Source organism: Microcebus murinus, chromosome 9, assembly GCF_040939455.1.
Source record: "Microcebus murinus isolate Inina chromosome 9, M.murinus_Inina_mat1.0, whole genome shotgun sequence".
NCBI classification, from domain to species: Eukaryota; Metazoa; Chordata; class Mammalia; order Primates; family Cheirogaleidae; genus Microcebus; species Microcebus murinus.
The window spans coordinates 103,792,044-103,932,500 of record NC_134112.1 but is presented as its reverse complement, the minus strand read 5'-3'; the positions used below and the strand labels follow the sequence as shown (position 1 = coordinate 103,932,500).

General features: G+C 52.1%; 1 protein-coding gene across 1 annotated transcript; it reads left to right on the top strand.

Annotated features, from left to right (window-relative positions):
• Positions 1-60,459: 60,459 nt before the first annotated feature.
• VIPR2 (vasoactive intestinal peptide receptor 2) lies at positions 60,460-120,647 on the top strand. Its single transcript, XM_076006237.1, has 13 exons — positions 60,460-60,474; positions 61,287-61,386; positions 76,307-76,414; positions 79,015-79,112; positions 102,571-102,668; positions 109,375-109,516; positions 113,532-113,682; positions 114,183-114,243; positions 115,450-115,519; positions 115,867-115,958; positions 119,312-119,438; positions 119,506-119,547; positions 119,908-120,647. Exons 1-13 carry the CDS (start codon positions 60,460-60,462, stop codon positions 120,088-120,090), a joined length of 1,287 nt encoding a protein of 428 aa, XP_075862352.1. The 3' UTR covers positions 120,091-120,647.
• The last annotated feature ends 19,810 nt before the right edge of the window (positions 120,648-140,457 follow it).

Here is a 140,457-nt window from a genome sequence, read left to right as displayed (position 1 = left end):
GCTGCAGGGGACATTTGATGTAAGTATGGTGACGGGGGACATTTTCGGAGCTGCAGCAGCCATTTTTGCTCATGTGCGATCGTGGGGTACATTTTCCCAGCTGTGGAGGATATTCTGGCACATGCGTGGTTGCTGGGGACATTATCATGGCTGTGGCAGTCATTTTGGAGCATGCATTGTGACAGGGGCAACTTTGGAACATGTGTGGCTGCGAAGGACATTTTGGGATTCGCAGAGGCCCTTATGGTGCATGTGGAGTGGGGGCCATTTTTGAAGCTCCGATGGCCACTTTTGTGTATGTGCGGGAGCAGTCGTCCTTTTCACAGCTGTCGTGACCATTTTGGTGCTTTTACTGTGGCTAGAGTTATTTTCGAAGTTGCAGTGGCCATTTGGGCAGCTGCGGAAGTCATTATGGCACATTCACGGTTATAGGGGCCATTTTCGAAGCTTCGGTGCCCAATTTGGTGTGTGCGCGGCCGTCAGGGACACTTTGAGAATTTCAGCGGCCATTTCCATGGCTGTAGAGGCCATTTGGGCGCACGCACGGCTCAGGGACCATTATTGGAGCTGCAGTGGGCATTTTCACGGCTGTGTAAGCTATTTTAGTGCATGCGCAGCTGCAGAGGACATTTTTGGATTTTTGGTGGCTATGTTGGTGCATGCGTGGTGACTGGCTCCATTTTCAGAGCTTAAGCGACCACTTTTGCACATGCGCAGTGACGGAGGATAGTTGCGCAGCCATTGTGGCGCATGCGTGGCTGCAGGGAACATTTTTGGAGTTTTGGTGACCATTTTGGTGTCTATGGTGGCCATTTTGGCACATATGCGGAGGGTATGGGAATATTGGGGTCTGCAGCGGCCATTTTGGTGCACGCACAGCGACTGGGCTCCTTTTTTGTGGCTGCGGTGGCCATTTTGGTGAATATTTAATGCTAGGGACCATTTTTGGAGGTTCGGTGGCCATTTTCGTGTCTGCAGTGGCCATTTTGGGCATGCTGGTGGCCATTTTGGAGCATGCGCAGCGGCGGCCATTTTTGCAGCAGTGGCGGCCATATTGCGGGCTGTGGTGGCCATTTTGGTGCATGTGCAGTGGCTGTACCGATTTTGGCAGCTGCAGTGGCCATATTGGCATATCTAGCAACAGTATTGTCTCCTGTAGTGGTCGTATTGGTGCATGCTCATGAGTGGGGGCCATTTTAGCAAATCCAGTGGCAATTTTGGTGAATGTGGCAGCCATTTTCATGCAGGCAAGATGGCAGGAGCAATTTTTGAAGGTGCAGCAGCCATTTTTGTGGCAGCAGCGGCCATTTTGGTGCATGCACGGAAGCAGTGCTCCTATTTATCAGCTGCGGCAACCATTTTGGCACATGCGTGGAGGTGGGGGTCGTTTTTGTGGTGTGGCAGCCATTTTCATGGTTGTGGCAGTCATTCTTGGACATGCACTGTGGCAGCAGCCATTTTTGCTACATTCCGGTTGTGTGATGGCTATTTTGTGCATGTGCAACAGAGGGCATGGTCCTTGTGGCTCATGCGCTTTGCTGGCGGTGGCCATTTTGTGCATGCGCGACGGAGGTGGAGACCATTCTCGTATATGTGCTGCAGTGGAAGCGGCCATTTTGCTCATATCCGGGGGTGCTGGTGGCCATTTTCCATCTGCCCAGTTGTTGCGGCAGCCATTTTGCACATGCCCATTGGTGCATATGGCCATTTTGCGCGTGCTCTGTTGTTGTGGTGGCCATTTTGCACATGCGCATTGGTGGGGCGGCGGCCATTTTGCACATGCTCAGCAGTTGCGGTGGCCATTTTGCATGTGCACGTTGGTGGCGGCGGCCATTTTGCACATGTGCGTTGGTGGTGGTGGCCATTTTGCACATGTCTCATTCTGGCGGCAGCCATTTGGGGCATGCTCAGTGGTTGCAGTGGCCATTTTGGTTATGTGCATTGGTGGTGGTAGCCATTTTGCGCATGTGTGTTGATAGAGGTGGCCATTTTGTGCATGTGTGTTGGTGGCAGTGGCCATTTTGAGCATGTCCCATTGTGGTGGCGGCCATTTTGCACATGCTCAGTGGTCGCCTTGGCCATTTTGCACATGTGTGTTCGTGGCAGTTGCCATTTTGCGAATGCTCAGCTGTGTCCGTGGCCTTTTTGCGCATGTGTGTTGGTGGTGATGGCGATTTTGTGCGTGTGCATTGGTGGTGGTAACCATTTTGTTCATGTTCCATTGTGGTGGAGGCCATTTTGCACATGCTCAGTGGTTGCGGTGGCCATTGTGTGCATTCACATTGGTGGTGGTGGCCATTTTGCACATGTGTGTTGGTGGCGGTAACCATTCTGGCGCATGTGCTGTGTTGGCAGCAGCCATTTTGTGCATGCGTGGCGGTGGCGGCAGCCATTTTCACTCATTCGAGGTGGCAGCTGCCATTTTCTCATTTCCAGGGTGGCACTGCACCTTCTTACGGGGGGCACAGCAACATCCCGCCTCGTGCACACGCTGCGGTCCCGCCCTTCCCACCAGCATGCAGGGCAGCCGAGCCCCATCTCGTGCATACACGGGGTACCGTGCCATCTCACGCCATGCTGCGTCTGCGCTGCGCCTCACGCAGGGACACCGTGGACCCCAGGCAGTTCCACACAGCGTGGCGGCCTGCCTGCCCCGTCTTACGTGGGGCGCCGTGGCCCCGCCTCCTGCCTCGCAGGGCTCAGGTCAGAGGGCGCGGGCGCTCCTCCCCTGCTGGCGGGTGGGCACGGCAGCCCTGCGCACTCACAGGCGGCGAGCGCCCCCTCCTGGCCACGCCGTGGGACTAGTCAGATTCCCAGGTGAGAGTATTCAGTGCCAGGGTCTGGAAATCCAAAGTGGGGTGGGGCTTGTCACCTCGTGTCTTTTAGAAAAAGGGTGAGGGACGGAAGAATTAAGTGGAAACTATATGAGTGGAAATAAGTGTAGACATAAACTTTACAGCTTCCACACAACATTCACTCAAAATAGTCCTCAGACTTAAAATGCAAAACTATAAAAATTCTAGAAAAAACTCCAAGGTGACTTTGGATTTGGTGATGACTTTTAACACACCAAAAGCTGATCCACAGTAAAAAAAAATTAATTCCATGGATGTTATAACATTAAAAATGTATCCTCTGTGAAAGACCATGTTCAGAAAATAAAAGCACAAACATCAGGCTTATAGGAAATATCTGGAAAATACATATCTACAGAAGAATTTATATTAGAAATATATTAAGAACATTTAAAAACCAAAAAGAAGACAAATAAACCAATTAAAAATGAGGAAAGATCTGCACAGACACCTCAACAAAGATACACAGATGGAAAGGATCATGCAAAAGCACGTCCGACGTCATATATCATTAGGGAATTGCACATTGCAGGAACAATGAGCACGGCACACCTTTTAAAACTGCTAAACTCTACAAACATGACAAACCATTGCTGGAGGCAAACACAGGAACTCTCACCCGTTGCTGGTAGAGTGCATAATGGTACAGTCCCTTTCAAAGACAACATAAGAGACCAAAATATGCCACCCCAAAATATGACTGTAGAAGACCACAATAGACCACCCCAAAATATACTTCTTTTTTTTGAGACAGGGTCTTGTACAGTCACCCAGGCTGAGTGCAGTGTCATGATCATGACTCACTGCCACCTTGAACTCCCAGGCTGGAGCAATCCTCAGCCTCCCAAGTAGCTGGGACTACAGGCATGCACCACCACACCCAACTAATTTTTTTTATTGTACGGACAGGTTCTTGCTATATTGCCCAGGCTAGTCTTGAACTCCTGGCCTCAAGTGAGCCTACTGCCTTGGCCTCCCAAAGTGTTGGGATTTCAGGCATGAACCACTATGACCAACCCAGCATAGGGATTATTTTGAGCTGATTATTTTAAGAAACTACAGACACAGGAGAAGCTCTCAAAACAGGGTAACAGTTACCTTTTTGTAATTTGAAATTTACGTCTATAAAGGAAACCTACCTCCATTTGTAAAGGTGTCTCCCTCTTGTATCAAGAAGAGAAAGATGACTAAATCATGAGACATTCTTATCAATGGACAAGGCACCACTTAAGTCTGGACAAACCTTACTCTCATTTACCGTGTTTTCTTGGTTCTCTCCCCACTACCGACCCCCCCACAACACCCATTCTTTCTTTGTTGCACATGAAGATAGTATATAAGCCTGAATTCAAAGCCACCAGTTGGAGATTTACTCATTTTTCCTGGGCATTTCCCATGCATACATAAAGAAAAAATGTAATTATACTTGTTAAAGCATGGCAATGTAAAGAAACAGGGATTCTTCATATTAAAGAAAACAGAGTGTTTAGAATATTACACAGATCCAGAGCAAAAAAAAAAAAGAGTATATTAAAACACTTTGGTCATAAGTGCTAGATTTTATTAATACTAAATTAAGCATAAAAACTTACACTAAATTAAGCATTAAAAACTTATACTAAATAAAGCACAAAAATAATTTATAGGAAGGGTATTTGGTTTTGCCACAGAATTGAGGAGCTAAAATTACTCATGTAACTTCCAGGATCTTAGAGATTGGAACTGGAGACTGGATGCCACCAAGTACTCCTCTCTTTTCTTTTCTCCTCTCCTCTCCTCTCCTCTCCTCTCCTCTCCTCTCCTCTCCTCTCCTCTCTCTCTGTCTCTATCTTTCTCTCACCTTATCAACCTATCTCTCATTTTTTACTAATCTCTGCTTAGCTTCAAATTCTCCCATAGCAAACAGGATTTTGCCCCATAGCAGGGGGGAAAAACGGATGCCAGAAATTCTGTTATCACATTCTCACAGCTCAAAACCAATGAGATAAAAAAAATTCCCCTCCTCTGTTGATTGCAGTTAACATAATCCTGGGGAAAGACTCTGACTGCCCCCACTCAGGGCTCATGGTCAGTCTGGACCAATCACTGGGTCCAGAGGGACTAGATACTAAGATAGTCTCAGCCTGTGTCTTGTGCCATCCCATGAGCAGGATGTTCTGGGTATGTTACAAGAATGAAGCTTGTTGATTAGTGTCCTAAGAACTCTCCCAATTGAACTCACTATAAAAGCAAAATAATGCATAAGAACCACCATGTTAAATTAGTTACTGAGGTGACAATAAAGTAAGGAATCTATTGAAGCCAAACATAAAGTATTGGTAAAGGAAGTCTCAACTCCCACTCATCCACATAAGAATGTGCCTAGGCTGGGGCACTTCCTTACCAAGAGACAGAGCCCACACAGCCTATGCCAGGCATATTGCTTCGTGTGGGAATATCTTTTGCTGTCTCAAGTTCAATGTATGCTCCTTTGTTCTGTTTAAGCATCTATGTCAATGGCCCTCAGGCATACCTCCAGCTTTCAGAGTTTCAGAGTCCATGGGGGAGGGGCAGGTGTCCTTCTACTACAGTACAAGAGGGGCACATGTAGGGGACTGGCATATTTTCCTAGTTTAAAAATTAAAGTTAGTGAGTAATGTACATATGCTGCCCAGAGCGTTTGAAAGTAATCTGTTCTGGACGGGCTCCCTGTAATAAACAAGGATGTTGCCTAGAGGCGTAACAAAGGACCTAAGCCACAACTAGCAAGAGCGGCCCCGCCCCATGGCATTGGGGATCTGGAGGCCACACGATAAACATATTGTTCCTGTGATTGCTGCGTACACCCCATAAGATGGCTGGTTAGTCAATGACGGGTAAGACCCCTCAAGGGAGGGGTGACCTAAGCCAGGCACAGCCGCTGGGGTTCAGCTGAAGATCTTAGAGGGTCACCCTAAGAGAAGCTGGGGATGAGAAATTCCCCCTGTGGCTCACCTTGCCCATCCTTGCTAATCTCAGTCCTTTATGTATGGCTAGTGCCTAGAGCAACCACCTTGAGATTCTGAGTCAGGGGATGTCTGCTTCACCAAGGGTATTCTGGAATTTATGGCCATTGCTGCAATGCCTGTGCAGTTACGTACAAGGAACTAACTTTAATTCTTTAGAGTATAAAAATAAAACTGACCCAGTGTATTGGTACTCGAGTCAACCATTTGTACATGTGTCTGTGTTTTTCTTTGTGTTCTGCGCATTTGTGTTTTATGTTCTGTGTTCATCCTCCATCCCCGTACGGGCCACAACAGGAACATGTAGGCCAATTGCCCTGCATTGGCTGCTGGGAAACTTGCTAGCTATGGGAATCAATGGACACTTTTTTCCAAAATATTACTGGATTACAAACATTTTGGTTACATGAATTACTTTTGTACAGTTTGCGTCAAAGTTATAAGTGTGTCCATCACCCAGATAGTGTGTATCATACCCATTAGGTGTGAATTTACCGATTACCTCCTTCCTTCTCCTACTTGCTTAATTTCCATTGAATTTTACTACCATATGTGCACATGAGTGTTGATCATTTAGTTCCAATTTAATAGTTAGTACAAGTGGTATTTGTTTTTCCTTTCTTGTGATACTTCACTTAGAAGGATGATCTCCAGTTCCATCCAGGTTGTTGCAAAGGTATTAGTTCACCACTTTTTATGGCTGAGTAATATTCCACAGTATACATATAGCACGTTTTATTAGTCCACTCATGAATTGATGTGCATTTGGGTTGTTTCCAGATCTTTGCAATTGAGAATTACAATGTACACTATTGGAGCTGTCTTGCTCTGTCCCTTATTTATATGAGTAAAAGTGTTGTTCCATACAGTACTTGAGTATGTTGTATTGTCCTTGGCGACTCCAATACCAAGTTGCAGTGGACAGAATTGTTTGGACTTCTATTCCTGGTGGCCTGCATTGTGATAACCTTCGCTATCCTCCACGTAGTTGGTGTCCACCTCTGGCATTGGTAACCAGTGCATGGTGTTCTACTCTACACAAAGTGAAAGAAGGAATCCTGGACAGTGATTAAGCTGAAAGAATCTGTCCAATACTGGTGATCTAGAGCTTCAAGGTTTATCTTCAAATGCACATACAAATATAGGGAAATAAGAACTACAGGAACCCAGGATAGAAGTATCAGAGCTGTTACCAAACCTGGCTGGAAGAGACAATAGGAGGGAAAGAGTAATAGAACTCAAAAAGAGAGTCATATAAGCAAGGATGTCAGATGAGGAAAACAGCTCATGCAGAGAAGAGACCAGTAGAATAATTAGCCTAAATTCACAATTTTGCTATTATCTGCAGCTGGGTGTTGGTAAAATCCTACTGGAAGCCACAGAGCTTGGGAACCCTGATTAATTAATCATACAATAACACAGGCATAAAAAGGGTAAATGTTTTACCAGCTGTCTCTTTAAAAACGGTCCACAAACACACACCAACACACACTAAATAAACCCTAAACCCTAACCCTAAACCCTAAACTCTAACCCTAATCACTAACCTTAATCCTAAACGCTAAACCCTAACCTAAGCCCTTAACCATAAACCCATCACTCTTAACCCTAACCCTAAGCCTAAGCAGTAAACCTAACCATAAACCCTAACTCTAACTCCTAACCTCTGACAATAACCATAACCCTACAAAATAAACAATAAACTACATTCTAACCAAAACCCTAAACCTAATCCGAAATTCTAAACCCTTAACACTAAAACATCACCCTTAACCTTAACCCTATACCATAAGCTCTAAACCCTAAACCATAACCCTAAACTGAACCCTACCCCTAAACCCTAAACTCTAATCCTAACCTCTAAACTCTAAACCCTAACACTAACCCTAACCCTAACTCTAGCCCTAAGCATAACCATAGCCCTTGCCCTCGTCTTAATCCTAAATCTATCTAGCCCTAGCCCAGCCCTAACCTTAGCCCTAGCTTTAGCCCTAGCCCTAACTCCAACCCAACCTGAATGCCAACCTTAGTCCTCACATGAAGCAAACACGAACTCATATCCTACCTGGAAAAAAATCTAACCCCAAATGTCGTCCTAACACTGGCCCTTCCTAACATTCTCCTTTAAAACGAGCATCTCCCTCAGCCTGGCCCCAAATTTACCCCTGATCCATGCTTCTAAACTTGGCCTTAGACCTAATCCTGCCCTTAATCCTGATGGTATCCCCTAAATCTACTCCAACAGTAGCTCCAATCCCACCCAGTCAGTGAAAACTTAGAAGATCCCGGACACATTTTTCATCTGCACTGAATATCATTCAGTTCCCTCACATTTAGAAAATACATAGAGGAAAGATATTGAGAAATTGGAAAATATAATAACACAGTATATTTTCTATGAGAAAGAGGCAATATTAACAAGCAAAGCTTTGTATTTCTTGAAATGTTTCACTGCCACTTACCTGAAGAATGTCTAAGTCTCTATCAGTAATAAAATGCATTCAAATATTCATCAACACTTTGTGACAAGTTGGAGAAGTAAAAATATAAAGTATTTGGCTTGATACCTTTCCTCATACAAGTGGTTGTGGTTGGGAATGTGGTTTTTCTTTCTGTAAAATCTAAGCAGTACATGTCTTAAATTACTTTCTCAGATTGAGAGGTGCATGCAATAGGGAACTCTAACTTCATTTTGTTTGTCTAGGATTTATTGAGATCTCTTGAGATGAACAGTTTAAATTTATAATTAAAACATTCCATGTTTCCCATCAGAACTATAAACCAGACTTAAAGTTTTAGAGTAGAAATGGTTACACAACATCTCCAGGGCGGCAGTGGAGGGGTATGAAGCACACAGTGGCTCCGCACCAAATCACGTTGTGTACTTTGGAGACACTCACTCTGCCGTTCAATTTGGTCTTTGGTGCGCATCACTTTCCTTAATGAGGCCACACAAAGGATGGCCAGCTGGGTTCCAGCACTTGCTTTTAGTGTAGAACTTACTTGCATTTGCTTTAATCACATATTTAAAAACACCATAGAATTCCAAACGCATGGTAAAAAAAAAATAAAGATGACAAGTTTGTATTCAATTTCCATTGACAAACAAAGATGGGGAATGAAGCAAAAAATTCCAGTTTGACTGCACTTGGAGCAAAAATAATTGCAGAGTAAATCCAATTTCAGAATCACTAAATATGCACTCTTTTCCAAGGGCAAAGCTTTTGTCATCTCAAATAATAACTGTCACCAGAAATATATGAGGACTTTATAAACGGACACTTTTTGACTAATTTTGGTGATAATTGAGAGTCAAATTAGGAGCTGGCCTGGCTTGTTTTGGCCTGATGCCACAGGGATATTATTTGTGTCTTTGGACTCTACTCCAATTTTCTTCTACATAAGTACATTTTGAATTAAAAATTCATTTTAATTGTCATAATATTAGTGCTCCACATACAGAAAGATGCTTTACTTGAATTCAGAATTAATCTCATGTCAGCATGTTGCTCTTCACCATTAATAGTCAGTATATATCTATTGCATTAATATGTTTATATGATGTTATTAACATTAACCAACATTAATAAATATTACAAATTAATTAAAATGCCTTCAAGTCATAGATAATCATACTTTACTCCATTTTTTGTGAAATTACTACCCAATTTTGGCAAGCCTTTGATTTTCAACTCTCCAGTCAACTAGAATATTGCCTTCAAATTAATAAAATGTAATGATCTTTCCTAAATTAATAAGATACAAAAATATGAAGAAACATTAGAAAACATCTAGACTATCTACTGCAGAAAAGAACACTGAAGCTCAAAGCTGTTAAATTATTTTCCTAAGGACCAGAAGTGAGCAGCAAAAGTCACCCCATTCACTCATTCACCTAAGCATTAATTGTCCCAGCCACTGGATGATATGTGAACAGATGAATGAAAGATAATCAAATGAACAAAATATAACTAATTATGTGTAAGCACTTGCTAAACATGTTAAAGATATTTAGCAAGGATTTTTAGGGATAGGGCAAATCCCAGCCCTAGGTAATTCACTGTGTGATGGGGACCACATGACAGGATAAATCCAGTGTGCTAAACTCGGATGCGACGGGAGCACACTGCACCTTGCAGGTGAGCTCAGGGGCGGTGAGACCACATTAATTCCCAGTAACAATTGCGGTAGTAGCACGAACCTCAGAGATATGGAGACATGGGGCCGTGGGGAAGGAAGGGTTCCTGAGAGACGGCACCTGCGGCCCCAGACCCGACAGGCTCGTGGGCAGACACCAGGGATTCTAAGTGGAGGAGACAAGAGCAGACTTTTACTTGGAGTTATCATTTTGTCCAACGTTGCACAGGCAGGATGAGGTGGTGCAGGTTAAGGAGAGATGTGAGTGGCACAAAGGGGTTGGGCTCCTGAGCGGGTGTTGGGGATGGAAACAGGAGTGTTGATGACACCCCTGTCTAAAAAAGGGCTGATTAGGCACCTGGTGGAGATGCAGGGCAGGGCAGACGGTAGAAGCACCAATTTAATTTTTAGACCATGAGTTCTATTTTTGGACTTCTTAGGGTTGAAGGACCCAGGTAATTTGACCTGGGAAGTCCAGCTGAAGGAGGAGATGTGGGCTGAGGCTGAGAGCAAGGTGAGGATCAGAGTGGGGTTGAGGGTGAGGGTGAGGGCAAGGGTGAGGTTGAGAGTGAGAATGAGGGTCAAAGTGAGAGTAAGTGTGAGGGTGAGAGTGAGGGTGAGGGTGAGAGTGAGAGTGAGGGTGTGAGTGAGGGTGAGAGTGAGAGTGAGGATGAGGGTGAGAGTGAGGATGAGAGTGAGTTTGAGGGTGAGGGTGAGAATTAGAGTGAGGGTGAGGGTGAGGTTGAGAGTGAGAGTGAGGGTGAGGGTGAGAGTGACGATGACGGTGAGGGTGAGGGTGAGAGTGAGGGTGAGGGTGAGGATGAGGGTGAGAGTGAGGGTGAGGATGAGAGTTAGAGTGAGGGTGAGGGTGAGAGTGAGGGTGAGGGTGAGAGTGAGGGTGATGGTGAGAGTGATTGTGAGAGTGAGAGTGAGGGTGAGGGTGAGAGTGAGAGTGAGGGTGAGGGTGAGAGTGATTGTGAGAGTGAGGGTGAGGGTGAGAGTGAGAGTGAGGGTGAGGGTGAGAGTGAGGGTGAGAGTGAGGGTGAGGGTGAGAGTGAGGGTGAGGGTGAGAATGAGAGTGAGGGTGAGGGTGAGAGTGAGATAAGGGCGAGGGTGAGGGTGAGAGTGAGAGTGAGGATGAGGGTGAGCGTGAGAGTGAGGGTGAGAGTGAGATATGGGTGAGGGTGAGAGTGAAAGTGAGGATGAGGGTGAGGGTGAGAGTGAGAGTGAGGATGAGGGTGAGCGTGAGAGTGAGGGTGAGAGTGAGATATGGGTGAGGGTGAGAGTGAAAGTGAGGATGAGGGTGAGGGTGAGAGTGAGGGTGAGAGTGAGGATGAGGGTGAGGGTGAGAGTGAGGATGAGGGTGAGCGTGAGAGTGAGGGTGAGAGTGAGATATGGGTGAGGGTGAGAGTGAAAGTGAGGATGAGGGTGAGGGTGAGGGTGAGAGTGAGAGTGAGGATGAGGGTGAGGTTGAGAGTGAGGGTGAGAGTGAGATGAGGGTGAGGGTGAGGGTGAGACTGAGAGTGAGAGTGAGGATGAGGGTGAGCGTGAGAGTGAGGGTGATAGTGAGATAAGGGTGAGGGTGAGGGCGAGGGTGAGAGTGAGGTTGAGAGTGAGGGTGAGGGTGATAGTGAGGGTGAGAGTGAGGGTGGAAGTGAGATAAGGGTGAGGGTGAGAGTCAGGGTGAGGGTGAAAGTGAGTGTGACATAAGGGTGAGGGTTAGGGTGAGAGTGAGGGTGAGAGTGAAATAAGGGTGAGGGTGAGAGTGAGAGTGAGGATGAGGGTGAGGTTGAGAGTGAGGGTGATAGTGAGATAAGGGTGAGGGTGAGGGTGAGCGTGAGGGTCAGGGTGACAGTGAGAGTCAGTGTGAGATAAGGGTGAGGGTTAGGGTGAGGGTGAGAGTGAGGGTGAGATAAGGGTGAGGGTTAGGGTGAGGGTGAGAGTGAGGGTGAGGGTTAAGGTGAGATGGAGGGTGAGGGTTAGGTTGAGGGTTAGGCTGAGACTGAGGGTGACAGTGAAGGTGAGAGTGAGAGTGAGGCTGAGGGTTAGGGTGAGAATGAGGATGAGGGTTAAGGTGAGAGTGAAGGTGAGGGTGATGGTAGAGTGAGGGTGAGGGTGAGAGTTAGGGTGAGGGATAGGGTTAGTGTGAGGGTGAGGGTTAAGGTGAGAGTGAGAGTGAGGGTTAGAGTCAGAGTTAGAATGAGAGTGAGGATAAGGGTTAAGGTGAGAGCGAGGCTTATGGTGATGTGAGGGTTAAGGTTAGGTGAGGGTTGGGGTGATGGTAAGAGTTGGGTTAGGGTTAGGGTGAGGGTGAGCCGTGGGGCAGGGTTGGAATATGCGGGTTCCTCATGGAGGTGAGTTAGGGTTTTTTTCTTCCCTTTTTTTCCTCCAATGGGCAACCTTAAAGATGTTTATAGATGAGAGGACAATGCAAGCAGTGAGGAGGGAGGCTGCAGTCCAGGTAGGATAAGAACTTAGGAGGGAAGAGATGCTGCCTCAGCTGAGGTGAGTGGGGGAGACCACTGAGAGGATTCTGGGGGCAAGAGATGGTGGAAGTTACTATATTTTCTTTGCAAAGCAGGATACCTCTTCATGTCTAATTTTCAGTTTTTTTCTTTTTAATTTTTATTCCTACTTTCAAAGAACACAGAAACTTCAACCCGGATCCCATTTCCCAGACGTTTCTGGGGACTGCAGATCCACAGTAGGCAGCCGGCATGCCCAGCACTTTGAGGACGTTTGGTTTGAACTGGCCTTCCCTCACAGAGAATATGCTCTCAGGTTTCAAATAGCTAAGGACATTTTGTTTTATTTCTTTTTTTGTGAGATGCCTAACATTCTGAAAGCTGGGACATGTCTTTATGGTGATTACATAAGTGTCTTTATACCTGCTAAATGAACGTCTATAGCTACTGTCAATTGTCTCTGCCGCATTGATACAATTAATCTGTATTTGGCCAGACTTAACGTGCTTTTAACCTGAATGCAATGAGGAGTGGTCACTATTAATTTACTGAGTCTCATTTAGACTGGTTTGGAGGGAACTGAGCAAAGGCCCAGCTAAAACTCCCCTTCTCCACGAACGTCACCGACTCATCCCGTCCCTCACTGGCTCCCTGTCCACATGGCCTTCACCAGCCCCTCCTGGTCTGGTGGATCAGTTGGCTGAGTAACGACTGACCTTAGCATTTTGGTGGCTTGCAGCTACAGATTCAGAGTTTTCTCATTTGCGGGTTTGTGGGCTACTGTGGCTTGGCTGGTCTTACTGGGCTCACTGGTCTCGGCTCCAGGGCAGGTCTGGTTCAGTCTGGCTCTGTCTATCTGGTTCTGGGGCGCAGGCTGGACGGTTACAGATACCCAGGAAATGCTCCTCTAAGGTGATGACAAAGTGGAAGAAGGCAAGGGCAACCTCCCACGCACAGTCAAGTCCTGCTTGCATAGCACCCACTAGCAGTCCTTTGCCCAGAACAAGTCACATGGTCAGGCTCATAGTCAAGGGTGAGGAGGTACACTCTGTCCAAAATAAGGTCTGGTGAGGTGTGCAGGTATACTTGAACCACAGGGAAGTCTCAAGCTGTGTCCAAAAATGCAGTCTGCAGCTGTCTAGGCCGCAGACCTGCCTGTTGTCTGCCCCTGCACACGACGAGCAGCAGTTGTACCGTCTCCTTCTCCTGCCCACGGCGTCTAGAGTGGAGACGAGTCAAGGTGGAGCTCTGATCCCAAAATCAGCCCTGTCACTGGATACCTCGTTTGTCCTTTTGGGGGCTCACTTTCCTCTTCTGTTGAATGGGGAATTAGGATGCTGTGAACAGATATTGTAGAATACATATAAAATTTAGGTTCAGATTCTGTGCATACAAACATATATGTGTGGAGACCAAGAAGAGTCTTCTAGCAGTATTTGAAAACTTAGGGTTTATTTGTGAACACATCTGATCTTAAACCTAGCCATGCATTTAATCTTGATTTGCTAAGAAAATCTTCAAACTGAGCCAGAATTGGTTTTTTCGTTTAAGTAAAAGAGAAAACCAGCACACTGTGCTCTCACTGCAAGCGAGCTTAGCATACCAACTCTAAGGGGAAATTCCCAGAGGGGGGGTTCGTGCTGCACAGCGTGGGCCTTGGGGGGTGTTTCCTCCCGCGCCCGACAGCGCACAGCTGCCTTGCCAGTGCGGGAGGGACACTGGACACCGTGTGTCCTGCCTGGACCCGCCTGGTGCGCACAGGAGAAGCGAGCATTCAGCATGTCCACCAGATGCGCTGAGCAGCAGTTGTTTGAGTGCTCGGGAGGCACAGCGTTGAGCTGCTCAAGGAGGGCACTGGCTGCTGAGTGTGGAAACAGACTTTTCAAAACCAAATGCCGACTAATTCAGTAATCTGACATTTGGTTTGGCTTGATACGTATGTATTTATCTGGTCTTCATTTTGATCAATTGTTTCAAATTTGCTATTTTCATTTTCTCACTCACCAAAACATCTCTACCTCCTTCTGCTGGTCACCGATGGTGGGGTGATGGGCTCGGAGTGCCCTTGTGTCAAACCCAGCTAAGCCCAGCCTACTGGGAGATGGACAGTCAGGCCGACCAATGCTGCTCTCGGGAGTCCCCCTGACTACTGGGACCCGGTCACCTGTTCCCAGTTCCGTAGGTCCCCCTGTTTCTCCGTAAGCCAGTGCTTATTTCCATGGTGGGTGTGGGGGTGGGGGGACAATGTCTGTTGTAAAGTAGTGAGAATGTCCAGGCATTGGGGCTGCATTTGTGTGTAAGTGAAATAAGTTTCCATGGGCAGCACGCACAGTTTCTCAGAGACTAGGGCACTTGGATATTGGAAGGCTACTAAGGGCGAGTGCTCGGCAATTTGTCCATGTTACATTTATGACTTGAGGGGAGAAGAGATGTGGTTAGAAAGATTTTCAGATTTAGTATCAAGGTCATCACTGATGGAAACAAATGAAGCTGAAATTAATCACTAAAGTTAAAAACTGAAATGTGGAATATTTAAAAGCCAAAATTTACTGATGGACATTTTCCTGTCTTTAATTCTCAAAGACATGAATAAGGGTACCTAATAAAATTATTAAGATTTAAAATGATAGTTCTTGGTACTACATGCTGTAAACCACCTGGCTCTTCAGAGTGTGCAAAGCGTCAGACACAAATGCGTGGCCGACTGGGGGTTTTCGTTCTGGATCAGGTCTGGTGTGATGCAGGTGGTGGAGAGTTGCGGCCATTCACCCGAAATCCTCCAGGGTGCGCTGGATACTTCAGCAGGACGCCAGACTGCACATGAGTAATTCATCGCAGTTTGTAAAAACAGTTTCAGAAAAGACTAATGAACAATCAAGTATAATCTGCTGTAGCTGTTGGAGAAAAATCCTGCTCACTGATTTAGACTAAAGATTTTGAAATTTCAGATCTGGTCTAACGTGAGAAATGTTCTGGGGTGGTTTTTGAGTAAGGTCATTTTGTTTCTCTACTACTTCGAGTGACTCTTTCTGTGACAGTGCCATGGTTAAGTAGGTCAGTTTCTTCTGGGAGCAAAAAAGAAAACAATATATATTTGCCATAATTTTGATTTATTATGTTTTTGATCAGATTTTAAAACCGTGTTGCAAGATCAAATGCTGCTAAGTGTTGAAACAGACTCTCTGGAAGCCTCTCATGTGGATCTGTTTCCACTCACTGTGTCAGGTACTCGACGTGGTCTTTTCATCTGGAAGCCCAATCTCAGTTCTGAGAGGTTTTCCTGAATTGCACCTTTGATTGTTTTGCTTCTGCATTTGTCTCTGCTCTCACTGCTAGAACTCCTTCCCTTAGTGTGCTGGCACTGCTCATCTGGGGCTGTGGGTCTCGGCTTTTCCTCTCCTATTTTCCATCTCTTTGTCTTTTCTCTCAGTGTTGTCTGTCAACCTTCTATTAAATATCTCATTTATGCTATGATATTTTTCAATATTTGGGCTTTTATTGTTCCTAAACTATTCCTTCACTTTTTAATGGCATTTTCTTATTGTTTCATTAATGAAATATCTTATTTTTTCTATCTGAAAGCATTAATAATTTGGGACATTTTCTCTGTCCTTGCATGCTCTCTGTTGTCTTCAAGTTGTTTTTACCTGTGTGTCTCTGTCTTTCATGTCAAATATCTTCCTTTGTGTCTGGTGACTCTAGGCTGTCCTCCCACTTGTGACAGTGAGGCAGGGACGCTCTGCAACCCCCTGAGCCACGGCGAGCCCGGCCTGCCCTAGTCCTCACTGTGGGGAGATTGGGGTGGGTCATGCCCTTGGGGAACCTGTGATGTCAGGCTCCTCAATCTTTTCTCTTGGCGTGTACACCTGTCCCCCAACCTTCTATCGGAGGGCCGGGGCTGGCTGCCATTGTCCTTGGAGCTGAGTATGGGAAGAAGGTTTGGGTTCTTAATATTCTCTCATTCCCTCACTCTCGGAGTGGCACCTTCACCTTCAACTCCGTATGGACTCCACAGTCCAAAGACCCTCCGTTTAGAGAATAAATCTCTGCCTTTCTGTCCTGTGAGTGAGGGAAGTCACTGATAAGCTCTTAATAGCTGTGCTTATGTTATCCTGCAAACCTGAGGTTTCTGGATCAAGGCCGTTTTTCATTACTTACAGCGATGACTGTGTTGGTTCTTCTTGCTCCAGATGCAGTGAGAGTCAGACAGACCCATCAGGGCACGTAAAGGAGAGCATTTGGACTACAGGAGAGGAGCCCTGAATTTACATCCAAGGCGGAGGTGGGGTCCAGTTGCCACTCTCTTCCAGAAAGGACCGGGGTCTAATCTTCTTAATGCAGACAGATTCTCTTGTCTGTGGCTTTACAACCTAGGAGCTCTTGCTAACTTGTCAGCCATCTTTTGACTTCCAAGGTCTGTCTGCCAACCCAAAACTTCCTCGGGAAGTCCTAACCATGGCCAAGCACAGCCTGCGGTGCCACAGTCACCGGCCGTGGGCGGTGGGGAGGAGCCTGTGCACTTGCCAAGACCGTCTTCCTGCTTTAGCCCCACCTTCACTCTGACCTACGCAGCTACACGGTACCACCTTCCTGGAGTTTTCACTAGTTTCCCGTTGCTGTTGTAACAAATTATTAACACCACACATTTAATAGCTTAAACAACGAAAATTTATTACCTTACACTTCTGGAGGTCAGAAGTCAGAAAATGGGTCTTATTGGGCTAAAATCAACGAATTGGCAGGGCTCACTGTCTTTGGAGGCTCCAGGGGAGAGTCTGTTCTGTGCCTCCTCTGGCCCCCGAGGCTACCGGCACCCTTTGGGCTGTGGCCGCGTCGGGGCAACCTGCGTCCACGGCCGGTGTCCCTGGCTCTCCCGCCTTCCTCGCTGAGGGCCTCAAGCCTGGGCTGGTGCCCTTGCATCTGCTATGTCACTCCACACTCATCAGCTTCCAACTCTCAAAATGTTGTTATTATTGACTCCTCTTCGGTAGTCTTTGTGAGTTTATGAGTAAACAGAAACAACAGAGCAAAACTGCACTGTCATTTTAGTGGACATTCAAATGTTTTAAAATATTGGCTTCATCATGACTCAGGTATGGTGAGGCCAACTGATGAGGAAAACACAGCTTGTTGGCTCACAGACCCAAGAGGAGGGCCACACCATGGGGCCCCCCAGGAAGCTCTGGGTTGGTCAGGAGGCAGAGGGAGGGGAGCGGGGAGGAGTTAGAATCTCGGGCTAGGAATCTCGGTTCCTACAGGAAGGAGCGGGGAGGCGGGGGAGCAGGCCTAGGTCTGGCCAGTTCGGACAGTTCCTCTGGCTCTGGGGCCCAGGAGTGGCCCCAGCGACTGGTCCCCACGCTGAGGACTAGTGGCCCCGAGGGTGAGAACCACAAAGGGAGGTTGGTGGCGAGGGATTTGGTCTGGTTGGTGCGCAGGTGAAAGGCCCCTCCTGGCAGGTTGTCTGGGGCTTCCAGGAACCAGCTAACCCCGGGGGGGGGGGGGGAGGGACTAAGTGTGCATTTTCCATCCATCACCTTTAGCTAGAAGCTCTTTAATAACATTTTTAAGGTTTTTTAAAATTTCAAAATATTGAGGTCATTTTTAAGGCCTTAAGTCCTTAAAAGCCCCAGGGTGGATAATTGTCAAATTGCTCCAACCCTGGGAGTCTGCAGTTGTGCAGAGAGACTTCCTCAGCTCTCCTTCTTCTCATTTCCATGGTCCCTGTAGATGCCTTTAGATAAACTGATTCCTAGATGCTCAGGAAACTTAAGATATATAAAAAATCAAGGCCCCAGCAGGGCTGGCTAGTGCCCATGTTGGCCACTTTGGACATGTGTGGAGACGTCACATGGACGATTGTACCAGTTTATCACTCACAGGTAGTCGGGTGCCACATGAGCCCTTTGTCCTGACGTTAGGAAGACAGAAATAACTGGACTTAGAAACTGCAGCCCAGTGTCTGCCCTCTCAGCCCCTGAGTCATCTTTTGGTGCTATAACAGTAAAAACAAATCCACTGCATTACAGCTGACCCGGGTGCCAGAACAAAAGGGCACTGCCGTGGCTCAAAGCCACCACCGCTTCAAGGGTTCTGGCTGCCCGGAAACATCTTCCGTTATGTTCCAGCGGGGACGTGGCACCAGCAAGTGCTTGGCCTGTCGCAGGAGGAGCCCAGATTGGTTTCCTCTTGTTTTGGACAAACTCTGGCCCTTTCTAGCTGGTTGGGGGATTCGCTTTCACATGGAAACGGTCAGGCTGCAAGTGGATAGCTCTGAGGCACAGAGTTTAACTAAAGGCCGTTTCTAACTCTTAAAACAGAATCTGGAGTCCCTGAAAATAGAAGAGAAAGTGGTTTCTGTATTGTTTATCTGTTAAGAATTCCTTTTCAAGATTAAAAAGGCCCTGAAGATTGAAGCTTTTTAGCACAAAGTGAAACTCTCTCACAAGACTGCAGCATCTACAAACTAACATGATTCAGTGCTGGGTGATTGACAGCAGGGTGGGGAGGCAGCGGGCGTCCCTTGGAGAAAGCGTTTCCCTCTGTCACACTCAGGGTGGGAGATGTGTGGGAAACCATGGACGAGAGCCGTTTCTTCCCCAAAGGGGGATTCTAACGCAGTATCATACAAATTTTATATGCCATGAAGAGCAATGTTGATTTTTATTTTGTACTGTGCTGTCTCTAAATAGTTAGCATCTTTATGAATTAGCTTGCTTAGCAGTTTGGAGACTTTTCAAGTTAGAATAATACATTTAAAAACCTTAATTAAAAATAATATATTTTACACTGAATAAGAATGTGTTTCATGAATTGTGTTATAGGTTTTAGGAGCAAAGGGATTCTGGAACCAGACCTTATTCTATTAGGTTATTTAGTATGAAATGTCTGATTTCCTTGAGTACTAAGTTTGAGTTGATATCTCTGATATTTCACTTTCATGCTTCTTGTTTTATTTTTATTTTTTTATTTTTATTTATTTTATGTGCTTAAATCATTTTCAGGGTTAGTCTTAGGGTTTATAGGTCACAAGATCAAGACCAGTGGCCTTGAAGATGGTTGGTGTTATTGAAAATATTTATATCTAATTAGAAAACAATTAATATTTATCTTCTACTTATTTTCAGAAAGAATTCGTGTCATTTAACTGTATTGAAACCACACAGAATTGCCTGTTTCAGAGGGAAACAGAGTAAGACTCAAAAGCCACCAGAGGCAGAGAAGCGGCCAGACCAGGCACGCACTGAGGTCAGCACTGGGTGTCTGCGGCAGGGCCAGGGCCAAGCCAAGCCCGTACGCCCACTGGAGTCACCGGGCTCTCTGGGGGGGCACTCAGTCAACTGGGGGGTCCACGTGGCGCCGTCACCAAGAGCTGCTCCTTGACCTCCGGGGTCTTGGGCCAGGCAGAACGTCCACACTGAGGTTGCACCAGGAGAGGCTCCTGGCTCCTTCCTCCGTGAGACTCTCTGTTATGGCCTGAAGGTTTGTGCCCCCAGAGGCATTGTTGAAACCTCTCCCCCTTTGGGTCTGGTCTGGATAAGTCCCACTGGGATTATTGCCGTGTGAGGGTGCCAAGAGAAGAGGAAGACAGCCCGCACAAGACGCCGTGTCTGCCAGAGCCTGAGCGTGGACTTCCCAAACCCAGATTCTGAGGCGCAGACGGCTGTTGTTCACAGGCCGCCCGTGGTTCTTCGCGATAGCAGGGGAGCAGCACGAGTGGACTGAGACGGGACCCGACGTCCCCAGCCCCTTCTCAGAACTTCCCCCGCGTTTTTTGACCCTACTGTTTATCTTGCCTTACTTGTACACTGTCTATACTATTCTGTCATTTAGCTGTTTTCCCCCTATTCTTGGTAGACTATGAGGTTTGCATCCTCAGTGTTTTGTAATCATTGTTGCGTCACATTGATTCGTGGGGGCTGGGAACGTGCTCACAGTGTCCTGGGCAGTGGGGTGTCCCAGAACGAGGTTCCGCGCTGGGCACGACGCAGCCGTGCTGTGGACAAATTAGCCAACACTGGGCCTGCGATTCAGAGCTACTCACAGCCCCTCAGGCACATCAAGTGGCCCGTGGGCACAGTCTCTGGGACACCCCCTGGGCCAGCGTGCGCCCAGGACATGTCTGTGTGCCACAGGTGGGATGGGGCAATGGCGAGTCAGCTGGGTGCTCAGCGTTCCTGAAAGAGGATCAGTCTTGGAGACTGCCTAGAACCCACTAAGTGTTCCATAAATAGTTGTTGATGAGTAAGTTAGTCTGATAAAATTCCCTAATTTTGCAAATGAAAGGCCAGAGCTGAGAGGTCAAGAGAATCATCAGGAGTCTTCCTGGAAGCTGGTGGCAGAGCAGACTTGGGTGTGAGGGGCCTCGATTCTGGCTGCCAGCGTGGACTTTAGGTAACCAGCATCACCGCGCACGAGTTGTGACACGCAGGCTCTCATGTGCCTCTTCATGTGGCAGAGCGGATGTGGCATCACTAGGATTTCAAGGTGTCTAGGCTGGGCCCACTTTGGGGCCCTTGGTCTCTTCTTCCCTAACTTCACTGGGTACATGTTTACTGTACTGGCAACAGTTTTGAGAAGAGTGTCTCAATCTGGATTCTTTTATTCAGAGGCAAACAAATGAGCTTTATCTGATGATGGGGTCTTTGGAGAAGGAGAACAGGACAGCTGGGAGGTCATGCTGAGGGAAGGCTTGGCCTAGGCCACTGCCCTGAACAGCCTTGGGCCCAGGACTGTCCTCGCTCCCCTGAGCAGGAGACGAAAATGTTTTCCAAGGGAACACGCTGGTTTCTCCACGGGAATGCCGCCTTCTCCACAGAGTTTTCTCACTCCAGCTCGGCTGTGTCTGGGACCCCAGGCCCAAATGTTGCAGCCTGTCGTGAACTTTCGGAACTCAGAGTATGCATTGTAATTTTTAGTCATTCTCTGGTTATTTCATGTACCTTTCCTTTGCATTCTCAAATAGTCAGAAAGCTCCTTCAAAGAAGGGAGACAATTCTACGTATGTCCTGTGTACGTATTAACACAATGTTTTAGGATTGACTGGTGGATGGGTGCGGAGACACAAAGGATCAAAACCCCCTCGCCGACCAACAGGCCACAGAAGAGCTCGCCTGTCAAGTAAGTGTGTCTCTGGCCAGCCTGCCCTTGCCGGGGTTGGGAAACGTCAGTGTTGGCAAGGAGGGAGGGAGGTGCAGGCAGAGACGGGCAGCTGCACAGGAGGAATGCCATGAATGCCGATGGGAAGAGGAGCAGGTGGAGACTGGAATGCTGTCTGGCTCAGTTTTAGAGGGAGGGGATGGCAAGTCTGTTTGGACTATTGGGCACAGATCCAAGATGTGGGAGATCTTAGTGTCATGCGCAAAACCACCTATGCCCCCTTAGTTGGAACTAGAGGCACGAAATGCAGGCTGGAGAACAAGTGTGAGTTGGGAGCTCCTCTCAGACTCTATTTCCTTGACAGAAGATTAAAAATAAATAAATTCGGGGCTGCCAGAGAGAGGAAAATAAAAGGTTAGTTGATGACTGAAGAGCAAACATTAATGCCTCTTATGCAATTTTCGCTGGCGGGAGTACGACTGAATAGATTGGTTCAGTGAGGGGAGGCGGGATGTTTAAGCCAATGTGGCTGCTCTGCACTTGTCGGCCTGTCCCAGATAAACCACCGTGGGAGGCCAGGAAACCTGCTGAAATGCTCACTGCTCATGGCCGGAGGAGGACGGTGGGTGACCTCCGGGGTGGACTCCGGATCAGTCTTTTATAGTAGCAGCAGGAAAATAAAATTAAGGTACAAATATCCTCCCAGCTCTAAATTCTTCTGATTGTGGGTCTCTTATGCTAAATTCAATATTTAGGATGTATTTCTTTTAATATTTAAAAAAATCCTTGGGATAAGGCACTTCTTTTGTGGTTTGTGTGTAGTATTTGTGGATGGATATTGCACATTTAGGAAACACCATTTTCACAGGCTGAAGAGTCTTTAACTCTGGGATCAAACTGATCTTTTCCAGGAGGGCAGCAAAAAGGGCAAATTAACTTAACTTTGTCTATTAGGCAAAATATCCCCCCCCCAAAAAAAAAAGTCCAACAAGTAATGAGCAGAGCTTCAACAAGATAGTATGCTTTTTTTTTTTTTTTGAGTGAAAACCATTTTTGAGGTAATTACCTTCTTCTGCCTTAATTTAGGAAGGAGTTCCAAGCTTCCTGTTGCCCTGGATCACACCTTTTGGTGTGTTTAGTGTTTCTCCCCCACTAACATAAACCTTGCATAAAGGTAGCAAGGGAAAGCTACCTTTCTGGGAGGCTGTGGATCCATTCACTGTACTTGCAGCTGTAGCAAGTGAATCTCTTTCAGCATCCTGAGAACTATTGCTGCATTTCCTCAGTGGCCCTGAAGAAGAGCTGCGAGGAACAGGCTCACATCTCGACCAGACAGCTTTGCAGAGTGCTCCTGCCACGTTCTTGGCTGTCTCCAGAGTGAGATGACATGAAAAAACCTCGCCAGTCATCTATGCTCTGGGCCATGGCACTGATCAATCCCACAAGGCCAATTACAGTGGCAGAATTTTGCCTTAAACCACAAGATTAGAGCAATCGTTCGTGGAAAAAAAATACAAAAGGACTAAGAAGACTTGGGAAACAGGTTACTGGGGGAGGAAGCTGACTTATCACAGATGAAGAATCATTTTTGGATAGGGTGGAAGGGAAAATTCTGATTTCTCTTTTGGCTTTTGAATATTCAGACAACCTAATATGCTGAAATCACAAAGGATTTCCTGAATGCTTTTTCAAATTTATCTTCTATTGCTCCTGTAACCCAGACATTTTCAAAACATGGTGCCATTGAAATACCAGTAATGAGGGTCTTTATAAAGCTCTGGAAAATTCCAGAGTAATATAAATTCTGAACAAAAGTACTTGATTTGGGAGGCCCATTTATTCATTCTTCCATTTACTCAGAAGTATTTATTAGGTACTATGTTCCAGGATTTTCAGTAGGAACTGCCTCTATCCATTTCTGAATGGTGAGTCTTTCGTGCACCAAGTGTACCTACCAAAGGCCACTTAAGTAAATCAAGTCTCACAAATGCTTTCTTGGGAAAGCAATTGGAAGCTGGGTGACTGCGGCATTGGATGTGACTACCTCTCAAAGCCACCCTTACCACCGGGCGTGGTTGCTGCGGCCTGTGGATGCTCGCACTCTGTCGCCCAGGGTGGGTGCGGTGGTGCAATCACAGCTAACGGCAGCCTCGCACTCCTGGCTCAAGCGATCCTCCTGCCTCAGCCTCCCAAGTATCTGGGACTACAGGTGCATGCCACCACACTTGGCTAATTTTTTAATTTTTTTGTGTGTAGATGGGATCTCGATATGTTGCCCAGGCTGGTCTCCAACTCCTGGACTCAAGTGATCCTCCTGCCTCAGTCTCCCAAAGTGCTGGGATTAGAGGCATGAGCCACCACACCTGGTCAGCAAGTCACTCCTTTTTAAATTTGCTTATCTGTAAGTGGGGAAATAACATGGCATTGACTTCATAGAGTTATGACAATTAAAGTAAGTAAAACAATGTGCATGAAGTGCCCCACAGAGTCTTGGCACCTAATAAATTCTTAATAAGTGCCGCCATCACCTGACTGCACTCAGAGGCCTGCAGCACCCTTACCACACAGAGGAGAGTAAGAACACCCAAGAGGGGAGTGGTTAGCAGTGAACGTCCCCTTTCCATGGGATTCTCCCTGGGCACTGACCCAATATCTGGTTATTGCATTGCTCCTGTTCATAGAGAAAATACGCTAATTCCAGAAATGGCCGTTTTTTCTGTCCCTTTAGATGCTTAGAGATTTTGACAAAGTGTGGCCGCTGGGCCTCTAATGAGTCCTTGGAAACCCTTGCACCCCAACCCTGTCTCAGTGTCTGCCTATGAAGAGCTCAACCCACGACAAGAGTTCTTGGAGGGATAAGGGGTGGAGAAACTCTCCCCATTTGTACACACGTAATCAAATGGGAATCCGTCATCAGTAACCGGAGCACTAGAACGAAGGTTTTATCCATACAGAATCTCTTAAACGTAGGCAAAATGCTAATGCTGAAATGGTTTGGGGAATGAGTGACAATTTTGAAAATCCAGTCCTTTTAGAGTAAAGACAACAAAACAACCTTAGGAAGTCTCTGTCAGGGTTCTTGTCAGAAATGCTGTGTTAGGAGCATTAATATTTTAATAAAAGGACCAAAAAAAAAAGGCTGTGTTAGTGAGCCAGTAAGGCTTCATTTGTCAGATTTCTGGCACTTTCTGTGAAGCACAGTGGAAAGTTTTAAAGACATTCAATCACTACTCTCACTCCAAACACATCACAAAGTTCATGAATGAAAATCAGTTACTTCAAACCTTAAATAAATCCCTAAATTCATAACTAAGAAGCCAAGAATTTGCAGCAGGATGCAGAATAGCTGAAGTAGTGGTGTCAACATTTCTTGTATTTATTGAACGTTGCACCAGGTTAATAGTGCAACTCCACATTCATGTCCACCTGGAATCTGCAAATGTGACCCTATTTGGAAATAGATGCAATGGACTGTGAGTTAAGATGAGGTCATGCTGGGTTAGGATGGGCCCTTAATCCAATCACCGGTGTCCTTATAAAAAGGGACAGAGAGGGAAACACAGGTGCATACCGAAAGCAGAATGCCATGGGGAGATGGAGGCAGATACTGGAATTTCATCACCATAAAGTCAGAAGCACCAAGAGGTGTCGGAAGGATCCTCCCCTGAGCCTCTGCAGTGTGGTTCTGACAGTGCCTTGATTTGGACTTCTGGCCTCAGAGCTGTGAGAGAAATAAAATTCTGTTTTTAAGCCACTGGTTGGAGGTAAGTTGTGACGGCAGCCCTAGGAACAGATGCAAGCATCTACTGAGTTCTAGAAACAAAAAAGAGACTGGATAAAGAATACAAAGAGCCCTCCCCTGGCCTTGAGCAGTCCCCAAGTGTGGACAACAGCAGTGACTGTGAGGGCCTGCATTCCTCTTTCCCCGCTCTGGGAGGCCAGGCAAACCTTGATGTTTAAGCGTCCTCCCCGGATCCCTCAAGCATGGATGGCTGGACGGAGCGCACCTTCTGGTTCTGCTGCGGGGCTGCTGGGCTGAGCAGGATTGCGCCACTCCCCCCGCCCCAGGGCACCATGACCCACTATGAGGTGCCTGGAGCTGGCATCGAGAGTGGGAGCCCAAAAGACAGGAGGTTGGCCAGGCGAGGACGCTGCTGCCAGCAGTGGGGAGGGGGGCTGCGGGCTCCATTTCTGTGCACACTGCGGGGGCACTGGGCAGTCTCTCTTCACCATGTCCCCGAGACTGTGAGGAGGAGACTCCGCGTTGCAGGCTAAGGCAATCGTTGCCGCGTGGTGCACGAAACAGTAGGTGTGTCAATGTGTGGTGTATGGAAGCACGAATTGTATGACATTTGACAAAGGAAAGCTGAAAACCTGTGCACCCATCTCACAGATGCAGAAACTGAGGCCCAGAGGTATTAAGTCACATTGAAGATGACAATGGTGTCAGATTTGGAATTCAATTCTAGATTCTTCAATTTCAGATCTAAGCACAAGCAGCAGGGAGGAAGAAATAAGCAGGCTACAAGTCACATCAAGGGAGGGAGGCCCTGGCCTCAGGCAGTGCCCTTCTCCACAATGACCGTGAGTCATAAGGAAAAGTCTAAAGTGTGGTCGGCATGCTCTAATACGAAGACTTGCATTTATATAATGAGTGGAAATACGGTCTAGCTTTTCAAGAAATTCACTTATGTAGAAGAGTCACACTCTGTCAATGTTAAACGAATAAATTCTTACTGCATGAAAATGATACGCCTGCCATTCCCCTCAAAACAAGTCATAGCAATGTTTTAATGATCATAAAAAATGAACATTAAATTACAAAGGTTCATGACAAATAGGTCCAATCACAATGCTGACAGCTAAAAATATAGTCCAGGAGCCTTGGAGCTCAGTGGTGTTCCAGCACTGGGCGGGGTCAAAGAACCCAAGCTATAAGTGAAGTCTAATTTGCTGATGTCTTTTTGTTGGGTTTCCAATCCAGACTGTGTTGGAAAAATGTACAATATAAATATTTTCATTAAGCTAAATTAAAATGCTAATGCCAGTAAAGCTTACTATCCAAAGCACACTCCACAGCCTAGGTCAGCTGCCAAACGAGCCACATGTGTGTCAAAGAGAAAGAAAATTATTCTAAGCTTTGTAACTTTAGGGATAAACAACTTGTAACTAGCTTTTACGAACTGTTTGACCTTGTCTCTTGAGGGAGAGGATAGCTAGACGTGAACAGAGAAGCCCTGGCTGCGCCTCACCACGCGCACAGGCGTCTCCTCTGCCCTCGGAGTTGCAGTTTGTGTCTCCAAGATCCTCGTTCCAAAGAGCGCGCGGCGTGGGGTGAAAGCCAGGCTGCGGAGCCAGAGCGGCACACGCACATGTGCTGGGTCCCTGCTCTGTGCTGGATGCAGGTCTGGCGGTGAACAACACAGGTGGGGTCCCTGCCCTCGGAGGTGCTATGCCAGTGCAGGAGAAACACATAGAGAAGTGCATAGACATGGAACTGCAAAGAGGAACAAGTGCTATGAAGAAATGAAGGAGGATGGGGAAGATCCTGGTGGTCAGGGAGGGTCGCGTTGAGATGTGTGAGGAGGCTGAGTGACGAGGAGTGACCTGTGCGAACACCGTGGGGGAAAGTCTCGAGGGAGAACGAGCAAGTGCCACGGCCCTGCAGCAGAGCAGGCACCATTGCCGGGGCACCCAGGTGGCCAGGGCACCAGACCAGGTGAGCACAGAGGCGAGAGGGGCATCGAGGTAGGTTTGGTGGAGAGTCGAGATGTCATTCCAAGTAGAATGAGAACCCATGAGAAGCCGTGGGCAGGGGAGAGACACCACCTGATTCACATGTTAAAAGGTGGCTTTGGGAGCTCCTTGGAGGAGCAGAGAGTAGGGGGCGGAGCAGGGAGACGGCCAGGGTCCTCCGCATCTGGACACGGCGGGGAGACGGCCAGGGTCCTCACCATCTGGACACGGCGGGGAGACAGCCAGGGTCCTCCGCATCTGGACACGGCGGGGAGACGGCCAGGGTCCTCCGCATCTGGACACGGCGGGGAGATGGCCAGGGTCCTCACCATCTGGACACGGCAGGGAGACGGCCAGGGTCCTCCGCATCTGGACACGGCGGGGAGATGGCCAGGGTCCTCACCATCTGGACATGGCGGGGAGACGGCCAGGGTCCCCGGCATCTGGACACGGCGGGGAGACGGCCAGGGTCCTCGGCATCTGGACACGGCAGGGAGATGGCCAGGGTCCTCGGCATCTGGACACGGCAGGCCCCACAGTGCAGAGGGGAGGGGGCGGGGGAGGGTTTAGCTGCTGAAAAGCAGCAGGATTCTCGACCCACTCAGACCAGCAGTGCTGCCACACGCTCGGACCAACACCAGAATTCTCTATGCCTCCTTCCTCATCTGGAAAAGGGAAGTTACGCTGCTTCAGAGGTTTGTGGTGAATATTAAATGAAATTAATAGGAATAATACTGGGTTCATTTTTAGGTACATAGGAACCACTCTACAAATGTTGGTTATTATTCTTAAAATCCAATTCTCAAAGTAAAGATGAATTTCCCCTATACTTTGGGTTACTTCATTCTCTCTCAAAAAGAAAGGCAGATACCCTGAGCAAATCACCAAGTGTCAAAAGGGTCCCCCTGGGGAAAGCATCTGCTGGTGAACTCCGGCCAGCTTTGCGATGACACTCTGGTGTTAGAAACTGTTCCTCAAATTAAGAGCATGTGGGTATGTGTGGGCTAGGTCCCTGTGGAGAGAGTTATACGACACATGCTTTAACAAGCGGGCTGCTCGACAGAGCCCTGGTGGCCTGAGGGTCTGCCCTGAGCCAGCAGCACCCTCCTCCCCTCTCCCAAGTCGTTGTATCCGTCTGTTGGGGCCTGTGATGCTCTCATTATGCCACCAGCTGCGTCGGTGGAACCTGGCATTAGCTACAAGGAAAGGAACCACAGACTGTATGGCACAAGGAGTAAGATGGAGTGTCACATCTTTCATGGACCCAAAGTGCTCCATAGTCGTAATGGAGGTGGTCTAGTCCACACTCCACAGTCTTTGGTGAAGACATGGAGAACTGTGGGAGTGGACAGGCTGGTCCGAGACTTAGCCCCATGTTAGTGCAGAGCTGAGACTAACACAAGACTTAGGGTTCTCCTTCTAGTGCTCTGTGCGTGATGGGCATTTGTTTTATTAACACCTAATACGTGTTTGTTGAAAAAGAATGAGAAAATCCAGATGAGTAAAAAATAATACACAATGAGAATTATAAAATTAAATAATTCAAACTTAAAGCTGTTGGAACTTTAAACTGTTCTGAGCCTTGAGAGGAGTGTGGTCATGCAGCCTGAGTCATGCAGCATGCAGCTGCGACTTCTGCCTTTTTTCTCCTTTTTACTGCAAATAGTGAAAACCAAACAGCACCAGACATAAGATCCTTTCAAATCACTACCCTTCCTCATGGAGTAATAACGTAATCTCCCTTAGACTGTAGCAATGTGTAGCCAATCAAATTGCTGTGGCATACGTACTAGTCTTGTACGGAAAATGTTGTAATCCTGCTAAAATTTATATTAGTGAAACCTTAACTTCTCCACTCTGGAACACCAACTTCATTCATTTGGAGCTGGTGTTTCCTGGTGGTCCTCAAGCTTTGTGCTCAAATACACTCTGTTCTTTTTTGTGTGTGTTAGACAGAGTTTTGCTCTGTCAGTCTGGCTAGAGTGCGGTGGCGTCACCATATCTCACAGCAACCTCAAACTCCTGGTCTCAAGTGATCCTTATGCCTCAGCCTGCCAAGTAGCTGAGACTCCACCATGCCCTGATAATTTTTTCTATTTTTGGTAGAGATGGGGTCTCATTCTTGCTCAGGCTAGTCTCAAATCCTTGGTCTCAAGAGATCCTCTGATCCCTGCCTCAGTCTCCCAGAATGCCAGGATTATAGGAGTGAGCCACTGCACTTGGCCCTAGTTCTTAATCATATTTTCTGAATCTCATCATTTAAGGTTGGCAGAATTCCATCACCAAGAGAAGGTCACTGTTGACATTTTATTGTACAACTTCCCATCACTCCTTTCCACATCCAAGTGTGGCATGGCTGTGGCTTCTTGGCAGAACTTAGGTCGTACATTGACTCCTAGCTGCAAAGAAGTCTGGAAATACACCTGTATCTTTCCAACTTCTATTGTTAGTAATGTAAGTAGACTGGAGTTGGGTGGATGTTGTATGAATCAATCCACAGTATTTGGCATCCTAACTTCCATGCTACTAAACATAGTTCTAGGACATCATTTATATGATTACATGATATATTGTTTAAACTGTATTGCCTTAAATGTCTCCTTTTGAAAGTGCCTAGCAATAGTGTTTCTTGGTTAAAGAGTCTTTCATTTTTCCAATGCTTTTGCTATATCCAAACAAATTGTCCTGCAGAAAGATTATACCAATCTGTTAGTGTTCAATCAAACCCTAACTGATGCTAGATATTACTTTATTCCCAGATACTTCCCATATTCATAAAAAAAGAAAGAACCAATTTAAAAAACAGTGACATGACTTTTAACATTTTTAAAAGCCTTGTTTTGAATGACAAAGGAGAAATAGCATAACCAAGAAAAAACAAATTAAGTAAAGCACAAAGATCCAGGCATTTGAAAAAGTGTTAGGTTTTAAGCCCATGTTCTCTCATCATTACAATGACAAGATAAAATGATTCATATTATATCAAGAAATTCCAATGCATTATAGCTATTTTACTTAAATAGGCATTTCAAATACAAAGCTAAGCTCAATACTTGTAAGTTTCATAAATTTTTTCGGTTCAAGGAGATACCAGTTTTACCCACTTTATATGGCCCATTTCCAAATGTTGCATATCAATGCTCTTTTACTTTACAAGAAGCACTAACTGTGTTTTTGTTTTCAATTTTTATTCTGATGGCTTTTTCAGCATTTTGGTTTTTTTAATTACTGAATTTATCTAAGGAAAGAGGCACATCCCACCCATTCTTCACACATATAAAGTAGTCTGAAGGCATTTCAGTCTTTAGAAATGTAGTTGATGTCTGTGATTTAAGGGAAATTTATTAGATGCTTATGGAGAAATTAAGATACCTCCTAGAAACAATACACTTCAAACAACTGAAGGTAAATAGCTGAATCTAGGTCTTCACTTTAAATACAGCAACCTCTGTAGTATATTTTAATGCCTACTCTTACCTCTTGTAGGTAATTGGGTAAAACCTAAAACGTAAGATTATTCCTTGAGAAGTTCTAATTCCTGAGTTATCAAGAATCTTGAAAAATATGTTGTTTGGGAAAATATTAATTATAATATCCACGGGCAACATTTTTCTCAGCCCAGACTCCATTAAGACTAGACAGCGACCCTGCAACCATCCTTTCTTCCTTAGCATTTATCAATATTAAAAACAAATTGTGCCCAGGCCAATGTTGGGCTACAGGAAGACACCAAGAAATACGAAGCTAGGCTCATTCCTCCAGGAATCCACAGGCAAGGAGACCTTACCAACAAACACGGCGAGGGGAAAGTGGCCTCAGAAATACAGATCCACCTCAGGGCTTGGCAGGCTACGGCACACAGCCCGAATATGGCGTCCTGCCTGGTGACAATTCACTGGGCACAGCCGTGCTCACTCATTCACACAGTGCCTGTGTGACAGAGACTGTGTACCCCACAAACCCTAAAAGGCTTGAGGACCCCTGGTATGGACGACTGGAGAGGAGTAGGAAAGCTGGGCAAAGGGTCACACTTGCATGAAGGTGCCTCATACTTATGACACAAAAGAATCATAGGTCACACTCCCTCAGAAGAGGGAAACTGAGGGACGTGACCCAGCATTTGGGGCTTCTCTTCTCCTGGGAAAACATTTTATGGCCTCCTGGGCCAGAGGGAAAGTGGCGGTGTCCAGGACCCAGGAGGGGATGGCCTGGTAAGTCCCGGACTTGGCGCTAGAGCACTGGGTCCTGGTGGGGGAGAGGTATGCGGTCAGCATGGTCTCCATACCTGGAGAGGTATGCGGTCAGCATGGGAGGCATGGTCAATGCGCAGCTACCGCCCAGCTGTGGGTCAACCCAGTCCCTGTAACTGGACTATTAGAGCTTCTGACACCAGGAGGAGCAAACAAAAGTACATGCTGGAGAGGACAGTATTCTTCTAAGACTTGAATAATTGCTACTACCAATTTTCAAATACATTAACCTCAACACAATAAAGAAAAAAACAACCTCATGTTCTGGTCGTGATAGATTAGATGAGATTGGGCTTATCCTCCTACCATAAATAAGAACTGAACTGAGATGTGCAAAGCCACTCTTTGCAGGGTTCCAACAACAAAGGCAGGGCTATGATCCTTGGGAGAAGGCGGGTGCACACGGGAGCCTCACATTCATCCTAGCTCTGTCCCTGACAGCATCTCCCAAACCTTAGCACCGGGAAGTGGGGCTCAAATAGAACCAGCGGTCTGCTTATCGAGGGAGCAGAGCCCAGAATTCAGGAATGCTATGGCGGCCGTGACCTGCGACTAGGGAGCTGCAGGGAAGTAGGTCCCGGCATCTGTATGAAACCTGCCCCTGCACCCTTGGCTCACTCTGAGCAGCAGGTACACAAGAAGCTGGGGACCCTCTGGGAAAGCAGCTCAGCAGCTCATGCTGAACAGAAGTTTCAGAGGCTACAGAGCTGGAGTCTGGGACTCTGGGCCCAGGCAGACCTGGGAGACTCTTGTTAACACCTTAGGCATTGTGTTCACACCCTAGGAAGGGCTCCACACCCCAGGGAGGAGGTGCGCTGTACCTGGCAGGAAGCGCTCTGTCCTGGGGCAGGGCAAACTGTAGTAGTTGTACTTCGGCAACAAGTTATGGTTGACAGATCTGAAGCCAGATCTCAAGGAAAGGATTAGAAAAGAATTTTAGGCTAGATTGGAGCTTGAAAGATGAATAAAATTTGGAAATAAAAATTAGTAAAATAAATAAAAATAAAAATTAGTAAAACTAGATAGAAAATTGGAGATTAAAAAATATATATTAAAAAGAATAACGAATGGTGTTAAATTTCAATAAATGCCTTTTCTGCATTGGATGCATCTGGCCAAGCATAGAGCCACGGCTTTCCCCACAGTCCCCTCTGGGAGGTTTTCTGCAGCCCCCTGGCGACAGCGCCTCACCGGGGCCCCCGCCGACAGCGCCTCACCGGCGACAGCGCCTCACCGGCGACAGCCCCTCACCGGCGACAGCCCCTCACCGGGGCCCCCGCCGACAGCGCCTCACCGGCGACAGCGCCTCACCGCGGCCCCCGCCGACAGCGCCTCACCGGCGACAGCGCCTCACCGGCGACAGCCCCTCACCGGGGCCCCCGCCGACAGCGCCTCACCGGCGACAGCGCCTCACCGCGGCCCCCGCCGACAGCGCCTCACTGCGGCCCCCCCAGGCGACAGCGCCTCACCGCGGCCCCCACCGACAGCGCCTCACCCCGGCCCCCCCGGGCGACAGCGCCTCACCGCGGCCCCCACCGACAGCGCCTCACCGCGGCCCCCCGCCGACAGCGCCTCACCGCGGCCCCCCGCCGACAGCGCCTCACCGCGGCCCCCCGCCGACAGCGCCTCACCGCGGCCCCCCGCCGACAGCGCCTCACCGCGGCCCCCCGCCAGCCCCTCGCCCCGGCCCCTGCTGACAGCGCCTCACCGGAGCCCTGGGCGACAGCGTCTCACCGCGGCCCCGGGCGACAGCCCCTCACCATGGCCCCGGGCGACAGCGCCTCACCCCGGCCCCGGGCGACAGGACCTCACCCCGGCCCCAGGCGACAGCCCCTCACCCCGGCCCCGGGCGACAGGACCTCACCCCGGCCCCAGGCGACAGCCCCTCACCCCGGCCCCCGCCGACAGCGCCTCACCGCGGCCCCGGGCGACAGCCCCTCACCCCGGCCCCCCGCGACAGCGCCTCACCGCGGCCCCCAGGCGACAGCCCCTCACCCCGGCCCCCGCCGACAGCGCCTCACCAAGGCCCCGGGCGACAGCCCCTCACCCCGGCCCCCCGCGACAGCGCCTCACCCCGGCCCCCAGGCGACAGCCCCTCACCCCGGCCCCCCGCGACAGCGCCTCACCGCGGCCCCCGCCGACAGCGCCTCACCGCGGCCCCCGCCGACAGCGCCTCACCGCGGCCTCCGCCGACAGCGCCTCAACGGGGCCCCCCGCGACAGCGCCTCACCGGGGCCCCCGCCGACAGCGCCTCACCGCGGCCCCGGCGGGCTCAGACGCGGTGCCTGTGGTGCGTGCTGTGGCCGCAGCCTCTCGGGGAGGCAAGTGCCGTATTCCTCGCGATCCTCACTGGATTTCACCCAGTGACCTTTATTCTTGAACTCTATTTTGACATCTTGACTGGATACCATATTCTTGGATCGCATTTTCTTTTCTCAGAACTTTGTTTCGTTGTCTTTTGACGTCGTCAGAAAGTCCAGTCTGACCCACCGCGTGTGAACGGCCTGCGTTGCTGCCGGGCTCGCCGGCCTCTCCTTCCTCGCTGAGGTCCAGCAGCTGGAGTGGGAGTGTTGGGAGTTGCGTCCTGCATCAAGTATCCCCAACAAGAATATACCTTTTTTGAACTGTAGATTAATTCTTTTGTTCAGGAAAATTCTGCTATGTTACATTTTAAGTATTAATATGTTCCCTCTTTATTGATTTTTCACTGTAGGGATGACAGTTGTTCTTGTGTTGGATCATCCTTGTCTTTCTCCATATCTATTTCTTTTGTTTGCTTTGCTCTTCTTTTTTATCCATAGTCACAGTGATTATTTAAAAATTTTTATCGTGGTCAATAATTAGTTTTTAGCAGTGTCTACTCTGTTCTTTGATGTTTCTAACCTATTTATTAGCTCAGCCTTGGTGTTTTGAACCTCAACATGTCTATAAGGCTGAAGTCTGATCTCATTCAGTTATTTTATCACCTTACCATTGATCACTTGTTTATGGGTTTTATATTCTTGTTAAGCTGTTCTACAGTGAAGGGAATTTTCTTCTGTTTCGGGAGTTGTGTTTTCTTCCCGCCAGACTCCGTGTCTGCCTTCCTTCTCCCCTGCCCTTCCTTCTCATCCTCCTCCCTCGGCCTCTTTCTACCCATCTGCTCTTCCTTTTCCTTCTTCTCTGTCCTCTTTCTTCACCTCCTTCTCTGCTCCATGTTTATGTGACTTTCTTGCCATGTCTTTTTGTCTCACACGTTTGGACGTCTCCCTCCAGACGTGTCATCTCTCCTGATAAAGTGTAGGCGAAACCTCTTCCCGTTGGTCTACGCACAGTTTTGTTTCTGCGCTGAGTGGGGACAAGTGGTCCTGCTTCTTTCTGTGTATTTTGTGTCCCAAGGCAGGGTGTAAAGGTGTGTGTGCCGCCTAGAAGCAGCTTATGCGGGGCAGCTGCAGTTGGTGGCGCAGTGACCGGCCCTGCCCCTTCTCCCCACGCAGGAGCCCCTTCCCCAGGCGATGACAAACGCCGTCCTGGGAGGCTGCGCTTGTGTGTTTGCTCAGGTCGGCACACAGCCCAGAGCCTTATTTATGTGATGTGATCAGTATCGTTCAACCCCTGGTTTTACCTTTTCCTGCTCAGTGACAGTTTTCAACACTCCTGGGTCAGAGAATAAGATAAGGCTACCCCTGAATTTGCTTATTCCTGTACTTCGGGTATAAATGAGAAATCTCAGGGTTTTGTCACCTCACCAAGGTAGTTGTGGGAATGCTGGTGAGGTGGGAATATTCTATTTATTTTCTTTATTCTTCAGTTTGGATGGTTATTGCTTTTTTTTAAAATTGGTCTTGGGATTTTGCTTCTCCCTCATGTTGTTAGGTATTAAATTCCGTCAAGTTTCACTTTCCATTTTAAACTCCGAACCATACTGTGTTTTCAGTAAGGACTGGTGTGGTTCCTCAGTTACTTTTTCATTATTTTTAAATGGAATGCACACGTTGGAATGGGCCTCAGGGATAGTTTTATCATCGTTTTGCCCTGTGCCCGCTGACCTCTCTGCCTGGCGTCTAACAGCTCTTCCAGCCCACGTGTCCACGAGACACACGGCTGCTCCCTGCCCTTGGCCTGCGCCTGGCCCAGGCTTCAACCTCCTCAGATGCTGCCCTCTCCCCCTGCTGTCCACGCCACAGCCTGGGCACAGTTGGCTTCTCTCTCTTCTTCTTTTTCTTCCTCCTCCTCTTCTTCTTCTTTCTCTCCTTCTTCCTCCTCTTCTTCTTCTTTCTCTCTCTCTCTCTTTCTTCTTCTTCTTCTTTCTCCTTCATCTCCCTCTGCCTCTCCCTCTCTCTCTGTTCCACACCCAATCTGTAAGCCACTGCTGCCACTCTGCCTTCCCCCACGTCTGATGCCGCGGCCTCTCCTGTCCGTGCCAGACCCGCTGTCCACTCCCACCTGGCGACCGCAGTGCCTCCCACTGGTCCTACTCCTTGCTGTCCACAAACCAGCCTCTGGCCCCGGCTGCCTCTTCGTCCACTGAGCTCCAGTCGTACCACGTTCCTTTCTGGCCCCTGGATGCGCGTCCACTCTGGGGCTCGGCTCCCGGCCCACCTGCTCCCAGCCTCTCCCAGGCGTCCCCCTCCTCACCGTATCACATCATCTCCCAACGCCGCCTCTCCAGAGAGGTCTCGTGCTCCCTGCCAGCGTGTCCTTAGCCTGCCTCGCTCCTGTGCAGAGCTCGTGCCACTCCCTGGCATTTCAGAATCTACCTATTACCTGCCTCCTCTTGCAGACGGAATCCCTGAGGCAGGACCCTCACCTATTGGCTGTGCTCCTGTTTCCCCACAGCTGAAAACCATGTCTGGCCCATGGTTGGCATAGAACAAATTTGTTAACTAAATAAATAAATTACCACATAATTGTTTCCATTTTAATTGTTTTCTGTGAGTGGTGGTAGAAGATTTAATTAACTCAGTTCTATGCTGGTGCTGCTAGGATGTTCTACTTTCACCAACATGTCAGTAGAAACATACATGATCTTTGTATGTCTCTGAAAAAATGCTGAAGCCTCACTTTGAGAGACTTTTCTACCCTCTATTTCTACTAGTGGATTTGCTTAGGCTAGAATACTGACCTGCAGTTCCAATGAGGTATTTTAAACTGTGGGCAACCTTTGCACAATGTTACGGAGGGATAAGTGAACTACAGTTAACGTCGCATACATTTACTATGTACGGTTTCATCGGTTTTGACATTTGCATTCACCCAAAGTGCCATCACTGCAATCGAGATAACAAATACATAATTATGCCCAAGGTTGTCTCGTGCAGTTTGTGATCCCTGCCTTCCTCCGCCCCACACTCAGGTGAAAAGTGCTCTGCTTTCTGCCATGTAGATTATTGCATTTTATTAGATTTTATGTATGTGAAATCATATGGCATATACTCTTTTTGCTTATGTTCTTTCATTCAGCTTGATGATTTTTGAAATTCATCCATGTTATTGCATGGATGTAATTAATTCCTTTTATTGGTGTGTGGTATTCCCTTGTGTGGACGCGCCACCATTCGCTTACCCACGCACCTGTGGATGGACCTTGGAATTGCCCCAGTTTTGGGCTATTACAGAACAAGGTGCTATGCACATTCATGTACAAGCCTTTGTGACATATATTTTTATTTCTTTAGGTTAAATACCTAACAGTGGAGTGGCTGGGTTGGACAACAGGAGTGTGTTAACTTTCCAAGAAACTGCTGAAGTGTTTTTGAACGTGGTCGTGTGAGCAGTCCAGTGAGTCCACGTGTGCACCTGGTGTGGTATCTCATTAAGGTTTCAATTTGCAATTCTCTCATGACTAACCCTCCCTCTTGCTCACACAGCAAACTGTATTTTGAGTGATCACGTAATGATTCTAACACTTATTCTCTCCCTGGTAGCGTGTCAGTAGCATTCGGGAAGTTTCCTCAAAATCTATTTTTGGAGTTGCAGAAAGCTGGAGAGGTTGTGTGATCATCTCTCTCTTGCCTGCAGCGAGATCATCCCTCATTACCCCCGTAAGTGCCATAGCACCATGGAGATGTTTTCAAAAACTGCTTTCACGTGTACCATAACAGCATCTACACCAGAAATGCTAAGAAAGGAAATAGAAGATAATTATATTATTTTTGAGGGATTGCTGATAAGTCTTATTTTCCTTCCCTTTGACTGGAAGACTCTTACTCATTTTGGTTTTATTTTTGCTTTCATGTTTTTCTCTCTTCCTTCTTATGGGCCTGATTAATTTTTCCAGGAAGACTAACGATTCCAGAGGAGGAGCGACAGGACTGTGTGAGCACAGTCAGACAGACGTGAATTCCGTGTTTGCAGCGGGTGAGCACTGTGGTTCCCACTGTCCCAAGGTGGGCACTCCTTCCCGGGGGCCTGGCCGCTGAGCGCCAACGGCACAGAAACTTTCCCGGGTCCCTCTGCCGGCCTAGTAGATCTGGGTGCTGTGAAGTGGAAGCCAAGTGGACGTGCCCAGAACCAAGTTCTGTACCCGCCTGTCCCAAACCGCAGGTTCTGGGGAAGGGGAGGCTTGTCCCGGGGTGAAGAGAGCTTTGGAAAGTGGGAGGCGTGTTTCCATTTCATTATACTCACAGAATGAACCTGATATTATAAAATTTCTGTGGAAAATTGATCATTTTTCCCTTCTGTGGGATTTTCTTTATTTCAAAAAATTGGATTATTGATAATTTGCATGAACACAAGGGTTTGGGCAGATTATGTTTTTGTTGTATGTGAGTTCAACATTTATACCTGAATGTTGCAGCTCAAAATACACTGCCAGACACTTGAATCAGACCAAACTCAGGGCTCCAACCTCAGCCACCGGGAGTCGGGTCTCCTGCAAACTGCAGTCCAGTCAAGTGAACGAATGAGCTGGACTTGGTGCTCAGGCCACTGAACACTGGAAACCCTAAGTCCTTGTAAAGATCAGAGCCTGTCCTTGACTTTCCAGCCCCCAACCGGCAGCTCACGCTGGTGTTATCACAGGTGGGTGAGGAAGGGAAGGCTACTGCCCCTGGAGCACAGGCGCTGGTTGGACAGTCGCCTACCCTGCTCCAGCCACCCCTGGGGTCCCCAGGGTGGGACAGCGCCTGCCCCCGGGAGCTGCGTCTTCTGCAGCCTGTGGCATTCTTTCGACCCTCGCACGCTACCGCCCGTTCACGCTGACGCACGCTGAGCTGTCACACCCACCCCCGTTTGCACACACTCGTCCCCTCACGTCTCAGCTGTCCCGACTGCCCCTCAGTGCAGGGCCCTGTGCTGCCTGCCTTCCTCCCACATCCTCTTCCCAACGCCGCTCTTCCTGCCCTTGGCGTGCAGCTCAGCTGGAGACACCAGCAAACTGCTTAGTACACCGAAGGTCTGGCATTATTCGGCAAAAAGTGACTGCTTCCACCTCCGAAAACTGACGGCCGTTTCGCATTTCCTTAACATCCTTACGTGCAGGTACCTGTCGTCTGCTCCTTCAGGACGAGGACGATGCCTGTCTACTTTCACCCCTCACGGTACCAGGTCAGTAGCTGGCAGATGATACATAGCTAAAGATCAAATGTGTTTAGTAAGTAATTATTAGACTGAGTAAAAAACAATAAAGACAAGAACGGTTTGATTACTGCAGAAAAGACTACACGCGAAGGTTGTGTGAGCCCCACTCTCTGGCTGGATATTGCCTTACGTTATAAACATATTGTTTCTTACATATAAATCTTATGCAAACAAGCTCACTGTAGGGTCTGTAAGTAAAGGAAAGGCATGCTGCATTTCTCTTGAAACTCCCATGTTATTTATCCAGCGGGCTAAATAATTCACCAAGTTGCAGAATCAGATGGGACCCTGAACTGAGTACACCACAGCCACCAGGAGAGGGTTATAAATACGGTTTCTGGGGCTGAATTAGAATTTCTAGGGCACAGGAATATGTGACTTCAGGAATTCTCAAAGTAATTCTGCTCTGCAAATAGGTTGGAGCCATGAATACAGCCAAAATTTCCCAGAATACAGAAGAATTAACCAAAGGAGGACCAGGGAATTTAGGTGACTCTCTGAGGGGATGTGTTCTTTCTACTCTCGGCAAGCCGGCTCTCCCCTGCCTGGGCTCACCGCACAGAGGGGCAGGTTGTCCCTGGGCCCTGGGACGTGCCTGGTGGCGACAGAGCGTGACCTCGTGTGGCCACACTTCCTGCCTGGCCTCTAGGGCCTGCTCCATGTTCCCGGACGCCCACGAGGCGTCTCTCAGCCAGGGGGCGTGGGGCAGGGGTGAAAAAACTGCTGCTCACCCCACCCTAGTAGCACCTGACTCCAAAATGGGATTGATAGGCTCCCGTGAGGTCCTGGTGACCAACAGACAATGCCTGTCTGCATCAGCTTTCCCTCTTCTCCCATGTCACCGTCCCAGGCCTCTCCTTGCTCTCTGGAAACTCCACGCTCACAGCCCTTGCCATGGCTCTGCTTTCAAGGGGCGCCCAGACCAAGACAGGCCCTTGGACGAGCTCTGGAGCCAGAGCTGATGCAGCGAGGCCTGCGCTGTCTGTGAGTGTCACACGCCAGCGTCCTCAGACACTTCTCCGTGGTGACTGGGGCGGACGCATGTGTGACACACGGCCCACTGGGCTGTGTGGCAGCTCTCACAGTTGAATGACATAGGGGCAACTAATAATCAAAATAATTACACTGATTGTGGACTTAGTTAGCTTTTTTTAAACAGCTTTGGGAGCCTTAAGAGAAGAGTGACGGGCTCAGGGTTGAGTACACCAGCGAGACCTGGTCCTCTCGCTGCTGGGCCGGCTCCCAGGACGTGGCACCATCCTGCAGGAAGTGAGGCTGGGAGCGGCCTCTGCTGATGTTGGGGGCAGAGGCTCGGACAGGTGGCAACACGAGCACGAGAGTGGGCTCGTCGTGTGGTGCCCAGGTGCGCTGTTAGGAGAACCTCCAATACGGCTGCCAGGTCTCCTGAGGGGGTCTGACACCGTCACGACTTGGGTGTGCCCGAGAGCTGGGGTTGGCAGAGGGAGATGTAGCCAGGGAGCCAGCGTTCCTAGCATCAGGGAACCAGGGCTACAGAAGGGCAGGGCCGGGGTGCCCAGACTGCTGGGAGCGAGGTGGCAAAATTGCTGTGCAGAGCAGGAGGGAAGGCCTGAGGGTGCGGTGCCTCCAGCTCATTTCTGGTGGAGAGACAGACACCTGGCTGAGGGTGGGGTGTGAACTGCAAAACAAACCAGAAAAGGTGCTGTGACCACTTCGGAAAGGAGGATTTAAGTGCAAATGCAGGAGTGGGGAGAAGAGTTCAGAGACGTGAGTGAGCAGGTGAGGAGGAAGGAAGTGCGAGCAGGGCTGGGACTGAGAAGAGTGGGCGGACAGGGTCTGTTTACAGGTTCCAGAATTTGCCGACAGATTGGCCGTGGAGCAGGGTGGAGAGGGGATGCCCATGGTCTGCCTGAGCAGCGTGGTAGGTGGTGGGGCCAGAGCTGCGGGCAGACAGGTCGGAGGACCTGCATGTTCTCTGCAGGACGGGCTGCTGGGGACATGGATCTGGTTAGCACTGGCCAAGTGGAGGCCAGTGGTGGTGCTGATGGGGGCCGGGCCACGGAGCCCCACACAGAAGCCTTGGGGGGGTGGACTGAAGGTACGTCTGGACTCACAGCGCTCAACAATGGTGTGGACCAGGGAGACTTGGGGTTCAAACCTGCAATGTGGACCAGGGAGACTCGGGGTTCAGACCTGTTGTGTGGACAAGGGAGACTCAGGGTTCAGACCTGCAGTGTGGACAAGGGAGATTTGGGGTTCAGACCTGCAGTGTGGACAAGGGAGACTCAGGGTTCAGACCTGCAGTGTGGACAAGGGAGATTCGGGGTTCAGACCTGCAGTGTGGACAAGGGAGACTCAGGGTTCAGACCTGCAGTGTGGACAAGGGAGACTCGGGGTTCAGACCTGTTGTGAGGACAAGGGAGGCTCAGGGTTCAGACCTACAGTGTGGACAAGGGAGACTCGGGGTTCAGACCTGCATTGTGGACAAGGGAGACTCGGGGTTCAGACCTGCAGTGTGGACAAGGGAGACTCAGGGTTCAGACCTGCAGTGTGGAGCAGAGAGACTCGGGGTTCAGACCTGCAGTGTGGAGCAGGGAGACTCGGAGTTCAGACCTGCATTGTGGACAAGGGAGACTCGGGGTTCAGACCTGCAGTGTGGACAAGGAAGACTCGGGGTTCAGACCTGCAGTGTGGAGCAGGGAGACTCGGGGTTCAGACCTGCAGTGTGGAGCAGGGAGACTCGGGGTTCAGACCTGCAGTGTGGAGCAGGGAGACTCGGGGTTCAGACCTGCAGTGTGGACAAGGGAGACTTGGGTTCAGACCTGCAGTGTGGAGCAGGGAGACTCGGAGTTCAGACCTGCATTGTGGACAAGGGAGACTTGGGTTCAGACCTGCAGTGTGGAGCAGGGAGACTCGGGGTTCAGACCTGCATTGTGGACAAGGGAGACTCGGGTTCAGACCTGCAGTGTGGACAAGGGAGACTCAGGGTTCAGACCTGCAGTGTGGACCAGGGAGACTCGGGGTTCAGACCTGCAGTGTGGACAAGGGAGACTCGGGGTTCAGACCTGCAGTGTGGAGCAGGGAGACTCAGGGTTCAGACCTGCAGTGTGGACAAGGGAGACTCGGGGTCAGACCTGCAGTGTGGAGCAGGGAGACTCGGGGTTCAGACCTGCAGTGTGGACAAGGGAGACTTGGGTTCAGACCTGCAGTGTGGACCAGGGAGACTCGGGGTTCAGACCTGTTGTGTGGAAAAGGGAGACTCAGGGTTCAGACCTGCAGTGTGGACAAGGGAGACTCGAGGTTCAGACCTGCAGTGTGGACCAGGGAGACTCGGGGTTCAGACCTGCAGTGTGGACCAGGGAAACTCGGGGTTCAGACCTGCAGTGTGGACCAGGGAGACTCGGGGTTCAGACCTGCAGTGTGGACAAGGGAGACTCGGGGTTCAGACCTGTTGTGTGGACAAGGAAGACTCGGGGTTCAGACCTGCAATGTGGACAAGGGAGACTCGGGGTTCAGACCTGCAGTGTGGAGCAGGGAGACTCAGGGTTCAGACCTGCAGTGTGGAGCAGGGAGACTCGGGTTCAGACCTGCAGTGTGGACAAGGGAGACTCGGGTTCAGACCTGCAGTGTGGACAAGGGAGACTCAGGGTTCAGACCTGCAGTGTGGACAAGGGAGACTCAGGGTTCAGACCTGCAGTGTGGACCAGGGAGACTCGGGGTTCAGACCTGCAGTGTGGACAAGGGAGACTCGGGGTTCAGACCTGCAGTGTGGAGCAGGGAGACTCAGGGTTCAGACCTGCAGTGTGGACAAGGGAGACTCGGGGTCAGACCTGCAGTGTGGAGCAGGGAGACTCGGGGTTCAGACCTGCAGTGTGGACAAGGGAGACTTGGGTTCAGACCTGCAGTGTGGACCAGGGAGACTCGGGGTTCAGACCTGTTGTGTGGAAAAGGGAGACTCAGGGTTCAGACCTGCAGTGTGGACAAGGGAGACTCGAGGTTCAGACCTGCAGTGTGGACCAGGGAGACTCGGGGTTCAGACCTGCAGTGTGGACCAGGGAAACTCGGGGTTCAGACCTGCAGTGTGGACCAGGGAGACTCGGGGTTCAGACCTGCAGTGTGGACAAGGGAGACTCGGGGTTCAGACCTGTTGTGTGGACAAGGAAGACTCGGGGTTCAGACCTGCAATGTGGACAAGGGAGACTCGGGGTTCAGACCTGCAGTGTGGAGCAGGGAGACTCAGGGTTCAGACCTGCAGTGTGGAGCAGGGAGACTCGGGTTCAGACCTGCAGTGTGGACAAGGGAGACTCAGGGTTCAGACCTGCAGTGTGGACCAGGGAGACTCGGGGTTCAGACCTGCAGTGTGGAGCAGGGAGACTCGGGGTTCAGACCTGTTGTGTGGACAAGGAAGACTCGGGGTTCAGACCTGCAATGTGGACAAGGGAGACTCGGGGTTCAGACCTGCAGTGTGGAGCAGGGAGACTCGGGTTCAGACCTGCAGTGTGGAGCAGGGAGACTCGGGTTCAGACCTGCAGTGTGGACAAGGGAGACTCAGGGTTCAGACCTGCAGTGGTCTCACACCACACAGAGGTCCTGACCCTGTTGTACAGCTATCACGTTGCATTTGGTGGCCTAAGATATTTAGGGCGAAATGACCTGATTTCCTAAGGAGACCAGGTGGTAAAACGGGGACGCACTTTATAGGGAAGAGAAGGTCCACGAGGGTCACGAGGAAGCGGCAGACCGAGAGCTTCGTGGATCTCTGCTCTGAGGGGAAGCTAAGAAAGCTGCTGGAGACTAAGCAGAAAGCCAGGCGCAGATCTGGAGGAGGAAAAGCAAGGGCCGCGGATCACAGGAGCGTCCAGGGGCGGGGGCGACCCCAGAGCCTGTCCTGAGGCCGCCTGGGAGCGGGGAAGGCTGACCTGGCGGAGCTCACTGCGCTTGGCGACGAGAATGAGACACAAATATTCCCTCTGAACCTCGGAATGTTTCAGTTCTTTTGTTTTTACTACTTCACTGTGAAAATAAAGAAGTTACAAAAACATGTTAGAAATAAAGATTTATATTTGTGCAGACAAAACACACGTGTGCAGATCATCTCCTGCAGGCGGATCCCTCGTGACTGCAGGCTAAGCACAGCGCACGCATCACGCCTGGACCACACGCGGTTACTCGCGTGCAGCCGCAGAATGACAGTCACCGCAGCCGATGTCACGGACAGATGAAACACAGCAATTTCAATTTTCTAACCACGAGCACACGGAGAGAAAACACATTAAATATGGTCAACGAAGCGATAGTACATTAGTCTGGAGAAGCTTCACTCGTAGCCCGGCCGCCACCAAGCCTCTCGAGGCTTCTAAGGCAGGAAACGGTCACCACCGACTTACTTGTAGCCACTCAGGAGCACCTTGGGGCACACTGGGAGTTTTGTTCATGTGATTTGAGCTTTATGGAGTTCTGTTTCGGAAAACTAAACATGGCACAGCTGTTAGCCAATGATGCTCCGGGTTGTCCTGCAGAGAGAAAACTGGGTTCTCAGCCTCAGACCGGGCTGTCCGGCTCCGTCTAACCTGCCATGGACTTCCCAGCAGCGGAATCTTTGGTCTGACCAGGCTTTTGCTGCAGAGTTAATCATTATCCTAGGAGAACCATTATTATCCCAGATCAGATCCTGTTTCACTTTCCGTCTGAGCTGAATTTGTTATCTCTGAACCGTGAACATCAACCCCGTGGAAGGGAGTGTTGTGTCGGCTCGCTGTGTGTGCGAGTCCATGAGAGAGTCCACATGGAGGTTTAATTATTTTACAGCCTCCCTGGAATACTTTCCCCTCATATTTGCCAATCATAACTTGCATTGAAAATTAATGTCTACAACGGCAAGCTAAAGCCAGAAAATTTATCATTTTTGACTCTATATTTTTGCCAAGCCCAATAATCTGTTTAAGTAAAATTCTGTCTTTGGTAAATAAAAATGTAGCTTTAATTGCCAAAATCCTGTTTTTTATACCAGAAGTGAGGCTCAGCTAACACTTAAGTGCTAATTCTCCTCATCAAAGGAAAAGACCACAATAAGGACATTAGTAAACTGGAGAATTGACAGTTTTTTCATGGTTCTTCTGTGTTGTGAACAGCTACTGGCTTTGGTTCTCCTTACAGGTAAATGCCAGGTGTGCACGGAATCACTCACTCGAGCTTCCTCCAGACTTGCCACCTGCTAGCCCACGAGCATGCGAGAAGCAAATGTCCCATGGTAGGGTCCAGAGCTGTGGCTTATCGTGTAGAGAACACACACGGCATGAGCAGATACTGAATCTCTTGGGGCACACGGGGTCCTGTCCGGGTTCCCACAGACAAAGCCGGTGCTGTGCGGGAAGCTCGTTTGCGGGGCCAGCTACTTTCTCTCACGTGACAGGAGCAAAGGGCAGCCAAGGATTCGGGATCCAGCAGCCGGTGTCTCAGGATCCTTGGGTTGGCTGCCCAGAAGTTTTCCATTTCTCTTCTCTGAGAAGTCAACTGAATTGTAGGATTATGTGCAGCTTTCCAATTTATCTCTGTCTGGCAGCCAGAAAGTTCTTGCTTCCTGGAATTTGCTGAACAGAATGATCCAAGGCCGCCTCAGCCCCTGCTTGTGTAGGTCATTACTTTAAGGCGTATTCAAAAATCACCATTCCCTTGGGAAGGAAGAGCAGCAGCCCACTGATTGCAGTGTTGTGTTGAGCATGCGTAACGTAGCACGTAATAAACACCACTGTAGACACTTGAGGACACGCAAAATAACCGTGTGTGTCTGAGCCACCAGAACCGAAACTGTCTAAAGTTGTTCCCTAAAAGAATATGTGCTGTGAATAGTGTTGGCTTGAAAATGGCTAGAATACCATTCCAGATCTGTGTAGAAAATAGAATGGTGTAGTTTTTTCTTAAATGCATAATTTCCCCATCTGCAATCTGGTGGTGAGAATGTGACCCATCTCTGGGTGTTTTTAGGAGCATTAGCTGAGATGATACATACCTCACATGCCAACAAGATAACTGCATCTGAATCTGAAGAAAAGGGCAGATACATATACTTTTGAATAAGTTGAAATTACCTTTTGAATAAGTTGACCATCCTAAAACAAAATGGTGATCAATAGGTCCTTTCATTTGAATGGGACTCCTTTAATATATACAAATTTCAGTGAAACTGGGTAAACTGGGTAGAGAATGACTAGACTTTAAAAAAAAAAACAATTGTTTCCTATCGATTCTTCTTTTCTGATTTTTTTAAATTGTTATTGATTACTTTTTAAATTTGCCTTTTATTTTTAATTGACAAATTATAATTATATATATTTATGGGGTACAACATGATGTTATGATATTTGTATACAACGTGGAATGATTAAATCATGCTAATTAACATATCCATCACCTCACATACTTATCATTTTTGAAGTGAAAACATTTGAAACTTACTCTCTCCGCTATTTTGAAATACATGATACATTAGTATTAATTACGGTCACTGTGCTGCACGGTAGATTATCCCTCCTGTCTAACTGAAACTCGAGCCCTTAGACCAGCGTCTCCCAACTCCTGCCCCAGACCCGTCGCCGCCATCCTGCCACCTGCGTCGTGGGCCGCCCGTTCCAGACTCCACGGCCGAGTGTGCTCACGGAGTCTGTCTTTCAGCGCCCGGCTTAGTGTACTTGGCGTGATGTTCTCCAGTTCCGTCTGTATTTTCATAAATGACAGCTGCCTCCTTTTTAAAGGCTGAGTAGCATTCCATTGTGCATACAGACCACATTTTTCGTCCACTTGTCCACTGGTGGACACTTGGGTTGATTCCACACTTTGGCTGTTGTGAATAGAGCTGCAGGGAATGCCGGCGGCAGGCATGTCTTTGACATGCTGGTTTCACTTCCTTTGGATACATACCCAAACATGGGACTGCTGGATCATAGAGCAATTCTATTTTTGGTTTTTTGAGGAAATGCCATAGTTTTTCACAGTGGCCGTACTAATTTACATTCCTACCAGCAGTGTCCAAACATTCCCTTTTCCCACATCCTCACCAACCTGTGTTATCTTTCATCTTGTTGATAAGAGCTGTCCTAGGAGGTGTGAAATGACACGTCATTGTGGTTTTAATCTAATGATTCAGTGATGCTGACCACTTTTTCATAGACCTGTGGCCATTTGCATGTCTTTTTCTAAGAAATGTCTGCTCAGGTCCTTTGCCCATTTAAAAAATGTTTTTAACTCTCTATTTTGAAAGAACTGTAGATTCATAGGCAGTTGCAAAGACAGTGCAGAGAGGCCCTGAGTGCTTATAGCACAGTGTCAAAGCCAGAAAAGTGGTCATTGGTACATGTGTGCACATGCAACTGTGAGGGCTGCCTGTGTACACATATGTCTGAAGAGATCACTTCTACTTTGTTGACTATAGAACCACCTAAAATTTTGGCCACCCCAAAAGTATCTCTTCCGTCGACAGTTACAGTGCAAAGTGATCTCATCCGGGTCACTTTGGAACAAAGGACTTTTGCCATTCCCTGAAAACCTTTCTGTAGCCCTTATCAGGCTTGTGGAACTGAACGCCAATTCTGGCCAAAATTACTGTGTTAAAGTTGGAATATCTGAACCTGTAACATCATTGTGACATGAAAAAATAGAAAATTACTTGAATATTCAACAATAGATGGTTTGGTAAATAATGTTACCAAACAGACTGGACTATTATGGAGTCATTTAAAAATGATATAGGGAGAAAGATGTTCACCGTGTGTCATTACATGAAAAAGCTTATAAAGTGACATATTTCATGTCTTTTCATAGAAAACAGCCTGAAACACTGTGTGCCAAACTGTTAGAAGTGTTTTATCAGTTTGTTTTTCTTTGATTATATATTCTTTCTTTTGCAATCATCTATATTGTTGTATATATTGCATGCAATAAAATTTACTAATTTTAGTACATAATCAATGAGTTTTAGAAAATATGTACAGCCATGCGAACACCGGCACAATTAAGACAGAGAACATTTCCATCATCCCCTGGAACTTCCGTTTACTTACCAACCAGCCCCTGCAACCACTGCTCTGTCACCTTAACTTTTTCTAGAATTTAATACAAAATGAAATCACACACGAAGTAGTCATTGTGTTTCCTTTTTCTCCTTCATGTCACATAATGCTTCTGCGATTGACTTATGCTGTCGTGTGTCGGTAGCAGTTGACTCCTGTTTATCGCTGCATCATACACCATTGTGTGAATGTACCACAATTTGTTTATCCACTTGTCGATCACGGGTTTCAATTCTTCTTCTTTCCATATTGCGCTGGATGGGACTTCCGGCACAGTGCTGAATAGAAGTGGTTAAAGCAGACGGCCTTGCCTTGTTCCTGATCTCAGGGGACGGAGATCGGCCTTTCACTGCTCAAAGAATGGTAGCTGTAGGTGTTCTGGAAATTTCCTTATGTTTCTAGTCAGCTACATCACATTGATGTTGAATTTTGCCAAATATGTTTTCTGCATCTCTTGGATTGAGTGTACATTTTTGTCTTTTTACTTTTATCTTTTCTACAATGAATTACATTAATTGATTTTTTAATGTTAAAGCAAACCTGCACACCTGGGAAAACCCCTCAGTCATGGTGCCTGGTTCTTTCCTGTGCTGCTGTATTAAGCTGCTGACGTTTTCTTAAGGACTTTTCTGTGTATGTTCATGAGGGATATTGGCTTTCATAGTTTTCTTATAATGTTTTTATCTGGTTTTGGGATCTAGATAATGCTAATTGGATAAAACTGATAATGAAGTGGTCCTTTCTCTTCTCTCCTCTGGTTGTATAAAGGTGGGCTTTTTTTTTTTTGAGACAGAGTCTCACTTTGTTGCCCAGGCTAGAGTGAGTGCCGTGGCATCGGCCTAGCTCACAGCAACCTCAGACTCCTGGGCTCAAGCAATCCTCCTGCCTCAGCCTCCCGAGTAGCTGGGACTACAGGCATGCACCACCACGCCCGGCTAATTTTTTCTCTATATATTTTAGTTGGCCAATTAATTTCTTTCTATTTATAGTAGAGACGGGGTCTCGCTCTTGCTCAGGCTGGTTTTGAACACCTGACCTTGAGCAATCCGCCCACCTCGGCCAGAGTGCTAGGATTACAGGCGTGAGCCACCGCGCCCGGCCTAAAAGTGGGCTTTAAAAAACACCAAGACATAGGCCGGGCGCGGTGGCTCACGCCTGTAATCCTAGCTCTTGGGAGGCCGAGGCGGGCGGATTGCTCAAGGTCAGGAGTTCAAAACCAGCCTGAGCAAGAGCGAGACCCCGTCTCTACTATAAATAGAAAGAAATTAATTGGCCAACTGATATATATATAAAAAAAAAAATTAGCCGGGCATGGTGGCTCATGCCTGTAGTCCCAGCTACTCGGGAGGCTGAGGCAGAAGGATCGCTCGAGCCCAGGAGTTTGAGGTTGCTGTGAGCTAGGCTGACGCCACGGCACTCACTCTAGCCTGGACAACAAAGCGAGACTCTGTCTCAAAAAAAAAAAAAACAAAAAAAAAAAAAAAAACACCAAGACACGAACATCCTCATCAGCCCCCGAAGTCCTTCACCTCCCTGGCCGTCAGCTCCTCCCCAGCAAACACTGGCCTGTTTTCTGTACCTAGTAGTTTGCTTGCTGTAGCCATCCCACCCGGGGAATCATAGTGTTTGTGGACTTTGGAGCCTGACCTCTTCCACTTAGGGTTTCTCTTAGGCATTTGAGATTCAACCACGGGTTGTTTGCATCAGTGTTTCTTTGATGTTATCACGGGTAGAATTCCACTGTGCTCACGCCCCACAGTTTACCGCCCATCAGCTGAAGGGTGTGTGGGTTGCTTCCCATTGGGGATGACGATCAATAAAACCACATGAACATTTGCGTGCAGGTTTGACTTCGGTTGGTTAAGTACGCAGAAGGGGACTTGCTGTATCATCTGGTAAGTGTGTGTTTAGCTGTGCAAGAAACTACCAGACTGTTTTCCCAAGTGGCTGCACCACTTTGCAATCTGACTTGCGACGCCCGAGAGTTCCGGCTGCAATTCATCCCTGGGTGCTCAGCACGGGCAAGTTTTGCTTTTGTTTTTAATTTTAGACATTTTAGTGCATTACTACAATTTTAATTTACATTTCCCTAATGATTAATATATGTCTTTTTTGGTGAAATGCACATTCAAAATTTTTGTCCATTTTAACAATTAGGTTGTTTTTTATTATTGTATTTCAAGAGTTATTTATTTATTATCAATACAAGATTTCTACCAGATGGGTATTTTACAAATAATTTCTCCCAGCATGTTGTATAACTTTTCATTTACTTAACTATGTCTTTTGAAGAGAAGTTTTAAATTTTGATAAAGTCTAATTTATCATTTTGTTCTTTTATGGCTCCTGTTTCTAGTGTCCTCTCCGAGCAACCTTGGCCCAACCCGGGTTAGATTTGGTTTTGCTATGTCCCCTTCTAGTGCTTTTATGGTTTAGGTTTTACATTTAGTTTATGAATAATTTTGAGTTAATGTCTACATGTGGTTTAAGGCAGGACTAAAGTTTCGTTTTTTCTTTTCTTTTTTTTTAAACATATGACTGCTCAGTTTTTCCAGCACCATTTGTTGAAAAAAATACCTTTACCTCACTGAATTACTTAAGTGCCTTTCAAAACATATTTTCCCATACAGATGTGGATATATTTCCCATCTGTTTATTCTCATTCATTGCTCTCTGTGTCTATTGTTTTGCTAATATCACTCTCATGATTACTGTAAGTTTTGAAATCATATACTGTGAGTCTTCCACCTTTATTCTTATTTTCCATAATGTTTTTGGTTATTCCAGTGCTTCTTAATTTCCATAAAAATTTAGAATCAGCTTACTGAGTTCTATAAATAATAGTCCTCCTAGGAGTTTGTTTGTAATTCCATTGACTCTGTAGTTTAGTTTGGACAAAGTTAACAATTTAAGAATATTAAGTTTTCCACACCTTGGAGATGGTATGTCTCTCGATTTATTTAGGTCTTCTTTGATTTCTTTCAATAGTGTTTTATAGTTTTTCAGCACATGCATTTTGCACAGATTTTGTTATATTTATATCTAAGTATTTCGTATTTTCTAATTGCTTTGTATTTAAAACCTAAACATGAGGCCGAGCGCGGTGGCTCACGCCTGTAATCCTAGCTCTCTGGGAGGCCGAGGCGGGCGGATTGCTCGAGGTCAGGAGTTCGAAACCAGCCTGAGCAAGAGCGAGACCCCGTCTCTACTATAAAATAGAAAGAAATTAATTGGCCAACTAATATATATATGCAAAAAATTAGCCGGGCATGGTGGCGAATGCCTGTAGTCCCAGCTACTCGGGAGGCTGAGGCAGGAGGATTGCTTGAGCCAGGAGTTTGAGGTTGCTATGAGCTAGGCTGACGCCATGGCACTCACTCTAGCCTGGGCAACAAAGCGAGACTCTGTCTCAAAAAAAAATAAAAAAATAAAAAATAAAAAAATAAAAAAAAAAATAAAACCTAAACATGTAATTTCAATTTCCAATTTCTCTTTGCTAGTATTAGGGAAACACAATTTTTTAAAATTTGATGAGACTCATTTTGTGGCCTAACATATGGTCTATCTTGGATAATGTTCCATGTGCTGTTAAGAATGTTATTGGGTGGAATGACCTACAGATGTCTGTTAAGTCCATTTAGTCTAAAGTCCAATTTAATTCCGATGTTCCTGTATCTCTATGCTGATGTTCGTGCATCTGCAGATACAATCACTTCTTATCTTTGGCTTTACTATTGTTGGGGGAAGACTTTTTTCTTGGGAGCGTGACTAGGATGTGTGTTGGGCGGTGCTATTTGGCTTTGCTTTCTGGATTCGTTCACTAGCAAAGGCTCTATGATTTCCTTGGTCATAAGTAGCCCTGGTGTGTAGCTTTCTCAAAGGCTGGCTGGAGTAGCGGTGTGCCATGTGGGTGAGTGGGCTGCGACCTCCTCGGCAGCTGTGGGGGCGTGGGCATCTACATCTGTATCCATATCACATCTACATCTGTAACTACATCTACATCTGCATCTACACCTACATCTGTATCCATATCACATCTACATCTGTATCCATATCACACCTACATCTGTAACTACATCTACATCTGTATCCATATCACATCTACATCCGTATCTACATCTACATCTGCATCTACATCTGCATCTACATCTACATCCGTATCTACATCTACATCTGCATCTACACCTACATCTGTATCCATATCACATCTACATCTGTATCCATATCACACCTACATCTGTAACTACATCTACATCTGTATCCATATCACATCTACATCCGTATCTACATCTACATCTGCATCTACATCTGCATCTACACCTACATCTGTATCCATATCACATCTACATCCGTATCTACATCTACATCTGCATCTACATCTGCATCTACACCTACATCTGTATCCATATCACATCTACATCCGTATCTACATCTACATCTGCATCTATATCTGCATCTACATCTACATCTGTATCTACATCTACATCTGTATCCATATCATATCTACATCCGTATCTACATCTACATCTGCATCTACATCTGCATCTACATCTACATCTGTAACTACATCTACATCTGTATCCATATCACATCTACATCCGTATCTACATCTACATCTGCATCTACATCTGCATCTACATCTACATCTGTATCCATATCACATCTACATCCGTATCTACATCTACATCTGCATCTACATCTGCATCTACATCTACATCTGTATCCATATCACACCTACATCTGTAACTACATCTACATTTGTGTCTACATCTACATCTGCATCTACATCTACATCTGTAACTACATCTACATCTGTATCCATATCACATCTACATCCGTATCTACATCTACATCTGCATCTACATCTACATCTGTATCCATATCACATCTACATCTGTAACTACATCTACATCTGTATCCATATCACATCTACATCCGTATCTACATCTACATCTGCATCTACATCTGCATCTACACCTACATCTGTATCCATATCACATCTACATCCGTATCTGCATCTACATCTGAATCTACACCTACATCTGTATCCATATCACATCTACATCCGTATCTACATCTACATCTGCATCTACACCTACATCTGTATCCATATCACATCTACATCTGTAACTACATCTACATTTGTGTCTACATCTACATCTGCATCTACATCTACATCTGTAACTACATCTACATCTGTATCCATATCACATCTACATCCGTATCTACATCTACATCTGCATCTACATCTGCATCTACATCTACATCTGTATCCATATCACATCTACATCTGTAACTACATCTACATCTGTATCCATATCACATCTACATCCGTATCTACATCTACATCTGCATCTACATCTACATCTGTATCCATATCACATCTACATCTGTAACTACATCTACATTTGTGTCTACATCTACATCTGCATCTACATCTACATCTGTAACTACATCTACATGTGTATCCATATCACATCTACATCCATATCTACATCTACATCTGCATCTACATCTACATCTGCACCTACATCTGTATCCATATCACATCTACATCCGTATCTACATCTACATCTGCATCTACATCTACATCTACACCTACATGTGTATCCATATCACATCTACATCCGTATCTATATCTACATCTGCATCTACATCTGCATCTGTATCCATATCACATCTACATTTGTGTCTATATCTACATCTGCATCTACACCTGCATCTACATCTACATCTGCATCTGCATCTGCATCTGCATCTACATCTACATCTGTATCCATATCACATCTACATCCATATCTACATCTACATTTGTGTCTATATCTACATCTGCATCTACACCTGCAACTATATCCATATCACATCTATATCTGTATCTACATCTACATTTGTGTCTATATCTACATCATCTGCAACTATATCCATATCACATCTATATCTGTATCTACATCTTCATCTAAATCTATATCTGCATCTATATCTATATCACATCTACATCTACATCTGTATCTATATCTATATCTACATCTATATTTACATCTATATGCACATTCACATCTATATTCTACATCTGTGTCCTGTTGGTTCCCTCTCTGGAGAGCCCTAACAGAGCCCTAACAGAGCCTGCATGTCTTTCCCTACAAGCCTCTGCTGATCCCTGAGGTGTCAGACCCTGACAGCAGTGGAGCCTCTAGCAATTCCTGTCTCCTGGTACCTGGCTCAGCGCTTGGCACTGTATGTGCTCAACAAATGTTGGATATTTATTACACTTTACATAAGCAGAAATTACAGGAAAAAATTAAACTGAAAGAAAATATATCCCACAGGTATGCATTGTTCCATTAAAAACTTCAAAAGTAACTTTTATTTATGAAGTAGTAGTTTAGAAACTTTAGGAAATATAGAGAAATATAATAGAAAAAAAGATTTAAAGACCCAGATTAGAACTCTTCACATTTTAGTGTTCAAAGTCAGCTTATGACAAACTCAAGCTGAATTGAAAGTAAAGTTCACAGCAAAATTCTGATGTTGACAGATTTACCCCAGAACCCCATTTTCTGCCCCCTTTTTGTGGCCCATTCGGCCTGTGTTCTGTAGCCTGTGGGGTCCCCTCTGAGGCACTGGGGTGTGTTCCGGTCACACCTGCAGAGGTTACTGTGCAATGAGACCCCCAGGGCATTATTTTTTAGTTTCTGTGTCTCTTTTTTTAAGTTTAATGCCTGCCCCGTTCATTGTTTGTGGTTGTCAGTGAACTTGACTCAAAGTTTCTAAACTGCTTTGCCCTGGGCCACTAGATAATCTACTCAGCTCAACATCACTGTGTTTAAAATCTGTCACGTTACCTGGCTGTGCAGCCCAAAGGCATTTACAGGTTTTCCTGGTCTTGACATTTTCTAGACAGTGACTTTCCTGGAAAGGTCATCTTGATGAGTGAGTTGTCACTGTGATACTTCTTCCAGACTAGAACTGATCTCCGGTGTGTGGGTGGTCAGATTGCACAGGGTGAGGGAGGCGCTTACTTTGATTCTGGGTGTAAAAATGTTCCTGAGCGTTGGTCTTCTAAACATGCACAGAAAAAAAAACTAGGGGCTTTTCCCCAGTGTTGACAGCACGTTAGGCAAAAAGCCTCTTCTTATGTAAGTTTAATTTGTTCATTTAAAGACCCCAAATGAGGCCGGGCGCTGTGGCTCACGCCTGTAATCCTAGCTCTTGGGAGGCCGAGGCGGGCGGATTGCTCAAGGTCAGGAGTTCAAAACCAGCCTGAGCAAGAGCGAGACCCCGTCTCTACTATAAATAGAAAGAAATTAATTGGCCAACTGATATATATATAAAAAATTAGCCGGGCATGGTGGCGCATGCCTGTAGTCCCAGCTACTCGGGAGGCTGAGGCAGAAGGATCACTCAAGCCCAGGAGTTTGAGGTTGCTGTGAGCTAGGCTGACGCCACGGCACTCACTCTAGCCTGGACAACAAAGTGAGACTCTGTCTCAAAAAAAAAAAAAAAAAAAAAAAGACCCCAAATGAATATGTAAATGCAGCTAAGTCTGATTTTAAAATATGTTTAGTTTTCCTTTCAGGCTGTTCAAGGTCATCAGCATAACCTGCCAGCCCATCCTCCAGCCCATTTTACAAATGAGGAGATGGTGTCCTGGGAGTGAGATGGCAGGGCCAGGGCCAGGGCAGGGTGGCCAGCCACAGCCCGGTCCTCGGCCGCACACGGCTAAGAGATGGAGACACCCAGGTCCTGGAGAGGAGGGTGCTGGCCAGAGTAGGGTTCAAACTGGCCGCTGGCGTCACGTCTTGGGGAAGCATCACTTGGTGACTGGTGGCAGGAACACTTTGAAAATTCACCGTGCTGAGGGAGTGGCTGTGAGACCTGGTCCTCCCTCACCTGGCCGGTCCAGCCGTCCCTTTCCAAAGTGCCCTTGGAGTTAGGGAAAGACCTAATAAAACAGGCTAGCCAACAGGAAAAAAGACTAAAGAACAAAGAGAATGCAGCAACATTCTAATGAAAAGACGAGGACAAAAGTTCTTGATATTTTAAAAGCTCCGGTCTGTGCGGAAAGGGAGTTGGTGCTGGAGGACAATTAGGCTTGGGAAGTCCCTCAGTCCACGTGATGCTTTAATTACTCCCAAGAGAACATTATTAAGTGTTTAAAGGGCCACTTGAGCAATTAATTATTCTTCCCTGTTCATTTCCAAGCAAATGTTTAAACTTAGTCCCATTCACCAATTTACTCCTCAATTAGATTCTTATCTCTGCTTAATATGCAGCTAAAAATAGTTCTCAATTTTGTTTCTTTAAAGTTGTTTATTTTCTTCTCTTCTCCCTAAAAAACAAGACATTTTGAAAGGCAGCACATCTTCTCTCCGAAGGTCCAGAACCTTCTGTGCCTGCCCCCCGACCCCCAAGCCCTGCAGCCCCTGTGGCCCAGGGGCTCCTGTCACCCCAACACTTGCAGGGCCTCCCCTCCCTTCTCCAGGCCCCCCCACCGTCTCCCACACCCTCAGGATTTCACTGTGCACACGTGACAAATGCACACCCCGTGCCTGTGGGGCCATGACCCGGGCACACGGGAAGACAAACTAAAACTGACAAAGTTCTCCAACAGGCTTTCTGTTGGGGATGGAGAGGGTGAATTTTGTACAGAAGTCTAGTATCCAGTCATATTTGGACTTCCCTCCTCCAAGACCCTCCGGGAAAAGCGCACCCTCCTGCCTCTCCTTTGCTAACCTCGTTCCCTCTGCAGTTATCCCACGTTGGGTACCCACCCTGGGACCGGAACTCCACCGGGCGGGCCTATGTCTCACCCACAACTTGACCCCACTGCACCTGGTGCGGTAATTTTCAAACAAATATTTATGTGTGTATTAGTTACCTTGATTCTCGGAGACCCTCTGAGGTGGGGAGGCATGTATCGTCATTCCCATTTACAAATGTGCCCAGGGTGGGACAGGAAATAAAACATATTTATGAAATTGATGAACATACACAATACGCGTCCAGATCCCAGGCGGCGTAGCTAAGAGCAGATCTTGTGCTCTAACACAGTTTCCCGCTGACACAGGCAGACGGTGACGGATGACAGGCAGATGATGATAGAGGGTAGATAGTGACAGGTAGATGACTGACAACAGGTAACAGGTAGGTAGAGGAGAGGCAATAGGTAGGTAGAGGACAGACGACAAGACACAGTAGATAGATAACAGATGACAAGTGGATGACAGCTGGGTAGATGACAGGTAGATGACGATAGATAGAGGACAGATAACAGGTGACAGGTAGATGATTGACAACAGATAACAGGTAGGTAGAGGAGAGGCAATAGGTAGGTAGAGGGTAGACGACATGACACAGTAGATAGATAACAGATGACAAGTGGATGACAGCTGGGTAGATGACAGGTAGATGACGATAGATAGAGGACAGATAACAGGTGACAGGTAGATGATTGACAACAGATAACAGGTAGGTAGAGGAGAGGCAATAGGTAGGTAGAGGGTAGACGACATGACACAGTAGATAGATAACAGATGACAAGTGGATGACAGCTGGGTAGATGACAGGTAGATGACGATAGATAGAGGACAGATAACAGGTGACAGGCATATGATTGATAATAGATAACAGGTAGGTAGATGACAGGCAATGACTGATAGGTAGGTGACAGATAATATACGATAGGTGACAGGTGGATAGATGATGACAGATATTGACAGATACAGGGTGAAATGATCGCGAGGACGCAAATGATAAACCCCACGAGGTAAACGTTGACGGCCGAATGTACAGAGAGGGTAACTGGAGGCTTTTTGTACGATCCTTATTCTTCTAACTTGTGTGCCTGTGAAATTACTTCCAAATGAAAACAAAAATTACCCGTTTTATTTCTCGTTCCTAGTGCTTTTCCATTTGCTGGGTAACAACCAGCTCTTGCGCCAGGCCGGCCCGACGTGCCCACGCGGCCGTAGCCTCCGGAGGCAGCGCTGCTCCCGCGTGGGTGCGGCGCGACCCGGGGCCGCCCGCCCGGAGGCTGCCAGTTTGGGAAGAGAACGACTCCCCGTCGTGACCAAGACCCGCGCTGAGCTGCGGCCCGCGCACCAGCCCGGGGTTTTCCAGTCCACCCGATTTCCTCTGGTGAGGCCGCGCCCGGTCCCCCCCAAAATGCGCTCTAATATTCTTCTTGATCTTCAGTTGCCCAACCCAACCCCGCCAGCCAGCCGCAGAGGACGCCCGCCCACCCCAGACGGGTTTCTCGCCGCTTTCTCGGGCGCCTTTAGGTTACTGTCTCGCGGGGCGGACTCAGGTGGCCGCAGACACAGCGCAGCGCGTGGGAACCGCAGCCGGGCGCGGGGTCCTGCTCCTCGCAGCCGGCGCCGGGCGCTCTGCCCGGGTTCCTCCCGCTGCAGTCGGCGCGGACCGAGCGCCCTGCGCCCCGGCGCCCGCACCCCTCCTCCGCCCCTCGTGCACAGCAGGGGATGCAGGGGCACCGAGGGGAGCTGGGGACACGGGGACCTAGGGGAGGTGGGGGACCGAGGGGAGGTGGGGGGCACGGGGACCTGGGAGGGCGGGGCCCCGGGGACCGAGGAGAGGCGGGGGACCGAGGGGAGGTGGGGACGGGGAGCGCGGGGACCGAGGGGAGGTGGGGGGCACGGGGACCTAGGGAGTGGGGGCGGGGGGCGCGGGGACCGAGGGGAGGTGGGGGGTGGGGGCGCGGGGACCTAGGGGAGGTGGGGGGTACGGGGACCTAGGGGGTGGGGGCGGGGGGCGCGGGGACCGAGGGGAGGTGGGGGCGGGGGTCGCGGGGACGGAGGGGAGGCTCGCAGGGTGTGCACTGAGACCACCGGGAGGGGAGCGGGGCGGAGGGAGGGAGAGGATGGCGGCGCGGGGCGGGGTCAGGGGCGCGGGGCGGGGCGGCCGGGACCGGAAGGCGGGCGCGCTCGCGGGCGCCCGGGCGCAGAGGCGGCAGCTGCTCCGCGCGCGGCGCTCGGACCGCCGGAGCCCGGGTGCGCACCCGGGAGTCGCCGCGGGCGCCGGGGACGGAGGCGGGGGGCGCTGGGCCCCCGGCGCGCCGAGCCCGAAATGAGGGCGCGCGCGCTGCTGCCTCCCGCGCTGCTGACCTGCTGCGGCTGGCTGCTCGCCCCGGTGAGTGCGCGCGACCCCCGCCCGCCGCCGCATCCCCCGGCCCAGAAGGGCGCGCAGCTCCGGCCAAGCCTCGCCCGCCCCCCAGCCCGAGCGCGGGGCGCCGGGGCCCGGGAGGGGAGCGGGTCGCCTCGGGCGCGGCAGACCTCGGAGCGCGGAGCCCCGAACTCCCGACCCCGCGGGGCCCCGGACTCGGGCCGGGAGGGTGCGCTCGCTGCCCGCGTCCCGTTGTCCCGGCTGCGCCGCCCCGGGGCACAGCTCCTGCCCGAGCCCTGAGCGCTGAGCGGCGGCTCGAACCCGGGACCCGCGCGGGCCTCCCACTTGAGGGGCACGTCGGAGTTAGCTTTGTCTCCGTCCCCGGACACGTCCCCACCGCCGCGCACTCACCCCGGTTAGTGCCCGTTTCAGTGCGTGTTGGAGGGACGTGGCGCGGCCAGAGGAAGTTTCCCTTTGGAAATCCTGTTTTTAAAGAGCACCGAGGAAATGATAAGCTGAAGTCTGTTAAATTAGCGCATTGATACATTATGTAGTTCTCGACAGTTATTCCCTTTATTTGAAAACTTAAAAAAAAAAAAATTTGAGCCTTATTCCTTGCTGTCCTCTCTGCGGACCGTGAGGAGCGCGGCGAGTGCGCACATCTGGCGGCGCGTCGCACGGTGCCACCCACCGCTCCAACCCTGGGCCGTTCTCGGAGAGCGGCCCCTGCGTGGATTTCGGTCTCCGGAGGGCCGAGCCCCTCTCGGTTGGGAAACGCCGGGTCTGCGGGGAGGCCCGGCAGGGAGGCCGGGCGAACTCTTGCGCGGAGGGCAGGAGGGAGGCTGGGCGCACCGGGGCTGTTATGGTTAATGCTGCTTTATCTCTAAAATGCCCTAAAACAAGTCATTGCGCTGCATTCCAGGAGTCTTAGCTATTGTAGTGCCTTTGATGCCTTAACAAATAATGTCCCTAATTCTGAAGTTTAAGGCACTGACTGTCCACATATGAACACAGAGTGCCCGAAGCCAGGGTCTCTGCCTGGGCGCTGTCCATTGGGGATCAGGAACCACAGACCCGGGTCCTTCCTACGCGGAGGTGAAGTGGCAGAAGTATCCAGGATTAAGCTGCTTCCCTTAATTCTGCGAGGGCATTTATTCCTGGCTGAAATTCCGATTGACTTATTTCAGTGGTAGGATAACTACGCACAGGTGGCCATGGGCTACCTGCGTGTGAGTCTCTAGTTACTGCTTCTCAAAGTCTGGTCCGACTGAAGGAAAGAGAGATGGAGGGGGTGGGGAGCGAGACCTCTCAGGGCAGCTCCTGCGTGCAAAGTGGATACTGGGGGTGGGGATGAGGGAAGGGAATGCTGGACCTTGTCTTCTTGACTGAAACGTGGTTTTGTCATGTGCTGTGTTAACAGACCATATTAAGTGTTAATACTTAGGTAGCATCTGCAGCTCCTCTGCCAGTCCTGTCTGGGCTGCCAGGATGTGACTGTCCCCTCTGCCTCCCCGCTCACCCGCTCAGCTTTTCTGAAAAGCTCTTTCACAACAAATTACAAAGTCAGAATGAGCACGCTTTTATCTACATTCATAGAGTTAAATTTTGAACATGTGCTGAAGCTGTAAAAATAAGGCTGTTCTATTGTGAGCCGCGTGGAGCGTGCAGTTGCTAAGAACGGCCTCAGGGAAACATGTATGTGCTTGATCAAATCAGGGCTGTGAAACCGAGGACTCTTGAATATTGACAGATTGTTGGGTTAAAGAGCTCTATTGCCTGTACTAACAACACGCAATGTATTATTGGTTTATTTTCCTGCTTAGAAAGAATATTCCGTCAAGTTTTATATTTGTTTTACAGTACCTTTACAAAGTAAATACTGCAGTTTGTTTGTTTTTTTAAATAACCATGCCAGAAAAAAATGAAGGTAATTGCTTGTAAATGAATTTCAGTTAGGATGGTTGTTTTTGTAGAACTTTTGCTTTACTTTCCTCTTATTGTGGAATTTTTAGTTGTTTGTATTTCTTTTAACTTTGAACAGGTGAATAGCATTCACCCAGAATGCCGATTTCATCTGGAAATACAGGAGGAGGAAGCAAAGTGTGCAGAACTCTTGAGGTCCCAAACAGAAAAGCACCGAGGTAAGGCGGGCGTGGTGCGCACGGCGGCACTTGTGCATGACAGGCCCAGGCGGACGCCTCACGCCCTCCAGTAACGGCGCTCTGGGCCACCGTTGTGTCTCTTTTAAAAAGGTCACTTTGCTCTGTTTGTTAATGAGCTGCTGGTCAAATGCGTGTAGTGTTGTCTTGTGGGGTCTTCACACACACCTTTTAAAAGAAAACCTTAATTCCTAACAAATCGTTCAAACCAGTTTCCATGGTTTGAAATAACAGCAACAGTTACTGAAATAATTCCATGGCTTTGTTACACTTTGCAAAAGCAGCTCCCGTTTTCCAGGGAATAAGTAGTTATGTGAATTCGTGCATTTTAAATTCTTAGTTACGTCACAGATGATTTTTTCCGGCGAATGATGGTGGAAACTTAACAGAGAGCAAACGGGAAAGCGGGACTTGTGAGCTGCTGGAGACAGAGCTGTTGTGGAGCACTGGTGGTTCTTGCCGGTCAGCAGGAGGCCTGCTGGGGTGGCGGCGTGCACTCCAGCCAGGCCGGCTCACAGCCTGTTTGCAGCGCAGGGGCCTGGACGGCACCCAGTCTGTGAACAGCACAAAACCCTCGTCCTACAGCTTTCCCTGCTTTCTGTCTCGATTTTATCCTCTTCAAAGAAGGAAACCAGCACAGTGTGGTGTCCTGCAGAGGGCCTCAGGCTGTGGGCTCTAGCTAGGCCAGCCCAACAGACAGAACGGGAGCCATGCGAGATAGGCGGGCCTTGCACCTCCGCAGGCAGAAAGAGCAGGGCGAGTTGAGCAAAGGCTCGAGACCTCCCCTGCTGGGTGCCACTGGGAGACACGTTACTGCTTTCTCCTTGGACATCTTCTTGTGGGGAAGGCTCTTACTTTCAACATTTGCCCTGCAGGAAAAATGTCCGTATCTGACCTGCTTCACCTTTCCGCCTTGCAGGAAGTGCTTGGTACGGAGCCTGCTGCCCCTCAGGAGGGGTAGGCCCTGGCCACTCTCTCTGCAGAGACAACCTGTGTTTTTTCTTCCCTTTGAAATATGCATGGCTCAAATGCCAGGGATATAAATAGTAGTGAGTTACCAGAATGAGGATGCCACAGGTGACGTCAGCCAGGGGCTGCCCGCTGCCAGGGCCAAGCGAAGGCGTCTGACCGGATGGACCAGCGGGTCCGCAGGGCAGTTGCACCCACTTGCCTCAAAACCAGAAGGGAGACGAGACACTGAGGGTCTGTCGTGGTCACTTGTACATTCCGCGGGATTAAGAAATGGGTGTGAAAGAGTACCAGAAATGAGAAAAAACCTAGTTTTTAATTCAGTTGAGGTAATTTGTGTAAGTCAGACATGGACAACTTGTCTCTTTTATTACACGATGAATCTAAAAAAAATTAAGTAAAATGCTTAACAGATCCAGACAGCAGCCAATTTCAATTCAGAACTCTTACAAAGGATTCACTTTGTAAGCTCAGGAGGTATTTAGAGCTTTGTGACTTAGCACTGACTCATGACTAAGCTAAACCTAATCTTGCCAACACACACCTTAGCGCTCCGAGCCTAACATCCAGCCAGCCCTGTGCAGGCGCAGGTGGGTGGGCGGGCGGTCCCGGCCTGTGCACAGGTTGATGGGAGCCCTCGAGGCTTTATGTTGTTTAAGCCCAGGTCTGGAGGGGCTGTCACCGTAGGTGGGAGGAGCAGAGGTGGCTGCTGGGGGACGTCCCGCAGAGGTACTCAGCTGGGCCAGGGGTGGGGGACAGTCAGCGGAGGGTCAGGCCATGCAAGGTGCCTGACTAAAACATTTTCTTTTCTTTGATGTTTTTTAAACAAAGATGCTGAACCGATTCTGTCTGTGTGTCAGGAACTGTGAGTGGTTTAATTGGGTTCCCACTTGCAGGCTGACAGGGCAGCCCCACGGTTTCACAGGCTTCAGGAGATACCCAGTGTTGGGCCGGAGTGAAACACTTGCCGTTCACAGCGCGGCGGGCCCCCTGCTCCCCAGTCCCCGGGACGTTGACGTGGTACGTGTGTCACGCCTGAGGAGCCCAGGCTTAGGAAGCCCCCAGTGTCAAAATGCCAGAACCCGGCAGCCTTGTTCAAGAGAGGTGGCGTCGGGTTCCCCAGGTCAGCCCGGGACCCGCGCCTGTCCCCCAGGGCTGCCTGCACACAGCCGTTGGGAGAGAGGCAGTCGCGGGTGAGAGCTGCCTCCTCACGGGACACACTCACAGCGCACCACCTCCCTCGGCCAGGAGCGGCGACTTCCGCGCCGGAGGTGAATGCCCTCCTTCGCTGCCCTGTGCTTGCTGCCCCTTCCTGGTCACAGCTCACGTGCCTTGTCTTGGTCCCACTGCGTCGTCCTTGAGCAGAGAGACGGCGTCTTGTTTCCCGTTGTGTCACCCAGTCTTACGTGGTGCTTGACATCTAAAAAGATGCTTTAAACGCTTTTGATGAACAAAGTCATGAAAATTCTCGAATTAGCAATTAAGATCTGTGCACCCAGAACGCTGCTGTTCGGTGACACACGGCGAGAAACGTTTCTGCTCCAGCCCTCCCTGCCTGGGCCGTCCTGGGACCTGTGTGCACGCGTGCACTCCAGCACACACGGTGCGCCCTCCCCGCTTTTCTCTGTGCACCTGGGCCGTCCTGTGACCTGTGTGCACGCGTGCACTCCAGCACACACGGTGCGCCCTCCCCGCTTTTCTCTGTGCACCTGGGCCGTCCCGGGACCTGTGTGCACGCATGCGCTCCAGCACACACGGCGCGTCCTCCCCGCTTTTCTCTGTGCACCTGGGCCGTCCCGGGGCCTGTGTGGACGCGTGCACTCCAGCACACACGGCGCGTCCTCCCCGCTTTTCTCTGTGCACCTGGGCCGTCCCGGGACCTGTGTGCACGCGTGCACTCCAGCACACACGGTGCGTCCTTCCTGCTTTTCTCTGTGCACCTGGGAGCTACAGGACGATGCACGTTTGCTCTAGTCTGCATCTCGCTCTTATTTTGCTGCTATGAACGATGCTCTCGTGACTTTTGTTAATGGGAGTGAAATATGTCACTAGCATGTGAGGGTTGACTCAAGCCACTGATGGTGGGGTTGGAACGTACTTCTCACGTGACCGAGAACATCCTTTCTCATTTCTGACGGCTGTGTCACGTGGACTATAGTGAATCACATCCCATCGTCACCCAGCCTTTTCCCCCTTGCTCCTCTTTGTACCGGAGGAAGGCTGACAGTGCTCACGCGTGTCGTGAGGGGAAACATCCCTCCCCGGGGAGCGTCCGAGCCCTGGCGTGTGCTGCCGTGCCCACAGCGCGCCGGTCCCAGGCTGGCGCGGTGCCGTCATCTCCCCTGCGTGTATCTCGCGTGGCCGGTGGCAGGGCTGGTCCTGGTCCCTGCAGACGCCCCAGTGAGACCGGCGTGGACAGACCCGCCGTGCTGCGCTCCCCAGTCTGCACCACGGTGGGGAACCCCCGGTGGAGCCCGGCTCGGTGCAGGCCAGGCTGTCTGCTGCCCGTGTTGACAGCGTATGTGCCAGCGTGTCTCACACGGCCCAGGTGCCGTCCTTTCCGTTTTCTCTCCGATGTCAGTGGGTCACGTTCTGGTCTGGGTACAATTCGGGCAGATGACGCCAACAGCTGGGTCTTTTATTTCCTTTCAGATCTTTTCCAACTAGATTTCTTCTAAAATTTAACACGTGATTGCCACACTATAAAAATTTTTTTTCCCTTGGGGCCGCAGTGTTTTATTACTAAAATAGAATAAAAACTTTGAAAACAAAAATATCCTTTCTAATTTAATGAAACATTTGTTATTTTTTATTGTTTTCTGTGAGTTGTATACAACTAAATCGTCAATATTAGTTGTATCAATAACAGTAAGGTCATCAACAAGTAAGATTTTCAAGAACTAACTGCAGAGTTTTGCCCAGGGGCCTCCCATCACATAACACATGTGCCACAGCGTGGCAGCGTGAGTTGCCTGCACACCTCGTGGCCCCCAAGGTAAAGAGACGTATGACTTACACAAGCTTCATCAGGCTCCGGGCTCAAAACAGGTGTGAGTTAAATACAACTCACATGGCAGTTAACATTTTAAACTCTTATAATCAGTTCCTAGTCTTGGATGTTTAAATAATCAGTAGCCGTTTATTGGATATTCTGAAAGTAATGCCTTTAAATTTACTTTGTATAGGAAATAAAGCTCACTGAAATAAATTCTACCCTGAATAAAACTTTGGTATCTAGAATCGTGAAGGATTACGAACAAGAAGTTTGTTCCCAGCAGGGGAAGCAGGCACACCTGCTCGCTGCTGTTCCTGTTTGCAAGAGTGGCGCTGTCGCTCGGGGTGGCTCTGTCAGCTATTTTGCGAAGTAGCCGCTGCCGGTCGTGTCAGCTGCTTCTCCTCCTCCTCCGTGAGGCCAGGCTCGGTCTGCTGGCAACTGGACGCGCCCTCTCCCTGGCGCAGGCCTCCCTCTGCCCCGTCCTCTCCTTGGTCCTCGCCTTGGCATCCTGGAGGGCTGATGGCGTTGCCCACCCAGGCAGCTGCTCCTCTGGACAATCGTGGCAGTAACAATTCCAACCAGCCTCACTTTTTGTGACTTTGTGTTGTGTGCCCATTTCACCTCCTTTGTTTCCCAGCCATGGTTTTTACAGCTTGGTGTCGTTTGGGGCTCCTCTTTGTCTTGGGCACGGCCTGTTCTTCCTGCACAGGGACAGCTGATGCGGGGCTCTCGGGAGGCCCACACCTGGGCCGCTCCACGAGGACAACCCACACGCACAGCTCTCTGATCACGTGTGGCCAGGCGACGTCTCAGCGTCTTCATGGGCGGCAGCGCTTGTCTGGGGCATGTGCCCACTGCAGCCATTACGGGGTGGACGCTAACGTGTGCATTTTCACGTGACCCTCGGATTCCTGGTGGCTCTTGGTTTTGCACGTTTTTTATTGTTTGTCACCATGCTGTGAATATTTGTCCCCTTCAAAATTCACGGTGACATTTAATCCCTAATGTAGCAGCACTGAGAGGTGGGGCCTTTCAGAGCTGATTGGGTCACAAGGGGTCTTCACAGATTTGGGGTTTATCACCAGAGGGGACCTCGTGCCTTAGAAAAAGAGGAAGAGAGACATGAGGTGGCAAATGGGCGCTTGGCCCCCTGGCTGTGACACACCTCAGGGCTCTGTGGAGTCCCCACCAGCAACAGGGCCCTCAGCAGATGAACACCCTTGACCCTGGAATTCTCAGCCTCTGTAACTGTAAGAAATAAATTATTTTTCTTTATAGATTACTTGGTTTCAGATATTCTGCTAATAAGCAACAGAAAATGGACTAAGATACTTGGGCAGGTTGGAGCTCTTCCTGGACAGGACTTGAGGATTGAACCTCTTTGTCTGCAAAGCAAGTTCCAGGGACTGCTGCAGATTCCTCGTGGCCGGGTCCTCTTTTCTTGAGTGCTGCCTCGTGTCGTGGAAGGGGTGAGAATGAGCCATCTGTGGTCAGTTCCTAGTGCACTGGCTGATTCTCTCATTCGTTAATTTTTTCAGCAGGCTCTATTGAGCACACACAGGTGCAGGGTGATGAGGAATTGATCAGGACATGGTGCTTCCCTTGAGGAATCCCAAATCTAGTGATTTTCTAGCCACATCTTCGAGGGCAACACTTTGGGGTTAGCAGGGCTGATGGTGCAGTGGCCATGATTTGCCAGGAAGTGGGCTGAGTCTGAGGACACAGGGCAGGGGGTTCTGAGGGGACCCTGGAGCAGGAATGTGCAGTGACATTGGTCTGCAGTCAGAGGACACACGACAGGGGGTTCTGAGGGGACCCTGGAGCAGGAACATGCAGTGACATTGGTCTGCAGTCAGATGACACAGGGCAGGAGGTTCTGAGGGGACCCTGGAGCATGAACGTGCAGTGAACATCAGTCTGCAGTCAGAGGACACAGGGCAGGAGGATCTGAGGGGACCCTGGAGCAGGAAGGTGCAGTGACATCAGTCTGCAGTCAGAGGACACAGGGCAGGGGGTTCTGAGGGGACCCTGGAGCAGGAATATGCAGTGACATCAGTCTGCAGTCAGAGGACACACGGCAGGGGGTTCTGAGGGGACCCTGGAGCAGGAACATGCAGTGACATCAGTCTGCAGTCAGAGGACACAGGGCTGGGGGTTCTGAGGGGACCCTGGAGCAGGAACATGCAGTGACATGGGTCTGCAGTCAGAGGACACACGACAGGGGGTTCTGAGGGGACCCTGGAACAGGAACATGCAGTGACATCAGTCTGCAGTCAGAGGACACAGGGCAGGGGGTTCTGAGGGGACCCTGGAGCAGGAATATGCAGTGACATCAGTCTGCAGTCAGAGGACACACGGCAGGGGGTTCTGAGGGGACCCTGGAGCAGGAACATGCAGTGACATCAGTCTGCAGTCAGAGGACACAGGGCTGGGGGTTCTGAGGGGACCCTGGAGCATGAGTATGCAGTGACATCAGTCTGCAGTCTGACAAAACACGGCAGGGGGTTCTGAGGGGACCCTGGAGCAGGAAGGTGCAGTGACATCAGTCTGCTCAAGTAATAAATTCACAGTGACGGAGGAGTAAGGACCTGCTTTGTCTTAAGGCAGAGATGGGGCAGGAAAAAGTGGGCGTGAGCCGTGCAGTGAAAGTGGACTGTCTAACCCTAAGCTGATGCCAGCGGGTACTCTGTGACGTGTCGCAGCCCTTCGTGCCTGTGGCTGGCGTTCAGTCTTGGTTCTGGTTTTGCCACTGACCCTGCTCGTTCCATCCCATCGCCCCGTTCTGGGCACGGCCGCCCCCCTCCTGCCCAGAAAGCCGCCTCCCCCGCCGTCCTCCCAGCCACTGCCAGGCAAACCACCGGCTCCACGTCTGGGAATCGCTCCCTGTTCAGCTCTGCGTGCCCCTTCACGTCTCGGCCGTGTGTGTCTGTCGCACGGTGAACATACCCTTGTGCCTTAAGCGTGTACATTGTCACCTCTCCTCGTAGGTCGTCCGCCCCTGAGGTCGGGTGGGTTTGGTGTCCCAGCCTCACAGCAGCACGGCCGGCACCAAGGGGCCCTTCCTGTCTGGTGGGGTGACCGGAGGAGCCAGACGGCCATCAGGGGACAGACGGCCTTTGGCCGAGGCACCTCAGGCCGTGTTGGCGAATGAGCTGGCACAGGCCGACAGGGCCACGCGTGGTCCAGTGGCAGAGGAGAGGGGGCACTCGACTCTAGGGAGGTTGCTCTAGACTCTTGCTGTTAGCCAGCATTTTGGGGGTGCCTCCAGTCTTAACGCTGGGGAGTCAGTCGTCCACCACTCCATCTAGGTGAGGAAGTTGAAGCTCAAAATGTGAGAGAATTTTCCAAGATTCTCATCCAGTTGGTGGCAGACCCCAGGTCTCTGGATGCCTAATCAACTGTTCCTTTTCCAAAACCATATTTAGTATGTTAAGAGACAGAGAGGCATGTTTTAGCAGAGGGCTGTCTTCCTCCCTAACGTCTGCTTCAGAGTTAGGGGAAATTCCTTTGAACATCACAACATCCAGTAGCTGAGATTTTGTCTAACCATTTTCCACGTTTATTTTCATTTTTTGCATGTTCAGCTTGTTTAAAAAGATAAACTGAGGCACAGGAAAACATTTCTAAGGAGTTTACTCGACGCATAACAGTTTGTGAATCTGCAGCTCCAAACCAGAATGTTTCGGGAGCTCCACAGGGAATGTGCTGGGCAGGCTTTTATAGGACGGAACAGGAGCGGAGCAAAGAAAATTCGGTTACAGTCATACAGGAGCCGCATTTGGTCTGTCCTGTTGGAAAGGCCCTAGTAATATAACTATGAGTTTGTTGGCTTATGGTGGGTTGAGTTCAAGTTCTGTTTTACGTTGATATAGGCATTTTCAAGAAATAGGTTGTGTTTATGTCTGCAAATCCAGCAGGCTGAGGTCACTTGGGAGGCCCCACTGGCTGTGTCTGTCCAGGGACTCCCAGGCCAGGGCTCCATTTTAATTTGGTTCAATGATTCCCCCCGTCTGGCCACACTTGCATCGGGCTGGGAGTGTGACTAAACGGCACAGCGTCACTGTCACCACTGCTGGCATCGTCACCGGAGGGAAGGGGCATGCAGACGCTGACTTGCCGGCACTTGCATTGGGATGTCAGGTCACGAGGTCATCGTTGTTCAAAATCGCATCGCCATCATGGGCTTGGGCGATCGGGTCACTGAGTTCCCAAGTCGTCCGGTCCCGATGGCAATTGAGGGACGTGGGACTGGCCGCTGGGGAGAGTTTAGGGCCTGAGAGGACACGACATGCTGGGGAGCTGAGTGCAGAGACTTGGGAGAGTGATGGGCAGGGACTGGACAGTTCCCTGGGGCAGAAATCCCCCGAGCCCAGGTTCAACCAAGCGAAGGAGCAGCGCCTCTCTGATGAGGGACTGTGTTTGAGCCTTTAAATTTGGGCCACCAATTTCTTTTTTTTTTTTTTAATTTAATTTAATTTAATTTAATTTTTTTATCTCAAATTCTGTGGGTACAAATATTGTTAGGGTTACATATCTTGCCCCTGCCCCCCTCCCCACCCCGCTCTGCCAGAGCTTCAAGCGTGTCCAGCAGTCTCCAAGTGGTGCACCCTGCACCCACCATGAAAGTGCGTACCCTTCCCCTTCTCCCCCCTTCCACCTGTTCACCTCCCATTAACAAAAGAAATATTTTTTTAGACATTTTGGTTACAGTGTGTTTCTTTGCCTCTTCCTAAAAAGGGATAGAGGTAATCCTTCCCCCCTACAATGCTCATCATATCCTTAAGATGTGGGTCTCCTCCCCAGATCCCTGTTGAAGACTACAATTTTTTGAACACCATAGTTTTAGTCTGTCAGTACCAATTTGATGGTGAGTAGATGTGTAGCCCATTTTCCAGGTCTTGTGTCGTCTGGCTTTGTATTACGGGCTTAAGCGTAATCCAAGATAGCATAAACGTGCTAGCTCACTATCGTTTCTTAGGATTGAGTAATATTCCGTTGTGAGTATATACCACATTTTAGTTATCCATTCATGAATTGACGGGCACTTGGGTAGTTTCCACGACCGTGCAATAGTGAATTGTGGTGCCATAAACATTCGGGTGCAGATGTCTTTATAATAGATTGACTTGTGTTCTTTTGGATAGATGCCCAACAATGCTATTGCTGGGTCGAATGGTATTTCTATTTCTAGTTGTTTGAGATATCTCCAAATTCTTTTCCACAAAGGTTGCACTAATTTGCAGTCCCACCAGCAGTGTAAGAGTGTTCCTGTCTCTCCACATCCTCGCCAGCATTTGTTGTTTTGGGATTTCTTGATACAGGCCATTCTCACTGGGGTTAGGTGGTATCTCATTGTGGTTTTGATTTGCATTTCTCTAATGATTAGAGATGTTGAACATTTTTTTATATGTTTGCAGGCCATTATTCTGTCTTCTTTGGAGAAGTTTCTGTTCATTTCCATTGCCCATTTCTTGATGGGGTTGTTTGATTTTTTTTCTTGATTATTCTTTTCAGTTCTAGATAGATTCTTATGAGACCTTTATCGGAAGTGTAGAGGGTGAATATTTTCTCCCATTCTGTGGGTTGTCTATTTATTTGCTCTAATGATCGTTTCCTTGGCAGTGCAGAAACTTTTTAATTTGATCAGATCCCATTTGTTTATTTTTGCTGTGGCGGTGATTGCCTTGGGGGTCTTCCTCATAAATTCTTTGCCTAGACCAATATCTGATAGGGTTTTCCCAACATCTTCTTCTAGGATTCTTAAAGTTTCATGTCTCAGGTTTAGGTCTGTTATCCATCTTGAGTGAATTTTTGTGAGGGGTGAGAGGGTGGGGTCCTTATTTGCTCTTCTGCATATTGCTAACCAGTTTTCCCAGCACCATTTATTGAAGAGAGAATCTTTTCCCCATAGTATATTTTTGTCTGCTTTATCAAAGATTAGGTTACTGTATACAGATGGTTTGATCTCTGGAATCTCCGATCTATTCCAGATATCAATGCTTCTGTTCTTGGGCCAGTACCAGGCAGATTTTACTATTATTGCCTTGTAGTACAGCTTGAAGTCAGGAAGACTGATGCCTCCCAGTTTGTTCTTTTTACTTAAGATTGCTTTGGCTATGCGTGGTTTTCTCTGGTTCCATACAAAGCAAAGGATTATTTTTTCTAGATCTGTAAAGAATGCTGGTGGTATTTTGATGGGAATTGCATTGATTCTGTAGATCACCCTAGGTAATACTGACATTTTAACAATATTGATTCGTTTAAGCCATGAGCATGGTAGATTTTTCCATCTGTTTAAATCATCTGCAATTTCTTTTTTTAGTGTTTCATAGTTCTCCTTGTGTAAATCTTTTGTATCTCTCGTTAGATATACTCCTAGATATTTAATTTTCTTTGGAGCTATAGTAAAGGGTATTGCGTTTTTGATTTGAGTTTCTGCTTGATGGTTTTTGGCATATATGAATGCTTCTGATTTGTGTATGCTGATTTTATACCCTGAAACTTTACAGAATTGATTTATCAGATCTAGGAGTCTCTTGGATGAGTCCATGGGGTTTTCGAGATATAATATCATATCATTGGTGAAGAGTGAGAGTTTGATCTCATCTAACCCAACTTGGATGCCCTTAATACCCCTCTCATGCCTGATTGCTATAGCTAAGACTTCAAGCACTATGTTGAATAGGAGGGGAGAAAGTGGGCATCCTTGTTTAGTTCCGGTTCGAAGGGGGAATGATTTCAATTTTTCCCCATTTAGAATGATGTTAGCCATTGGTTTGTCATAAATGGATTTGATAAATTTAAGGTATGGGCCGTCTATGCCTATTTTGTTAAGGGTTTTTATCATAAAGGTATGTTGGACTTTATCAAATGCTTTTTCTGCATCTATTGACAGAGTCATATGGTCTTTGTTCTTGACTTTACTTATAAAGTGGATTGCATTTATAGACTCGCATATGTTGAACCAGCCTTGCATGCCAGGAATAAACCCCACTTGGTCATGGTGAATTATTTTTTTGATGTGCTGCTGAATTCTATTTGCTAAAATTTTGTTTAGGATTTTTGCATCTATATTTGTGAGGGATATTGGTCTGTAATTTTCTTTTCTTGTTGCATCCTTTCTTGGCTTTGGTATCAAGGTGATATTGGCTTCGTAGAATGAGTTAGGAAGGATACCATCCTTCTCAATGGTGTGGAACAGTTTCTGTAATATAGGTTTATTTCTAGCTTTTGATTTAAAGTAAGATATGGAAAAAAACAATTTTTAATTTATTAACATAAAAACAACATTTTTATGAATAAGAGCACAAGCGCCTCCTTATACCAAGAACTTATATTTTGAAGTACTATCCAGGCTAAGCTGTCCATGTCAGGTTATATTGCATGAAGGAAATTCAAGGTATTGTTTTATGAAAACAGAGGAAAAACAGAAGTTAATACTTGGAGGGAATTGTAATCTTAGTGCTGAGGGCAGAGGGCAGCTAGCGTGAAGATTTCTGGATTTGCGCCGGAAGTGAATGAAGACACAGTAGCAACCTGGGGGGTTTCCTGGGGTGGTGTATGAATGTCCTGGGTTTGTCCAACGTGTTCGGGGGCCTCTCAATGCCCTGTGGAGCAGCAGGCATGACATCTGTCAGTATGTGGGCTTCTGTAGCGATTTTTCTGAAGTTTGAAGTCATCCAGTTTACTTTTGCAGGGCTCAGGGAAGGGGAAGTTTTAGTTTTAGTGAAACTAGGAAATTTCAAGGTCCTGCTACCAGGCGGAAAGCAAAGCTTCAGGGGAATGAGCAGGACTGGCTAGTACACTGTAATTTTCTTTCTTTATTTCTTTCTTTTTTTTTGAGGCAGAGTCTCACTCTGTTGCCTGGGCTAGAGTGCCATGGCATCAGCTTAGCTCACAGCAACCTCTAACTCCTGGGCTCAAGTGATCCTCCTGCCTCAGCCTCCCAAGTAGCTGGGACTACAGGCATGCACCACCATGCCCAGCTAAGTTTTTCTATAAATTTTTAGTTGACTAATTAATTTCTTTCTAATTTTAGTAGAGACTCGGGTCTCACTCTTGCTCAGGCTGGTTTTGAACTCCTGACCTTGAGTGATCCTCCTGCCCCAGCCTCTCAGAGTGCTAGGATTACAGGCGTGAGCCACCACACCTGGCCAAGCTCATTTTTTAAAGCACCTTATAAATAAAATCATTTTAATCTTAGCAGTTAGAGCATACATGAAATTCCTTTTACCCAGGTCTTTTATAATTTTCTGTGTCTATTCAGTTTGTCATACGTGTTTTTTTTTCTTCTGAAACAATCAGTCATCTTGCTTTAAGATAAAATTATGCTCTTTTTTTTCCTTAATGGAAACACACGTTGTATACTTTTCCTTATTAAAAACTAGTATCTAGTGAAAGTAGGAAGTACACAGTATCGCAGTTTTTAACAGCATGTGCTTCCTTGTAGCACAGGTGTGCTCACCTGCAGATCTAAGTACTTCTGGTTCCTCTGTAAGAAGCAGCCCAGAATACTCAAGCTTAAACTTCTGTGCTTTAGTCGTTTATCTTATTTATGCATGGTCTTGATATTTAAAGAACATTTACCATTTAATGTAACTTGGTGTAATTTTAAAGTTTCAAGTTTTCAAAAAGATTTTATAAACTGTTTTCAGGTAGACATAACATTAAAAAAAACTATATGTCTTCTCAGGTTATTTTTCTTGTTGACAAATTTTGTAGCAGATAACATGAGCTTATTTGACTAATCACAGCTAGGTAAAATATATGTTTTTACTAAATCATCACTATTCATACTTATTAAAGATTACTCAGTTCATGTGAACCTGAAAACCATTTGGGTGAGTTCTTTTCTGAGAAAATAATTTATATAAGCACTTAATTTTATTTAGGCCAACAGAATGGAATGCTTTAGATATTATTTCTAATGCCATCACCCAGAGGCGGAATAACACGCCATGTAGACGCCATACCTGTGCAGGCATGTGAAACCACACAGACAGACCCAGAGGGCCGGGGCTCTGCTCTGAGACCGCAGCGTGTGCCAAGGGCAGTAACGCAGACTCCTGGCTGGACCCAGCTGTGTGCCCGGCAGGCGGAGTGGCCTGTTCAGATTGCCAAAGCCGTTTGTACCTATTTGTAGAAAGGACTGTTAAGATTTTTCATTTGCAGCCGGGCGGGGTGGCTCACGCCTGTAATCCTAGCACTCTGGGAGGCTGAGGCGGGCGGATTGCTCGAGGTCAGGAGTTCAAAACCAGCCTGAGCAGAAACAAGACCCCGTCTCTACTATAAACAGAAAGAAATTAATTGGCCAGCTAATATATATAGAAAAAATTAGCCGAGCATGGTGGCACATGCCTGTCGTCCCAGCTACTCGGGAGGCTGAGGCAGCAGGATCGCTTGAGCCCAGGAGATTGAGGTTGCTGTGAGTGAGGCTGATGCCACCGCACTCACTCTAGCCTGGACAACAAAGCAAGACTCTGTCTCAAAAAAAAAAAAAGGATTTTTCATTTGCCAGTTTATCCCTAAAACATCCCTCTTTTTTCCCCCTCTGATGAGTCATTTGCCCGAGACCTTCATTTTAAAGATTTAGACGTCTCCAAGGCGGAGAGCAAGGGCGCAGCATCTGCTCCAAGAGGGCGCTGGGCGTGTTCGCCTGTTGCCCAGAGTCAGTCCCACTGGGGTTGGTGGGCTGCCGTGGGTGGCCGAGGAGACAGACGTCGGTTTCCATTTGCTCTTTCTCCTCTTCAGCCCCAGGTAGCTGCTTTTATAATAGCTCGAAGCCGTGTTCAAGGCCAAGAGTTGGATTTGGTTGCTGGGGATACTCCTGGCTCGTTTGAGGATGTGATGTTTAAGGGGAGTTGGTCTTGAGAATGGTCCCATGGGAAAGCGGGGACCAGAGAGACTGGTAGATCCAGAACAGTGTTTAGTAGTACAGGAATAGAGAAGACTCCTTTAGAGAAGCTGTTTTCCTTTAGTCATTCTGTGTACAGTCGGTCTGCAGACCAGCTGAAAATGGGTGTCATTGCTCCTCAGGCACTCGGTCCTTTTTCCCGACGCGCCCACAGATGAGGGAGTTCACCTGGAATAAAACGCCCCGTTGTTACCGCCGTCACTCCACGTCACCTGCCTGAGCCGCACCCATTTCCCCGCAGGTCCTGGGTCTGTTATTCTGGACAGCTACTTAGCTCCGGAAGGAGTCGTCCCAGACTCCCCGGACTCTGGCCCGTCCCCAACGCCCTGTCCTGCAGTGTTAGGGACCTGCGGCCTCCAGCTGGGCCCAGTCCCACCCCTGGAGCAAGGGCGCTACGTTGGACTGGTCCAGACCCAGTCTGACCTCGAGAATAGAAATTCCTCAGCGTCGGAGAGCTTGGGGTGGAGATCGTGGAGCTCGGAATCCGACCAGGATGTACCTGCGACCATCAGATGCCTTGAGAAAGCAGTGAGCACGCTGGGCCCGCGGTTTCCCACACCTGGTTGCTCACAGACCCCACTTGTGACACCAAACTGGTAAAGGTAAACTGAGGCACATGTACGTTGTTGGGTTTTTTTTAAGAGTTTATTGGAGCAAATGATAATTCATGAGTCGGGAGCTTCAAACCAGAGTGCTGCGTGCGCCCGGCAGGGAACGCCAGGGGAGGCTCTCAGAGAACAGTGGCAGAGCAAAGCCAAGGCAGCGGGAATGGCGCAGCCGCACGGTGCCTTGGCTGGTCTTTCCTGGCGGAGAGCCCCTGGTTCCGTGAGTTTGGCGGCTACTCCTGATTGGATGAGCTTAAGTTCTAGTTTTCCTTAATATAGGTATTTTCAAGAGATAGCGCAATTTAAGTTTCACCTGCGTTTGGAAAGCGAGCCAGGCTGGGGTCTCGGCCTCAGCGGCCTCACTGCCCCGCACTCCAGTGTGTGGTGCACAGCGGCCTCACCGTGCCCCTCTCCTTCCAGCCTGCAGTGGCGTCTGGGACAACATCACCTGCTGGCGGCCTGCGGACGTGGGCGAGACGGTGACCGTGCCCTGCCCGAAGGTGTTCAGCAACTTCTACAGCAAAGCAGGTACCGTGCGCCGGTCTGCGGCCCTTCTACGGCGCTCGCGTCTGCGGGTGGGGTGTTTCCAGAAGTCACAGCAAGTGGGAGTGTCTCTCCGTGGGCACCTCCCCCGTGTCCACAGCAAGTGGGAGTGGCTCTCCGTGGGCACCTCCCCTGTGTCCACGGCAGGTGGGGAGTGTCTTTCTGTGGGTACCTTCCCTGTGTCCACGGCAGGCGGGAGTGTCTTTCTGTGGGTACCTTCCCTGTGTCCAGAGCAAGTGGGAGTGTCTCTCCGTGGGCACCTCCCCTGTGTCCACAGAAGTGGGAGTGTCTCTCTGTTGGGATGTCCCCTGTGTCCACAGCAAGTGGAGTGTCTCTCCGTGGGCACCTCCCCTGTGTCCACAGCAAGTGGAGTGTCTCTCTGTGGGCACCTCCCCTATGTCCACAGCAAGTGGGAGTGTCTCTCCGTGGGCACCTCCCCTGTGTCCACAGCAAGTGGAGTGTCTCTCCGTGGGCACCTCCCCTGTGTCCACAGCAAGTGGAGTGTCTCTCCGTGGGCACCTCCCCTGTGTCCACAGCAAGTGGAGTGTCTCTCCGTGGGCACCTCCCCGGTGTCCACAGCAAGTGGGAGTGTCTCTCCGTGGGCACCTCCCCTGCGTCCACAGCAATTGGGAGTGTCTCTCCGTGGGCACCTCCCCTGCGTCCACAGCAAGTGGGAGTGTCTCTCCGTGGGCACCTCCCCTGTGTCCACAGCAAGTGGGAGTGTCTCTCCGTGGGCACCTCCCCTGTGTCCACAGCAAGTGGAGTGTCTCTCCGTGGGCACCTCCCCTGTGTCCACAGCAAGTGGGAGTGTCTCTCTGTGGGCACCTCCCCTGTGTCCACAGCAAGTGGAGTGTCTCTCCGTGGGCACCTCCCCTGTGTCCACAGCAAGTGGAGTGTCTCTCCGTGGGCACGTCCCCTGTGTCCACAGCAAGTGGATTGTCTCTCCGTGGGCACCTCCCCTGTGTCCACAGCAAGCGGAGTGTCTCTCCGTGGGCACCTCCCCTGTGTCCACAGCAAGTGGAGTGTCTCTGTGTTGGGATGTCCCCTGTGTCCACAGCAAGTGGAGTGTCTCTGTGTTGGGATGTCCCCTGTGTCCACAGCAAGTGGGAGTGTCTCTCGTGGGCATCTCCCCTGTGTCCACAGCAAGTGGAGTGTCTCTGTGTTGGGATGTCCCCTGCGTCCACAGCAAGTGGGAGTGTCTCTCCGTGGGCATCTCCCCTGTGTCCACAGCAAGTGGAGTGTCTCTCCGTGGGCACCTCCCCTGTGTCCACAGCAAGTGGAGTGTCTCTCCGTGGGCACCTCCCCTGTGTCCACAGCAAGTGGAGTGTCTCTCCGTGGGCACGTCCGCTGTGTCCACAGCAAGTGGAGTGTCTCTGTGTTGGGATGTCCCCTGTGTCCACAGCAAGTGGGAGTGTCTCTCTGTTGGGACGTCCCCTGTGTCCACAGCAAACGGGAGTGTCTCTGGTGGTGTCCCCTGCGTCCACGGCAGGCAGGAGTGTCTCTCCGAGGGCACCTCCCGTGTCCAGGCCCTGCTCTCCTGCTCAGGTGCTGCCAACGCTCCTGGCTCAATCTGAGAGGAGGGTTTTATTTGTTCTGACTCAAGTTTTCATAGCGTGAAAAAGTCTATCTGGGAAAGTGGAGGATAGAAAACACGTCTTCAAACAAAGCATAATATTTTGAGTACCAGGCAAAACTTGCTTTTTTCTTGGACATACGTTAAAGGGTAGAAACTTGGAGAACTGACAGTGTTCAAATGCTTTAAAACAGGGTGTTGGAGCACGATTGGGATAGAGGAAAAGGAGACTCAGAAAAGAGGTTTTATCTCGTCTGTGGGACCTGCCAGGTGACTCTCACGATGCATTGTCCAGTCTGAAGGCTGAGCTCATGCTTGTGTAGGAACTGAATTACTCTAGAGGATCTGGACTTTAAGGACTGTCCGACCCAATCAGTAGCGTTTCTGCTGATGGCTTGGGCTACAAACACCTCCTGGAGACCCCATTGAGTTGTCAGACCCAGGCGTTTCCTAGTTGTGGTCTGGTGCTGCAGGCTCCACCTGCTCACAGCAGCCAGAGATACCGGGCTCCAAGGCCTGGCCGCCATCCAGCCAGACAGAGGCCGGGCGGGCGGACACCTGGGCGCCCAGGTCAGCCAGCCTCTGGCCACACTCTTGAGTCATCACACACCCTCACTGGGGGAGTGAAAACCCCAGTCTGTTTTGGGCTAAATGCTTGACATTTTTCTCCAAAGCAGGGAGACCTAGCTTGGCTGTAAACATTTCTTAGTGACAGAACAGAAGAATCTGTTTAAAATTTTTATCGTGCTCCCAAATAACACGTATGCAGTTGCAGGAGCTACAGTACGATGCTATTTGTGTTGCCTCTGGCCAGCGTGTTCACTGGTTTCTTGGGCCCCACCAGCCGGGGAGGCGGGTCACAGGCCAGGTTGCTGGGCAGGGGGCGAGCAGGGATTTCCGTCACTGGTCCCTCGAGGGAGGGAGCGTTTTGGTGGCACAGGCCACGCACGGCTAGATCATGGCAGCTAAGGCCACAGACAGGCAGATGATGTGTCTGAACTTCACTTTACAGGAAACATAAGCAAAAACTGCACCAGTGATGGGTGGTCAGCGATGTTCCCAGACTTCGTGGACGCCTGCGGCTACGGCGACCTGGAGGACGAGAGCAAGGTACCTCTTCCTGGCACAGGTTGCAGCGCCCGCCCCGCCCCATGGGCCATCAGGCCCCGTCCCTGAGCAGCCGGGCATCCTCTCGCTCTGCTCAGCGTTTGGAATTACTGTTTCCAGCTACGGTTTGCTCCATAATTCTGCGGGCAGGGAAGGGCAGGTGTCTCACCTGCTGTCAGTGTGTCCTGGGTGTGGAGCGGACACCCAAGGGTGAAAGGAGCTTCCCGAGTGCGTCCCGAGCGGCAAACTCTGCCACCAGGTCTCCTCGTCCCATTTGAGATCTTGCCACAGTCTGGCCTGTCGAGGAGCCCCCCACCCCCAGCCGGCTCCTTAGCCCTGCGCCTGCAGCAGAGCCGTGATGCACGTTAGGGGTCTTTTCCAGTCAGCGGTTGCAGAGCCGGGGCCCTTGGTCAGGCTGTGCGGACTTGGGGGCACAGTTTCTCCAGCCTCATGGTGTCCAATCTGGGGTGAGCCTTCCTGCAGGACTGTGGTCTCTGAGCAAGCCGGGGTGTGCTGGGTGTGTCAGCTGCTCGGATCTGTCCCTGCGGCTCTCCCAGCCCAGCAGGCGGGGTTTCTCCCGAGCACTCACCCACCCCCCCAACCTCCCGCATTTCGTTTCATCGCCAGACAGAGCCTGTCACGGCAGCCAGGCCAGCTGTGCACGCCACAAGCACTTCCCAGAGCCGTAGGGACACTGCACTCCAGGCGCAGGGTGAGGGACAGGTGTGGGCGAGGTGACGGACAGGTGCCCGCAGCCGAGGATGCTTTAAGGGCCAGGAGGCCCCCAGCGGCAGTGTGTTTGCTGTCAGACAAGCCCGATGCCCTGAGACGTGCGCTCCGTGTCCGCCCTGTCATGCATGGCCGTGGGGACACCCTGGGGAACTGATGCGCCTCTGGCCCTTTCTCCCATCGGGCTTTCTGTGCTCCCTGCCCTTAGATTGACAGCTCAGAGCCAGTTCTTTTCCCGTGAGGTTATGGAGCCTTGTCCTTTAGCCGGAATGCACCTGTGGGAGGTAAAACTCGGGACTGCTGGCGGGCAGTCTGTACCACGACGGTGCCGACGCCGTGGGGCGTGCCCTGAGCCGGCACCACCTCACTGGGGCTCGCTGACGGCTGCCTCCCCACGGGCCCTCGGACGGGTGACCCCAGTGCCGTCCGCTCCCAACCAGGGCTGAAGGCACAAGGACGGGGCGCAACCCACTGACGGCGCCGGCCCTTCCCGCACGCGGGTCTGTCCGGACACCCCGCCCGCGGCAGTGCTCGGAGGACCCAGCGGGAGGAGGTTGGCGGCGACCTGGCCTTTTGTGGGCTGCGCGGAGAAGAGGCCGGCAGGGGCGCAGGCTGGGACGTTTCCGGTGCGCACGCGCGGCACGGCCGGGCGGTGCGGTGGGGGCGGGGCGGCGCGCAGGGGAGGCCCCACGGTCTGGCGCAGCCCCGCGCGTCCTGCGTCTGCGGCGGTCGCGTGCGCTTCTCCTTTGGACGCGGCCACCCCTAAGCCAGGACCCGGGAAGGACGGGGACAGCAGCCGCGAGACTGCGCGGAATGTTGTGGTGCAGACAGCCCGGCCGGCAGGGGCACGGGCGCCGCGGAGGCCCCCGCGTCCGCACGTCCTGCCTCCCCCCTGTCGCTAACCCTCGTGGTGGCCGTTTCCCTCCTGCCCGTGTGCGGATCCCGGGCGTCCCGCTGTCCGGTTACCCAGCGCGTCTCCGAGGATGTCCTGTCTGCGGGAATGGCCCTCCCTGAGTGTTCCGTCCTCGTTCCCTTCTGTATTTTTATTCGTCCCACTAATGGGGCCCAGCTGGCCCCAGCGCAGGCGGGAGGCTTCAGTCCTCACCTGCGTCCCCCATGGCAGCAGCACAGGTGGCTTTGGCAGCGCCACCCCTTCCCTCCAGCGCGCCCCGAAGACGGGTGGACCCGCCCACTGCGCGTGGTCCCTGGCGACCCCGCCTGGGGCCCTCGTGCAGGCGGATCTGATTAGAACCGGAGTTCTAGTGAGGGTTAGGGTTAGGGTTGGGGCAGAGCAAGGCTCGTGGGCTGGGGGGACCATCCCGTGGCCTTCAGAGTGAGACCTCAGTCGCCCAGCGCTTGACCCCAGCCAGGAGGCTCCAGTGGGAAGAGGGAGCTGGGCCCTGCTCTGAGCACCCTCAACTCTGACCAGGGCCGGGATGGGGCCTCCCCCTGCGCAGGGGTGTGGAGGGGACCGTGGTGTCCTTGAGTGACCTTGTCACATCCCTCCTGTCACTCTGGAGGCCCCCGAGCTGGGATGCTCAGCCACAGTCAGACCGTTTCAGGGACTGTGGAGTGTCGGGGCTCTGTAGTTTGGGGGAGTCCCGACGTCTGAGCAGGACCACAGGTGCCACGCAAGGGCCGTCCTGTGAGTCCCGTCTGCGTCTGCATCGGGCCGTACTCGGGAGGCCGCGTGGCCGGTGGTGTCCTGCCCACCCCCCCATGCAGGGCCACGTGTGCAGCCCCCAGCCGGCGGTTCTCTGCCTCATTCATTCCACCGGCGAGCACGTCCTCAACCGTCAGGAGTGACCCGGGGTCGGCAGGTGGTAGTCCAGCGCCAGCGCAGCTGCCACGGCGCCCCAGGAGCCAGGCACGGTGCCGTCACCACCCTTTCCCACGGACGCTGCCGGGTCCCTCGGGAAGGCCTGGAACTGAATCCCGGCTGCTTGACACGCAGAGACTCCCAAATGCCCTGAGGCTTTTCTCTCCAGCCTGAAGAGCTATTTTTCTTCTTAATTAAACATTTCATAGATTCTGCAAGTATCATAAACGCATATTCCCTGCTAAGGGATTAGCATGTCAAAATATTTTTATGTGAGAAAGCAAAGAAAATGATGGCGCCAAACCAAAAGGAATAATTCTCCTTCCTGATTGCGGTGTCCGCCCTTCCAATGCTCTGAACACTTGGCTGTTTCAGGGACTCATCAAAGATGGAGCAATGGCACGAACCGCGTGGCGCTCCAGACTCCCCAGCCCCGGGACGGGTCCTGGGCGGCCACGGGGCAGGCTCGTGCTGCCCCAGCCCAGGCCCTCCAGCTGGCGAGCAAAGGGCTCCCCCACCCGGGGCTCACCTGCCACCTCATCTCACCAGCATCTCGCTTTCTTCCCGGGTTTATGTTTTAACTGTGTTTCCTGCTGGCAGGTCGCCAGATTGTGCCCTGGTGTTACGTGCAATCCTCGTTGGTTTCAAAATTAATTAAATTCAAGGAAAAAATCGACCTCTGCCACAGCCCCAGGCTTGGCTGTGTGCCAAGGGAATCCGGTGGGGGGGGTCCCCCGGAAGGAGAACGGGTGCAGAGACCCCCCCGCCAGGGTCCCACGCAGGGGCCACTGCCGCAGCTGTTTGGGCCTGGGCAGCCCAGAGCCTGCGGGCCGTGGCTGTGGCCTCTGTCTGGGGTCTGCCAGCCTCGGTCACCTCCCAGCTGGGGGCCCCTTCTGTCACCAGCTTCCATGTCCAAGTTCTTCCCAGCCTGTGCCCTTCTCCCACCAGGACTATCGTGCCTTGGCGTAGGGACATTTTCCCTGGAGACTTTGTGCCCTTTGACCCCTGAGCAGAGGTCTCAATCCCGCGGCCGGGTCTGTGCTGCCACCAGCCGCTCTTCTCTCCCCTCCTTGCGCCGCCTCCCCGGAACCTGGCAGTTCTGGAGTCAGACCAACGTGGCATCAAAGGGCTTGGGGTCCCGGACACTGGAGGGTCCCGGGCTCCCTGCCCTGCCGGGCAGCGTGACAGGTAAGACTGGGCTTCGTGTGGCCTGGAAACAGAGCAGGAGCCGCCAGCGGCAGCCGTGGCTGGGAGGGTGGACACTGCAGCATCCGGCTGGCCCGGAGCCCTGGACTCTGTGGTCACCGCCCGCGGGTCTCGCCGACCGCCAGGGTCTTGTCGAGACGCGGCTTCTGGCTCGGGTCCGACGCGGGCCAGAGACCCTGACCTCCAGCGAGTCCCCAGCCGATGCCAGCTGCAGCCTGGCGTCCTGGTGAGGGGCCAAGGCTGCGGTCGTGGGGGTCCAGGCTTGAGAGCCAGCTGTCCCACTCTCACTCACCGGGGGGCTCTGGAGATGCCGTGCGCCGCGCCCCTCGCCGTGCCCCACCGGCCAGACCAGAAGCCCAGCACGTGCGTCCAGACCGGCTTAAATTACCGCTTAGCGCCCAAAAGGCTCCTCTCTAAGCTCAAGTTTCTTGAAACTTGGGGTGCTGAGAAGAATGCGTCCCGTCAAAGCCTGGGCTCCCCGCAACCCGAAGGGAGCAGGAATTCTGCTTTGGTGGTCTGAGGACTTCACCTTGGGCACCCTCGTCCAGGCAGGGTTGGGGGTCACGTCGTCCTCTAAGACCGCAGCATGTCGGGGCTCCCACCCGAGCCCTGGCGGCCGAGCGTGGCGTGAGGGTCGCTTTGGTGCACGGGCGGCCGGCGGGAGAGGTGGTCTGCCCGTCGTGTCTCCGTGTCTGCTAACACAGTGCTCAGGGAAAGAGCACTTCTGCTAAATTTAGCCAAGGGCGGCTTGGCATCTCCGCCTTCCCATGCATCAGGAGGACACATTTCTTCCATATTATGCCATATTCCTAAAAATATTCCATGCTCTGCTCCCAGCACTCGGACCACGGCGGTAACTGCGCCACTGAGTGCCAGCCTCACTGCCCCAAGACTCCCCATCCCTGATGAGGCTGGTACCGGTGCTTCTGTCCAGGCACCGACTGTCCCCTCTCTGACCTCTGACCTCTGACCTCCTGCAGCCCCAGGACGTGCTGATACCCTGGCCGCCCGCCAGGAGGGGTCAGGCGGAGACCCCCAACCAGCCTGCCCCACGTTGCTGCCCACGGGGACGTTAGCGGGAACAGGACCCCGCAGATGGCAGCGGGCGTCAGACTGAGTGGGCAGCTGACCCAGGAGCGGTGGCCCCTCGCTTGCTCAATACTGGCTTTATTCGGCCTCCCCGAGGACAGCGTCTTCGTGTCATTTCAAATCGATGGGCCAGGGAGCCCCGTCATGGTCTTGAGGGCACAGCGAGTGCTGGTCGGTGCCAGCCCGTGGGGGTGGGCGGCTCCAGTGATGACGGGACCGCCAGGCGGCCGGTCAGAGACGGGGCAGAGGGCTGCAGCTGCTCCACCCACGGGGCCACCGGGCTGCCCTGGGCTCAGGCAGAAACGTGCCACACGGAGAAGAGTGGTTCAGACGTCCCCTCGAGGGACCAGGCACAGGACTATGGTTTGACGCCAGTTTCAACTGAACCTGTGCACGTGACGCTAAATACCGTCCAAATAAACGGTGTGTCTTTCCAAGGCCAAAGGAGAGGCGGGACCAGGGAGGGCAAGAAGGAAGCGCAGGGACACCGGTGCTCACCTCTTGGGGAAGATTCGCTGAAAGGAGGAGGCAGAGTGCAGAAAGTCGGAGATCGGCGCACTCGGGAAAATGCAGGCGCCAGGATGGATCCAGCAAGAGAGACGGGACGAAAGAAAAACCAATGCCAGGGAGGGGACGCAGGTAGCGGTCCCTTGTAGCGCAGGTCTGCCAGACACACTTGGGCTGTGGCCACACTGCAGACCCTCACCGGCCTCGTGAAGGGCCCAGGGGAGTCTGTCCCTGTGCAGCCGGCGGGTAGTGCCGGCTGGAGCCGGGCAGGGGTCGGCTTCCGTCTGCGCAACCCGGGCCGTGCCCAGGGAGGCCCGTTCTCCCCGCCGCTCCCTCACTGGGGCACGCAGACGGAGACAAGTGTGGGCCCCGGCGGGCAGCGGGGGCTGCGGGCAGCGCTGGGCACCGTTGCCGGGAGAGGCCGTCCCCACCAGTCATTGCCAGGAGCCCCCAGGGGCCGCAGGGCTTCGCGGAGTAGCCCTCAGCCTCTGACGCACAGGCTCTCAGGACCAGGAGATCATGGAAGGAAGCACAGGATGCGTATTGTTCGCTGGGTGCTAGGGGGGTCTGTCGAAGACTAGAAAGAGAGAAGGAAGGGTCTGCCAGGTTCACCTGCTGACTGTCACCCTGGCAGCGCCCGTCGGACCGCGGTTTGGAGCCGGTGGGTGGGGGTCGTGGGTGGGTGGGCGGTTTGGAGCCGGTGGGTGGGGGTCGTGGGTGGGTGGGCGGTTTGGAGCCGGGGGGTGGGGGTCGTGGGTGGGTGGGCGGTTTGGAGCCGGGGGGTGGGGGTCGTGGGTGGGTGGGCGGTTTGGAGCCGGGGGGTGGGGGTCGTGGGTGGGTGGGCGGTTTGGAGCCGGGGGGTGGGGGTCGTGGGTGGGTGGGCGGTTTGGAGCCGGTGGGTGGGGGTCGTGGGTGGGTGGGCGGTTTGGAGCCGGTGGGTGGGGGTCGTGGGTGGGTGGGCGGTTTGGAGCCGGGGGGTGGGGGTCGTGGGTGGGTGGGCGGTTTGGAGCCGGGGGGTGGGGGTCGTGGGTGGGTGGGTGGTTTGGAGCCGGGGGGTGGGGGTCGTGGGTGGGTGGGTGGTTTGGAGCTGGTGGGTGGGGGTCGTGGGTGGGTGGGCGGTTTGGAGCGGGGGGTGGGGGTCGTGGGTGGGCGGTTTGGAGCGGGGGTGGGGGTCGTGGGTGGGTGGGTGGTTTGGAGCCAGTGGGTGGGGGTCGTGGGTGGGTGGGCGGTTTGGAGCCGGTGGGTGGGGGTCGTGGGTGGGTGGGCGGTTTGGAGCGGGGGTGGCTGAGGGCTGGGCCTGGGGCTGCACCTGAGACCCTTGTGAGCCTCCCCTCCTTCCTCCTGAAGCCGTTTCGCTCCACTTCCTACTTCTTCAGAAATAAGAATATATTACTTTTGTATTTAAATAAAATCACATTTTAAGTCCTAAAATAAAAACTATACTTAAATTTATATCAGGTTTATCTTTTGACCCTGGACTTTATCAGGACAATGTGGAAACTCAGTTGTCGTGTTCTCTCTGTGTGGGATCTTTTTTTAAAACCTGTTTTGAAGTAAATTAGTTGCAAGAATAGCACAAGGGACCCCTGTGGTCCTGAGCTGCGTGGGTGATGCTGTCTCTGTCCTCCCCTCCCTCCCTCCCTCCGTGGGCGTGTGCAGGTGCAGACACTTGGGGGCTGCACACGCCTTCTCCCCGGCTCCTCAAGGCATGGCTGTTCTCTTAAATAACCGCAGTACTGCTATGAAATTTAGGATATTTAACCTTTTTTTGTGTGAGACAGTCTCACTCTGTTGCCCGGGCTAGAGTGCCGTGGCATCAGCCTAGCTCACAGCAACCTCACACTCCTGGGCTCAAACGATCGTCCTGCCTCAGCCTCTGGAGTAGCTGGGACTACAGGCATGTGCCACCATGCCTGGCTAATTTTTTCCCATATATTTTAGTTGTCCAACTAATTTCCGTCTATTTTTAGTAGAGACAGGGTCTCGATCTTGCTCAGGCATGTCTCAAACTCCTGACCTCAAGCAATCCTCCCACCTCGGCCTCCAAGAGTGCTAGAATTACAGGCATGAGCCACCATGCCTGATCAGGATATTTAACATTTTTACAAGCTATTGTCTAGTCCAGTTGCATCAATGTTTTGAAGGCATTTTTTCCAGGGCAGGATCCTATGTTGTTTAGCTGTGGTGACGTTCAGGCTCCTTTAGTCTGGAACATTCCTGCCTTTAAAGACTTTCTGTGCCTGTCATTTCATGGCGAGGCTCTTTGTTGGCGTCTGTGATGTCTTCCCACAATTAGATTCAGGTGATCGTCTAGGCACATTTTTTTTTTAAAAGCAAAGGTAAGGATATTTGGTAAAACCAACGGTGCCCAATCTCAGGTTGGTTGCCCTTTTTTTGTCAAGCTGTATGCAGGAAACAGGTCTTAGTAGGATGGAAAGCTCCAGAATATCTGTGGCTGTTTTTCTATCTCAGAAATGTCATATATGGATTTTAAAAGAAAATCAATTCTTCCTCTGACCCTGACACACCAGAAAAGGGACACTCAGCATAGCTCCTAAATACGGTGTTGCGCGGTGGCGAGTCAGAGAGTCAGTGATCATTCCCCCCAGGCTTAGCGCCGAGCACCCTCACGCGGCGTGATGGCGGCCGCTCTTCTCCGTGGGACGTGGGCCTCCAGTCAGAGCAGGCCAGGGACACACCCTGCAGGTGGGCCAGCGCCATGGCACCGGAGCTGCTGCTTTTCTGTGCTGTGCGTGAGGCCACACCATTAAAATAGACAGGAAATAGCACCTCGTGTGCTTTCGTGAGAATGGTGGTGGCCTCGTGTACATTTAATCAAGGACCTCATCACCTTCTGGCATGAAGTCCAGGACTCCGCTGGTCCCTGCATTGGGAATGGCCTGTGGCCACACTCATGCTAGCTCTCTGTCTGTCTGTCTGTCTGCCTGCCTGCATGCCTATCTGCCTGCCTGTCTGTCTGCCTGTCTGTCTGTCTATCTGCCTGCCTGCCTGCCTCCCTGCCTGCCTGCCTGCCTGTCTGTCTGCCCACCTGTCTACCTGTCTATCTGCCTGCCTGCCTGTCTGCCTGTCTGTCTGCCTATTTGCCTACCTGCCTCCCTGCCTGCCTGCCTCCCTGCCTGCCTCCCTGCCTGCCTGCCTGCCTGTCTGTCTGCCTATCTGCCTGCCTGTCTCCCTGCCTGTCTGTCTGCCTGTCTGTCTGCCTGTCTGCCTATCTGCCTTCCTGTCTGCCTGCCTGCCTCCCTACCTGTCTGTCTGCCTGTCTGTCTGCCTGTCTGTCTTGCCTATTTGTCTGCCTGTCTGCCAATCTGTCTGCCTGCCTATCTGCCTGCCTGTCTGTCTGCCTGTCTGTCTGTCTGCCTGCCTGTCTGCCTATCTGCCTGTCTGTCTGTCTGCCTGCCTGCCTGTCTGCCTATCTGCCTGTCTGTCTGCCTGCCTGCCTGCCTGTCTGTCTGTCTGTCTGCCTGTCTGTCTGCCTATCTGCCTGCCTGTCTGTCTGCCTGTCTGTCTGCCTATCTGCCTGCCTGCCTGTCTGCCCACCTGTCTGCTTGTCTGCCTACCTGTCTGCCCACCTGTCTGCCTGTCTGCCCACCTGTCTGCCTGCCTGCCTGTCTGCTCACCTGTCTGCCCACCTGTCTGCCTGCCTGCCTGTCTGCCCATCTGTCTGTCTGTCTGCCAATCTGTCTGTCTGCCCACCTGTCTGCCTATCTGCCTGCCTGTCTGTCTGCCTATCTGCCTGTCTGCCTGCCTGCCTGTCTGCCTGTCTGCCTGCCTGTCTGTCTGCCTATCTGTCTGCCTGTCTGCCTATCTGTCTGCCTGTCTGTCTGTCTGCCTGTCTGTCTGCCTGTCTGCCTGCCTGTCTGCCTGTCTGTCTGCCTGTCTGTCTGCCTATCTGTCTGCCTGTCTGCCTATCTGTCTGCCTGTCTGCCTATCTGTCTGCCTATCTGCCTGCCTGTCTGTCTGCCTGTCTGTCTGTCCACCTGTCTGCCTATCTGCCTGCCTGTCTGTCTGCCCACCTGTCTGCCCATCTGCCTGTCTGTCTGCCTGCCTGCCTGCCTGTCTGCCTGCCTGTCTGCCCACCTGCATGCCTATCTGCCTGCCTGTCTGTCTGCCCATTTGTCTGCCTATCTGCCTGCCTGTCTGTCTGCCCACCTGTCTGCCTATCTGCCTGCCTGTCTGTCTGCCCACCTGTCTGCCTATCTGCCTGTCTGTCTGCCTGCCTGCCTGCCTGCCTGTCTGCCTACCTGTCTGCCTGTCTGTCTGCCTGCCTGCCTGCCTGCCTGTCTGCCTACCTGTCTGCCTGCCTGTCTGTCTGCCCATTTGTCTGCCTATCTGCCTGCCTGCCTGTCTGCCCACTTGTCTGCCTGTCTGCCCATCTGTCTGCCTGCCTGCCTGTCTGCCCATCTGTCTGTCTGCCTGTCTGCCCATCTGCCTACCTGTCTGCCTGTTTGTCCATCTGCCTGTGTGCCCGTCTGCCTGTCTGCCCATCTGCCTACCTGTCTACCTGTTTGTCTGTCTGCCAGTGTGCCTATCTGTCTGTCTGCCTGCCTGCCTGTCTGTCTATGTACCCATCTGCCTGTCTGTGTGCCTGTATAGCTGTCTGCCCGTCTGCCCATCTGTCTGCCTGTCCATCTGTTTTGCCCGTCTGTCTGTTGTCAGCACACCCTGTCGTACTGCCTCAGAAATGCGAAGGAAATGAGTGAGCCAGTCAGGTGACGAGGATGACCTCAGGTTGCCCGCTCTGTCACAGAAAGGTGCCTGAAGCGGCACACACATCCGAAAGCAGCACGCAGCGGTTTCCGCTTACGCTGGCTGTGATGGTCGCACAGACGGTCTCCGTGGGGGGAGGCTCCCTGCTCCCCACGGTGGTAGTCGAATCTGGAGCCCCTCCACCCACACCTGAGCTCAGCAGAATCAGGGGCCTCGTTGAAGGTTTTCGGTTAGATGATGGTGAAGAACTTATTTCTGCCGAGGAAGAAAAGCACCATGTGTGTCCAGGAGTGGGTCCCAGCCTGCCCCAGACCCCACGTGTGTGCAGCAAACAGTAAACAGGGCGCCAGCGGAAAAACCCTGACTCTGTTAAGCAAGTTAAAATGGCTTATTCTGAGCCAAATATGTGCAGCCGTGGTCCGAGAGCTTAGTCTCAAGAAGTCCTGAAAAACGTACCTGGTTTGGGTTCATCCATTCATGGGAACAGGAACTGCAGGAAAGTCGCAAATCTGTACATGGCAGTTGTATGTTGGCTGGAAAAGGTGGGACATCTCAAAGCGGAGGTGTACGGTTACAGGTGGGTTCAAAGATTCTTTGATTTGCGATTGGTTAAAGAAATGAAGCTTTGTCTAAAGGCTCAGAATGTTTTAAATTAGGAAGAGGAAGTCTGTGAGTTGAGACCAGCCAGCACACAGACTCAGGTGACCTGTTGCGCAGACTGGCCGGCAGGGGGTTTTAGCTTTGCCCTGCGTGGCCTTAGGTCCTGCGACTCACTTAGTGTCTTATTGTCACAAAGCGTCTGTCTGTCTCATGATCTGACCAACATTAATGCCGGTCAGTTTTTACGTCTAAACTCCAGACGGGGTGGGGCGTATTATAACGAGGTGATCTGACCTCCCACCTTCATGGCGGGAACTCAGTTTTAAGGTGTTTCTGGGGCCCCCTTGGGCCAAGAGGGGGTCAGTTCAGGCAGCAGGGGGCTTAGGGTTTTATTTTAGTTTCTAGGGATGTCAAAAGGAAATTCAGAGAGAGTCACCTGATGTGATTGTTTTATTGAACAAAAAACAAACCGTTCGTGAACAGGGGAACTTTAAAACCCAAAGTGGTGAGAAGCTCGTCTCATGAGGGTTTGTATCCGGTAAAAGGAAGTTCACGGAGCTGAGTTCCCTCTGGGCGAGGCGAGCAGAACCCCTGGGCCACCGCCGCCTCCCTGACAGAGGAGTCGGGCTCAGGCCGTTCACGGCCAGGAGAGCGGGTCTCCGCGAGTTTGCTGACGGGACGAGGGTCACAGGCTCAGTGGCCGAGGTCAGTCCCGGCCGCCGCTTCTCCCTGAGGGACGTCCCCGCGGCGGAACTGACAGTGCAGCCGTCACGTTCCTCAGTGACCAGAATCTCAGCGGGTTCCGAGGATGGTGTTTTCCACGCAGGTTTTGTTGTTTGTTTCTCGTGGAGACCGTTGGCTGGGTTAGTGGGCGCCTGCATGGCGCCTGCATGCCGAGGGATCAGGACACTGCTGCAAACGAGCAGGGACGGCTCAGGACCCCACTCCCCACGCAGAAGGGAGGGTGCTTCCGGCAGACACCTCCGCCGGGGCAGCTGCTGCCAACACAGCCCAGCCCAGTGCCCAGGGGGGGTGAAAGCCCCGGGCACCTGCGGGCACTGCCCCACGGATCACCCACGGGAGACTCTGCACTGGCTGCCGAAAACAGGACGTGCAAATTGTGACTTAAGGTCTGCAGGCGAAGCCCAGCTCCTAAAACCAAAGTCTGTTCCACTCCACACCAACATGCTGATGGCAAGTCCATCTTCCCGCGTGCAGGACAGAGGTGGGACAGGAGCAGTCTTCCACCCACCCACCCAGGGACATCTGCACAACTGGCGCTTCCTTCACTCCCTTTTTGTCTTCGGACACTCGCCTTGTCTCGTGTACAGTGCATTTCCTGGGTGCCACCCCTTCCTCTCCCTTCCTGTGTGTCCCTCCCCAGAACACTGACGGTCCGGATCTCTCTGGGAAGGGCAGTCACAGGTGCGTCCTCAGACTCCGGCTTAACAAACCTCACTTCTTCCAGCGTCATGTAATTAATTCTTGTTCTGCTCGGTCTTGCTTTAGCAGCGTTTTGGTCCCATCAGTGTCTCGTCATCATTTTGGAACTTTTTACCCAGTTCAGTGGTACGATCTTATGTCATCAGGAAGCCATACTTGTCAGATCCTTTTTCATTAATTTTCCTCAAATTTTGAATCACAGCTGCTTGCAGAAGCTTTTGGAAAAGCATGAGAGTAAAAACAGTAACTATCTGTAGATGACAAGACGTGTGGCCATAAGGGTTTGGTGAGAGTCCATTATTAATGACAATTTACGATCATAACTAGAATTAGGATTGACACCATGAGACCGGGACATGTCAGATTTCCAGATATTTCATACAATTTTTAGAACACTTATATTAGTAACATGTGTCCACACAGATATAAGGTTAATCATCACCGGTGTTTGACAATGTTTCCCCTGCAATTCAGCTGCCGAATAAGCCTCGGGAGTTTTGCTGTTACTTGACAGTTCCTCCCATGCAAATGAGCCTCATTATTTTAACCTTTCTCTTTTTATAAGGAATGAGAAGACATTCTTTGGATATTTTACATGGGCCCCCCAGAAAATCCCCAAATTAGTTTGAGGTCAAAAAGACTTCATTAGAATTTGATTTTGGCAAGTTTGTCAATAATTTCAAACAATTTGTTAATAAAGCATTGTTTAAAAAGGATCACAGGCGGGTATTTGCCGTGGTTTGAGTATGTCCCCCAAATTTCATGTGTTAGAAACTTAATCCCCAAATTCATATGTTTATGGCATTTGAAGATGGGCCTTTTAGAGGTAATTAGGATTGTCAAGGCCATTAGGATGAGGCCCTTATGCTGGGGACTAGTGGCCTTATAAGAGGAAGAGACCTGAGCCAGCCGGCCCTCTGCCCGCTGCCACGTCACCCCACGGGGTGAGGGCTGTCACCAGGTCGACCCCTTGACCTTGGATTTCCCTGTCTCCAGAACGGCAAGAAATAATTTTTTTTTTTTTTGTAAATTACCCAGTGTCAGGTATTTAGGTATAGCAAAAGAAAACAGACTGAGACATTATTCATTTAACAAAAGTGACAAATGTTTCAAAAAATAAATAGAGAAAGTTACATTGTTGTTAAAAAAAAAACTTGGCTCTTTTAGTAGAGAAGTTTAAGTAATCACAGATTTGATAAAGAAAACATGAAGCACCGGAAATTGTTTTGATAAAACACAGAATCTTTGTTTCCTAGGCAATGACTTAAAAGGCGGAGAAAAACCTTTCACCACCTCCAAAGCAGATCAATAGTTCCAGAAACCTTTGTCCTTTCAACAAAGAGAAGACCAAATTCTAGTTTTGCATCAGTGTATTTTGATATTAATGCTCACTCTTAAACTCTCATAATTCAACTTTAAGCAGCTGGACCACACAAGATTCATAGATTCATTCTCTCTAATTTCTCTGTATGTAAACTGCCTGTCACACCAGTGTTGTGTCGATTGGCAAATCTATGAATATAGTTCTTCAGTGTGGCACAAGACAGACTCAAATATCTTCATTTCATATCTGCTATGTAAAGGCAGATAAACTGATGTTCAGCAATTAATCTTTCAGTATTTTGTTTGGATTTGTATTGATCTAATTCATTTGTTTTTCATCTTACTGAAAAACTTTGTAACATAGAGATAATTTGACTAGTAATAAAAGCTGTATGTCTGCATTTTATCTAATACTGACAATTCTGAAGGTGTATCTTTCTTTTTTACTAAACCAAGAATATTTACCAAAGACTACCCACATCACGTGAATTTAAAAAGCACTTGGGTTAACTCTTATTTTTCTGAGAGTTTTAGGAATACTTAACTTATGTAAGTGCTATTCTTCTTTAAGCCAATCGAATAGAATCTTTTACATATTAATTTTGGCAATGCCATCCGGAGGTAAAAAGTATCACACGTACACAACATCATGAACATATGGACATGCTCAAACAGATCTGAAGCTTTCATGTTAAAATTTTAGTCATGTGTCAGGTACAATAATACAGAACTTGCTGGTTTGTAAAAGAATAGCTGGATCCAAATTGTGTTTCTAGCAGATAAAATAAGTCCAGGTAACCTCAAATGGGTAAAGATTCCTCATTTGCACACTGTACAGATTCTTTGAGAGAATCCTGTTGTGTTTTAAAAGCTCATGCATTCCATTGTCTCTTTTCAAGGGAACCTCTAAGATGGGCTATCTTCGTTAAGTTAAATGTTCCCCAAAGTGGTCGCAACAGTTCCAAATTATCCTTTTTGACATCCACCTATTTTTCCAAAAAGCCACAAGATCCTGGTCTGCAGTAGATTTTGAAGCAGGTGGAAGCCACATTTGCCTTAAAATTCCCTAAGACATCCTAACTATGAGGGATCCTATTTTCTAACAACTGTCCTAAAACAGAGATTCAGATCTTGTTCCCACTTCTGAACAAAACACAGTGACCTCCCAAGAAGCTTTAACAAAGATTGTGCAACAGGATAAATATGAGTTTATGAACTGCAGTTTTTCCTACATCCTCTTTGATCTCTTTCTGTAAGCTTAAGGAAAACAAGTTCTTATAGATATCTAGTCGTAAGAATGATTTTTAGTAGAATATTATCTGAGTCCATTCTGGTTGCTATGACAAAATACCACAGACCGGGTGGCTTATAAACAAATTTGTTTCCCATAGTTCTGGAGGCTGGAAGTGCTGGCAGATTTTGCGTCTGGTGGGGGCCTGTTTCCTCCTAAGTGGCCTGTCTTCTCACTGTGCCCTCACGTGGTGGAGAGGGTGGGGCATCTCTCTGGGGTCCCTTTTATCAGGGCACTAACCCCATCCTGAGGCTCCACCCTCGCGACCTAATCACCTCCCAAATACCATCGCCTTGTGGGTAAGGGTTTCAGCGTATGAACTGGGGGGAGGGGCGGGCACAAACTTTTAGACCATAGCAGATATCTTACCTATTAACCTGATTGGGTCAAAACCAAAAATTAGTATTATTCAATCATTCACGAGTTAGGATTTTTTAAAAATATCTTAATATTTTAATTAATAAACTTTTGTATAAATCTCAAGTTCCCAGGTCAAAGGATATGAATGTTTTTAATGTTCTTGATTATATACTATCAAATGCTTTTCCAAAAAAGATATGCCAGTGTGTATTCCCACCAGAAATACATGCAGAAATATATGCAGATGCCCATGCAGCTACTACTCTCACTGTCTTAGCTGGGGCTGCTACAACAAAATACCTTTGTCTGGGTAGTCTATAAATAACAAAGTTATTGCTCACCGTTCTGCAGACTCCAGGTCTCTGCTGTAAAGAGGGCGCCTTGTTGGTCCTCACGTGGTGAAAGGAGCAGGCAGTCTCCCTCCAGCCTGTTACAGGGACACTGATGCCACCCATGAGGCCAGACCCCTTCAAAGGGCCCCACCTCTTAATACCATCCACACGAAGGCGACGTTTCCTCATATGAATTTGGACACACACAAACCATAACGCATATTCAGACCATAGCACTCACCAACACAAAGTTGTATATTTTTTCAACTGTCACCAATTTTATGGGCATAAAAAAGATACAGGCCCTGTGTGGAAGCGAGTGCGCCTGTGGTCCCAGCTACTCGGGAGGCTGAGGCAGGAGGATCGCTTGAGCCCAGGAGTCTGAGGTTGCTGTGAGCTATGACGATGCCACGGCACTCTACCCCGGGCGACAGAGCACGACTCTGCCTCAAAAATAAAAAATAAATAAAAAGAGAACAGTACTTTAATTACATTTTGTTGATTACTAATGGGGCTAAAAGGTTTTTCTGTGTTTATTATTAATATGTTTTTGTTTAATTTTGCTTCCTCTGCCAGTTTTTCTGTTGGAATGCTTTGCTTCCTTACTCATGGTGAGAGCTCTTTATCTATCAAGATCTTATTTTGTTGCAAATATTTCCCCCGTTGGTCTTCAAATTCTGTGTAAGCTATATTTGGTAGTGCAAATTAAGTCTTCCAAAATCTATTTCCCACTTATTTTAAGAATTCTTCCTTAAAGATCTATTTCGTCTTTCTGCACTTTAGAAGCAGACGTGTACCAATCGCCTGTATTTTCTTCTCTTACTTTATGGATGTTTGTACGATAACTCTTGAATCCACTTGCAATTTATTTGCAGTGACTCCACTAAATAGGGACTCGTTTTTTCACCAATTCTCCCAGAATCACGGGGACTTGCCCCACTCACGGTGTCGTGGATTCGGGGTCTCCTGGCGGCTGCCCCGGCCACGTTCCCACCCCCAGCTGCACGTCCACCCCTCGTGGGAGCTGCTCACTCTACAGCAAATTCCAGAATTTCCGCCTCCCCACGGCCAAGACGCCCCTGGCGCGGGCCGGGCCTTGTCTCCCGCTCCACGGTCTCTGCTGCCGCGCGGGGAAGCGCTTCGGGTTCTGAGCCTCAGGCCGAGCCTGCGGGTTAACGTGGCATAACGAGGTGTTTGGCGTGTGTGTGGCGCCTAAGCGAGCCTGATTCAGCTTACTTGGTCGTTTTATTGTTTCTGTTGCCTTTTCTTGCTTTTTCTGGGTATGCACTTGCCCATCCACAAGTAGCACTTTTGTTTCTCCTTTTCCAATGCGTAAAAAACCTTTATTTTCCATGTTTTACTTTATCGGTTACAATGTGGGAGGCACCTTGGAGAAGCAGCGTGGACAGTCTGACTTTATTGATGGAGAAACTGCCAGTCGGCGCGCTGGGTTCCTCGGACACCAGGCGTGTGCGCGGGCGCCTGCGTGGGCGGGTGCTCGTGTGCGCGGGCGCCTGCGTGGGCGGGTGCTCGGGTGCGGGGGCGCCTGCGTGGGCGGGTGCTCGGGTGCGGGGGGCGCCTGCGTGGGCTGGCGGTCAGATACGCGGGCGCCTGCGTGGGCGGGTGCTCGGGTGCGGGGGCGCCTGCGTGGACGGGTGCACGGGTGCGCGGGCGCCTGCGTAGGCGGGTGCTCGGGTGCGGGGGCGCCTGCGTGGGCGGGTGCTCGGGTGCGGGGGCGCCTGCGTAGGCGGGTGCTCATGTGCGTGGGCGGGTGCTCGGGTGCGGGGGCGCCTGCGTGGGCGGGTGCTCAGGTGCGGGGGCGCCTGCGTGGGCGGGTGCTCATGTGCGTGGGCGGGTGCTCGGGTGCGGGGGCGCCTGCGTAGGCGGGTGCTCGGGTGCGGGGGCGCCTGCGTGGACGGGTGCTCGGGTGCGGGGGGCCCCTGCGTGGGCGGGTGCTCGTGTGCACGGCCCCTGCGTGGACAGGTGCTCGGGTGCGGGGGCGCCTCCGTGAGCGGGTGACCGTGTGCCTTTTTCCTGACGAAAAGTCCCTGGTTTATTCATCTCTGGCCAAACAGCTCTACAACCCAGAGGGCTTACGACACCGTCCTGGGGCTTCCTCCTTGCAGGTCCTCTTGTACCCCAGTGAGCCAATTGCTCTAACTAATGAGTCCTAGGAAATTATAATTTTGCTTAATTAAGAGAAAAAACAAGGATGAATGTCTATTGAGGTAAGCCTTTTGTCATTGACAAAGGGATGCAGGATATTGTAATAATCTTAATTATATTAATGTGTCACCTTTGTATACTGAGAAAAATCTACTTGATTGAGGTGTATGTGTGTGTTTAACATATTTCTACGTTGGTTTTGTTTTATCCTAGATATTTTATTAGGGATTTTGCCTTTTGTATTTGTAAGTGAAATTGGTCTGTAGTTTTTTGTCTGCTTTTGCTGTCAGATTCATGCTGGTTCATAAACAGAAGGTCCTGCTTCTGCTTTCTTTGTTACTGTGTTCTGGAAGTTTTTATCCCAGGACTAACTTGTTCCTTAAAAGATTAAAAGAACCTCCTCTGAAAACTGCTGGCTTCACTGACATTCTTACGCTTACATTTCACTGGCTTTTTAAAAATGCCTCTCTGGTTATCGGTATTTTTAGATTTTCTCTAAATCTGTGCTGGTGATGTTTACAGACCCAGAATATTACTCATTTCTTTGAAGTTTTGACCTTTTTAGCAGAGTTGAGCCTCACGCTTTCTTTAATTAAGACATGTGTAAAGACATATTTCTCATTTTTTTCCTTGCTTTGATACTTCATAAGCATACCGACTGTGGGCCGGGCACCGTGGCTCACGCCTGTAATCCTAGCTCTCTGGGAGGCCGAGGTGGGAGGATCGCTCAAGATGAGGAGTTCGAGACTTAGCCTGAGCAAGAGCGAGACCCCGTCTCTACTAAAAAAAGAAAGAAATTAATTGGCCAACTAACATATATAGAAAAAATTAGCCGGGCATGGTGGTGCATGCCTGTAGTCCCAGCGACTCGGGAGGCTGAGGCAGGAGGATCGCTTGAGCCCAAGAGTTTGAGGTTGCTGTGAGCTAGGCTGATGCCATGGCACTCTAGCCCAGACAACAGAGTGAGACTCTGTCTCTGATTAAATAAATAAAAGATAAACATACCTACTGCGTCAGCCTGCACAGGACACTTTGTGTATGACTGTAAATCTGCCACCAGCCTGATAAACTCTGGCCACCATCGCCGTGTGCCGGGCTATGTGGGCTCCAGGGCCATCGCCGTCACACGAGAGCCGAGCTCCTCCGTGCCCCCGACTCGCCCTCCAGGAAAGAGCCAGCCTTCCGACGTTCGCCTCCGTGCTTTTATTCCTTCATCCAGCAAATGCCTGGTGACTCGGGCAACAGGACGGCCTTTGGTGGCTCTTTGCGTATTACGAATTCCAGTTTAGCAAAGGACTCGCAGGCTCCTGTGACCCCGAGTCTGCCCTCTCTGGACCTAACGGCAACGAGAAAACTCTCCCCCCTGCTCTCGTGAATCGTCAAACTCGTGGGGGTGCCCGTGACTGGCCAGACCCCCGACTCCGGCCAGGCGGAGGCTGCACCTCAGGAGTCTCAGAGCCGCCACCAAAGAATGACCGGGAGCAGAATGTGGCGTGCCAGGGACAGGCCGAGCCTTGGAGACCCTCAAACTAGGGTTCGAGCGAAGGCCCCTGTGGGGACAGGTGCACTCCAGGGGGGCTGAGGCGGGAGGCGGCGCCAGGGGAGAGTTGGGGATCTAGAGGTGGAGGCCTCCTCGGAAGACCCTCTGCACGGGCTTGGAAACCACCGCGCTGGTTTACCCACCCGGAGGAGACAAAGCTGAATCTGCACGGGGCCGGGCTCTGGCCTCCTCCAAGGGCCACCAGCGCTCAGGGTGACGCGAGCTGCCTCAGGTCTCCTGCGCCGTGTGGGGCGGCAAGTGACACTCACAGCTCGGTGCCGGGCGCTCGATGAGCTCCAGTTTCAGTGTTTTCTGGCTTGCCGCTCACCTCTGGGGATGCCTGGGCGGCTCCCATGGGGCCAGCAGGGGGTTGTCGCAACCTGGTTGTCCAGACGGGACACGAGGGGCCGGCCCACCCAGCCCACCTCCAGCGGCCCTTCTCCTTTGCCCTTCTCCTTGGCCCCGCCGGGATCTCGGACCTACGGAAGGAACTTCAAGGTCTTGCAAATGTTTCTTCCCGAAGTCGGTGCTGGACTTGACTTCCATGGTCACAGCTGCAGATCAAGCCCTTTTGTGCCAAATGTGTGCGTTTCCTGCTGGATTTTATTTCTCTTTCTAGTATGAGATCATGGTGTTTTAGAGCCCTGGGATGACCAGAGCTGCTGTTGTCTGTTCTCGAGATGGAAAGTGCCCACTGGGGGCTGAGCATTTTGACGAGAAGAAATCTGGAAGCCTTGAAATCACAAGGGGAGCGTCAGTCCAGGTGCCGGGACGGGGTCACTCGTCACCTGCCAGGGCGGGGCCACCAGCAGGAAGTCAGCATTGGTCCCAGCTGCCTGTGCTCCGTGTACTGGGAGGGCGACTGCACCCACGGCCGCCAGCTTCCGATCACTGCCCTCCACCCACCCTGACTCTTGGCTCTGTGTTGGGAGCGAACCCCAGAGCTGTGACGCAGGACAGAGGTGACACTCTCAGTCGGATCCAAGCATCTGTGTGGCCCTGCGAGTGGGGGTGACGAGTGAGGATGCCGTGTCTGAGGGTTCACTGACGACATGGGGGTCGCCGTGTGGGTGGACGGTCGTCAGCGGGTCTCTGGTGCTGGGAGAGCTGTCTGCTCCGTCCAGCGTGGTGACACTGGCCACGCGTGGCCTGGAGCACGTGACACGTGGCTGGTGCAGCTGAGTAAGTGGGGGTTACGTTTTAGACGCGTTTAACTAATTTCAATCTAAACAGCCACATGTGGCAAGAGGCATATTGGAGAGCACCAGTATTCAACTCACCAGGGGCTTTTGGTTTTTCTCCTGAGGTTTAATAAGGCAGGGGAAAAAAATCTCCTCTAAAATTGTATTAACATACTGATTTGCCAGGTTATGCTAGGCTTGATTACCTGAACTATACACTTAGTTTTCTCATTAAATATTTACCAGTGTTATCTTTCTCAGATGTGTTAGTCCGCTGTTGAGCCCTCCCCAGGCACGAGGATATAGGGCAGCCCTCCCTGGGGTTGTCGCCTCTCCAACCCTGTCCTGGTCGCCCCAGATCACAGAGGAAAATGCGGGGTGCAGGGTGCGGGGTATGAGGTGGATGCAACTCAGAGACACCTGTGGGTCCTCTCCACTATCCGGGCAGAGGCTGCCCCTGCGCCGCATGGCACCCTGCAGTCCCAGGTAGGACGCAGGAACAGGTGTCCCCGGGACCCAGGAGATGGTGCAGAGGCAGCCCCTTAAAGGAAAACCTGCTCCCGGAAATTCTGTGTTCATCTCTGACACACGTTGGATTGAATGTCGTGTTTCTCAAAAGTGTTTGGTTGTTTCAGAGGAGCTCAAACCTCAGCTCTGCACCGTGGGTGCCTTTTTCATTCACCGTGGGTGCCTCACATAAATGTGAGGCTTGATGCCGGGTCTGGAGCACCCCACACTGGACGGTGTGGTCGTGGGGGGCGTGCACAGGGGGCCAGGGGCACCACAGAGAAACGAGGGCTTTTCTGGAGGGGGATTTGGGCAGAAGAAACGGCTTCTGAGGCATTGCAGGCAAGACTCGGAACTGCCTTGGTTCCTGGGGTCCTCTCTTTCTTACACCGTCTCTAGTTCTAAAAGCTTAGCGTAGAGAAGGTTCCTGGTCGGTCTGATGTTCTTTTTATGGGGATTTGAGTTCACCAGAAATCCTATTGTGTATGCAAGGAACAGTGTTGATTCAGGGTTCAACAGAAAATAGCAGATGCAAAGTGTAAAACCAAAAGTGCCAAATGCAGGACTCCTCGCAGATGTCTGGGCAGCTGACACCCCAGGAATGAGAACGGTGCCCCCTCTAGTCCCTGCCACACGGGACGCAGTTCTCTTGGCTGGAGGGGCAGGGCAGGGGTTGAACAGCCCCCGAGTACCGGAGCCTGGGGTGGAGAGGGAAGAAGAAATACCCCTCTGCCCTCCTGCAGGCCTTCCCTCTGCAGGGCACAGCTGGTGGCCAGGTGAGGTTAGGGTGGGAGGTAGTCAGGTGAGGTGCAGGTAGTGGTCAGATGAGGTAAGGGTGGAGGTCATGTGAGAGGAGGGTGGTGGTCAGGTCAGCTGAGGGAGGATGGAGGTGAGGTGAGGTGAGGGAGGGTGGAGGTCAGGTGAGGGGAGTGTGGAAATCAGGTGAGCTAAGGGAAGGTGGAGGTCAGGTGAGGTGAGCTGAGGGAGGGTGGAGGTCAGGTGAGGTGAGGTGAGGAAGGGTGGAGGTCAGGTGAGGTGAGGTGAGGGAGGGTGGAGGTCAGGGGAGGGGAGGGAGGGTGGAGGTCAGGTAAGGTGAGCTGAGGGAGGGTGGAGGTCAGGTGAGGGGAGCTGAGGGAGGGTGGAGGTCAGGTGAGGGGAGCTGAGGGAAGGTGGAGGTCAGGTGAGGGGAGCTGAGGGAGGGTGGAGGTCAGGTGAGGGGAGCTGAGGGAGGGTGGAGGTCAGGTGAGGGGAGCTGAGGGAAGGTGGAGGTCAGGTGAAGGGAGCTGAGGGAGGGTGGAGGTCAGGTGAGGGAGGGTGGAGGTCAAGTGAGGTGAGGTGAGGGAGGGTAGAGGGCAGGTGAGGTGAGCTGAGGGAGGGTGGAGGTCAGGTGAGGGGAGCTGAGGGAGGGTGGAGGTCAGGTTAGGTTAGGGAGGGTAGAGGTCATGTGAGAGGAGGGTGGTGGTGAGGTGAGGAGAGGGTGGAGGTCAGGTCAGGTGAGAGGAGGGATGGTGAAGTTCAGGTGAGCTGAGGGAGGGTAGAGGTCATGTGAGAGGAGGGTGGTGGTCAGGTGAGCTGAAGGAGGGTAGAGGTCAGGTGAGCTGAGGGACGGTGAAGTTCAGGTAAGCTGAGGGAGGGTGGTGGTCAGGTGAGCTCAGGTGAGGGAGGATGGAGGTCAGATGAGGGGAAGGTGGAGGTGAGCTGAGGGAGGGTGGAGATCAGGTGAGGGGAGTGTGGAAATCAGGTGAGCTGAGGGAAGGTGGAGGTCAGGTGAGGGGAACTGAGGGAGGGTGGAGGTCAGGTGAAGTGAGGTGAGGGAAGGTAGAGGTCAGGTGAGGTGAGGGAAGGTGGAGATCAGGTGAGGGGAGGTGAGAGTGGAGGTCAGGTGAGGGGAGGTGAGAGTGGAGGTCAGGTGAGGTGAAGTGAGGGAGAGTGGAGGTCAGGTGAGGTGAGGGAGGGTGGAGGTCAGGTGAGCCGAGGGAGGGTGGAAGTCAGGTGAGGGGAGCTGAGGGCGGGTGGAGGTCAGGTGAGGTGAACTGAGGGAGGGTAGAGGTCAGCTGAGCTGAGGGAAGGTGGAGGTCAGGTGAGGGAGGGTGGAGGTCAGGTGAGGTGAGCATGGTAGTTAATGGTATCTCCAGAGTGAAACGGGGACAGCAGGACGGGGCAGGAGGGACCCTGTCAGCACTGCCCTTTGCCCTTTCATGAGCTGCCGTAAGTGAGCAGGGCCCGAGTCCCCAAGAGGAGAATTCCTACAATGCAAAATATCTGGGTAAGACGTTGCAGATCACGATTAAACAGTAAAGTTGTAGTTAAGTCCAAACTAGTAAACCAGGGCACGGCCTTTTGTGTTCTGCTTCAGATTTTGTGTTGTGAAATAGCAGTGAGGTCTGGTAGCACTCGCACAGATTTTGGGGCTTTCTGACAAAAATGAAGTTCATCGTGGACTGTTTTCCCCTCCGTGTGCAGGGACTAGTTTCACGAGACGGCACGAGACGCGCAGACCAGAGGCAGCCTCGGCGGGCCGTGGGCTCCTGGCGGTCTCGGCCAGCGCCGGCCGGGCTCCTCCTGGGGGGCGTCTGCAGGGGCGTCCTCCCTGCGTCTGGCGCTGGCCGTCAGCTCGCGGACCTGTTCCCCTCTTTGCAGGTGACGTTCTACGTGCTGGTGAAGGCCGTCTACACCCTGGGCTACAGCGTCTCACTGATGTCCCTGGCGACCGGAAGCATCATCCTGTGTGTCTTCAGGTAGGAGTCGGAATGGGCCGTCCACAAAGCCCACGGCACGAGCAGAGCGTCCGTTCAGGCCGCCCAGGTGGGAGCAGGGAGACAGGATGCCGGCACTTACGTTTTCATGTAAACGCTCTGTGCTGCTTACGCAAGAAGACAGCACTGACTCTGGGTAAGGGTTCGTTTATTAGGTACTTAGCCGTTAGGCTTGTAAAATACAGAGGCAATAGGATCTTGCCACCCAGCAGCTCCTGTGTTCTGGCCTTGGTGCTTTATTGAAAGACGCTACAGTGCATCTAAGAGCATGAGGTGGAGTCCGACCGACCGTCTGGGTCCAAACCCTAGGTGAATCTCACAGTAGCTGTGTGACCTTGGACAGATTGCTTAACCTCTCTGTGCATCTGAAAAACATGGATATTAATGGCGCCTGCCTCAGAGGGCTGTTGTGTGGACTTGATGTGTCGGTGGTGGAAGGACTTGTCCCAGCACGTGGCTGCCTGCTTCTTCCCTGGGCGTGGCTGGATGCCCCCCACTCTTACTCAGTCTCCTTGATAACAAATGACCACATTTCACAGGTGGCCAGTCAGGGTTAGCACATAGAGACTTTGGTCCCAGAAGTGTCTCTACGGCAAAAGCTACTGAGTGGGTTAGGATTAAGTCCGTGTCCTAAGCCTCATTAGTGCTAAATAAAATGCATGATGTCCCGTTTCTGTTACCATCTATTTTATTTCTCTTTGCTAAAATACAGTCCAAACATTTGCCAGTGTGTCAGAAAAATTACTGAAATAAGCAGTGGGGTATTTCTAGAACCCAACAATAGCCCAGCGGGAGGGCCGTCCTTGGAAGAGAAACAAGGGAGACGGGACGGATGGCAGCGTGGCTGAGGAGCCCAGTGAGTGACGGGGCTGGACTTCCCAGTGTGCAGCCGTCCCAGCTGCACCGGTCGTTTCCAAAAAACAAGCGTGTGCCTTCGGGGCAGAACCGCGCTTTGAGACGTGCAAGGAAAGCTAGGACAATGTTAATGTGTTCTGTTACCCTCTGTCTCTTGCTATCTATTTTTAAATTTTCAAATTGTTGAAGGAAGAAAGGAGAAATTTAGGGAGGTAAACTGACACCTGGTAATTAACTAGAAGATTTTCATTTTGCTTTCCTACACTGAACAACCGGTATTTTTCACGTACATCAGTTTCCTTCCAATCCGTGGGGCTTGACATATTCAACTACCAACCTAACAGCGCTTGGGAATCATTACACATACGGACACCAATCCTTTCAGACAGGGGTCCTCAAACTTTTTAAACAGGGGGGGCCAGTTTGCTGTCCCTCAGACCGTGGGAGGGCCGTTGGAGAGTCCGGCGCACATTCCACACATGCGCACTGTGGGCCCGGGACGAGTTAGCTGCTAAGCAGGACAGGCAGCAGCGGCAAAAACACCCGGCGGGCCGCACGTGGCCCGTGGGCTGTAGTTTGAGGACACCTGCTTTAAGAGAATCCAAATGGTTTCCTGGGCGTGGAACACAGTCTGCTATGTTTGGCCGTCATTAGTCACCGGCCTGTGGCACCTTCTAGTTGCAAACAGGACATGTCTGTGTTGGATGCCGCTCTACTGGTGGCTACATACGTGTCGTGTGCTGGGAAGGTGTGCAGAGCTGGGGCCGGTGCTGAGCTTGGCCTTCACCTCGGGCCCCTTTGGGGCTTGTCCTCCCCCCCCCCCCCGTCAGATGCAGGGTCTGATGCCCCCTCCCTGAGCCCTGTGAGAATGAGTCGATTCCAAAATCCGCATCATAAAAATAACATGCTCCACCACCTTCGTAGTTACGCCCGGGAAGCAGAACTCGTTGCAGTCACCAAACATTTGTTCTCCGTAGCCCCGTCAGCTAAGAGAGCATCAAGTTGCCGTGTTCTTATTACATGCAGAGACCTGGAGCTTCCTGTTCTTAGGCCGAGTCCCAAACGCAGGGTGACAGCAGCCCGTGACCCGGGGCCTGACCAGCCCCACTGGAAGACAGCACAGGGGCCCCTGGGGCCTCGAGGTTGACCCCACAGGTCCACTTACTGAGGATATTTGCTCAGTAAATGCAGTCGTCCCCCTGTATCCGCGAGCCCCTCATCCCCAGACTCAACCTAACGAAGCTCAAAACCGCAGAATTCCCAGAACATGAGACGTGCAGATTTGGGGCCAGCTTCATGTCCACGGCTCCTCAGGGCCAGCCGTGGGGTGGGATTTGCAGACTTTGGGGGTGGGGGATCCTGGGAACCACTGCGAATGCCAAGGGAAGACTTGAGTTGCTAATGTACACCGCACCACGAATTTTGTAGGTGTTTGTTCAGTTCGAAACTTACCTCTTCCTCGGGTGAGTGCTGTCGCGGCCCCGGTTCCCCAGCAGAGGGAGGCCCAGGCGGGGCGGGGTGCCGAGCTGCTCCGTGCAGACCCCGGTTCAGACCCGCTGTCACCACCGCACAGCCGCACTGCTCCCCGCCGGGCGGGAAGTCCATTTCCGGCGTCATCGCTAACGGGCAGCCCCAGCCTTGCTTGTCCGGAAGCCGCACTTGCGTGGTGCCGCTCACTGCTGGGAGAGCCACGTGGGAGTGAAAGGCTGAACCGTGCATGAGGCAGGGAAACCCCCGCACAGGTGCGGGACAGCCGGCGGGAACAGAAGTGCGCTCACGCCGGCGGTGCTGTGGGTCCCCAGCCCCGCTCCGTGGAAGATGTGGCGGGAGGGAGGCAAGGAGGGAGTGCCACAGGAAAGGAAGGTGGTTTGGGGAGGTGCATCGGCGGGAAGGCGGACGGCGTGGCCGGTGGTTGGCCCACGAGGGAAGGGGCGTCGCGGGGCCTCTGGTCCGGCCTGGCCAGCGCCCTGCGGTGCACAGGTTGCCGAGGGCCCGGAACTGCTGCCCAGAAGAGGAGAGGAGTTTACGTCATACTTACAGGTTTCCTCCCACCGAGGCTCTGGCGGTGCACACGTGTTACAATAAATGCTGGAGGTACACGCTGGGCAAGGGGGACGCATCTCCAAAGTGGGCACGGCTCGGGCGGGAGCTGCAGGTCACTCTCTAGAGGGAGACTCCCTGCGGTCCCACTTGCACCCTGTGCGGCCAATCCAGGAACCGCGCGAGGTTCGACCCCACCTGCCCCCACGGCCGTGCCTTTCTGTGCTTGGATCCTGCTCACGCCGTGGGCCCAGCACGCGCAGTGGCCCTTGTGGCTGTTCCACGCTCCTCACGTCCTTCCGGATCGATTCTTTCTGTGTTTTGGATACGGACCCTTGTCAGACACATAATCTGCAAACACTTGCTCCCATTCTGTCGGTTTCCTTTGAGCTCTGTTGATACTGCCCTTAAATGCATGAAAGCTTTAAATTTTAGCAAAGTCAACTGTATTTTTTTTTCATCCATTGCTTGTGCTTCTGGTGTCATTCTTACCAAATCCAAAGGTCATGAAGATTTGCCCCTATGTTTTTTTAGAAAAGTTACACGGTTTTTTAGTTCATATCTACGTCATGGTTTCCTTTTGAGTGGTTTTTGTGCCTGCAGTGAGGTGGGGTCTGGCTGTATTATTTTGTTTTTGTTTTTGTTTTTTTGAGACAGAGTCTCGCTCTGTTGCCCTGGCTAGAGTGAGTGCCGTGGCGTCAGCCTCGCTCACAACAACCTTAAACTCCTGGGCTCAAGCGATCCTCCTGCCTCAGCCTCAGCCCTTGTCAAAAATTGACTAGCCATGTAGACACGTGTGTTGTACTTTGGATGCTCAGCTGCGTCCTGGCGGTGGACACACCCTGCACAGTCTGGATGGCTTTGTGTGTGGCGAGTTCTGAGACCGAGGTGCGTTCTTCAGCTCTGCTCTTTCTCAGACTGTCTGGGCCACTCAGGATCCCTGTGGGTCCGCGTGGCTTCTGGAACCGTCTTTCCACACAGGCGTGTGCAGGTGGCAAGGGCTGTGGTGCCCACGTGTCTTGTTCCTTCTCCTTCGTGTCTGACTCTCTCTGCTCCTCGGGCTGCAACCTCCTTCCTGCAAGTTCACCGCGGCCACCGCCGCCCGCTCACGTCTGCCCTCACCTCTCCGGCGGGTTTTCGGTTCAGGCGTGCATCCTGGCCCCGAAGTTCCCATTCAGTGACTTTCTGTGATTTCTCTGTCTTTATCGATGTTCTCTATTTGTCGAGACTTTGTTCTCGTCTCCCTCAGTCATCTGTGGTCTCCTTTAGCTCTTTGAGCATACTCGAGGCAGTGGATTTAAAGTCTTCGCCTGAGACTTTAGGGCAGAACTTAGGGTAAGCCCCTTTTATGTGATTCCTTAGGGAGAGTTTTGTTCCCTCCTTTTCGTTTTCCTGTTCATGAGTCATTCTTTCTTATTTTTTTCTTTCACGCTTCATATTTTTTTGTTGAAACCGGACATTTTGAATGTCACGATGGGATGACTCTGGAATCAGATTCTCCCCCTTCCTAGGGTTTGTGTTGTTTTTTGCTGTGAGTCGTGGCTGTTTGTTTGCTGGGTTCCCCAAGCTATTTTTGTAAAGGCTGCGCCCGTCTCTGCCTTTCTCTGAACCCTCCGTGCCTTTAGCTTAGCCGTCAACTCGCTGTTTGACAGCTGGAGCCAAAGGAAACAAAACTGAAAGGAGAGAAGAGATGCCGTCTCCCGGCCTTTGCCTGGGGCCGGTCTGGGGCCCCTGCGTGCTCAGCTGGCACTCACAAGCAGTTGGCCTTCCTGCCTGCTCTGGGGGCCGGAGGGGAGCCCGTGACAGCCTCAGTCTTTTCTGCCCTGAGCGTGCACCGTGCTCTGGGCTCCTCCGTGTGTCTCCTCGCTCCCCAAGGAGAATCGCTCCCAGCTGTTTCTCTTGGGCTTTTTTCTTTGGTCTGTGGCTGCTCAGCTGGTAGCTGCTGCTTGGGGGCAGCAGCTTAGGTCGTGCGTCCGCGAAGCCACTCTCACCTGCGGGATCTGCGTTTGGCGAGGCAGAGCCGTGCTGGCTGCCAGCATCTTGCAGGGAGCCCACAACGGGCCACGACAGACACGCCGCCCAGGTGCCCACGAGAGGAGTGTGGGCCGGGTGAGCGTGTGGGGGGTGGGGTGGGGGGCTGAGACGTGTGCTCTGGGCGTGTTCCGCTTTCTCGCGGTGGACCGTTGCCTGGGGTTCTGTGAACCTCGACCGTCGTCCAGAGTGTGGCGAGGTTGGTCCTGGCGGCTTCTGCCGGGTTCCCGGTGTAGCTTGAGAGCGATGGGCCGGGGCCCTGCTCTGCGATAATTTTAGTTCTGATTTCCGATGGTGATGTCAGTTTTTTGAGTGTTTTTTTTTTTTTTTTTTTTGAGACAGAGTCTCGCTTTGTTGCCCAGGCTAGAGTGAGTGCCGTGGCGTCAGCCTAGCTCACAGCAACCTCAAACTCCTGGGCTCAAGCGATCCTTCTGCCTCAGCCTCCCGAGTAGCTGGGACTATAGGCATGCGCCACCATGCCCGGCTAATTTTTTCTATATATATTAGTTGGCCAATTAATTTCTTTCTATTTATAGTAGAGACGGGGTCTCACTCTTGCTCAGGCTGGTTTCGAACTCCTGACCTCGAGCAATCTGCCCGCCTCAGCCTCCCAGAGTACTGGGATTACAGGCGTGAGCCACCATGCCCGGCCGTTTTTTGAGTGTTGATAGGCAATGTCTTATCAAATTCAATATGTATTTGCTAAAAACATCTCTGCATCTCATCCATATTATTATCTCAAAAAATTTAACACTGCAAAGAGCTTTCTCATTTCTCTCCGTCACAGCGAATTGCTGCTGCATTCGTGTGAGATCTGCCGCCTGCCCCTGTGGCTTCTTCTTCTCCTGCACTTTCCTGGTTGTGGTCTGACTTTCTGGGTCTTCGTTTGATTCTGCATCAATAGTTGGCCTTCATTTTAAATTTGCTCACGCTTCTTTTTTAAACTAGAAAAAAGTTATATTGTAATTAAAACTATTTCCATTTAATAACTCATTATAATTTACATAGTTAGTATTAACTCCTGCCGCCTCCACGAAATGCCCACACCTCACAGTGTCCCACTCATGCTCAGAGAAGGGCACTGACACCAGCCAGGACCGCAGCCTGTTGGCGTGAAACACTAGGTGGTATCCGGCGTCCGGTGCGGCTGCCCCAGCCTCACTCGGCCCCCTTTGCTCTGTGTAGTGGAGGCGGGGCTGGGACAGCACAGGTCGAGGGTCACGAAAGGGCCAGGGGACAGGTGTGAGGGGGAGAAGGCGTGCGGGGCAGGGGGAGGTGCCGTCCTGTGTGTCCGGCCTGGGCGAGTCCCTCCCACAGGACAGTCCAGACGGCCCCGCAGAGGGGGGATCCCGCCTTCCCGAGCTCTGTGACTGGGAGAAATCAACTTCTAGGAAAGGTGAGGCCTCGGAGGCCCAGCCAGGTGTTAACTCACCTGCTGAGGAGGGACTGGGGTGCTCCCTGTCCCCGCGGAAGAGCTGGTGCAGGGAGGAGATGCAGGGACAGTGGTTTTATGCTTTTGTGCTTAGATTCTGTTCTAGGAATCTACCATGGAAATGGTCTGGAATAAGAGGACAGATTCATGCACAAAAGTATTTATCGTGATGGAAAACAGGAAACAACCTAAATATACAGAGGTAAAGGAATGGCTAAGTAAATGGCTAACTGCCATGAAAGAAGAAGAGCTGAAGGTTAAAGCCACGCAGGTGGTTATCGGGGTTACTGTCCACAGAGTCAGTGTCTGTCTCCCCCCTCCCTTCCCCAGGAAGCTGCACTGCACCAGGAACTACATCCACCTGAACCTGTTCCTGTCCTTCATCCTGAGAGCCGTCTCCGTGCTGGTCAAGGACGACGTGCTCTTCTCCAGCTCGGGCACCCTGCACTGCCTCGACCAGCCGTCCTCCTGGGTAAGGCCTCCCCACGCGGGGCCCTGGGCAGCGCCCGCCCACCTGACTCCCCGCCGCCTCCGGCCCCTGGTCTCTGCTCCCACCTCTCGAGGGACGGCGTCCCGGGCACAGGGCCAGGCCCGAGAGACCTGGCCCAGCCAGAGCGGGCAGCAAGGCAGGGCTCGGCTCCGAGGCAGGCAGGGCGTGGGGGCCGGGCGGGCAGCCCTGACCCCTGCAGACCGACCCAGGTGCGGGAGTCGGTCACGGCTTGGATGGAACATCGAGACGTGGATGTGTACACAATTCCGTCGCTTTCTACCTAAGTCTCCTGGATTCTGAGTAATAAATGCGGCGTCCAGCCGGGTCGAGCTGTGTGGGGAATAAACGCTGCACACAGCCCGATGGTGCTCCCGGTCGCACGTCTGTGACTGCGCTTGGGCCCAAGCCTTTGCTGGGAGGATGCGACCTGATCACCAGTGTCTGCAGATGCGATGCAGGCTCTGTCACCTCCCTGCCACCCTGCTCCCGCGGCTGCGTTCGTGGTGGTTCTTTCCTACCTCGCCAGCCGGTTTAGCACGGCAGACGGCACCGGGCTCCCTGTGCGCGGGTGGTCCCGCTGCGCGTTTCTCTGCTGCTGCTCGAGGCTCCCGCCCGCTCGTGGCCCCGTCCAGGGTCCTCGCTGCCCAGCTGGGCCGCCCCCTCCCGCAGGAGCAGGGAGCACCTCGCTCCCCTCTCACGCTCCGGGCAGGTGGATCCACCTGCTGGCGTAGTGCTGGGTCCCAACACATCTGAATTAATCTGGTTTTAAGGCGGTAAAGCCTAGGGCAGCTCCACCGAACGCCGGCTGCTCTGCAGGTCTCCGGGCATCACCAGGCTCAGGGCACCTGTGGATGCTGTGATGACAAAGTCAAAGACAGGACCCTTCGCCTGGAAGCCCCACACCTGGGAGTCGGGGCCTGGAGCTCTCGTCCTGAGACACAGGGTCTCCCCATGCCGGCACAGCGGTGGTGCCCCTCACTGGGACGGTCTCGACCTCCCTCTGGACGCCTCGTTTCTTAGCTCTTTATTTAAGAAGATGGGGGTCCCCGACAGACCCACCGGAGTCAGATGTTTGTCTGGAGCGGCGGCTCAGTCCTCCATCTGGACACTTCAACCAGGAGGCCCAACCTGCCCGAGCTCACGGCCTTGGCAGGCAGCGCGGGATCCGAGCCAGCCCTGGCGCCCCAGCCCGCCGTGCTGCAGCCCCACACTGTTGCCCCCGGAGTGTCAGCCTGTTTCTGTGTATGCTGACGGTGAACGCAAGTGACCACCCCGTTTTACAAATGAGGTCACGGGGCAGAGGAACGCCCAGCAACGATCCCGAGTCTCTGGGGCCAGATTCCAGGTCTGCGAGGCCGGCGTTAGGGGCCAAGGAGCTCAAGATGGGACGGCCCCCGCGCCCGGCCCCAGACATCCCCGCAGCCCCGCCCCAGCAAGAGGGAAGAGCGGAGGAGACGGGGGAAGCGGGGGTGCAAGTCGGGGGGGGGGGGGGGAGGAGAGGGACACGCCCACGGCCACAGAGGGGAGCCGGGTCTTCCTCCTGGTGTCCCCTGAAGAACGCCAGAGTCCTGAGTCAGTCCGTCAGCCACAAACACGGTCTGACCCCGGCACGAGGAGCAAGAACTGTCCTTCCTTCTGGCTGATTGTTTTGGACGTTTTTGTTCCCAGCTAGGTTTCACCAAACCCACGTTGCTCTCCCGAGCAGGACACCCCAGGCAGCTCCCCACACCGGCAGGAATTCTTCTCTAGACTTAGGGTCAGCCAAGAACGCGAGGGTCCCTTCCTGGCTGCCCAGAGGTGGTGGAGCCACCCCTCCACGTGGCCTCCGTGGCATCAGAACCGTCTCCACGGGGCCTGGGCGGCTGGAGTGGAGCGTCCAGCAGGCGACGGTTCTCCAGAGGCCGAAGCAGACTCCAGGCGGGGTCCCCGGGGACTCCCGATGCCCACCCGAGGCTTCCTAAGCCTGAATCCCCCTGCCCAGGTTAGGAAAGGCGGGGCCCAAACATCGAGCAGGGAGGCGCCCAGCCCCTGCTGAGCCCGGCCCGGCCACCGCCTGCTGCCCGAGAGCTGGGAGGGGCCAGAGCCGGGGGTTCCAGCTGGAGTCCACACGGACAGCATCGTAGTGACCGCACGGGTGGGATCCTCGGCCCACAGCCCAGGCTGGAATAGCAGAGGGGTTAGGAGGAAGGGACAGTGGGAGAGCCTGTCAGTGCACACACATGTGAAAAATATGCAGAGCACATGTGCATGTGCAAACACACACATGCACAGAAACATACAAAAACACACTTGCAGGTGCATGTGCACACATTCGTGCATCCAAAGACGTGCATGCCCTCAGGTACACACGTGTACAGAAACACACATGCATCACATATATATGCATGCATGCAGAACACTTGTAAAAACACACATGCGCATACACATGCACATGGGCACCAGCACACATGCATGTACACACACAGGCTCCAACAGAGGCTCCAGACAGCCACGGGTCTGGCTAGGGACCTGCTGCTAACAGGGCACCTGGCCTTGGGGAGTCCCCCACCCTGGGGTCATGATGTCAGCCGGTGTGGGTGGCAGCAGGCCCTAAGGACCCCGTCCCCCCACAGCATGTGGACCGAGGAACGGGGTGCAGGCCGCAGCCGCAGAAGACGAAGTCGATAGAGGACCCGTCATCCCCAAACCTCCTGTCGTTGCGAGTGTGCTTCTTGGTGAATGCGCAAATGGGAAAAACGCAGAGACATTTTTGTCAGTTTCAGCAAGAAAATGGAATCATCTTAAACACACTTTTCTGGACCTTCTCTCCTCATTCAGCAGGACACCGTAGAGACCCTCCAAGTGCACAGGGTGCCTGCGTCTTGCCTTCCACAGCTTTTTAAAACTCCCAGGGAAAATAGAAATATTTGCCAGGTTTATTTTTCCAAACTCTGTTTTTTTCATCTTTAAGCTTCCCAAAATTAACCACTTCGGCACGGCGCTCACCGGCCGTGAAACCTCGCCCACAGCCGGTACTCGCAGTCCACACAATAGTCTGTGCTGTGCATTGAATCCGTTTCGCTCTTGTGTGATGAGGAAAGCTTGAAGCACTGAAAGCTTGTTTCACTTTACAGGCAGCTTTACTTGTAATGTCAATCAGAATAGGTAACATATACATATATGTTTTCATTATGTTATTTTTTAATGTTCACAATGTTATTTTGATAAATGAAGAATTAGAAAAGTCATATCACGGCTGTCGGCTAAAGTCGCTGTGCACGTTCATCTGTGGCTGTCGACTATAGTCGACGCTGGTACTGATAAAAAGTGGATAAAAACCACTTTTTTACAATTGGAGAACTTTCTGTCAAAAATTTAAGAGTCCAGCAGCCTCGTTTTGGTCCACTGTTTTCTCTTCCCAAGCGTGTTTCACCCAAACTGCTCACCAGGAGCCCGGCTGGTGTCCGTGGCAACATCACCCCCCACCCCGCGCACCCTCACTCACGTGGAGGTGCAGCCTGGGCGCCGGGCCACAGGTGGCAAGGGAGGCGCTGGCAGCCGCCCGGCAAGCCAGTCATTTGCTGGGCGCAGAATTCGCCTCCGCCCTGCTGCTGTGGCCTGCGGGGAGGGTCTGGGGCCCTGAGGGAAGGAGGAGGGAGGAGGAGTCAGGAGGGAGGACAGCGGGGAGGCATGCCCAGGCCCGAGGTCTGGGCTGTCCCGAGACACTCCCAGAGCCTCGCGCCCCCCTCTGGGAGCACGTGCAGAGGCCTCTGCCGTGCGTGTCTTCTGGGAGTTCAGTGCAGGGTCCCCCGGCGCCCGGACATGCAGGGCTGCGCTCCAGCACCCCATCCCTGCCAGGGCCCCACCCCATGTGAAAAACGTCCCTGCCAGAGGGGCGCCCTGGCTGGTCCCCCGTTCCTCGTGCAAACACCCGGCACATTGTTCCTGCAGCAGCTCTGCCCGGCGAGGCTATTTCTGTCCTAATGAGGCCGCATTCTCTCCTCTGCCTGGTGTCCAGGTCGGCTGCAAGCTGAGCCTGGTCTTCTTCCAGTACTGCATCATGGCCAACTTCTACTGGCTGCTGGCGGAGGGGCTGTACCTGCACACCCTGCTGGTGGCCATGGTGTCCCCCGGCAGGTGCTTCCTGGCCTATCTCCTCCTCGGATGGGGTAAGGACAGCGCGCACCTGTGCGTGCTCCGTGCTTTCCAGAGTCATAGTGGGAAGAGCTCTAGGCTGACGGGAGGTTCCTGCAGACAACATGTCAGCATTTCTGGCAACCAGGAACCTCGTTTAAAATGCTTTATATTCCCATCCCTGGCCCCTTTTACCCCAAATCCAAACCGGGCTGCAAAACCATTAGTTCCTCTGCCGTCTGCCCCAGCTCAGCTTGCTGGCGGAGCGAGGTCAGAGAGCAGGCGCCTGCCCCGCCCAACACCCTCCTCCACACGCGGGTCTCAGCCGTGACACTTTCTACACGGAATGACACGTTTCGGCCCCTGATCAGATGTTCTCCACTGCTTAGTCGAGCATGGGTGTCACTCGCGCCTATGGAGACCTTAAGGAGAGTTCGCACCTCGTGTTTTAGCCGGAAAGTTGTCCTTGGGGACTCTGCCTGGCGAGGCTGCTGGGTTGCGTGTGGGCCCTGCGTGACCAGGCGTCTCTCCGCAGGCATCCCCACCGTCTGCGTGGCGGCGTGGGCCGTGGCCAGGCTCCACTTGGAGGACACGGGGTGAGTGCCGCGCCCACACCTGTAAGTGCGTCGGCAACGTGAAGTCCTCAGAGACTAGAGAGAGAGTGGCCTTTGGAAGGACAGGAAGCGTTTGCAGCCGATCCGAGTGAGGTCGGCAGGCGGCAGCCGTGACATGGATGGAAGACGTGGGGATCCGTGGGGGGAGGCAGCTGGAGCGGGAGTGTTCACAGGGAGGTCCGTGTGAGAGACGGGAGAGAGGCCAGGTCTTGCTGTGTAGCTAGGATTGGGGTTGGGCAGGCAGAGAGGGGGCAGCGCCCCGGGTGGGCATCAGGATGAGACTGGGACAGACCTCGAAGGTGCTGCTCACCTGCGCTCAGTGCCGAGGGCCGGCCGCCACGGCCAGCGGGAGCGCCCCATGGGGACAGGCGTCCTCCCCGAGAGAACACAGCCTGTGGCAGGTGCGGGAGCCAGACACGGCCCAGACACAAGCACGCGGCGCTCCCAGCATGGCCCTTGCGCTTCATGAAGGGCCTCAGGGCGGGTCAGTTCTCTGCTGCTAAGTGACAGATCACTCCAAGGGTTGCTGGCTTAGAATAATCACGGTTTGCTTGGCGTGTGATTCTGCACATGGACTGCTCAGTGGACCTCAGAGGTTCAGCCGGGCTAACCCACGCGGTCTGACTGGCCAGAGGCAGCAGCAGCTGGAGCCCCCTGCCCCTAGGGCCGGGGCCGTGCCTGTGCGTGTGCATGTGCGTGTGCATGTGCGTGAGTGCCCACTCTCCAGACGGGGACCGTGGCAGAGACCCTGCTCTGTGGGGGGGCTGCAGGGTGTGGGTCCCTGAGGGGTCACCGAGGCGTTTTGCCAGTTGCCAATCATGGTGCCTGCTGAAGACGGCCACAGCTGGGGGTCAGGGGTGAAAATGCTGCTGGGGGGGAGCTTTCCTGGCGGTGCCCCCCCCCACCCCATTGCTCTGACCACGGCTCCCCTCCACGCCGACCGTCACGCTGAGAAGAATAAACCAAAGTCGCTCCCTGGGGACGGGTGGCCTCTCGGCCCCTCAGTGCAGAGCAGTTGTGCTTCGGGGCCGGCGGGCCGGCAGGATGGGCGGGCGCCGCGGGACACGCGTGCCCTGGGGAGGCGGCGGCGCCCCGCACGGTGGACGTGGCCAGCCGCAGGTGCCCTTGTCCTCACGTGCCCGCGTGTGCGCGGAGTGGCGCCCACTGGTCTGCCTCTCTCCCCGACAGCTGCTGGGACACAAACGACCACAGCGTCCCCTGGTGGCTCATCCGGATCCCGATTTTAATCTCCATCCTAGTAAGTAGCTTCCGCACCGGAGCACACGCGGTCCGCGCGCGGCACACGCGGGCACACGCGGGCCGCTTTATTGGACGTGACCGGCCCGTTCCACGCGGTCTCTGTGCGCAGGCCCGCGCCGGTGGGGGGAGGGGTGGGGAGGGGGCGGGGCAGAGCCGAGGGGGGCGTGGGCCGCGCCCCAGGGCAGACCGGTGTCCGTCTGCCTGCGCCACTCTCCGGAGTTGATTCCCGCGCCCGCGGCCCAGGGTCAGCTCCGAGCAGCCGGGGTGCCCCCCCCCCGCGGCCCGCAGACCCGAACCCCGTCCTTGCCGGGGAGTCAGGCGCGAGCACGCTCTCTGCTCGTGCAGGTCAACTTCGTCCTTTTCGTCAGCATCATACGCATTCTGCTGCAGAAGCTCACGTCCCCCGACGTCGGCGGCAACGACCAGTCGCAGTACAAGTGAGTGCGGGCCGGCGGCCGCGGGAGGCGCGTGCGGGGCGCGGAGACAGGAGAGGCGCCTGGCGCCGCTTTGCCGGGGAGCCCTCGGGTGGCCCCCGGGTGGCTGGGCGCGGGGCTGGGCGCGGGGCTGGGGCCGCTCGGTGCGGGCACGTGGGCGCGGCCGACCGCCGGGGTCTGCGTGTGTCTGGGCTCGGGGGTCGGCAGCGCGGTCGGCGGGGACAGTTGGCGCCGAGCCCCTTTACTTCGGCGGCGGGGGGCGGTATCCTCTGCAGTGCCGTGGCTTGATTAAGTGTTTGCCCGCCTGCCTGTCGGGTGGCCTGTCTTTCTCCGTGGCCACACGGTGCTTCATTTCATGTTTGATCTGTCTTCCCATCAGAACACGCGGTCCATGGGCCTGTGTCTGCTGCCGGCACTGATACCAGGCCTTGTGCCTAATGTCAGTCCCGTGTGCCTGTCGGCCGGATGGCAGTCACGTGTGTGCTGTCCTAATGGTGGTCCCGTGCGCCTGTCGGCCTGATGGCGGTCATGTGTGCGTGTCCTGATGGCAGTCACATGTGTGTGTCGTCCTAATGGTGGTCCCATGCGCCTGTAGGCCTGATGGCGGTCATGTGTGCGTGTCCTGATGGCAGTCACATGTGTGTGTCGTCCTAATGGTGGTCCCATGCACCTGTAGGCCTGATGGCGGTCATGTGTGCGTGTCCTGATGGCAGTCACGTGTGCTGTCCTAATGGTGGTCCCGTGCGCCTGTCGGCCTGATGGCGGTCATGTGTGCGTGTCCTGATGGCAGTCACATGTGTGTGTCGTCCTAATGGTGGTCCCATGCACCTGTAGGCCTGATGGCGGTCATGTGTGCATGTCCTGATGGCAGTCACATGTGTGTATCGTCCTAATGGTGGTCCCGTGCGCCTGTCGGCCTGATGGCAGTCATATGTGCGTGTCGTCCTAATGGCAGTACCATGTGCGTGTCAGCCTGATGGCGGTCCCATGTGTGTGTCGTCCTAATGGTGGTCCCATGTGCATGTTGGCCTGATGGCGGTCCCATGCGTGTCCTCCTAATGGCAGCCCCGTGTGCGTGTTGGCCTGATGGCGGTCCCATGCCTGTCGTCCTAATGGCAGTCTCGTGTGCGTGTTGGCCTGATGGCGGTCCCACATGCATGTTGACTGACCGGCTAAAGGAGGCGGGGGTCGTCCCCTGCGGTGGGTGAGGCACAGCAGGGGTCAGGCGAGTCACCACAGCGTCCAGCTAATCAGTGGTCTGAGCAATCTGTAAAGAAATGTGCAGATTCCCTAAGTTTCTGTCAAGAGTTTGTGAAGAAAAAGCAAAATCTGCAATGGAGTTAAGATAAAGGGAGCTCAGGCTGGACTGGCTGCTGCAGCCCAGAAGGAGCCTCAGCCCAGACCCGCCAGGCCCAGCGAGGCAGCTGCGTCACCCGTGGCCACCGCCTGCCTGGCCCACGACGCTGGGCTCCAGCTTCCCTGCCCCTCCCTAGCACACGCAGGGACACGTCTGGCAAGGCGGGTTGAGAGCGTGTGCGGGGGCCGGTGCTGGGTCTCAGAGCAGCGAGGGGCCTGCAGGAGGGCACTTTCCCACTCTATGCCTCAATTTCCTCAACTGCAAAGTGGAAATAATAATAATCCTAGTCACTGAGGTCATGAGGATTTAATGGAGGTAACATGTGCAGGACATTCAGTGCCGGGCACCAGAGTATTGTGGCAGAGTTTGGTGAACGGGTAATTCTAACTGTGACGTGTGCTGTATGAAATCCAAGGGATAATAAGCCTCTCTGCCCGGCCCGCGTTAGGGGTGGGCTCCACGCCAGGCACAGGTGACGGCTGTCGCACCCTGCTTGGGTGCAAAGCTGGCGGATCCAGGGACCTCGTGCCGCAGTTGGGGGGAGGCGGGGACAAGATCTGTCTGCCCTTCAAATTGAGTTTTGATTTTCTGTAAATCTTATTTAGCTTCTGTGCTGACCTTTTCTTTGGGTTCATTAAGAGTGTTAGTTATGTAAATCGTGGTGATGCTTTTATTTTGGGAACAGAGTTAAGCGGGGAATAATGTAATAAAAATCTGCTCTTTCCCCAGGACAGGCAGAGCACATGCGTGCCGGGCCCGGCTCCCATGACGCCTGTTCTGTATAATCTCTGCTCACAGGAGCACCAAACCCCTGCACGGGCCAAGAGGCTCAGCCTCAGGAAACCTCTTTCCTAGAAACTTCAGACGTGTTAATGACGTGGCAGCTTCTCTGCACCGCCCACAAAAGGGTGGGGCCCCAGCCCTGTGCGTCAGGCATCTGCGCAGCAGGGTCTGTGACCACCCCGGGCTGCAGGTGCAGGTGCCAGTGGGCAGCGCCTGTCCTCGCTGCCCGGAGGCCCCTCGGTGTCTCCACACCTGCCTCAGGGCTCTGGGCTCAAGCAGGTTGTGGGACACGGGGGAACCTGCTCGTGGTAAACGCCGCAGGACACGGCATTTATGTTGCGAGGGAATTTGGGAGACACAAGCACGTCTGGAACTTACGCTCCCAGGCGGTGAGTGCTCCAGTTGAGCAGGTGTCTCTGGGTTAATGGGAACAAGTCGATGGCTCTTCCCTGGGTGTGGGGAGACGACTGGCAAGAGCAGGTGGGGAGGGGCCTTCCGCCTGGCCGGTGGTCCGGGGCCTGCCGAGGTGCACGCGGTGGCTGTGCCCGCACCCGCCGCTGGGGTGCGCGCTCCTGGTGCACAGGCCGCCTTGGAGGGGCCTGGGGCAACGTCCCCCTGCAGAGACCGAGTCCCTGGGATGGGAGGACACGGCTGGACAGTTTCCCCAGCCTGCTAGGTGACTGGGGTGCAGCGATGCCATCACGGGCGTAGAGCAGTGGTTCTCTAAGTGGGTGCCCGGGCAGCAGCAGCCTCACTGGGTGCCAGGAGGAAACGCAGGTTCCCAGGCTGCGGCCTGGACATTCTGGATGGAATCTCTGCACCTCAGCTGGGGACCCTCTCGCAGCTTGAAGTTTGGAAGCAGCAGCTCACTGGAGGCGGGGTGTGGAAACGCGTGTTGCAGGAGGGCGGAGCTAAGAGCGCGCTGATGCAATGCCCAGAAAACCCCTTTCCCTGGGGAGGGCGCGACTGCCGGTGGGGGGGATCCATGGAGGACACACGGAGTACAGACGGGGGAGGCTGCCGGGTTCCTTCTAGGACCTCCGCGTGGCCGCCAGTCCCTTCCCCTTCCATTTGACCTGTCTGTTCTCCTGCTAGTTAGTGGGTTGGACGCCGAGTCAGGGCAGACCTGTGCTCGGCCTGCCCCGCGCGCCCGGGGGAGCCTCCCGCTTCCCGAGGCACGTGGTGCGCGCTAAGCTGTCCGTCCCCCCTGGCGCAGGAGGCTGGCCAAGTCGACGCTGCTGCTCATCCCGCTGTTCGGCGTCCACTACGTGGTGTTCGCGGTGTCCCCCGTCGCCGGCTCCCGGTACCAGATCCTGTTTGAGCTGTGCCTCGGCTCCTTCCAGGTACGTGCGCGCAGCGGCGGCCCCCGCGCAGGGCGCACGGGCTCTGACGGCGCTTTCTCGCCCGCAGGGCCTGGTGGTGGCCGTCCTCTACTGCTTCCTGAACAGCGAGGTGAGCCCGCCCCCGTGCCCCTGCGCCATGGTGTCCCCGCCGAAACCTCACTGTCCCCCTATGCTCCCAGCAGCATCGACCCCCGGTCCCTCTCCAGACCCCTCCCCAGAAAGTGACCGGCCAGGTCTTTGGGCAGGTCCCTGGTGGGGAGGGGCTGGGGACGCGCTCTGCACGTCTCCTCCTCGGGCGCCCGCCTGAGCCTCTGGGAGGTGACCCCTGCCCCTCAGTCAGGGTCAGTAGCTAGCACCGAAGCGTCTCTGAGATGCTCGTTCCAGACCCGGCGGAGGCGCATGCGCGGGGGACGGGCCGGGTTTGCAGAGGACGCTGCGCTGCACGCTCACGGCCCGCGCCCCGCCCCAGGTGCAGTGCGAGCTGAAGCGGAAGTGGAGGAAGTGGCGCGGCCGGTGCCTGGCGCCCTCCGTCGGCCGCGATTACAGGATCTACAGCACGTCCACCTCCCGCCACGGCTCGGAGGGCACCCTGCAGTTCCACCGAGGCTCCCGGGCCCAGTCCTTCCTGCAGACGGAGACCTCGGTCATCTAGGTCACCACGCACGTGGACGCAGCAGGAGACGCAGGGTGCTGTGTGGCTGGACGCGTTTCTTGTTTTATCCGCCGGCCACTCATTAATCCCACATGTGGACCTGGGGTTCTGTGGAAATCGACTTGCTTTAATCAGCATTTAGATGCTTTCGTTTATAATGCTCAGCCACACAGATGGATCCATTTCCAAAGAGATGAGAGATGGGGGGTCATTGAGACGTCACAACCAGATGCGTGGCCCAACCGCTGCAGAGGGAAGCAGGCAGAGGCCTAGGGGAGGCTGAGTGCAGCCCCCCCAATTGTCCCTGGGCCTCCCCAAGGTCCACGGCCTCCCCCTGCTTCCTGGGTCCCCTGAGGGGCCGCACCCTCCTTTGCAGGACACAGATGGCAGATCAGCAAGAGGGCACCCCAGCCTCACCCTGCACCCTCACCCCATCCTGCAACCCCCACCAGCCCTGCCCTGCACCCTCCACTTCACCCTGAAGCCCCCACCCTGTTCTGCAACCCCCACCAGACCTGCACCCCATCTCACCCTGCCCTGAACCCCCACCATGTCCTGCAGCCCCCACCAGATCTGCACCCACCCTGCCCTGCACCCCCACCCTGTCCTGCAGCCCCCACCAGATCTGCACCCCATCTCACCCTGCCCTGCACCCCCACCCTGTCCTGCAGCCCCCACCAGACCTGCACCCCCATCTCACCCTGCCCTGACCCCCACCCTGTCCTGCAGCCCCCACCAGATCTGCACCCCCATCTCACCCTGCCCTGACCCCCACCCTGTCCTGCAGCCCCCACCAGACCTGCACCCCCATCTCACCCTGCCCTGACCCCCACCCTGTCCTGCAGCCCCCACCAGATCTGTACCCCCATCTCACCCTGCCCTGAACCCCCACCCTGTCCTGCAGCCCCCACCAGATCTGCACCCCATCTCACCCTGCCCTGAACCCCCCACCCCGACTCCTCTACTCTCCACAGCCCGGCCTGCTGTGCTCACAGGGCCGTCTGCCTCCCCAGGGAAGGGGGCTGAGACCTCAGGTCATGAACCTGAGGGGAGGGCATTGGCATCTGTGGTCCCCCACCCAGGAGCAGTCCCCTCCCAGATGGCCTGGGAGCTGCAGCCAGGCCCGTGATGGCCATGCGTGCACAGGGATGGGTTCTGGTGGGAACAGGACTCCTGTTCTAAATGAAGATGATCTTAGGATCGTTCCTGTTTAAACAGAGTTGTTTGAGCCGGGCCCAGCGGGCCCAGCTAGTCCTCCCGACTGTTGCAGCCGTGGGGAGCAGGTCTGGAGAGCCCTGGACGGCTGCCAGGGAGTGGGGAGGGGGCGCGTCTGGGCGAAGCCTCCATCCCCCGGGCCAAATGCCCGTCCTGCCATACCGACTCACCTTGGAGACCCAGCCCAGACCCAGACCCAGCGCCTCCACGGCCCCACGCACTTAATGCCACTTGTCCCCTTACAGGTGACTGTCTCTTCCTGCGCACAGGGGGCATCGCACACTGGGTGGTGCTGGACAGACACCTGGGCGCCGGGGCAGGGCAGGGGCGGGGGCTGGGCTACCACTGGGCCAGGCCCAGCGAAGGTGAAGGCTCCGTCCTGTTGGTGTCACCAAGGTGTCCCCAGTGAGATGAGATGGGACCAAACAGCACTGGGGACCGTGAGCTGCGGAGGGCCCAGAGACGCTCGAGAGCCCTGGCGGCCCCCCTTCTTGTTGCCCCGTTGCATTGGGGTTGTCCCTGGACTCCTGCCCCAGCGAGCCCCAAGTTTGCGTGGTTGGAGAGGTGGGCATGGTCGGAGGACCCAGCAGACATCCGGCCAGAGTTTGCCGGGGCGGCGGAGGCTCCACGCGGGACTGAGGTCGCGTCAGCCCTGGGTCATGGGGCTCTTGGCCTGGCCAGGCGCCAGGAACGGAAGGGTGGGTGAGGGCATCCCCCACTCTCAGGCTCGGAGGAAACGAGACTTGGCTCTGACGCAAAGTGTCAGGGCAGCTGTGGACCCTGAGCAGGGACGCCGGGGACGTGCAGGCGCATTGGTCCCCTGGCAGCCGCCGGTTGTGCCGTGGCTGCTGACGTGCACAGGACCGTTCTCTGCAGCTGAGCCGGGGCTGAACGTTCACCCGCAGAACTGGCCGGTGAGCAGGGTGGCGGCTGCCGGCAGCAGGCATCTTTATATGTGGCAAGTGTGTATGGGATGTCACAGACGCCCGCCCCCGTGGAGTGGGAATGAGCTGTGTAAATACTTCAATAAAACCCGACTCATGTCTGTGCCCTGAGTGAGGACTCGCTCTGACCCGTCCTGAGACCTGCAGGGCAGAGGCTGCACCCACGTGTTGACCGCGTGCTCCCACCTTCTGGTGAGACCCTCCCCCTGGAAAACAGCCTGGATGGGAAAGGGAGCAGCGGGCTGGGCAGGGGCTTGCCGGCCTCAGGCACCTTTGAGGACGTTGGATGGGGAAGCAGGTGCCCCATCCTCAGCCCCTCCCTAGCGACCACAGACTCCCGGCCGCACGTGGCCGCAGGGAGCCTCGGTCTGCCTGACAGACGGCTGCACGCCAGCCTTCCCCGGCCCCCACACACCCTCCCTCGGCTGCCCAGAGCCCGAGACGGTAGCTGGAGCAGGACTGAGTGCAGGTATGTGCGTGTGTACCACGTGTGTGTCTGCATGTGTATACATGAAGGGGCATGTGCACACATGGATGACTGTGTGTGTGTGTGTGTGTGTGTGTGCTAAGTCTTAGGCATGTGCTGCAGGCAGATAAAAATCTATTCCTAATAAATGCCTTGCTCAAGCCTGCATTGTCCAAAGGAACGCGCACACACTGCTAAAAATAGAATTCTCAGGAGGCCAAACTTGGAGAGGAGCCGGACGGACCAGTCTGGTGCGTTTCCTGGGGCAAAGCAGGCGGCAGGGAGGCTCTCGTCTGCCCGGACATAGCGCCGGCTGAGGGAGGGGCCGGGGCTGCAGGTGTCAGGAGCCGTCTTCCCTGGTGAGGACGGGGCATGCTCCTTTCTCCTCAAGAGCGGCGTTTCTGAGATTACAGAAACTGCACAGAAGTGCTCCAAGCCTTCCAGTGTTACGGACAAATATTGCCCAGAACGGGACATCCTCCCGCTTCCTCCTGTCGTCTCGGGGTAGCGACTGCAGGATTGATGCTGTCTGCACAGACCTGCCTGTCCCTCCCTTTGCTCTGCTTGTCCCTGCAAGGTGGGTCACAGTGTGTAAAGGTTCTGCAACCTGCTTTGCTGTTAAGGCAGACCGTGCCATCCTTCCCATCGTGTTGCTATTTTCACAGCCTTGCCCTGTTCCGAAGCAGGGAAGTAACCTGGTTTGTTTGCTCAGTCCCCTGTTGACGTGTGTTTGCCCAGGTGTTCCCACGCGGCGAGTGCTGGAGAGGGAAGGTCAGAGGTCTGCACCTGTGACTCCGACAGGTGTTCGCTGTCAGGCCAGCAGCCCGAGCACAGAAAGCCACTCACGGCGACTCACAGGCCTGCAGTTGTGCTTAAAACGACAAGTGCTTTTTCTTTACAGAAATTTCTCTCCTTTAATTCAGACTTAAAGCCAAGCCTCGCCTGACCGACCAGCATTGCTGGGTGCGTGGCCTGCCAGCTGGGCCGTCCTACATATTAATGCTTCTATTCTTTGGAACCGCAGGAGCCAGGGCGGGAATCTGCTGCTCGGCAGAGGCTGGAGATGTCTGCGTGGCCTCGTCAGTGTGGCTTTGTCTGAGAGCGCCGTGGGGACGTGGGTGCCACAAAGGATGTGGGGCACCTTTTGTGCAGAAAGTGTTCCCCGGGGTACGAGAGAAAGGGCCTGTCCTCCTTTGTGCTCTGAAGCTCTAAGGAGGTAATCAGGTGAGGCCGGCAGGTGGTCCCTGCTGAGGAACAAACAGTCGGCCCCTTCCCTCCCCTCCTCTCCCTGGCCGCCCCAGACTCTGCGCAGCAGGAGCCGAGCGTGAACACAGCTCTCCGGCTATTGCCGGGGTCTTTTTAAAAGCTACTTCTATTCCACACCTGGAACTGAAGAAGCAACAGGGAAAAACAAACTATTCAAAAATAATGACAGAACAATGAGACCGAGCAGGACCAAGCTCTCCTTGAGACTTGGAGTTCTGTGCACCCTCGAGTTGCACGTGGTGAAGTCTAAGAAGGTCGTGCGTAAACTCAGTGCACCCTAGAAACCAGCCATCGCGATTTAAACTACGCACCGTGAATCTGGCTTTCGGGTGATGAATATGTTACTTCCTGCTGTAAGGGCACACGGTACCGCCGGGCCCACCTCGGCGTGACTCTGCCTTGACTCAGCCGAGACCTCACACGGCTCTGTGGTCGGGTTCCCCAAACCCATCGGCTTGCGGCGAGAACCTGAGCGTTTATTCTGCACTCGAGATGCTGAGACGTCAGGCATAGTCTTTTGACTCTGATTCCAGTTTGGACTCATTATCACGTAATTATCGTGAAGAATCCGAGGAAGGGACGAGGGGGCCCAAGCACAGGCAGGACGGACCTTCTCCAGCGGGCCCGGCCAGGTGGCAGGAAGCGGCTCTGGGCACGAGAAGAAAAGGTGCCCGGACTCAAGTTACTCTTGACACGTGGACCTTCCTCAGTGGACACTGACCTGGGGGCGGAGCCGGCGGTCCGTGGCCGGTGGGCACACGTTGCGGCTGCCCACGTCTGGTCTGCACGGCGTCTCCTTGTCCAGCCTTCACGCCGTCCAGACACGTGACCCACGGGAGTGTGGCAGAAGCAGCGCCAAGAGTTGAGCGGCAGCCGTCAGTCCCCGAGGGAAAGGAAGGCTTTGAGGGACAGAGAGATTCGAGGGGCTCGAGAGGATGCGTGGAGTTAATGCAAAGGGCGGGTTGAAACTAGACCTCTGGCCGGGCGCGGTGGCTCACACCTGTAACCTAGCACTCTGGGAGGCCGAGGCGGGAGGAGTTCGAGACCAGAGTGAGCAAGAGCGAGACCCCGTCTCTACTAGAGAAAGAAATCATCTGGACAACTAAAAGTATATATAGAAAAAATTAGCCGGGCATGGTGGCGCATGCCTGTAGTCCCAGCTACTCGGGAGGCTGAGGCAGGAGGATCGCTTGAGCCCAGGAGATTGAGGTTGCTGTGAGCTGGGCTGACGCCACGGCACTCACTCTTGCCGGGGCAACAGAGTGAGACTCTGTCTCAAAAAAACAACTAAGTCTCGGCTCAGGCAGCGCACGGTTCGGTGGGTGCCGTGTCCTGATGGCCACGCTCAGACCTGCGGGAGGCCAGGAGGGGCCGGCGGCCCTGCGCGCTGGGGGAGGGAGCTGTGGTTTCTCGGGAGGAACGGATGAGGCGGGCGGTGCTTCCGCAAGATTGATTTGACGCCCGGTGGCCGATGGAAAGAGGAGTCGGGCTGGTGTCCGGTGTCCATGAGCTGTAGCTCGGCCTACGGGGCCGTGGTGTAGACGCAGCTCCTGGGAGAGCCGCAGCAGAGGGGCCCTGGGACTCGGGCTGCTGACGCCTCAAACAGCCCTGTCTGCGGCCGACGCGGGGCTGCGCGTTCCCGTCGGTTTTCCAAATGCCCGGGTGGTGCCAAACGCAGTTAAAATGGACTTTGTTCTTGACGCTTGCAGAATAAAAAGAATACTTACTTTTTAAGACATTAGTCTGCAGGACTGTCCCATTCCTGAATCTGTCTTACGGGATTTTTTGGAGAACTAAAAGCCGACAGCTTTCTCCTGTCCCACGGAAGTTTTCTTGCACCAAAGGGGAAGGTCCGAGGGCTTCTCCTGAGTTCTGTTTTCCTGCCTGGACGTAACCGAGTTTCAGCCTGCGCTGTGCACCCAAGAGCTTTGGGGCGAGGGAAACCCCTGACAGGGCAGAGGAGCTTGCAGGCACCAAACTGATCTGATTCCAAATCCTTTTCTCCACTGACCCGTGAAACCAGAGAGAGAGAGAGAAAGCTACATGTGGGTCCAGCTGCCACTGACCACGGTGTGCCCTGGAGTGGACGCCACGGGGCACGGACCACTAATTCATCTGAACGAGGTTCTCCATGGGCCCGAGTTGCACCGAGGCCCCCCCCATCCTCTTCTCTTGCAGTGGGATGGGGTGCAGCCGTGACGGGCCCTGTCCACACCCCACCCAGCTCCCGCTCCAGCTGTGGCCTCAGCTGGGCCAGCTGGACGCTGGTGCCCCAGACCGTGGACTGTGGTCTCCACCCCAAAGCTGGGGCTGCTCGGGGTCCGTGGGGGCTGGGCCAAGCCTCCCCCCAAGAGCAGCACCTGCAGCTCCCTGGACCCTCCAAACCTCCCCGGCTGATGTTGGCTGAATCTGTCTCCACCAAGGAGCCATCCCCATCGGTGCAGCCCTGGGCAGGGGCCACCCGACTCTCTAGAGCAGGCGTCCTCAAACTGCGGCCTGCGGGCCACATGCCGCCAGCCTAGCACATTTATCCGGCCCTCCGGGTGTTGTGCCCGCCACTGCTTCTCCTGCTTAGCAGCCTACTATTCCTGGGCCCACGGTGTGCACTCTCCACCGGTCTGAGGGACAGTGAACTGGCCCCCTGATTAAAAAGTTTGAGGACTCCTGCTCTAGAGAAACACATCTCACTTGCTTGAAGGCTTAAAAAAACTGATTCAACAAAAAGCGGAGAAAATACAGAGTTTAAGGCTCTAACTTGGTGGAAGACTCGGCCCAAATGCTTTTTTTGGTCCCAATTTCTTTCTAAGAATACAAGCCCATTCACAGCAGGCACCGCACACGCGGGGCTCTAGTGGTGTGCAGGCGTGACGGGTTTGGCCCTCCTGGCCCGCAAGGGCTCACTCTGGACTCCTCAGCCCCTGCCTTTGGGAGGCGCCATGTGGGCTCCCAGGGCGCCAGAGCCGGGCCCGGCACCAGCCGGCGTCAGCTGCTGATTCAGTCTTTGGGGAAGAAATTCCGATGCCCCCATAGGGTGCCTGTAAGTCAGTAAGAAAAATGTCAGCATTTAGACAACTGGCCAGCAGACACAAACATGGAGAAAGGAAAAAAGAGTAAAGAATAGATTACTCCCCTCCAATAAGGTAAAGAAAATTAAAACTGGATCCCTCGATTGCTGGTGAAAACACCACACACCCAGGGATGGGCAGTCAGGGCTGTGTTACGTGGGATGTTACAAACCTCGGTTTTATGATAACGCAGTGTTACCCTAATACGAATACGACATTTACTTACCATATAGCTTATTACGTACCATATGTATTTACTCCATAAATTTTAAACGTATCGTAAGCTTTAAAATGCTGATTCCATTTAACCCAGTCGTTTCAATTCTAGGAATTTCCCCTAATTAAATATTCATAGTTATGCACAATGATTTGTGTGTCAGAATGGTCATTGTGATGTTATCTGTAATATCGATATCGGAGAATTGAAAATCAGCATGTTCAATCATTAAAATGATTGAATCAGCTGCAGCTTAGCATATGGGAAGAAGACTGGCCCGGAGGCCACTTCAAGGAGTGCTTGTCCCCTGGGCCTCTGCCCTTCACAGAGTCAGCCACAGGCAGCTGCGTGTTACTGGGTCATGTCGGAACTCTGGGAACGAGGTCACCACACGCAGAAACAGTTAACCACCGCGTGTAATGCGAGAGGCGTTTCCCAGCCTCAAAATAGCTCTCTTGGAGATGCAACCCGAAATTCCCACCACTGTGCATTCCTTGTTGTAATTAATTCTGCCAAACAAACCATTAATAATGAGCACGAACTCTGTGATCCAATTACTCACCTAGCAAGGATATTGAGTGACGAAATTTAGGACAGCCACTTTTTGCTCAAATGAACTGAGAAACGAAAGAGCCCAGCTCATCTAACACAAGTGGCTTTTTTTTTTTTTTTTTTTTTTTTTTTTTTTTTTGAGACAGAGTCTCTCTCTGTTGCCTGAGCTAGAGTGCCGTGGTGTCAGCCTAGCTCACAGCAACCTCAAACTCCTGGGCTCAGGCGATCCTCGTGCCTCTGCCTCCCAAGTAGCTGGGACTACAGGCATGTGCCACCATGCCCGGCTAGTTTTTTCTATATATTTTAAGTTGTCCAGCTAATTTCTTTCAATTTTTTTGTAGAGACGGGGTCTTGCTCTAGCTCAGGCTGGTCTCTCGAACTCCTGAGCTCAAACGATCCACCCACCTTGGCCTTCAAGAGTGGTAGGATTACAGGCGTGAGCCACCACACCTGGCCACAAGTGGCTTTAATTGCAGTGCAAATGGCTGTTGTGTCTGGACTTCCAGCTCGAGGTCTCTTCCTGCATAAGACACGCCACCTGGATACCCGTCCCACACTCGACATCTTCCCCCTTGTGATGATGAAGCTCAGCTCAGCAGGGAAACATAACAGCCCTAAAGGTGCACACACCTAATAACAGAAGTTCAAGATACATGAAGCAAAATTATCAGAACTGAAAAGAATAGATAAATCCACGTATTTGGAGATTTTTAATACACTTCTCTCTGTGTAGTTGATAGACCATGGTGAACAAAAAAATCACTAAGGATATAGAACCTTTGAACAATATTAACCAACTTGGCCTAATCAGTATACATCACCCAACAACTGCGGAAGGTATATTTTTTTCAAGTACACATGCAACATTCACCAAAACGGACCATATGCTAGATCATAAAACAGGTCTTGATAAACTTCAAATGAATAAAATCACACAGAGCAGATTCTCTGACCATAATGGAATTGAACTAGAAATTAATAACAAAAAGACAGAAAATACCAAATATTTGAAAACGAAGCAGTGCATGTCTAAATAGATCAAAGAAGAAATCACAAGGGAAATTTCAAAATATTTTGAACTGAATGATAAGAAAAACACAATGCATCCAAACTTGTAGGGTGCAACTAAAGCAATCCTTGGAGGAAAATTCATAGCTTAAAGTACAGATATTAGAAAAGAAAATTAGAAAAAATCAGTGAGGTAAGTATCACATAATATAAAGAACAAATGAACATCTTCCCCAATCTATTTTTCCTCTTATATTTTCAAACCAGAAGCCCTGGAACAGCCCCAAACTTCTTCCTCACATCTGCGAATCCTGCCTTCCAGGCCAAGCGCTTTTAGCTGGTCTCTTAGCTTGTCCTGTTCCCTCTAGTTCTTCCCAAACCAGTCACGAGGGGGCCTGCCCTCCTGTCCAAGGCACAGTTGGATCCCGCTATTGCTCTGCCTGGGAGCAGCTGGGGTCCTCCCCACATGGGCTCGGTGCAAACCCCCTACCGTGAACAGGCTGAGCAGGCACCTGTCACTCTGGCAAGTTCCTCCTGCAAGTTCTCTGGTCCAAACCACCCACCATCCCACCTGTCTCCACTCCCAGTCCTGCCTGGCCACATGCCCCGCTGGGCCTTGTCCACAGAGGGGACTTGGTTTCCTCTTTCAAGGAGGTCTGCCTTTAGCTCCTGGTTTGGGGGTGCCGTGACGTGGGTGTCTCAGTATACAAAGAAACCACCTGGATGAAGGTCTCAGGCCCCTTTTATAGTCAGTGAAGTGCAGCAAGCAGAGGTAGCCCGGAAACTGCCTTCATGGGCTTTTTATCTCTGCTCAGAGGGAGAAAACTCTGACTCAGGGACGGCCCTCCCGTTAGAGCTCCCAGGGAATAAAGATCCAGGGGGCCTGAAGCCTGCTCTGTAGAAATGTCCACGTGGTGGAGCACATGGACGCTGCTGTCCTGGACACCTGGTGACCGGGCGAGTGGCTTGTACCTGAAGGTACCCGAAGGCACCTGGCCCCGGGCCCAGGCTGCAGCACACGAGCGCCGCACAGCCGGGCAGCTGCCCCTGAAGCCAGAGGACTCACCTGGCCCCAGGGAAGCCAGCAGAGCTCCACAGAGCACCTGAGGACTGCCACAAGGTGTCCGTCCTTCCTCAGGAAGATAGGTAGCTGTGGGGAAAGCCTGGTGCCCCCCGGGCAGTGCCTAGGAGCAGTGGTCACTCGCTCCTGCTATGACCAGCAGTCCCCAACCCTGGTCTACAGAACAGTCCCCTGGCCTGTTAAGGACCAGGCCACAGAGCTCGGCCACCCCCAACCCCGCCCATGGAAAAATTGTCTTCCACGAAGCTGGTCCTTGGTGCGGAAAAGGTCAGGGACGCTGCCCTACAGAAAGGAGCAGAGAGGGGCTTTCGAGTTCAGGACTTTCATTAACGTTTGCCACCGTGGTAGGGCACGTTGCAGAAAGTCCCGGGCGGGCCGTGGGGCTCCGGGCGCCAGGAGCAGGGAGGGGGACCAGGGACCAACCTCACAGTCTGGCCGCCGCCGGCTTCTCGTGTTCGATCAGGCCAGAAATGTTATAAGCCTGGGGTTTATTTCCTTGGAAATACATTTGAAAATATTTAATTCCATGAAGGAAAAAAAAACCCAACCTAATTTAAGTGACTGTCAATTCCTCAAGCAGGTCTCCGGCGCCTTCTGTCTGTTTCAGGAGTATTTGTGCTGCGGCCCCGCACAGAGCCGGAGAGAGAGGCTCCCGGCGTGTCCTCCTGAGAGCAGGGATCCGAGTGTTCCCTCCTCAGAGGCAGACGGACGCGCGCAAGTGACACAGGTGTGTCCCAGCCACACCACCCGCCCACGCTTCCTCACTCCGCGCCCAGCACACACGTGTTGTCTCCCCAACCAGGAACGCTGCCACGACCCCAGGGTCACCCGGTGGTGCTGCCGGCGGGAGCTCTGTGCTGGCCACAGCCCCGCCCGCCCTCCAGGCTGCTCAGCCCTGCGGTGCTCACGGCCGAAACCACGGCTGCAGGGCCACAGCCGGCACGCATGGGACAGTCACACCGTGGGGGGGGTAAGACCGTGGGGGGGTGAGGTGGGGTCACACCATGGGGGTGTGAGGGGTCACACCATGGGGGGGTGAGGTGGGGTCGCACCATGGGGGGGGCTGGGGTCACACCATGGGGGGGTGAGGTGGGGTCACACCGTGGGGGGGCTGAGGTGGGGTCACACCATGGGGGGCTGAGGTGGGGTCGCACCGTGGGGGGCTGAGGTGGGGTCACACCGTGGGGGGTGAGGTGGGGTCACACCGTGGGGGGGCTGAGGTGGGGTCATACCATGGGGGGGTGAAGTGGGGTCACACCGTGGGGGGGTGAGGTGGGGTCACACCATGGGGGGGTGAGGTGGGGTCACACCGTGGGGGGGCTGAGGTGGGGTCATACCATGGGGGGGTGAGGTGGGGTCACACCGTGGGGGGCTGAGGTGGGGTCACACCGTGGGGGGTGAGGTGGGGTCACACCGTGGGGGGGCTGAGGTGGGGTCACACCGTGGGGGGTGAGGTGGGGTCACACCGTGGGGGGGCTGAGGTGGGGTCACACCATGGGGGGCTGAGGTGGGGTCGCACCGTGGGGGGCTGAGGTGGGGTCGCACTGTGGGGGGGTGAGGTGGGGTCACACCATGGGGGGCTGAGGTGGGGTCGCACCGTGGGGGGCTGAGGTGGGGTCGCACCGTGGGGGGGTGAGGTGGGGTCGCACTGTGGGGGGTGAGATGGGGTCACACGGTGGGGGGGTTTTGCTTCTCTGCAGCCCTGGCGGGTCAAAGCACCTGACCATCCGCAGAGATAATCAAGAAGTTCTTTTGATTGTTTCTCAGAGAAAAAGCAAAATTTCATTTTAAAACCAGAAGAGAGAAAATAAACATATACTATACTTCACATGACAGATAAATATGAATCCCAAATTAAGGAGTTAATAATATGTTAAAAATCAAAAATAATAAAATGTTAGAATAATATACAATTAGAATATTAGCAGAATAGATATTACCATGTTTCCCTAAAAATAAGACCTACCCATAAGATAAGCCCTAGCAGCATTTCTAAGCATTTGTGCAATAGAAGCCCCACCCCGAAAATAAGACCTAGTGATAGTGTATCTGCACAACCCGTGCATGTCGTCGAGGAGCAGTAAAGAAGACGAGCAGCCCTTCTCCCCTGCCCCATCGTGACAGCTGCCATCCCAGAGGTGACCGGAAAGGTGCGGGCAGCCCCACCAACAAGGTCGGCTCCCCCTGTCGGGTCCTGGCCATCCTGTGCGTGCTGCAAGCTGAGGCTTTGAGGGGACCGTCTCCTCAGTGAAGTGAGGAGCAGGACGCTCACTCTAGGTGTTGTGTGTCCCCAGGGGGAAGAAGGAACGCTGCGGCTGCCATTTTACTCATTTTACTTTTACTATATTTGAATAAATGTAGATTGTTGTGCTGTACTTAAAAATAATAACACATCCCCTGAAAATAAGCCCTAGGGTGTCTTCTTGAGGAAGAATAAATAGAAGACCCTGTCTTATTTTCAGGAAAACACGGTAGTTGAGAAAGGTTTTCTCAAGCTCAAAGAAAATACTACACATCACCACACAAATATTTTAAGTTTCTTCTATCAAAAAAATAAACTTCATCAAAAGGCAAACCATAATATGGAAAAATATCTGTAAGAAATATGAGAAAGAGTTAATGTTCCTAAGGTCCAATCAATAATAAAAATGTCAAGACCCCAACAGATTTGTGGGCAAATTACATAAAAAGTCAGTCCAAAAAATACAAATAAGAATGCCTAATAAATATGCAAAAAATGGTTCAATCTCACAAGAAGTAAAATAATGCATTTTATCTTTATTCTCCAATGCTCAAAATAATTACTAAAATTAAATAATATTGAATTCTGGCTGTGTGTAGAATATTACCAACAGGAATTAAATTGGCCAAAAGTTTCAGGACAGCAGCTGGATAAAATACAGCAATAGCTTTTAAAATGTTCATGTACTTGGACTAGATAATTTCGCCTTTTAAGAACCTTTCATAAGCAAAGTCATCCCAGTTTTAAGCAAATATTTACGTTCAGTGATGCACGCACAGAGCAAAACGTGCACAGTGGGGGGCGGGGGGCTGGCCCACAGTGTGCCTGTCTCCTAGACGTCATGTGACCACGGAAGAGATGTTTATAAGTTGTTGGTGATAAAAGATCACACGTACAGGGGGAAGTGAAAAAAAATCAGCAATAAATTGTAATCCTTTATTCATACAAAATTCCTTGAGATGCTAAAAACAAATACACAAAATATTGAAGTGGTTATTCCCAGGGTCAAGAATGACTCACACATTCTGTTAAGTAAGCTCTTCCTCCCTTTGCCTGGTACGTGCTGTGTGGCTTCTGCTCCGAGGCGGGACTCCAGGGCGCTGGGAACAAGGTGGATGGAACAGACCCTCGGGGGCAGGGAGGGGCTCACGCTCCGGGCAGTCGAGTGTCCACGGACACACACAGCCACGCAGGACAGGACGTGCTGCAGACGGGGCCAGGAACCAGAAACAGGACATTTCAGCGGGAAAACGGTGTCCCCAACACTGACATTATGACCAGAAGGAAAAAATACAACCAACAAAGTGGGGAGGAAAATTATGTAAAGCCTGGCTTGCAAGCAGTTCCTTATCATGTAAAGAACACACTGCTGAGAAGTGATGTTCTTGCCACGTCCGTAAGGAATCTTCTCCCTCCTGGAAAGAGACATCCCACCTGCCCCGAGGTGTAGATCTGACAGGGATGGAGGCCGGGAAGTGTCCGGCACAATTACCAGTCAGCATGTGCTTGGTAAGTGACAGCCGTCTGCACACTCTCGAGTGGAGATAAAAATCTGTTTGTTCTGATGGGATCAAAATAACTTGACTCTGAAGTTACTCCCAACCAAGAGCTCGCTTTCGGGCTTTGGCTTCATTAAGGCCATTTTAGGCTCCACTCTAATAGCGACTGGTCCATCGTCTCCTCCCGGGAACAGGCACCTCTGTGAGGCTGTGGTCGTAGGTGTCACCTGGGTTCTGGGCCTTCCTGTCCCCCAGCGCCCATCTTTAGAGTGTGACGGTTTCCCTCTGGCATGCAGAAAGGGTCCGTGGCTGTGGCTGTTATTTACTTTAACAGATAAATGTGTATATATCTTAGGTCTTTATTTACTTTGTTTCCATTAAATTTCTTGAGACATTTTATACACGTGACTTTAAACAAAAGAAGAAATCTTGCCATATTTCTAAGTAGGCATGGATGCAAGTTGTTATGCTGAGTCGTGTTTCCCAAAGTTCACATGCTGACGTCCTCATCCCAGGACTACAGGATGGGGCTGTATTTGGAGACAGTGCCATTAAAGAGGTAATTAAGTTAAAATGAAGTGTTTTGGTTTTTTTTTCCTTAGGATCCAACTTCATTCTTTTGCATGTAGATGTCCAGTTTTCCCAACACCATTTTTTGAAGACACTGCCCTTTCCCATTGAATGGTCTTGGCCCCTTGCTGAAATCATCTGAGCATATATTCAAAGGTTTTCTCTGGGCTCTCCATCCTGTTCCATTGGTCTATATGTCTGTCTTTAAGTCAGTACAATACTGTTTTGATTACTGTAGCTTTAGAGTGAATTTGAAATCAGGAAGTGGAGAGCTCTGGGTTTGCTCTTGTTTTTCAAGATTTTTTTTGGCTATTCAAGGGCCTTGAAATTGCACATGGATTTTAGGATGAATTTGAAGCAGTATATTGAAGTCTCCAACTACTAATGTAGAACTGTCTATGTCTTCCTTCAATTCAGTCAATTTTCACTTCAATTATTTTGTTGGTCTGTTATTAGGTGCATAAATATTTACAACTGCATATCTTTTTGCTGTCTTGAAACTTTTATTAATATATAATGTCCTCCTTTGTCTCTTGTAAACTTTTTTGATTTAAAGTCTATTTTGTCTGGTATTAGTATAGCCATCCTTGCTCTCTTTAGTTACTGTTTGCATGAAATATCTTTTTCCATCCTTTCACTTTCAGCCTGTCTTTGGAGTTAATGCTCTTGTAGACAGCATACAATTAGATCATGGTTTTTCTTATCCATTCTGCCAAGCTCTATCTTTTGATTGGAGAGTTTAATCCATTTACATCTAAAGTAATTATTGATAAGAAATGACTTACTTCTCTCAGATATAACTTTTTAAATGGTCAGTAGGCTAATTTCTCCATTAGAGAATAAATCTCAAATGGGGTCTAAAAACAAAATCCAACTATGTGTCATTTGTAACACTTAAAATAAATGACACAAAAACATTTATATATTGGCAAAGCATACATGCAAGTGCAGTGAAAAGTAATTCAAGGATTTTCTTGATAGAGTAGAAGAACTGAAATCTTAAAACATTTCATTTCACAAGAATTTTTTATATTGAATAAAGATCACAATTCCTAATGAAGATATTTTTTAAAAGGAGAAATGCTTTACAAATGCCAGATGAAAATAGCAAACAGTACAGTCACAGAAGCAGCAGGTGTGCATTTCAGAAAATAAGAAAATAAAGAGATAGTAATTTTTTAAAAGCATCATGTTGCCACCCCCTAAATTTCAGTATTTAAGATTAACAACTTACATATATTCTCTGGATCTTGATCTATGTAAACACACACATACACAGTTTAGACCACATACACACACATCAAACCATACACACATAACCACACATCACACACCACATATTCCACACACACATACCATACACATCACACACCACATACACATATACACACATCATACCACACACCACATATATTACATACCACACACACATTACACCACACACACACACACAAAAACACACATCATGCACCACACACACATCATATACCGCATATGCACATACCACAGCACATGCACACATTACACACAAACTACAATGAAATACATTCTGGTCTTCAACCTGCTTTCTCAGTTAAAATTCTCCATCTTTCATTTCAATTCATTTCCTATGTCATACCCAGACCATTTTCAAATTTCACTAACTGATCCCAAAATGTCTTTGTTCTTTCAAACCAATATTCAGTCCTGGATAACATGTATCTGATGGTTATGTGCTTTAAATCTCTTTTAGCCTCAGCAGAGGGAGGGCTTTTGGGGAGATGAGGCCAGCTGTCCTCCAAGACTCACGCCAAGGGCCACCATCACAGGCGCGGTTTCAATACTCGAGCCTGGGGCCCCCAGCAAAGGGGACACTGTCTGACAGAGGCTGGGTGGGCTGCAGGGTTGAGAATGACAGCAGGACGCCTTCTAGCTACACAGGATGGCCATGGGGTCGACGCTGTCACTGGTGGAGGCAGGAGGCAGGAAGCGAGCAGGTCTGGGGAAACTGGCCATGGACGTCAGCCTCTAACTGGATGTGTGAGGATGCAGCGGGGCTGGGGCCGTAGTCCACACTCCTGAACTCCCCAGAAAGGACCTCTGGGTGAGGGAGGCACAAGCAGAGCCCTGGGAGAGGCCCCGACAGCAACTGGAGTGTCCAGGGGTCCGGTGACCCTGGAGAGAGGCCTGCAGGGCGAGGGATGCCCGTGTTCAAAGCATCTGCAGTTTCCTGGACCCAAGGGGTTGATTTGAGCTGGTCCACCTGCTCTGTTGGCTTCTGGTTGTTGTTTTTTGTTATTTCCCCCCCTTTTCCATGAAGCTGAAAACTGTGGTAGCTCAAACATAACCTCCCCTGGCTCGTGGCAGACGGCATTCATAGTGGCTATGGTGATGGTCACGTCATTGTTCTTCAGCAACGTGGGCCAGTCTTGTCCGTTCAAACCAGCTGAGACCACCGCCCCTCACCTGTGCCTGCACAGCCAAACCTGCACCAGGGGTCACGCTGGTGCTGCCATGCTCTGAACAGGTGTCCTGTGATACCACGAGCCTGGCCATGCTGTGCAGCACGAGTCCCTCACTTCACCTTCCCAACACCTTCCCAGCCCCTCACTTCACCTTTCCAACACCTTCCCATGTCTCAGGTGCCACCTCGCCCCAAACCTCCTGTCTCCCACCTCCTCCCTCAGTGCCTCGTGAATATATTTCGTCTCTATGGCAAAACACGTGTGATGGTGACTGATTTAGCACGTAGGCAGAGCAGCCGGGGACATGATCGGGGCCGTCTGACCCACAGAGGACACGAGGGACATCAGTGGGGTGGCGTCAGGGGTGGGCAGGGGGAGCCCTTAAGGGAAACCAGCAGTGGCGCCTCCAGGGCTGAGCAGTGAAGGGAAACTGAGCCCCAGAAGCTCACAAGCCAGAGAGGTTTTACTTCTCACAATTGGTGTTACGGTTTTAGAGAGACCAGATGCATTCATAAGACACTGTCAGAGGGAGGGCAGGGGGAGACAGATAGAGACAGAGTGAGACAGAGACAGAGAGATATATAGACAGAGAGATATACAGAGAGACAGAGAAGCAGAGAGAGAGAAACAGAGAGACAGAAGCAGAGAAAGACACAGAGTGGCAGAAACAGAGACAGAGAGACAGAGACGGACAGAGAGACAGAGGTAGAGAGACAGAGACCGGTGCCTGGCCCCGGGCTGTGCTCCTGGCACAGCCTCCCGGTGCATCTAGTTTCCTGGGGCAGCTTGCCCGAGAGCCCACGCGGGGCAAGACACGAATCTCGAGCGTGGGCGTGGTGGTGGCTCCGCAGGGCGCAGCCGCCGTCCTGCCCCGGGACCAGCACAACAGGGAAGGGGCCAAGGACTGGCCTAAGGGTGGGGGGAGCCCACGCGGGCGTTTTGGGGGTGAGGGAAAGCGCAGGGTTGTCGCGGGGCCACGCCCTGGGGCCAGCAGAGGGACAGGAGCCCCCGCAGTTCAGCAAGGCCTGTGCACCGGCACCAGGTCCGCCGGGTCCTCAAAAGGCCGGCAGCAGGTTCCGTGGGTGCCGGCAGCGCGGAGGTGCCCGGATGAGGAAGCAGCTGTGGGCGGGGCTGTGACATGGCGCATGCGCTGTGGGCTGTGTGGGACCCAGCAGGGCGGTGCTACTTGCGCAGGCCAAGTTGCGCGAGGGCTCTGCAGTGTCCGCGCTCATCACCCCGGAAGCGCGGTCAGCCGGAACCGGAACCTCTTCCGGGGCGCGGACATCCGTCGTGGGCACGCTGACAGGCGCAAGGGCCTCAGCCGGGGCCCAGACGTCAGCCGTCCAGGAGCCTCCGGGGACGCGGATGCGGGTCCCGCCGGCTGCCCGCCCTCCGCGCAGACCCCGCCCTTGCCACGCACCGGCAGACGCGCGCAGGACCCGTCCGAGCTGCCGCCCCAGAGGGACGGACGGGACACCTCATGGGCCGGGACCCCTTCCCAGGTGTGACCCCAAGGCTCACTTACCGCAGGTGCAGACGAGGGTCCAGTGAGACCGTCCCGGAGTCTGGGGCGCTGGGCCGCCGCCCAGCACGCGGTCTCCAGGCCCGTCCTTTGTTCTCTCTTCCTCGCAGACCACCCGGCCGTGCGGCGCAGGGGGCCGTGCAGGGACGGGCGGGTTCTGCAGAGCCTGACCTTCCTCATCTGCTGGCCCTGTGCGAACACAGCCAGTTTCTCGCCAACACGGAGAGGCAGAAAAGCGTTTCTGCCTTCTTTTTTTCTTTTCTTTTTTGAGATAGAGTCTCACTCTGTTGCCGGGGCTAGAGTGAGTGCCTTGGTGTCAGCCTAGCTCACAGCAACCTCAAACTCCTGGGCTCAAGCAATCCTCCTGCCCCAGCCTCTCAAGTTGCTGGGACTACAGGCATGCACTACCATGCCCGGCTAATTTTTTTCTCTATATATTTTTAGTTGGCCAATTAATTTCTTTCTAGTTTTAGTAGAGACGGGGTCTCGCTCTTGCTCAGGCTGGTCTCGAACTCCTGAGTTTAAACGATCTGCCCGCCACGTCCTTCCAGAGTGCTGGGATTACAAGCGTGAGCCACTGCGCCCCGCCCAGGGAAAGCATTTCTGACTGGAGACTTAATTAATTAGTGTTTTATTTTCCCATGTAAGCATCTCATGATGATTCATCTTTATTGAGAAATATAAATTCCAGCTTCTCAAACATCTGCCTTCAGAGCACAAGGGTTGACAGCTTTACTGAAGAGTTGGGTCGCTGGAGGGTCATGCAGGCTTGGTTGGAGAGCGGTTTTTCAGAACTCTCTGAAGTGCCGCTGAGAGACAGCAAGTTCATCTCCCGGAGTTTGAAGAGCAGGAGAGGGAGGAGGAGAGCAAGGCTCAGTCCCAGCCCCAGGGTACAGTGGCCTGCATTACCATAAACGACCTGAGTTTGCACCCCAGCTCACGGCAGGAAGGCCACAGGGAACTGGTGGAGTGTGGCCACATGGTGGCATCTGCACCTCTTCTATGTGTCCCCCCAAATCCATTCACCTCAGAGCAAGAAGCAACCTGGGACACGCTCGCTCAGGAAGGTTCCAGAAGGTGCCCACACCATCTCCCACCCCCATTCAGGCTCTTGGCGATGGCAACTCCGACCCTGCCCAGCATGGGAGTCGCGGCTAAAGCCATGAGGGAGGCTCTGGAAAAACTCTGAGAAGCACAAAACCCCACAGATTTGGTAGAAATAAGGCTTTGGGGCTCCCTTTATAGGTTAAAGGAGGATTCTCTCCCAGAATCCAGTGTATAGGTTTAAAGCCAAATCACAGAATAAGAATAAAGGGAAAGAGCAAAGGAAGAGAAGAGGGAAGGGAGGAAGGCAGGAGCAGGTGTCGTCTTCATGAGAAAGCTCTGCTCTGACTGGCCTCACTCATAAATAACTGTTTTCTGGGCAAACCTGCATAGGTTCCGTGAGAGCAGGGACTGCGCCCTCCACCAGGCTCCTGCGCCTGAGACATGAGGACCCCCCTCCCCGACAGCACATGCTGGACTAATGGTGCATGTAAAGACCTGAAGCACAAAGAAGACAAGAGACACCTGTTTGGATCTCCTGCCCTGGAAGCCCTCTGCCACCATGGAAGTCCCTCCAGCTCCAAGCCCAGCTCTGTCTGCCTGCTGAATGCTAAGGGACCCGTGGGCTGGGGAGGAGAGCCAGGCATGCCAGCCGTGGTCTGCCCCTCGGGCCCCGGACACAGGGTGGGCCCAGCCCCCATGGCCAACCATGGCGCATCGCAGAGGAGCCCGGGCGTGGCAGAGCCCTGGGCAGGCACCCGACTCCACTCCTCCGTGTGCTCTGGAGAGGTGGGTGGCCTGGCGCAGCAGGAGCGCGTTTAAAGCCCTGCAGGTGACCAATGTGTGCTCCACGCCAGCCCTACACCACGCTGTCTGTGGGCTTCCTCCCGCCTGCGGGTCTGCCTCTCCCCAACACACCATCGCCAAGGGCGTCTCGACGCCACGGGGAGGGACGTTCTGGGAACCACACAACGTCCAAGTCGCAAGGGAGCAGAGTCACTCCACCGTCCTGACGCGGGAGGGACAGGTGTCAAGCCTCAGCCTGACCCCAGAATTCAAATCAGCAAACAAATCCGTCCTTCCCGTCCACCTGCTACGGACGGAGCGCATCCACGTTTCCTCACTGCACAGTTTGTGATGTCGTGTTGGGCTGCAGATTAACAGAACCGGGAGGGAAAAGAGGGACAGAGACAGACAGAGATAGACACAGAGAAAGAGACAGAGAGAGACAG

Bases quoted from the DNA above. Each gene is read 5' to 3' on its own strand.
- VIPR2 (XM_076006237.1), top strand. The intron at 61,387-76,306 runs GTAAGGCGGGCG...CTCTCCTTCCAG, and splicing joins CCAAACAGAAAAGCACCGAG to CCTGCAGTGGCGTCTGGGAC. The intron at 115,520-115,866 runs GTAAGTAGCTTC...CTGCTCGTGCAG, and splicing joins CGATTTTAATCTCCATCCTA to GTCAACTTCGTCCTTTTCGT.